This window comes from Hibiscus syriacus, unplaced genomic scaffold (genome assembly GCF_006381635.1).
Source record: "Hibiscus syriacus cultivar Baekdansim isolate YM2019G1 unplaced genomic scaffold, ASM638163v2 tig00111779_pilon, whole genome shotgun sequence".
Lineage (NCBI taxonomy): Eukaryota > Viridiplantae > Streptophyta > Magnoliopsida > Malvales > Malvaceae > Hibiscus > Hibiscus syriacus.
In genome coordinates, this window is record NW_024063176.1 from 1,059,756 (window position 1) to 1,184,260 (window position 124,505).

General features: G+C 33.4%; 7 protein-coding genes and 5 pseudogenes across 9 annotated transcripts; 5 read left to right on the top strand and 7 right to left on the bottom strand.

Annotated features, from left to right (window-relative positions):
- Positions 1-779: 779 nt before the first annotated feature.
- LOC120170303 (histone H2A.6-like) lies at positions 780-1,769 on the top strand. Its single transcript, XM_039178265.1, has 2 exons — positions 780-1,015; positions 1,390-1,769. Exons 1-2 carry the CDS (start codon positions 827-829, stop codon positions 1,600-1,602), a joined length of 402 nt encoding a protein of 133 aa, XP_039034196.1. The 5' UTR covers positions 780-826; the 3' UTR covers positions 1,603-1,769.
- Positions 1,770-4,485: 2,716 nt separating this feature from the next.
- Positions 4,486-9,645, top strand: LOC120170375 (formin-like protein 5; the record flags this gene model as incomplete). The annotated part of the gene is made up of 8 exons (XM_039178326.1): positions 4,486-4,692; positions 5,647-6,340; positions 6,420-6,791; positions 6,854-7,220; positions 7,312-7,514; positions 8,220-8,455; positions 8,600-9,470; positions 9,510-9,645. Coding segments are annotated over 7 exons (2,928 nt in total), but the record flags the coding sequence as incomplete, so codon positions are not given.
- A 271-nt stretch (positions 9,646-9,916) lies between these two features.
- Positions 9,917-15,537, bottom strand: LOC120170338 (TBC1 domain family member 15-like). Of its 2 annotated transcripts, none has more exons than XM_039178296.1 (12): positions 15,242-15,537; positions 14,176-14,271; positions 13,465-13,568; positions 13,227-13,366; positions 13,037-13,135; positions 12,815-12,937; positions 12,318-12,406; positions 12,034-12,139; positions 11,626-11,723; positions 11,045-11,296; positions 10,418-10,501; positions 9,917-10,189 (listed from the first exon to the last, which is right to left on the bottom strand). In XM_039178296.1, the coding sequence occupies exons 1-12, from the start codon at positions 15,329-15,331 to the stop codon at positions 10,178-10,180; spliced, it is 1,293 nt and encodes a 430-aa protein (XP_039034227.1). In that variant the 5' UTR covers positions 15,332-15,537; the 3' UTR covers positions 9,917-10,177. The 2 variants fall into 2 exon arrangements, with proteins under 2 accessions (XP_039034227.1, XP_039034226.1); XM_039178295.1 differs by having other exon boundaries at positions 9,917-10,148; positions 15,242-15,536.
- Positions 15,538-19,342: 3,805 nt separating this feature from the next.
- On the bottom strand, positions 19,343-25,700 carry LOC120170433 (annotated as a pseudogene).
- Positions 20,874-44,231, bottom strand: LOC120170432. Its single transcript, XM_039178360.1, has 6 exons — positions 43,882-44,231; positions 43,562-43,659; positions 42,909-42,975; positions 42,703-42,788; positions 32,004-32,011; positions 20,874-20,883 (listed from the first exon to the last, which is right to left on the bottom strand). Exons 1-3 carry the CDS (start codon positions 44,141-44,143, stop codon positions 42,925-42,927), a joined length of 411 nt encoding a protein of 136 aa, XP_039034291.1. The 5' UTR covers positions 44,144-44,231; the 3' UTR covers positions 20,874-20,883; positions 32,004-32,011; positions 42,703-42,788; positions 42,909-42,924.
- Positions 26,565-32,007, bottom strand: LOC120170430. 2 transcript variants are annotated; one of them, XM_039178358.1, is made up of 4 exons: positions 31,723-32,007; positions 31,403-31,643; positions 31,111-31,173; positions 26,565-26,695 (listed from the first exon to the last, which is right to left on the bottom strand). In XM_039178358.1, exons 1-4 carry the CDS (start codon positions 31,998-32,000, stop codon positions 26,630-26,632), a joined length of 648 nt encoding a protein of 215 aa, XP_039034289.1. In that variant the 5' UTR covers positions 32,001-32,007; the 3' UTR covers positions 26,565-26,629. The 2 variants fall into 2 exon arrangements, with proteins under 2 accessions (XP_039034289.1, XP_039034290.1); XM_039178359.1 differs by lacking the exon at positions 26,565-26,695 and adding an exon at positions 30,557-30,658.
- LOC120170428 lies at positions 37,942-42,235 on the top strand (annotated as a pseudogene).
- A 15,915-nt stretch (positions 44,232-60,146) lies between the features above and the next one.
- On the bottom strand, positions 60,147-65,669 carry LOC120170429 (annotated as a pseudogene).
- Positions 65,670-79,541: 13,872 nt separating this feature from the next.
- Positions 79,542-85,150, top strand: LOC120170272 (annotated as a pseudogene).
- An 8,764-nt stretch (positions 85,151-93,914) lies between these two features.
- On the bottom strand, positions 93,915-98,157 carry LOC120170270 (annotated as a pseudogene).
- A 12,627-nt stretch (positions 98,158-110,784) lies between these two features.
- Positions 110,785-111,963, top strand: LOC120170297. The gene is made up of 2 exons (XM_039178262.1): positions 110,785-110,910; positions 111,286-111,963. Exon 2 carries the CDS (start codon positions 111,341-111,343, stop codon positions 111,938-111,940), a length of 600 nt encoding a protein of 199 aa, XP_039034193.1. The 5' UTR covers positions 110,785-110,910; positions 111,286-111,340; the 3' UTR covers positions 111,941-111,963.
- A 1,086-nt stretch (positions 111,964-113,049) lies between these two features.
- Positions 113,050-121,036, bottom strand: LOC120170424 (villin-4-like). The gene is made up of 22 exons (XM_039178355.1): positions 120,934-121,036; positions 120,624-120,723; positions 120,273-120,341; positions 119,909-120,145; positions 119,626-119,803; positions 119,373-119,505; positions 118,994-119,156; positions 118,762-118,909; positions 118,542-118,642; positions 117,306-117,461; positions 116,993-117,061; positions 116,843-116,911; positions 116,612-116,749; positions 116,174-116,302; positions 115,805-115,952; positions 115,649-115,659; positions 115,162-115,302; positions 114,813-114,938; positions 114,667-114,732; positions 114,016-114,337; positions 113,731-113,933; positions 113,050-113,648 (listed from the first exon to the last, which is right to left on the bottom strand). The coding sequence occupies exons 1-22, from the start codon at positions 120,987-120,989 to the stop codon at positions 113,535-113,537; spliced, it is 2,877 nt and encodes a 958-aa protein (XP_039034286.1). The 5' UTR covers positions 120,990-121,036; the 3' UTR covers positions 113,050-113,534.
- Between the last annotated feature and the right edge of the window lie 3,469 nt (positions 121,037-124,505).

The window sequence follows — 124,505 nt, forward strand, 5'->3', positions numbered from 1 at the left end:
TAAGATTAAAACTAAGCTGATTTTCAATATTTGATTTTAATTTATCTTTACTTATTGATTATACATTAATAAATCTAGACTCAAGCTCGAAATTTAATTACAATTAAAGAAAGTGAGATATTGTCTATTAATATTAATGTAATTCATCATTCACTAAAAATAGTAACTATTTTATAATAAAATTTTAAAATATATATATATATATATTAAAATTTAATATAAAAAGATATTTTTAGTCATGACAACATAGTGATGTTAGAAAATTATCTACAAATATAAATTGAGTATCGAATGAAAGAAATATTAACATACTAAGATTAGTACCGCTACCGATTATAAAAATGAAAAAAATAACAAAAATAAAAAATAAAAAAAAATAAAATTAAAATTAAGTATATAAAGCTGAATTTCGATATTTGATTTTAATTTATCTTTATTTATTAGTATACATTAATAAACCTGGACTTAAGTTCGAAATTTAATTACAATTAAAGAAAGTGAGATATTGTCTATTAATCTTAATGTAATTCATCATTCTCTAAAAATAGTAACTATTTTATAATAAAAATTAAAATTTAATATAAAAAAATATTTTGAAATAGTTTAACGATATCTTTACCTAATAAAATAAAAGGGCAGAAGCGGTGTTCGGTTTTCAGATCCATACCGCTCATTTAATCTACATCCTACGGTCATTCTTCTTTATCCGCGTACTCTCTTCCATTGGCTAGTTTGTTCACACTTTCCTCTATATATACCCAAAATAAGCGGCAAAAACTTTCTAATTTTTTAATCTTTTCGTTTTGCTTGTTCGTTTCGGGTGCAAATGGCGGGTCGGGGCAAAACTCTCGGATCCGGAGCGTCGAAGAAGGCAACCTCGAGGAGTAGCAAGGCCGGGCTTCAGTTTCCGGTGGGTCGTATCGCTCGGTTCCTCAAGGCTGGAAAATATGCTGAGCGAGTCGGAGCTGGAGCTCCGGTTTACCTCGCCGCCGTTCTGGAATATCTCGCCGCCGAGGTAAATTTCATTAGGAAGTGTTGATTTTGTAGCCTGGTTTTATAATTCTGTTCTTGAAATGTGAGAAATTCTAATTTCTAGATTGGTCTTATATTATATCATATCGACAATTTTCATCTCAAATCCGCTCTGTTAATTTCAATTTTGGGAATTTCAAGGTTTCTGCAATTAGATTTTAGCTTTAAATTAAGGTTTCATCTTCGGATCCATGCCATATATATATATATATTGCAAATTAGGTTCTTGCCCCAACCAAATCTGAAAAAAAAAACTTTATCCCAAAAACTGGATAATATAGGGTCCTTATTTACGTAAAAGCATATTAGATTTTATTAGAAAAAATATGCTAATCCTAGTTAAAACTTTGTTTATAGGTTCTCGAGCTCGCCGGAAATGCAGCGAGAGACAACAAGAAGACCCGAATCGTGCCACGCCACATCCAGCTCGCGGTAAGGAACGACGAAGAGCTGAGCAAGCTGCTCGGCAGTGTGACGATTGCCAACGGCGGTGTGATGCCTAACATCCACAACCTCCTCCTCCCAAAGAAAACCGGAACCTCCAAGGCCGCCGGTGGCGATGTTGATTAAATAAGATGAGTTTAGATCTTACCCAAATCCATGAACAAATCATTCTTTCCCCCCCCCCCTTTCAGGGATTTTGCCATCTGATTGCTGTTCCATTAGTATACTTCGTAGTTTAGTTAGTAACATCTTTGTTAGGCTTTTTTTATATATTAATGTGAATACAAATCAAATCAATCATTTTCTTGTACTTTGGTGTATGTTAGAATCAATAATGATTTTTCATATCTATTAATTTTCAAATCATCACCAATAAAATTAGTCATCAATGTTGATTAAAAAATCGTCAATTAAATTAAAGATAAATAAAATGAGCGAGTAAATTTATCATAAAGGTATTAATGGTGATAGGTAAATCCATTTTACCTTTTTATTTTATTTTGTGATCAAAAGTGAATTAAATTTTTGACTTTGTTTAAGGAATTTAATATCTTATCTTATTAAATCAATTAATTGTTGATAATTATTAAAATTATTTTATTTATGTTGAGTTTAAAGAATTAAATTACAGATATTATTAAAAAGATGAGTCGGGACCAAACTGTATATAAATAATATAAGGGTGTACCGAGGAAAAGATATTCCTCTACCACTTATTTATTGAAGTAGGATAATTGTGGGAGTATAATGTGTTTTTTTAAAAGATCAGTGTATTTTTTGTTTTGTTAGCCTTCAATTGTATAAAATATGGGGAGTTTATTGCTTTGTTAACCTGTGGGCGTTTGGTTGGAGAAATATAGGATTCATCGAATGAAATTCACATTCCCCTGTTACATTCATGCTAAACCAATTAAACACAAAATACAACATTCTCAATAATCTTATTCCTTATAATCTTATTCCTGATAATTTACATTCTCACTGGTAATTTATATTCTGTGAACCAAACGCACCCTTAGCGTTATAATTGTATGATGTAAGGTGATTTTAACAATCATCCCATCGTAAAAATTTAGTCAATTTTTTTTCTTTTGTCGTTACTCATGTGATCAATTTTGCCCGAGAGGGTATGAAGCATTGTTCTTATTCTTTTAAATTCAATTAATCATATCATACATTCTTAAATCGTGACTTCTATTTTAAATTTTTGACCGTTTTGATTTTATTCTTCTCGAATTATGATTTTTGTTTTGAACTAATTTTTAAATTTTTGAACATTTAAATTTCGTTCTGAAACCATAACTCCCATTCTAAATTGGCTCCCACACTTTCGAAATGTTTTAATTTCATCCCAAATTATCATTATATACTATTCATGTCCCATGTTAATAAAACTCTTAAGCCAAACTATGTATTTTTATGTTTGAGAAAAAATTAGATTGAAATTAATTACATATTTTGATGAAACCGAAATATTTAAAAATTTGGGAATCAATTTAGAACGAGTGTCATAATTTAGGGATGAAATTGGAAGATTTAAAAGTTTAGGATCAATTTAGAATGAAGGTTATGGTTTAGGGATGAAATTGAAATTTTAAAAAGTTAAGGACTAATTTGGTACGTGAGTTATAGTGTAAGGATGTGTAATGAAATTAGCTATTTTTAATTATATTAAAACGAAACGCGTAGCTTTTAAAGGGCTTTGCTTAATTGCTTTGCATTTGTCTTGGGAAGCTGCTAAGAAATTAGGTCAACTTTTGACAATTCCCTTCTTCCAACATTCAAAACATTATTTTTCTTTCTAGAAATTATATTTTTTTAGAAAAATACCTTCTTCTTTTTTCTAAATAAAGAATGATTTTAAATTTCATTAAAATTTAGAATAATTACTCTCCCTTCAAATTCAATCTTCTTTTTAAAAAATATGAAGACAATTATAATTAATAATTTTATTTATAATTTTACTCTTCATATATTTTTTTAAAAATTTGTATCAAATAAGTTTTTTAAAAAAAAACTATTTAAATTTAAAACAATAATAATTAAATACTTTTTATACGAAGAAGGAAATAAATTACTCGAAATTAATCTAAAATGACATCTCTTGCTAATACATTACCAGTTTGATTGAAAATAAAACAATTTTTTCACCAACAAAAGAAAATCTTCATTAACAATCAATTAATCTAATAGTACGAGACAGTAAATCTAGATGCGAAATCTTTTCATTAGTTTTTGTTTAATAATAATGCAAGTGTTTATCAGTTTAAACTTGAGTTAGACTATTACTCCTATAATTTTTTAATATATACTTAATAAATCTTAATTATTTTGAATTTACGTAATTTGATCATAATTTCATCTCTGATTAGGTTTTTTAAACAATATTAAAAATTTAAATTTTAATAACATAAATAAAAAAAATTAGATTAAAAAGATCATTCTCGTAATAAATTTATTTGATATCTAATATATATTAGTAGATTAATAAATTGTATACAGATGAAAAACCATGGTTAAGGGTAAGAATTAAAAGGCAAATGTTGCTTAATGGTCAACTTTTTTACATGCCGTGTAAGTATTTTCTCTGACACGAGCTGCCATTCATTATATGATTCAGTCATAAATTTCATAATAAAACCACCCATCTTTGTTCTGTTCAATGTAGTTCACATCTTGGGGCCTTTCAATGACAAAAGAAGAGAAAATTTTTTTGAAATCGAGTGCCTTTTGAGTTTCTTTTTAAGCTCTCTGTTCATCATATAGTCCCTTTCTGGCTTTCTTGGTTTCAATATTTGATTTTGATCCATATTTTCGGTTTAGTTGAGGAGAACAAATTCTGGGTTTTGTTTTGCTCCTAAGATTCAGTCCTTCATAAAGTATTTCAGCAGAATCTGCTTGTTTTTCCAGCAGATTTCAAGGGTCTCCCTTTGAAGGGTATTTTGGTGCCAATGTTTTAAAGTTTGAATGTGGATGATAGAACTTGGTAGGGTTTTGGGTTATTGATCAAATGAAAAAGAATCATTTCTGTGCATTGATGATGTTTATTATATAAGGAAAAGATGGGGGTTTTTAAGAACAATTTGTTTTGTGCTTTTGGTAGCTCTGCTTTGTGTATCATTGACTTCTAGCTTAGATTACAGTAGGGATGGAGAAGAAGAAGCATTTCTTAACCAACTAGTAGATCCAGCAACTGGAGAGATTGATGAGAATCTGGTATAGTAGATTGCTTTGCTTCTTTGCTCTCGAGTTTTGATTTGCTTAAGTGATTGTTTGTATTTACATTAATGTTCATTGGCTGCAATTGATTTGCTTGAACAGTATCGTTTTATGGAACGAAAGCATTTGTAGATTTGTTTATTAGAAATCGATGATAGCATGTTTAATGAATCCTTGGGAATATCTTGGAACCATATTTCAACATTCGACTCAAGCATTTTTAAACTTTGTAACATGTAATGATCTTTCATTGATTACTTAGAGGTATTAAAGTAGTATTAGTAATTTCCATATCGTTTTTTTTTTGGTACCGAGGTTTATGGTTTGAAGTTGGGGAAAACAAAAACCAGCATTAGAGATGGAAATACGTGGGAGTATTAGGCGCTAATGCATTGAAATATTTTCTGGAACTAGATAATTTTTCCTGATGTTGGTAGCTTGCATGTATGGATGGATAGTGCATACCTATGTTATTCACATTCGGGTGTTAGTGATTGACTCAAGTATGTTCATTTCTTTATAAGTCTTTTCATGTATTTGAAGGGTCTTCGAATGGTCATTCTCCCGTACTATGTTCTAATATGTGTTGAGCATGGGTTTCATACATTTCTACTTTAAGAAAAATTATGAGTTGGAGCCTCGTTGTGTACACTGAACTTTTGAGAAGTAGAAGAAACTAGATTATGTTTTAAAGCTTATCATTTGTGGATGAAAATGACTTGAATATCGAATATTGGCTGCATCAATTAGTGAAAATGACATTCGATGTTATGATCATCCTACAAAACGTTAAAAATTCATGAGATTAACTACGGGTACCGGCTAATTTTCACTGTCAATAGGATAGAACATTAAGATGCTTTTGGTTTCTGCTGGTTTAGGAAGTAGGGGAAAAGCCCACTTTCTCTTTGCTGTAACCTTGTTTGAAATTATTCAATTGTTTACATGCAGGCTGATTTGTTATGGATTAGTTGCAGACAAGATTTGAACGATTTAAATGAAGATTTTGGAGATCCGAACTTATATCTTCTGGGGCAAAAACCCCGTACAACCAATGATATTACTGCACAAAGTTACTCATTAGAGGGAGCAAGTGATCAGAAATTGATTAGCCTTCTCCATCCCGAGCTAAAGCGAGCTCTTTCTGACTGCATAAGAAAGAATAATCTTCTCTTTCAAGTATCTGGAGAAGATAGTGGCTTTAAGACTTGGTACACCAGATATTTCGAGTCATTGTTTCACTGGCATGAAGCTCCTAGAAGGGCTTTGGCTACTGAGAGCATTGCCATAGCCCCTGCCTCGAACTTAGGACCATCATCGGCTCCCATCCCTTCTCCTAATTCTGAATTTCCTCGTTTGAGTCCAGAAAGTCCGGCATCTTTGCCCTCTTTTTTTCCCATACCTTCTAATGAAGCTGCAAGTCCTATAAATGATCTTCAAAATGATATAAGCCCAGCCAACATGGACCCGAAACACAAGGGGACTGATAACAGTAGAACAATTATTATTGCTTGTGTTGTGACTGCAGTAGTAACATCTGTTGCTGCAGCGTTGTTCTTCTTGTTATGCTGTCGTAGAGGTTCTTCAGCTAAACAAAATGATGAGAGGCCCCTTCTCAGTTTAAGCTTAAATGAATTCTCTGGTGGTATATACTTTCCCCACAAACTGTTGTTTTCTAGAAGCTTTCAGAAGTTATTGATCGAAACATTTTTTTTTCTTTCCAGGTTCTTCTCATGCATATGCTTTTGGAACTAATAAAGAAGAGAAGCTAGGTCATCAATCGTTTGGAAATGAATTGAGCCTACATAAAAGGGCCTCGACTAATGGGAATGTTTATATTCAATCTAATGCTCAACAACTCTCCTTTGATGGGAAGTCATTCGGAGCTGTTGCTGCTGCCCCCGTAGCCTCAGCTGGATCTTCTGATATATCAGGCAATACTAAGCCACCGCTACCACTGCCTCCAGGAAGGGTCGGCGCTTCCCGACCCGTATTTCCTCCTTTGAAGCCTTCTCCAGGCAAAGCAGATCCTCTTCCTCCGGAACCCCCTGCCCCAATTAGAGCCAGTCCTCCACCTCCTGCCCCCATTAGAGCCAGTCCTCCACCACCTCCTGCCCCCATTAGAGCCAGTCCTCCACCACCTCCTGCCCCATTAGAGCCAGTCCTCCTGCGCCACCTCCTGCACCACATCCCTCTATGAAACCTCCTTCTGCTACTATGGCCCCCAGACCTCCTCCACCACCTATTCCGCCTGGTGCCAAACCCAGTCCTCGCCCACCACCACCTCCACCAGGTATCAGTCTCGGACCTCCCAGGCCACCTCCACCTATGCCTTCAGGTCCCAAGGTGCCTCGACCTCCAAGTGGACCACAACAAACATCAAATGCTATCTCTGGCGAGGAATCTGGCTCAGCAGATGATGGCAACGCTCCTAAAGCTAAATTGAAGCCATTTTTCTGGGATAAAGTTGCAGCAAACCCTGAACATTCGATGGTCTGGAATCAAATTAAATCTGGATCATTCCAGTACGTAAAAAGTTCTCTTACCATTTTTTCCTTTACTCTTTATGCCAATGGATGAGTACGGGATATATTTATACTATTACTATGTTTGCAGGTTCAATGAGGAGATGATAGAAACCCTGTTTGGGTATGCAGCCATTGACAAGAACAAAAATGATAAAAAGAAAGAGGCCTCTACCCAGGAATCTGTGCCTCAATATATTCAACTCCTTGACCCCAAGAAGGCGCAAAATTTAGCAATCCTTTTACGGGCGTTGAATGTGACCACAGAAGAAGTTTGTGATGCTCTTCGTGAAGGTGATTTCCTCCATCTTATTTTTCCATTTAAATGAGTGCTTGTGAGAAACATATCCGTAGGTTTTTGATCCGTGCTCCAGATTGATGATTGTGTGGCATACATGGCCATCAGCAGAGCATGTTTAGCAATTATGACTACTACCATTTTCACCAGTAATTATAATATTTGTGCTTTCAACGATTGGTGGACAATTTGATAACTAACCAAGAATTTAGTCACAACATTTACTTATCTGATTCGCTAAAACATGACCACCTATAAAATGTGAAAGTTATGTATATGATTCGCTACTTTCTAAGAAGATTCTTTTTTTTCCCATACATTGTACATTTTGGAAGAGAGTCATAGTTGCAATTTGTTATATATCTACCATGACTAATCTTAGCCTTGTACCTGAAGAATGCCAATCATTTGCATTTCATTGAAGCTAACCATATGTGGTAGAGTAGCTTTTATCTCACTCTATCCGATTTAAGGTCAAGGAGGAAAATGAACATACTGACCGAGCTTTTCTATTCATTTCTGTAAGAAAAATATTAACATGATCCCAATCATTAAACTCGTGTAGAAACATGAGATTGTTTACAACCAAATAACTACACTGTGTTCCTTGTATATTTGTTATATTTCTAGACATAAAATGAGGTAGTACTAATGTGTTAAGTTTTCGATTATGATATTCTAACCTGTTGTTTTTTTATCAGGAAATGAGCTCCCTGTTGAACTCCTTCAGAATTTATTGAAGATGGCCCCGACAACAGATGAAGAACTCAAACTTAGAATGTTCAATGGTGAAATTTTCCAACTTGGTCCTGCCGAGCGGTTCTTGAAAGTTTTGGTCGACATCCCTTTTGCTTTTAAACGAATGGAAACCCTGGTCTATATGTGCTCTCTTTATGAGGAGGTTACTTTCACAAGAGAGTCCTTCGAAACATTAGAGGTGGGTCATTAATTTTAATTTGCATGACTTGCATGAATCACAACTGGCATTTAGATCGAGAACGTCTTGGGAATTTTTTTTTAAGACAGTCAACAAAATATATATGTTTTATTCAATCGAATTCTGTCTTTACTATTTTGGCAGGTTGCTTGCAAGGAGCTCAGAAGTAGCCGCTTATTCCTCAAGCTTTTAGAAGCTGTTCTTAAAACCGGAAATCGCATGAACGATGGGACATTCCGTGGTGGTGCACAAGCTTTCAAGCTCGACACACTTTTGAAGTTATCAGATGTTAAAGGAGTGGATGGCAAGACTACACTATTGCACTTTGTTGTCCAAGAAATTATACGCACCGAAGGCATGAAAGCTGCCCGTATTGCGAGAGAAAACAAAAGTTCCGTTGATCTTGAGGATGTTTCCCCATATACGGAAGAGCACTACCATGGACTTGGTCTTCAGGTGGTTTCCCATCTGAGTAATGAACTCGAAAATGTCAAGAAAGCAGCAGCAATAGATGCCGAAACCTTAACAGGAACCACTGCCAAACTTGGTCATGGACTCCTAAAAGCACGAAATTTCTTGAACTCTGAGATGAAAAATTCGGGGGAAGAAAGTGGTTTCCATGAAACCTTAAAGAGTTTTGTGCAGAATGCAGAGGTCGATGTCACATCATTACTCGAGGAAGAGAAGAGGATAATGGCAATGGTGAAGAGTACTGGCGATTATTTCCATGGTAACGCGCATAAGGACGAGGGCTTACGCTTGTTCGTCATCGTACGAGACTTCTTGATTATTCTGGATAAGGTTTGCAAAGAAGTTAGAGACGCCCCAAGGAAGCCGGTAAAAGCACATAAAAAACAGGATTCCAATGCATCATCATCTTCCTCCGAGTCCCGTTTTGCACCAACTTCCCCTGATCCTCATCAGAAGCTTTTTTCCGCAATTGCTGAACGAAGGAGGAACAATTTTAGTTCTAGTTCTGACGACGAGGGTTGATGATTGTGTTTGTTTAAACAAGGTATGCTGAAACTTTCGCTTTTTCTTCCGATTGATGTCATGTTTGCAGTCGATCAAAGCGGGAAGCCGCCAGTGTTCGTGCTGGGATTTTTCGATAAAAGGAATACATCTCAAGTACCAGAAGAAAGGGGTTCTAATTCAATGATAGATTTTTATGAAGCTAACATAGAAAACTACACAGCTGAGGACCAGCCTTTGGTATTGGATTGGATTTCATGTTCATTGTTGATTTCCCCCTCTTCTGCTCATCTTGTTCAATATTAGTTGGATATTGAAGATTCCTTCATTTTTTTGTTTCATAAAATCTATGATCCTTCATTAATTTAAGTCTGTCAATAATTTTGCTTTGAAAGAATCTCTTTATTAAGGGCTTGTTGGAACAAGAATTTGCTTAATGACAATGTATTTTAGAGGGTTGCAATTTTGATAATCTATTATTCCTGTTTCTTATGAAAAGGGTATGAAGTATTTATACATAATCAGCTATTTTCTTCTGTATTTCACTGAAACGAATAATCATGAACACACAGAGATGTCTATTAAATACAACAAAACAGATTCGTATACAGAGATCGGTAATTCCCGAACAAGGGTTCATTGTGAAATCGTAGCTTCGGACGTGAAAAAAGTATTTCTTGGCCGAGTTCATGAAAAATTCATATTGCTATGTCTTCTTGGCCTGCAATCACAACATGAAATGAAAAGAGTTCATGGAGTCATCTGCATTTCGAAACGACATTGACATTTATGTTATCTAGACTCTGCATTTTCCCCACAATATCTGTGTCCGACGTATATTCCGACATAGGGATGAAACTATGATCCGAAATCTTAGAAATGAAAGCTATCCATGAATGAATCATTTATCAATGACATTGACATGCATGTGCATTCGATAATCTCTCGATACATATCCGAAGATAGGGATTGAAACAAAAAAGCCAATACCTTTTTTAAATATTTTTTATGAAGTTTCAACGCCCCAATGCAAGCTTTCTTCGCGTCCAGATTTCCAGTCATGTCGTTTAGAATCTGATTAAAAAAAAAACAAGATAGATAAAATCATTAAGACAATGTATGATATGTTTTTTCGTATACATTTTGAGATGTTCGTGAGTTCATGCCATTTTCGCTCATGTTTCATGGTTTTGGAAAATCCAATGCATAACGATGGCTAGGGCCGTGGCAGGGTTTTCGGGGGGCCCTGTACAAATTCGTATAAAGGGGCCCTATTTTCTAGATATATTCGATTTCGGGACAATAATAGTGGCGTTTTCTTGACAAACGCCGCAATAAATCCATCTATAATGGCATTTTATCAATAAAGCCACAATAATAGTGACGTTTTTTGAAAAAACGTCGCAATAGGTCTCTCTATAGTGACGTTTATTGGTAAAACGCCACTATATATTTTTTTTTGGGCCCCATTTTTTGGGGGGCCCTGCGCGGTCGCGCAGTTTGCGCCCCCCAGCCACGGCCCTGACGATGGTGATCGTTGCTTAACCTTATAGACTATTGTATTCGTTATTCGGAGAGTAATTTTAGAGAGTAAAAGCTACGAACATGTAAGGTCACCTTTACTACGTCATCAAGGCCCCGAGCTTCATGAAGTAGCTTTGAGCTCCTATCTTTTAAGACACTTGCAACAAGGAAAACAGAGATTGGGAGTGGAGCATCAGAGCTTTTGATTTTCATATTTTCTCTCTCGTACTTCCCGCACCGACGTGTTGATTTCGGTTTCCCTTTATTAGAACCTTCAGCAGTCTTTGATCCGGGTTCTTCATACAGAGAGAACAAGTCCGGATCGTATTCGAGAGCCCACATCATCTGCAGAAAGTTTAGGTAACAATACAAAGCTATTTTATCAGTAAAATTCTTGTGAAGAATGCCAAAACACAGGAACTGATTTGTGATGTCATGGCAACCACATGAGAGCGCTCAACATGGCACAACCAAGCATTTATGAAACTGTTTATCAAGTATATAAACAATATAATTCATAGGACTTTATCTCGATCTTTAGCTTTATTCCCCCCAGAAACCAATCGTATTATGGATTAAAAAACTAAGTTCGAGAGAATGATTTTCTTCAATAAAATATGCATCCAGATGTTTCGGAACGTCATTCATTAGCATTAAAAGAGTGTTGAACGTACCTCCCACAAGTACAATGAATCACAAAATGAGAACTCTCGACGAAACAAAACCATTAGCATCCGGAAAGCAAAGACATAGTTACCTCCACCCAGTGTTTCTGTAAAACGATATAAGAGTGCAACGTAAGTTATGTTCCTACCAGTATGTTCATAGAACTATGTTACACAAACTTAGGCGTGAGTGATGTGACAAATATCGATATATGTCTGTTATAGGAATGTTCGATCTTCTTGCAGGATTTCCAGGCATTTGGAGAATCCGTAAGAGTATCATATTCTCAGATCCATGTTGAGATATTCGTAGGGCATTGATACTTGAAGAAAAATGAAGAGTCAAAAGAAAAATAGAGCTGAAGAAAGCACAATGTGTAAAACTAGAGAACAAAAGAAAATAGTTTCATTTCATACCAAAATGGTGATGAAGTTTCGGATCAATAACTTGAGTTACAGCAGCTAAATAACCAAGTTGTGTCTCTACCCCTACAGAATTCTCGGTGCATCTGAAATTTCCTCGCTTTAAGATTCAAAATAGGAACATTAATCATTAGAAACTAGTAACAGAGCCGAAAGAAAGAAAATATTAGAAAAGAAAAATCACGAGTCATGTGATCACAATAGACCTAGTGCACATGAAAAGATAAGCATCATGCTGCCATGGTTTTTGCGATAAACTAAAATGGAAGTAAACGTACCAATCTGCGCATCAGATGCTCAAAGCACCAAAACGCATCAGCTTCATCTTCAAGAAGAATAATCATGGGAGAGCAAAGATCACTCATTCCTGCTTAACATTATAATTGAATTCAACTTATGGAAATAGTATTTGATTACAATGTAGATATAAAAAGAATCATTTTTCCCTTTGTTACAAATCGAGGTAGAATGAATGGAGATTACAGTAACGAGCTTTACAACTATTTACAAATCATTAACTATATAAAGACCTACTAACTGAAGTCACTCAGACTTGGGTGTGAGTGTCGGATAAAGGTCAAATTCTCAACAAGAAAAAAAAAATCATGTATTTGGCGGATCCTTGGAGGGTCATATACCCATACCCGTGTCCAGATATGCATCATACATGATACTTTAAAAGAATGAAAAGAGCAACATTGTCCTGAACTATAATCGAGTAAGGCAATCAACAAATAGAAATTATAATCACTGTTTTAGAAAAGAAACTACTCGCCTTGACCATAGCCAACATCCGTATCTATCCAGGAATAAACGGAGAGTATATTCCAAAGTTTCGACAAATTCTCTTGTTTCTCATAGAATACTAACGTCCTGTCGGTGCGAATAACATCAAGACCTTACAGAAACATAAACATGAGAAACTTGGTCACGACTAAGAGAAGAAAGCAACAAATGAAAGCAAGGCATGCAGTTGAAGTCTAAAGCAATAAACAACCTATTTGATGTAATGTCAGCAACCACTGGATTACTTTCTTATCGAAAGGACCACGAGGAAGTAGCGTGTTCTCCATGTCAGCATTATTAGCATCCGTACCTGAATAATCGATCACGTATTAAACCCTGGTTTATTTCACTTTCAGCGGCTACCATTTAGAAGAAAAAAAGGTACGGTGCCGGTATCTTGCCTGGATTTGTCTCTGAAAGCACTAAAGGATCTTGAATGGGCTCACCATCATCAGTGATGACAGGTGCTGTGATATATTTCCCACTTCCAATAACGGGAAAGAGTTCACGACATTCGTTCTTCCATCTAGCGTATTGCACCCTAAGGGATAGAAGTGAGAAAACAACACTCAGCATGATCCCCCAATAGGGAAAGAGGCCCCAGCAGAAAACTGATACAAGATGGGAACAATGGATTACCTTCGATGCTGCCGTATTTGATCCCTTTCATCAAATGCGCTCTCGGGATCATAACAGCCAAGAAGAAACTCCCAAACTTCTCCTCTAATTGATGGATGGATACCCTATGTTTTGCAAACAAAAGAAAAATAATGGCAACAGATAAGAGATAAAAACAAATAAGCTTAGCCATGTGTATGTACACATAAGCATATCCGAACACAATTTAATAATATGCATATGTTCTATGTGAGATTTAGAAATAATACACATTTTTTTGCAACAATACACATAAGACATACATCATGCTTCCAGCAAGACTGATACATAAGTTACACATGACACATATTATCGTATTTGTTTCTGTTATTTTGATTGATGGATAGACTATGCTTGTTCATTTACAAGCCCAATTGTAGCGGAATCGGCAAATACGATATTGATATCCAGACCATTTCTCACCAATTTTTTAAAACAAACGGAAAAAATCTACATTTGAATTCGTATTTTACTTACTATAACATTTCTGTTCATTGACTGCAACCAAGACCAGCTGAAAAGCTACATTGTAGGTGGAAACAATGCTAGTCGATCCAAATCCTCAACATAGCTTTTGAGCCAGATTTTTATGGCCATGATTTGGAATGAATTACTTTGTAAATTTGAATATACAAGCAAATGAAATTTACTTCCAAGAACAATCAATCATTTAGAATACAAATATGCACTTACCCCATGTTGGATTCTACGTAGAGTTTTTCCGATATCCAGATGTCCATCTGGAGAAAATGCAGCTTGCCATCTTCTTGCACTTAGAGTTTTACCAGGCTGCACAAGCGAATAAACAAGAAAAGCATCTATCTCGAATCAAAGCACCTTTTTCAGTTTTACAAATACTGCAGAACTCAACTTCTTTTACAAAATCAACAAATATATATATAAAAAACCAATCTTCTTAAATGGAAGCAGAAGTTTTAGTATGAAACAAATACACATGACAACTAAGTTACACGAACAAGGGTATCGGTAGTCAACACCGGTATGTGCCCGCATGTTTGACTCAATTCTGAACTTGTGAAATCAGCTAAAAAGGATCCAAAAATTAGTTACGGCTACGTAAATACATTGTATAACAATGTCTTAAATTAAACATAAAATTTCATTCATATTTATATACTATCAACTTTTCCAAATCCATTAGTCAAATTTACTCCTTCCTTAATAACCATAGCAATTCAGCATGAACACCGATATCAATCAATATACTTTTTTTTCCATTCTGCAAGTCAATTTTCCATTTTCATCTCTAATTATTACTCATTTCAGTTCAAACAAACAATATGATCAATGATGGACGGATCGAAGCAGAAAAAGAGTGGACCAAACTTCTTCTCAATGTTATCCACTTGAGACGAGTGCAGTATACGATTATGTGCGACACGAGTATTCTCAATTTAGTTTCTAATTTTTTTCATATATTCGGAGGATAAAAACGGCAGTTATGTCTAAGCATGTGTCACACATGAGTACAACAAAATAATCCTTGTAACAGAGCTTGACAGTGAATTGATCATATAAGAAACCACAATCTACATCGAGCTCATTGTCTAAAACATTTTTGACAGCACCATTATACATGCGTAGAAATTCAAGATCAGATCCAAATGAGAGCTACTCTAACATAATAAATTCAGCTAAACTAGAATTCAATCGAATTAGAACCGATAATAAAGCAAAAGGAAAGCTATATTTTCTTTTTTTTTAAAAGATCCAACTTTCTAATCAAGAAAAAAAAAACCTTGATCTTAAATCTGGTTCTAGGAACATCAGTGCATTCAGGCCGGACTGTATAATAAGAATCAGCAGCTTCTCCAGGAGCTCCCCACATTTACCAAGAAAACAAAACAAAATTAAAGAAAAAATGGTTTTTCTTTTCTAGTTTGCTGCAGCACCACCCAGAAAGTAAAATCAATGGGAGTGATGAAGAAGGTTCAGAAAACGGAGAGTCCAACCAAGTCAAGTTCTTCAAAGAACCAAAAGAAAAAATCCTAAATTTTCTTGGGGATTTTACCCTTTTTTCTTGAAAATTAATTTCTGGGGTTTATCCGTTCATCATGGGATGGGATGGTGTGCGGTGGTGTTGGCGGTGTCGGTGGCGGCCATGATCTACTCACAAACAAATAGGACACTAAAAAGCCGTTTTATGCGCTTATTTTATTGGTCTTCCCCCTCTTATTTCTGCTTTTTTTTTCTAAATTTTTTAACTACCACTTTATTTTTTTATGCACTAAATAATACTCCAAAATGAAAATACTTAATATTACTAAAAATATATTTTTAAAAAATAATTATAAAAATTAATGTAATAATATTTTTAAATTATCAGTGTTTAAAACAATCTATACTTGAATAATTGAAAGTTTTTAAATCGCAGTTAGGTATATTTTTTCTTTTGGTACATAAAATTTTATGTTCTAAGGGTGTGTTTGGTTCACGGAATGTAAGATTATCAGTGGGAATGTAAGATTACCAGAGAATAAGATTACTATGAATGTTGTATTTTGTGTTTGGTTGACTTAGCAGGAATGTAAGATTATCATGTTCGATTAAAAGAATAAAATATTATTAGAATGTATATTTGACCAAATTGTCCTTATTATATATTTGTTTTTTTAACAAGTTGAAAAATATTTATATATTTTATTTAAAAAATTTAAATTCATAAAATTTATATATTTTTTTTACAAAATTAAAAATATATAAAAGTTTAATGAAATGGTAAAATTTTATTTTAACCCCTGAACTTCATATAAAATTTTAATTATAGACTTTTTTTTTGTAAATCTAAAATAGTTTAAGGATAAATTTGTAATTTAACCTTCGTAGAATTTTTATTATTCAATGATTTTTGAAAAAAAAATTAAGGGCATTTTAGTTCAAAATATCGGTAATCAACAATACCTAAGAGAAGGCGGTAATGACATTCCCGGTAATATACCCCAAAAATCTACTATTGGTAATAAAACATTACCGGGAATGGGATTCCCGACCAACCAAATGGGGGAATGAAATCCACATTCCCCCGTTTGGTTAGCCCGGAATCTCATTCCGGTAATGTAAGATTACTAATAGTGGATTTTTTTGGGTATATTACCGAGAATGTCATTACCTTTCTTTTCTTAGGTATTGTTGGATTACCGGCGTTTTGGATTAAAATGTCCTTAAATTTTTTTTCTTTAAAAAATATCATTTTTCTGTAATTGAATAATAAAAATTCTACGAAGGTTAAATTACAAATTTATTCTTAAACTATTTTGATTTACAAAAAAAATCTATAATTAAAATTTTATATGAAGTTCAGGGGTTAAAATAAAACTTTACCATTTATTAAACTTTTATATTTTAATTTTGTAAAAAAATATATAAATTTTATGAATTTAAATTTTTTAAATAAAATATATAAATATTTTTCAACTTGTTAAAAAACAAATATATAATAAGGACAATTTGGTCAAATATACATTCTAATAATCTTTTATTCTTTTAATCGAACATGATAATCTTACATTCCTGCTAAGTCAACCAAACACAAAATACAACATCCATAGTAATCTTATTCTCTGGTAATCTTACATTCCACTGATAATCTTACATTCCGTGAACCAACGCACTCTAAGAAGTTTGAACTCATATCGTGCAGTTAGGTTTATTTATTTTTATAATTTGAGTTTTAAAATATATGAGAATCATATTTATAATTTATTAAAATTTTTTACTCTCACCAAATAGATTTATAATCGATCATTATAAATAATTATTTCTAAAAAATATATAATTTTTATTATAGGATAAAATATTTTTAGTCTATAAATTTAATATTTTATTAATTTAATTTTTAAATTTTATTAATTAAAATTAATCTTTAAATTTTATTAATTAAAATTAATCTTTAAATTTTTGCAGACTTTCTGTTAGTGGAATATATAGCAAATTCTAGTTGGTGTATCAGACGCTTATTAAAACTATGGGCAATTTCAATCCCTATTTTATCTACTGGAGCTACGAAGACAAAACATTTCTTGAAAGAACTACGAGTAAAACGAGATAAAGTCTTATGGCACAAACTGATATGATTTCCTCTACACGTCCCCAAACAAAGCATGATTATATGGATGACAATTTTAGATAGACTCCCAACTAGGGAGAAGCTCCTGAGAATGGGAATCATTACCGACTGTTCATGCATAATCTGCAATGAAGCTACGGAGACTAGGGACCACCTGTTTAGTAAGTGCTCTATGACAGTTTCCTTATGGAAGGTTATTTTGAATCTCTCTGGCTTAAGCACTTCTACCTTACCATGGGTGAGCATGCTAGACTGGGCCAGTGGTGCTTGGAAAGATAAGTCCCTCCTCACAACTATCTTGAAACTTGTTTGGTGCGCTTTAATCTATTTCATATGGAAGGAAAGAAACAGAAGATTGTACCGAGGAAGCAAAAGAAGTGAGAAAGAAATTTTGAGTTCCATTTAAGAGATTGTAGGTATTCAATTAAGAAGAAATAATATAAATAGATTAGATGGTATCAATATTTATCTTTGTAATCGTTGGGGGTGTTGACCATCCTTTTTTGTTGTAAGTAGTTGTTCTTTATCCCATTGATGGGATATTTTATGTAGCAGAACTCTGCATCTTAGGTAATAAAATTAAAATTATCCATTTTTTTGTAATTTTTAATCATTCCCTTAATATGATAATTTAAAAATATATTATGTGATTTAATGTTGAAATATCACATCATTAAGAAATTAAAAACTATTAAATTGATTAATAATATGTTAATTAAATAGGATGGGATACTAGATAAAGATTTAAATTTTGACTGAAATAATTTTTTTATTTGTCTCGAGTAAATATAAGATAATATTTTGTCAAAGATTCTCAATTGGTTGACATTAAATGCTCATACACATAAGCATACATGATGTTTAAATTCGGGACCTCAAAGAATAATAACAATTTATTCTTGGTTTTTAATGGCTCAAGGAGCATCGAGACGCAAAAGGTCCCTGAAACCTAAGCGTAAGGCGCAGCTCACGTCTTTCGTATATAAGGCGTACCATTTGTACTATATGATATAAATCAAACTAATACTTTGACAACACACTAATATTTTGTAGTGCAAACACAACTACTCAAATTTATTAAAGAGAATAACGTTTTTTTACTACTGAAATCACTCAATGGTTCAATTAAAATTTTACTTATAATTATAGTTTAAAGAGTAAATTAGATATTCATTTTTTTATTAATATGCCACATCATCGATTTCATTGGGTTAATAGAAGAGTAACTAATTCATTGATAATTATAACGATTGTAGTGTAATTTTTAAAACGTTAATGACCATTATGAACACCTATTAAAACGTTAGTGACCGTAAGTAAAGTTTACCCTTAAAAGTCAGTACAAAGTAATCTCGTACCTAGGGGACGCGCTTTTAAAAACCAAAAATTTATTAACTACTAAGATCATTTAATTCATATTGATTGAAATACATTGAATTAGCAGAGTTGTATTAATAATAAAATTTGATTTGAACTAATATATCATATGAAAATTTTAAAAGTCAATGCGTATGATGAGAAGGCGCTGACCATTTCTCCTTGGTACGAAGCTAATGAACATTGACCAAAGACCAATGGAGTAAGGTCAAATTGCAATTACTATTATTATTAGTTTTTGGTAACAAGAAAAACCACTTGAAATCAGTAAGTTGAGCTGCTGATCAAACTAGTTTTATCAGATTTCAGTACATTCTGAATTTCCGTCGGGGGCTGTTGAAAGAATGTAAAGCCAGAATGTCTATTTCATCCCAATTATATGAAATTATCCACATTCAAAATAACAGAATTGTGTTTTATTCTTTTTTGTTAGCCTTTCAAATATGTTTGCCTAAATCTATTTTTTTCATCAGCCTTATTGTATTGTATAGAATTGAATCCAAAATCCCAGCAACCTGCAATCCGTGGAGAAGATTTGTGAATAAAAAAGCTCATGGTTTAGTAAAGGAAAAATTAAAAAGAAAAAGAAAAAATAACCGTCCATTACAAGATTATAGATGTAACCGAGTCGAATTAAATTTAAAAACTAAAAATTATAAATTTAATTAGAATTCAAATTTGACTCAATTTTATTAAAATTTAGATAAAACCTAAAAAAAATTTTTGAACAATTTATAGTTAGAAAGAAGAGAACATATCAACTTGAGAGCTATTAACCACTTACTCTAAAAATTATTAATAAAATCAAACTCTTTTAAACATACTTTATTGAGCTCGTTTACATATGTTGTTATATTTAATATCTATGAAATATCTTTACTAAAATCATAGGTCATAAATATTATTTATATTAGGATAGGATACAACTATACACGATAAATTAATACATATTTAAAACTGCTGAATAAGTAAAAATAGATGAAAGATATTAACAGTAGAAAATGATAAGATATTCACTAAAAAATAAAGAATTAATCTCAACATTCTATTTCCACTCATTCAATGGTATTAAATGTGTAAAACTAAAAAAAATTGCATTGTGTAAATAGATTCTAACTTATTTATATTTATTTATTATATATACTAAAAACTATATATAGTCATAAAATAAAAAATGTATCAAATATATAAAATGATAAAATATAATATTATACTGTTAAACTGAATAAACATTAGTCGAACAATATGGGACGGTCATGGATATAAGATATACCTACCAACGTCGATATTTTCAATATTCATGCAAATTCGACGGCAAAAGTAGATAAAATAATTTATATTTCATTTTATTATCGTTTTTATTTACACTAAAATTTAAATTTGAGTTCAAGTTTAAAATAAAATTTTTCAATACTAACTGAAAATATAAAAGCTAATAGACTTGTGACTTATTTGAGTCGAGCATTAAAATGATCAAATTCGACTTATTTAAATTGCTTAGGCTTGAAGTTGAATTCAATTCAATTAGACTAAGTTATATTATAATATGTTTGAAATAAAATAAAATTTAGGTTAACCTATGGTTGAAACTAATTATATATTTGGATGAATTTGGGGATAAAATTAGAATATTCAAAAGTTTGGGGATCAATTTAGAAAGAGAGTCGCATTTAGGGATGAAATTAGAATGTTCAAAAGCTTAGGAACCAATTTAAAATGAGGGTCATAGTTTGAGGACATGTGATGCAATTAACTCATGCAATTATGATGAGAAAAACGCGCAAACACAATAATAAGGTACTAACCGTGAAAACGCCTCCAATTATAGCGCAGAGATTGGTGATAAAGTGTGAAAATGATTTCGGGTTTTCGATTATTAAAACCTGTGGAAAAAGAAGGAAAGGGAAAAAAAAGGTTCAATTTAAGAAAAACAAGGACTGAAGGTAAAACTTGATTAAATGTAATCAAACAGTTTGGAGAATAACCTGCATCGGAGATAACTCGAAATGAAATTTCGCAACCGGTACGTCTATGCTTTGCGACAGACTGCTGTGCGCTGTGTACTCGTAATCCTCGAGTAACGAACTCTCAGGAGAATATATTCTTGTAACCACCTCTGTTTTCACTACTTGAAGGTAATGCTCAATCTGAAAAATGCAATCAAGAAAGATGAAGCTTGTAAAAGTTTAAAAGAGTTCTTCGAGTTTCTGGGGGCCGATCTTCGAGATTTTATACGCATTCACGAGGTTTTCCTATCGCAGCCATAGCCATAATCTCAACCAAAATACCTTATCTTTCAATAGTGTCAATCAATCAACCTCAAGCAATTGGTTACTTAGAGGAGAAGGCAGATAAAAGAACATTTGTGGTCAACACAATGGCACTTAAAAGGAAAGAATGAACTTACGGTAACATTTGTGTCTAAATCCTGGTGATTAATGAACGATCGGCCATTCAACTTGTCGTGGCTTTGACCAAGATAAGGTATCAGTCGCTTCACATCACTCAGTACTTGGGGTGAAATTGTTTTGCCAAAGGAAAGATGGGTTATGACATGAGACATGTTCATTCGGGAAGAATCAAAAGAATGGGCTCCTGAGCGAGCAGAAATGACAAGGTTGCCAGGAATCTGCAAAGTGCAGGACAAATTTAGTACTTCCAGTATTAGATATAAGGAAAAACAATTCAGCATTTGCTCATTAGAGATCAAAGGAATAACATAACTAACAGTTTAACGTTTGTTTTTGTTTATCTTGAGAACAAACAGAAATGATTGTACAAGTAAAAGTCGGAATCTAGTTGAGGATTGTATTGATCACCTTCTTTACACGCACGTATCCTTCGATTCTACATCCTCCTGTCAACGGTGCTAAAGCCAGCTTCTGGCTCTTCAGTGGAATAGGTGAAACCAATTCTTCCATTGCCTGGGAGAAACAGACAATTGCATTGGGTCATGCGGGCACCTTTTATCTAATATGATTTCAAAGATGATCTGTATATGTGATTGGCCATTTTAAAACTAATTTTAAGTGTACCTTAACCAATGCTTCTGTATCGCGATTTCCATAATAATATTCGTGTTGGTGTTGTCCATTTTCCTCCCTGAAATACATACAAGTCAGACAGATACAAGCTTCACATCGCTTCTAGTTAGTGATATTAAACAGCTTAGAAGGAATGAAAATCATCTTCTAGTTAGTGGCCAAAAGAACATGGAAGGTTAAAAACATGTCTGTGAACAATGGGACAGATACAAGCTTCAGATCATCACGTCAGAATATAATATTTTCTTTTACCTCAAATCGCTGCCTTTTCTAAAGATGCGAATGGATGGATACCCTTGAATGTGATGCCTGTAAGGAAAAGAACACAGAATAAAGACAGCATTGTTTAAATATATGAAGTGACAACGATTGGTATGTATCTGCAATATCAGAAAGATGAAATGTGACTACATTGTTAGCGGTCAAACAATGACATTTAATCATATTCTAAAACGATAAAGTGTCAAACTGATTAATACCTCTTACATAACTCAAAATCTTCGGTGCAATCAACCCTTGCCAAAAGAATACGTCCATCCGTTTCTGGATTAAATCTGTGAAAATCAAAAGGGTGCAAAATTCAACCCTAAATCAAAAAACTATTTACACATTGATTTCATGGGGAGAAAACGATATGTACTTAGACCTTTCTCTAATTATACTTGCAGCTTTCTCCCACGATGGTCTCTGAAACCAAAGAAACGTGGTAATGCAACTGATGAGCTCAGAAGACACCCAAGCTCTAAGTGCTAAAAAGGCACATTTTCAAGCTCAATAAAAAACGATTCATAAAAGGAACAAGAAACAGGAAGATTTGGCAACTATATCAGCATACTATATAAAATTAATTATGACAACTGAAGATCTAGACAATAATGCTTTCAGGAAATACTTCCAGACAAAGATAATGCATGCTAGTAGTAGATTACCAGGCGAGTACTCCAAGTGCACCAAGGAGCAAAAAAATTGACGACCAAAATTGGATACCTGCAAGAAAGACCATTAAAAAAAACTAAATAGAGGAATCACCAAGAGTGGCATTTAACAAAGAAAGCACCAAAGCAGGGAATGTAACACGTAAATTAAACGGCTTGCAATTTTTGCATTCAACTTACTCATGTGCAATTCTGTCAAAGCTATCACTATTCAATGATACAGAACCCACAACAGCTTCATCATCAACTTCCTCTCCATGCTGAATGACACTTGGAACATGTTGAGATTGATACTCGCACCCATGCGCCTTAAATCTGGATCGATAGTAAACTTTCGAATTGTTTTTGTTATATTCAACCTGCTCTGTAAACAGAATGCACATATTTGGTCATTTGGACCAGAGATTTACATGTTAAAATGCCATAGAGGAAAAACACTCAGGCAACTTGAAGAAGAGAGTATGAATATAAATCTTGACATGAAAATATTAAAACAATACTCGGGCATAGACGTGTGGTACGTTTCAGTTTCTATAGCATAAAATATTATGATATAAGTTTGGGAGCCAAACAAGGTAATAGCTAATCCAAAAAAATTTCCAGAGCCAGGTATTGAACTTAGAAGTGCATTACTAAAGCTTCCAGCTAGTAAAACATTTTAGAGCAAGGGAAGATCCATCTATTATAAGTTATAATGAAATACAGAAGCATACGTTTTCCTTTTCAACAAAATTAAGCAGATGAAACACATCTCATGATAGATACTTACAGTTCCCAATACATCACTCACGTCAACAGATGCAAATTCACATGAGAGCGCTGGAAAACTGGAGATCAATATGAATCGTCAGCCAACCTAATTATCTATCATTAAAAATAAAGCTTGAACAATGTTAAAGGATATTGAAAGAATAAAAGAGACACATATTAGGATCACTGAAACTGTAGCAACTTATGAGTTTTGAAGAAAACTGATATAAACATATTGAAACCTGCATGATTAATGTTTAACTAATTGTTGGACATTTAACAACATAAACCTACTCTTTTAAAAAATCTTTCCAGAAATCTCAAGCAACATAAAGTACCCTACGAACCACAATATAATGTATAGTTCATCAGCTATCAAGCAAGAATATTGCAAGTCCTTCCTGCTAAGCTAAATTGAGACCAAACATGAGATCATGTTCTTGACACCTGAAATTTTATACATTTCAAGCAACTAGTGCCCAGTACACTGTCCATAAATGTATGGAGAAAAAAAAAACTTATACAACCACATTTGTGTATCTACAAAGTGAAGAGGCCTCTGCTTTTAATTTGACATGAAGTTCACTTGAACCTTGTATATATTACTAACAAACAGCTATTATCACAATCCATGCAAAGAATCATCCAATGTAAATGCACATTCACTGATTCGCATGTATACATACATACTAATAGTTATACTCAATCTATTCCTTTTCTTTTATTTTTTTACATTTCAAACATGAGCAGAGAAAAACTATGACAGGCAACATGATGCCAGTTCGAGGCTAACTTTTACAGGACAAAGATTAACTCAAGTTATTCCTATATTCTTTCATAAATGAGATAAGGATGATGCATCTGTAAAGGAACTCGAAAGAAAAAAGAAAAGAAAAACCAATAACAACTCTTAATTCAAGAAGCAAGACCAAAGATCAAGATGTATGCTAAGACACGACCACATAAAACTTAGACTTTAACTACATAAAGGCTTTACAACCTAATGGGTACATCAAATGATAACAATGGTACAGAAAAGAAATGCACCTGATGTTAAAATCAATGCGTAGAAAGTCCCCATCAGAACTATTGTCAACAATAATAGATGTCGAGGTGCTGACTGTTAAATAATTATTCAATTCCTGCAAAATATATGTCACGAATTATAATGGGTGAGCGGGAACGTAGCTTTCATTGCAAGGTAGTAGCTTCATTCCTAAACTACAATGAATCCCATAAGTATCATCAGAGAAATGAAGGGGAATAACAACGACTACTAAGATTAAAATATGTAAGATAACGCTGTTTGGATGAAAAAATCAACCTACACCCAAAGCAGGTCAAATCAAATCAGAATTAGAGTAGTAAAATGGCTGCCTACCATTCCAAATAAAAAGATCATAGACACTGCAGCTACTATGGATAACCATGCACCCAATATCGACGCCTCTGTCAAATCTCTAGGGATTTTCCTGCAGAGAAAGAAAAGAAATTCAGCAGATACGTGAAACTGAAATTTTAGATTCAGATTTCCTTTACTATATAAAATGCATACGTGTAGCATGTATAAATTAGTTAAAATTTGATATGATTATATATTTGAAAGGCATAAAAACATGAATTTCAAATTCACGACTATATCCTTAAACTACAATTTTAGCTCATTCGCCACCCTACTATCAAAGTCCTAGCAACCAAACAAGAATTCGTCGAATTTATTCAAAAGGATAATCATCCGACGCTAACAAGTGACAGTTCCCGTTCTTCAGTACATAGATAAAATAGAATGTTCAACCTAAGCAGATTAACTGAGATTCAATTAACTCTTTCTCATTGCCATGCTTTAAATCCATAAAAACATCGAACCTAAATTATTCGCAACAATTATCATAAAGTTCTAACAAACAAAAAAAAGTATGCGATGAATCGACTTGGAGAAATGAGATATAATATCATGCGAACCTGTAGAAATCAAGGGATTTGATCTTGCTGAAAGTAATCATGGCGGATATTAATCAATCAGAATCAGTTTTCAAAAAAAATTATTTGAAATGTATAATAAGAATTAAAAAGATTAATTGAAATTCCAAGAGATCTGATAAATGTGAGAGCGAAGCAAATGCGCGCGTAACTCTCGTTCGTTTCGTACGTGGAGTTCTTTTTCCTTTTTTTAGCCTCAATTTTGTTTATCATTTTAAAAGCCATACTCCACTGCAGGTGGGAGCAGTTTATTCACTGCTGATAAATCGTAGAGTTGTTCTCTTACGTTGGATAAGGAGGCGAAGCTAGGATAATAAAAAAGGATAAATTACCTATTTAGTCATCCATATATTACTTTTGTTTTAATTATTTACCTTTAAAAAATTAACGATGATTTAATTTTTACTTATAAGGGCAACGAAAATTAATATTAACTTATTCACATTTCCACCATAAAATATATAATTTTAACATATTTTAGGATTTGAACTTAGAAAATCATGTATTATTAAGCAACTGTTTAACCATTGTGATAAACTTCAAATTAAATAATATTATATTAAAATATATATTTAATTTATATAACTGTTAAATTAATAATTATTTTTTTCAATTTCATTTGACGATAAAAAACAATTAAGTAACTACTTATATATTTTTATATGGAACAAACGAAAGAGAAAAAGAATGCCTTAGAGACTTATCTCCAATACGTGTTGAAAAGCTTTGAAATTTTTTTGGATAATCCAAAATTGAAATTTCACTGATTCGTATCTGATTGAATTATTCAAATATTTAAAAACAGATCGGATATCCGAATTTTCGAATCAAATCAATTGATCGGATCAATTGAATTGAATTTTTTTTACGCACCCCAACCATCCGCTCCCTCGAACCATCCCTGTATGTTACAACATTTACACCACAAAAAAGGTAAAATAGATTGGCAATATGAAGACAATTAATGGCCTTCTTCATCCTCCTTTCTTCTTCTTCGCATTGCTTTTCTTTTTCGACTTCCTAAAGCCACCTCCACTCTCCTGTTACCAACAAAACTGGATTTAACTAGGATACCAATGTTGTTTAATGAATCGAATCATCTCATTGGACCAATAATCAACTGTTTAACCAGTCCAATATACTATATGAAACCACTCATGACTATACACAATTATGCCAAATATATATAGTTTCGTTAATTATTTACTATAGTTAATACTTTTTTAACATTAAAATCAATATTCAAAATGTCATTGAAATGAAGTAATCGGTTGAACCAAAAACTAGATGTTAAACCAGTTAGATATAATACATGAGAAATTATGCAAGTAGTACTCACCTTGGCACTATGCTGGACCCGTAGCTAGTTTCTTCTCGGTTTCTTTCTTCGGATCCAATTTGTGAACTTGTATTGCAAATCTCTCTCGACCATTCCGACAAACCACCACGGTCTTCCGGTTGTGAACACGATGTAACCAAGGCTCAATCCTAGCACAACTCCACTTCCGTACCCCATCATCACCACCTGCCATAATGACGGTACTTGAGAATCCTCATGTTCGGTCACCGATGGTGCAGTCGGTTCGGCCTCTCCGTGGTCGTTGCATTGCTTGGACAATGGTAAGCTACATAATCCCAAGTTACCGATGTAGGAATCATTATCAAAGGTATCAAATTGATTCCCATGGGGAATTTGTCCAACGAGATCGTTTTCCGAAAGATTCAGCACTGAAAGAAATGTCAGCTTGGTCATTTGAGAAGGAATCATGCCACCGAGCTTGTTCGATGAAAGATCTAACGATTCAAGCGCTACCAAATTCCCGAACGATGATGGGATAGTACCTGTGAAGTTGTTGTTAGAGAAGTTGAGCATTTGCAGCGAAATAAGTCGTGTGACTTCGTCGGGAATTCGTCCACAGAATTGGTTGTTTGACAAGTCCATAGATACAAAAAGGGCTGCAGCCTTCATCAATTCAATCTCCAACCTTTTCGTTGTTACATTCACAGAAATTTGGTAAAACTCAGAGATATAGTTGCCACCCTCGTATCTGAGAAATGATAAATCTAAAGGTCTCCCTTTAGGTTTCTCTCTCATTGCTCTCAAATTTCGGAAGAGTTTAGTTGGCAAGGAGCCAGTAAACCTGTTTCCCGAAAGATCGATCATTCGCAACACCGAGAAGTTGTATGAAGCTAGGGGATGAAGCAGTGATCCATGAAATCTATTAGATCTCAAGATAAGAACTTGCAGACTTGGAAGTGAAGCTAACCAATGGGGGAACCTATCAGTTAACTTGTTGTTCCCGAAATTCAAGACTTGCAATGAAGTAGAATTAGCCAAAGATCGCGGAACTAATCCTTCAAATCGATTGTCATTGAAGAAAAGATGGCTCAACAAATTATTCCCGAAAGAGTCGGGTACCTTGCCATACAAGTTATTCATCTGCAAGTCTATCAAACGTAGACGATAGCTGAAATTTCCAAGATATTCAGGTATAGTTCCACTCAAAATGTTTTTGGACAGGTCCAGAATTACAAGTGAAGTGCAATTGCAGATAGAAGAAGGGATATTTCCTGTCACTTTATTCTCTGAAATTAGTAGCAAACGCAGGTAGGACTGTTGATCTGGAGTTCGAAGATTCAAGCAAGTCGAGAGAATCGGCCCTTGAAGCAAGTTGGAACGAAGGTCGAGAATTTGCAAACTCGAACCCGGAAATCGTTCCAAAGTGGTCAGAAAGTTATGAGAAAGGTTCAATACTTGCAGACCTTCCCATTGGAAATTCCACCAGAAATCATGTTATGGGAAAGATCTAAAACTTCCACATAGGATGTTCGGAAGAAACTCGGGAACCGCCTTATGCTACAACCAGATAACAAAACAGTTTGAAGCCAAGGGAAGAAATAGTTCACACCATTGTCGCCTGTGCTTAATGATAATAAGCTATTATTCGAAAGATCAAGAAATTGCAGACTTGTGAGTTTCGAAAGCATATCGGGCGTGATGAGACCACTAAAGTTGTTCGATGACAGACGAAGGGAAGTAAGGTTAACAAGATCAAAAATAGAACGGGGAAGTGGACCATCAAAGTCATTATAACCCAAATCAACATGCTGGACAGAAGGCATCCAAATTCGGTCTATCGGACCGGCTAATTTGTTATGACTGAGGTCTAACTGCAGCAGAGTTGGCAGAGTAAACAGCCAGCCAGTAACATGATTAGGAAAGGAACCTTCCAAGTGATTATGCGACAAATCCAGAGTGGTAATTTGTGTGAGGTTGAACATGGTATTGGAATTGGACCACTCAAATTGCAGCCAGAAAATCTCAAAGAAGATAATTTGGTAAGGCTCCCAAAAGCATCTGGAATCTGTCCTTGAATCGAATTTCCAGATAAATCCATAGAAACAATTCGAGTGAGATTTGCAAATGATGGTGGAATTGACCCCGTAAAATCACACAATAGGAAAGGTCCGACAGCTCAAGGCCACTACTCCAGTTTGTCTTGGGGATATAACCTCTGAGATTCTGATTCGACCCTAAATCGATATGTTTAAGGTTCGGAAGCTGAAAAACTTGAGATGGAAATTCCCCATGTAACAGACACCAATTGAGACTCAGATGTTGTAGTGATGAAGACAAGTTCAAAAAGGAAGAAAGTGCAACATCAGGCATGCCTACAGAGTCAAGCACAAGGATTCTTAACTTGGTTAAGTTTGTTGCAAGCATCTCAAAACCTTGGCCATCAAACCTAAAGAAAGGAATAGAACGAGAGGAAAGATCAAGTGAAACCAAACTTGACAAAAGGCTTATTTGATGTGGGATTATGCCATTGAAGCCGGAAACAGAGAGGTTAAGATGGGTTAAACTCACCAACTGACTAAATAACTCAGATGGGATGGTGCCATTGAAATGGCTGTAGACGAGGTTGAGACGTTGAAGTCCATGCAAGTGAAAAAGGCCGCTGAGAGAGCCATTGATGTCGTTGTAGCTCAGGTCAAGCCATTGAATGCTGTGAAGGTGGAAAAGGCTGTCGTTTGCACTTGCCAATAAAGGACCGGTAATGCAACTGTGACTAAGATCGATGCCAATAACATGACCGGTGAGACTGTCGCATTTGACTCCATCCCATGAACAACAACCAATGCTTCTGTTCCAAGACTCTGTCTTGGGGTAAAGACTATAGTAATCATCCCCCACAGAAATCACTCAGAGAAATGGTGTCTTTAAATCGAAGCAAAGCAGCTCTCTGGTGTGGGAGACATAAATGAGAGGATGGAGGAAGAGAGGAAGACAAACTCCATGAAAGATGCAACATTAACACCAATATCAGGCAAAAAAGTGTTCCCATATTTTCTCAACAAAGAAACAACAAAGTTCAGAAACCAAAAAAGGCTATGGTGAGAGTACAGATTTAAATTTCCTACATGTTTATAACCCGATTCATGTCAACCAATTCATGGGAAAAAAAAGTCAACCCAGTCCTGCATACAGCTAAAGTCTTGCATGGCAATTTAATTAAAAATTATTTACACCAACTTGCCTGCAGTGCACATGACTGATATATAAATTAGTACAACCACATATATTATGTTAGCATAGAAGAGTTTAAAATTACTTGCACCAGTCTGCATGCAGTGCATTGACCAAAAACATTACTTGCAGTGCATATGGATGTGTCTGAAACACTGAAAATGGCATTCCCCTTCACCAGCGTAATCCATCGACTTCAAAAGTGCTTTTCAAAATCAATGCTAAACAGAATGTAAAATGGAGTCTTTTCTAACTAAATTGAATTGAACTGTTGAGAAAGTAAAATATAGAACTGCATCACCATATCATTGAAGGGGCAAACAAGAAAGTAAGTAAAATATAGCATGTTACAACATTTACACCACCCAAAAAAAGGAAAATAATTTGGGAATATGAAGACACTTAATGGCCTTCATCCTTTCTTCTTCCTCGCATTGCTTTTCTTTTTCGCCTTCCTAGAGCCACCTCTACTCTCCTGTTACCAACAAAACTGGACTTAACTAGGATACAAATGTTGTTAAATGAATCGAATCATCTCATTGGACCAAGAATCAGCCGCTTAACCAGTCCAATGTACTACATGAAACCATTCATTAACTTAATCAGCAAAAAACAATTTTGGGAATAAAAACTGGTCTAAGACTATACAATTATACCAATTTAACCACTATAGTTAATATTTCTTTAACATTAAAAACAATATTCAAAATGTCATCGAAATGAACTAATCGATTGAACCAAAAACTAGAGGTTTAACCAGTTTGACCTATAGTTAGACCATTTTAATCATTGCATAAATTTCAAGATAAATCTCTTTAAATCATCACCAAAACCTAAATAGGCCTTGGCCTACTTGATGGTGGAGTTCAGCTAAAGGAAGGCTAGGGGCTTAAATTTCAGAAAAGTAAAACTGTTTTAATATGTTACCTTCTGATAATGCCTATAGGCCATTTGACCCGACAATTCCTGACCAGTCCTGGTAACATAAACCTGCAGCACAAGAGTAGATTATACTAAGATTTACATTTATCAAAACCAAAAATATTGCAGAAAATTAGTTCATACTATTTTCCACAGCAGAAAAGAAAATTGTAGCAAATCTCCTAATAGAGCTGAAAATGACTGGTGTTCATAAATGCATGGGCTACACGTTTATATTTATGCATTGATGTGTTAAAGAAAGTGCGATGAAAATGAAGTGTTACGAATTTGAACCTACCTTCCTCCCCTCAGGAGATGTATACCAGTGGCCAGCAGATTGACTGCCGCTAGCATGAACTCTTCTCTTCCCAGCATTCTTGGGAATACCTTCACTGCTTTTCGGATTTACCCAACCTTCAAATGCACCATTTTCTGCATTCGGTTTCTTCGATTTGTTTCTTCTACTGGTTGAGACATCCTTGCCAAAAGCTTTTTGAGCTCCTCTCTGTTTTGATGGTTCTCCTTTGCTGAATTGACTCCTACAGTGATGTTTATATAAAACATAGTAAACAAACTGAAGTTCAATATAGAAAACCAATGCATATAAAGGCTACTCACGTAAAATCCATAACTGAGACATTAGGTTGTTTATGTTGTCCGTTGCTGACCATGCTCAAGGGGGTAAAGAAGGGTAAGCGACTACTGACTACTTTCCGGATCCTCGGATCGGAATGGAAAAAGTAGCGATGTGCAGGAGGCAAGGGGTCATCTAACTCCTGGTGTTTCTCCACCTTCTGGCTCTCGAGTTTCTTAGAAGCATTCTTATCATTCGAAGATTGAAAATATTCTTTATATACCTCATCGAATGCAGGTGTCTGAATACGAGAACTATTCATTACAGAGAAATCTTTCCATAAATCCTTGTTCTGAGGTGTACTAAGGGATGTTTTTTTCGTTGTCTTTTCATCACTGACTATAGATTGTTGTGGATCAAATTTATGAGCTCCTTTCATTGTATCCTTGCGGTCTGAGGTATCGTCAGAATCCGAGTCAAGTAATTGGAATCTTCGAAGAGGACTGATAGTTAACTTTGGAAATGTCAGTCCATCATGTTTGGCCTTTAAATTTGCAGAAGCTGGGGCAACCGATTCTTCTTCCTTTTTCCTTGAACTTGATTGGCTTGATGATTGAGCGGTTAAAAGCCCAAGTCTCTTCAATGGGACCTTGGAACTGCTACATACGGAATGATACTTTGTCCAAGAATCCACGTCTGCTACTTTATAAACTCAGTAACAATCCGTGTACAGGAGCAGGGAACACATGCACAAATTACTGATTTAAAACAAAGATTGGAACCCAAAATAAACAGTGAAAAATCGTGCTTCAAAACTATGTTATCTGAGCCCTGTGTTTTCCTTAAAATACCATGTCCGGCATACATTCAGACAGGAGTATAGGAGTATATCTTCCAAATATATCGGAAAACTTCAAAGGCTTGAGAATGAGCATATTGGAAGGATATCCAAATACAACAATCAACTCGAACCCAAGTAAAATAGCTTTAAAATCATATTTATAGTTCAACAAAAACTCTAACCTTTGATCAAATAATCACTTTGGTCCCTATTCTTTTTGGAATATTTTAGCCTCAATGTTTCATTTTAGAGAAAAATATGAGGGTCAAAATGCACCCAAAAAATAAGAGCTAAAGTGACTATTTACTATTTAATTAAACTTTAGGGGTATTTTTTCCTTAAAATGAAACTTTAGGAGGGACAAAATGCTCCAAAAAAGAATAAGGACTAAAATGACTATTTAATCAAACGTTTAGGGACATTTTTAAACATTATGTCTTAAACAAATTGCTTAAACATCATCTAATTCTCATTATCAGATGAAGTTCAAGTTGCTATAATGTGATAGAAGATCAACTTAACTGCAATCATTCATATTCATAGATAGCCAACATAAACAACTCAAGCTCAGTCAATTTCAGGGAAATCTTTATTCTCTCCATTTCATGACAATCATTCCAACATAATCAATCTCAGGATATTAGCAGAGTTAGTATACTCAAAACCCCATTACAATTAAGAAATATGTTTTAATCTTTCTTTTACCTCAATCTTTTAATTTTACGTCACATCTCTTCTATCTCCACTAACTAAAATTTACACTTTCCCTTCCAAATGTAAGCCCTATAGGACCTCAAATTTCCCATTATAGATCACGTAATAAATTTAAAACAAATAGGAAACCCATAAAATTTAGATTCAAACGAAAGTTGAAAGGGATAACACATTTCAAATTAATCAACGTTTCATCCAAATCAGCTAAATAAATTTTAAAAGATTTTACCGTTTGTTTCCTGTGAAGAAGAGAACTCTTCAATCTCCTCGTCCCCATTATTCCAAGCCGCTGTCTTTTCCGGTTCTTTCTTCGTTGCCGAAATCTTATCGGCGGCCCGACCCAACCGCTTTAAGACACGAGGAGGGTTTGGTCGAGTATCCGGATCCGAGTCCATAACTTGTTGAGACTCGAGCTCTTCAGCATTTTCTTCGAGGGTGTTGAAAGTCGAATAAGGATTCTGTGCAGAGATAAGTCCAGTCTGGACGCCGTACGGTAACCGGGGCTCCAAATCGGCGTCGAGATCGAGATCGAGTCCGAGAGAGAACGATGGAGCTTCGAAGTTGGCCATTAAAAGAACTCTGAGGATTTTGGAGGGAGTTCTTCATTTTATATATATTTGAAACAATTAGGAGAGAAATTTATTAAAAATATAATTAAATTTTAAAAATAAAATAGAAAGATAAATATTTTCCTTATATATTTAATTATTATTATTTAATTTTGATTTTAAAAAACAATTAGGAGGGAAAATATTTTACATATTTTTACAAAATAGGTTTATTTCTTAATTCTATTTTATGTATATCATGTTTGACTTATATTTATATTAATTATAATCCAAATCATATTCATGGTAAAAATAACTTAGTGAATATTAAGGTTACGATCGCATCATTTGAAAATTTTAGAATTTTATATAATTTATATAAAAAGAATTTATATTTTCTATTGATAATTTAATTCCGTACACTTAAATTTTTAATATAATTTCTTAAAAATATACACCCTTACATAAAATCATATATTTATATCTAAAATTCAGATATTCAAGGTTTGAATTCAATACTTTACATCAATCAAGACTTAAAATTGATAACTTTTTGTCATAATTCTAAAATTTTGATTAACGTTATATATATATAATTATATTAAAATTAAAATTAAAATTAAAATTATATATAAGGCTCAATGCAAAAATAAGTGTCTAAATTATACCCTAAATTAAGTGTAGATGCTTAAATAATTTTTTGTTACATTTTTAAGTGTATAAAGTTGTTTTCATTACACTTTTAGGTGTCTACACAGTAACAACCGTTAAGTGACATTTAATATATTTATATTTTAGCTTAATGCAAAAATAAGTAATCAAACTATATTTTATATATTTCGGCTCAATGCAAAAAAAAGTGCTCAAACTATATTTTAAGTTAACTTTAGGTGCTCAAAGAAATTTTTATTAAGAATAAGTTCATAACGTTTTCGATATTATACTTTTAGATGCCTAGGCTGTAACGATCGTTAGATTCGATCGTTGTCTGACATGTGTTGTGTTTATATATATTTATTAAAATTGTTATTTTTAAACAAATTAAAATATTATTTTTAAAACTTACTTTTAAGAAAAAAATCTCTCCTCTTGTTTGCACAACCTTTTTGTATGCACAAAAGTTTCTCCCCTCTCCAATTGGTTTCAGAACCCTTTTCATCGTCCCAATAAATCTTTAAAGTTAACTTAGGATAAGAATGATAAATTTAGGATTAGAGTTAGATATTTGGGTATTATGTTTAGGGATTTAAGTTTAGATTTATGGATTTAGGGAGATTGGGATACAACAAGAGAGATAGTCGACAATAAAAATCTGATATGTGAGTGATTGTTTTATAATGACGAAGAGAATCGATGATAACTGACAACAATCAATAACTAATAATGATGTTGAAATAAGAGATTTTAAGGTTGTTGCATTTTTTTGTAATTTTGGAAGAAAAAAATATTTTTTAAAAAATTAATAATATTGTTAAGTTATTTTTTAAAAAATTAAAAATTTCAAAAATATAAACATGGCACGTGTCATTTAACGAGTTTTTTTACTACCATTATTACATAGGCTAGTCATTTAACGCTAGTCACCTATTTGTTAACGATAAATTCTTTTGACACTTAAAGTTAACTTAGGGTATAGTTTGGGTACTTATTTTTGCATTAAACCAAAATATAAACATGAAATGTGTCACTTAACGATTTTTTAATGGTCATTACTAGTTACTGCCTAGGCACCTAAAAGTATAACAGAAAAGATGTTAGACACCTAAAATTATAACGGATAAAACATTATACATCTATTTTTAATAAAAATTTATTCAGACATCTAAAATTAAATTAGGATATAATTTAGGCAATTTTTTTTACACTAAAGCTCGTATGAAACTAACAAATAGACCACCTGAATATGATATATGGTCTTTGTTTATTTAATTAAGTAGTTGAATTTGGATACTCAGTGCTTAATCAATTGGTCCTCGTATGCTTGATTACGATTGCTTGCATATAGTTATTTCCCCACAGTTATATAAAGAATGATATTGAAATGCGTGGGGACATCAAAGGAAAAAGCAAAAAATTATTTGTGTAAAATATATTCGAAATAAAATAAATAAATCTTTAAGTCCCTATACTGAAAATGAATTCTTAAATTACAATGTTTTTTTAGTTTAAGTTCGTAAATTATTTTTAACCAAAATAAATCTTTAAATCATTTTATGTAACTATTTTAAGTATTTAAATTATTTTTTAATCAAAATAAGTTCTTAAATTATGTTTTTTTGTTTTAAGTCACTAAACTATTTTTTGGTCTAAGCAAATAGTTAATTTTGTGTGACATGTGACCATACATTTTATTAATAAATCAAAGAGATAGTCGGTGCTTAAATGATGTTTTTTTTGTTTTAAGTCACTAAACTATTTTTTGGTCTAAGCAAATAGTTCAAAAAAAGTGGAATTCTTAAATTACATTTTTTGGTCTAAGCAAAAAGTTTAATGACAAACTTTATTAACATTAATGACTAATTTTGTTTTTAGTTAATTTGGTGTACAAATAAATAAATCAAAGAGATGAGAACTTGATGAAGTTGATGTTAATGTGACCATACATTTTATTAATTTTATATTATTTTTTTATTTTTTTGCACGTAAGAATTATATTGTTGGACAGAGCATATTTGCACGAAGATAGTCGGTGCTTAAAATTAGAAATCGTGCATTGCATTCTATGAAATAATAGTAATTATAATATTAATGATGATGTTGTCATGCTATTAACACAATTAATAATGAGTATTATTAAATTAATTTATAAAACATTAAATTATAAATATTAAATATATAATTATAAATTAGTTAAAAATCTAAATATGATTTAATTAAAATACAATATTTATAAAACATTAATTTTTATAATCTTATTTTAATTATTATTAGATCAAATATTAATTTAAGAAATTTATAAATCCTAATTTATTTCTATAATTTTGAAGTTTTCGTTGTCATCGCCGTTGTCATAATCACTACCGTCGTTATCGGTATCATCTTTCATGTATAGAATGAGTATTTTACCCCAAAGTCAAACGTTGTTAGCTAAAATGCTCCAAAATAAATAGACACCAAAATAATTATTTTAATAAATATTAAGGGTTATTTTTAATATTATGCTTTTTTTATATTATAAATCGGGATTAGAGGTAACAATTGTCATGTTTATTAGGAAGGCAACAAGTTGACTGATAGCATAGTTAAACAAAATGATTTTTTCCCATTCACACAGTTTATTATTGATTTTTTAATTATTATTTTTAACTTTTACTCACTATTATTTAAAATTTATTATTAAAAGAAATATGATAATATTGTGTTGCATACAAATATAAATTATTTTAAAAAATAAAAAATATATTCGGACGTATAATGAAAATTTTAGAGGTTGAATTAGTTTTTAAGAATTGGATGGATTTTGTAACTAAATCACTATACGTTTTTTGGGTAAACTACAAATTTAGTATCACTTTTATTATGTATTAATCAGTTAAATTATTTGTTTCAAAATAATACTTAATAATTAAGATAATAAATGTATAATTTACCTTTTTTTTTCTTGTAAATCATGTCTTCCACTCTCGAATCTCTCCAGAAATAAAGGAGGAAATAATAATAATAGAAAGACACTAAAATATAAAGGATAAACTATGTGAATAGTCCCCTTTATTTTCAGTCTGATCAAATTTGGTCACAAATTTAAAAATTAAGGTGAAATGATTCCTAATGTTATCGATTCGTTCAATTCTAGTCCCTCAACCGTTAACTCTTGTTCGATTTTAGTCCCTCAACTATGTTAGAGACTTAAACCAAAAGGAATTGAATAAAAGGGGTTAACGGAAATTAATAATATAAGGACTTAAACCGGACGAACTGATAATATAAAGAATCATTTACCTTTAATTTTAAAATTTGTGACCAAATAAGGTCAGACCCTAAACAAAAGGGACTATTTGCATAGTTTACCCAAGTATAAAAACCCACAACGAAAAGATTGGACCCATTATTTATTACTCTAATAATAATATTATATGTTTCCAGTTTTTTATTGCTTTCATTTTTGCAGAAATATTATTAATAAGTGGAAAGGAATAGATAAAAGAGGCTTTTAATCACTCAACCAATCCCAAAGTCTTCCTGCCATGGATTCTCTTCCTCTACCTGCTGAATTTCAACCCTCTTTTCTTGGTAGAAATTTATTGTTTTACTACTATTTTTTGTTCTAATTATAGCGGTTTCCTTTGATTAAAAGTTTCTCCTTTTCTTTTTGTTTTTTTTCAGCCTTCAAAAAGTTGGGGTTTTGATGGTAATGTGGGTTTTGTGTTGAGTGCTCTTCTATTGCCATGGATTCCACTTTTGAAGGTATTTTTCTCCTTTCCTATTTGGGTTTTTCGACTGATACATAATCTGGGTTTCAGTTCTCTCATATTGTTCAGCTGTTATTGCCATGGATTCCTCTTTTGAAGGTATTTTCTTCTTCTTTGTATTGGGTTTTCTTAGTGATATGTATTCTGGGATTGAATATTGTGTTTTGCTTTTGGTTTTTAGTTTATTTAAGACCTTAGAGGTTGGATCTTTTGCATGTTGGGTTTGTCTGCACACATCGAGTGGCGACCGTAGGAAAATTTCAAATTCTCCTATAATTTAGATATTATTTTATAGTTTATGTTATTAATTTTTTCGCCTCTAAAATTTTATAAGTTCGCCTAGACATAAAATTTTGTTGCTGTCCCTGTATGCACACCAGTAAAGATTTTCAATCTAAACATAGTTTTCAGCTGAACCATGTTCTTGGTGGATATCTGGGGTCATCTTGTCTTTTGATCTTCATCATTATGATTTATAAATTTCTTGCAAATTCACTGTGGTGAACTGGTGGATGAATCTGACTGTTATTTGCTTTCGTTATGGATGATGCAAGTGGTGACTTTTCTGTGCATGTTATTATATCATTGCATTGTATAGATGTGTAATTTGTCACTCGGACTACAGTGTCTGTGTCAGGTATGACGTATCTGGCACCGGCTATCTTCGATTTTTTTTGTAATTTTTCCCATGTATTTGGACGATCCTTGGAGAGTCTTTGATCCCATACCCTTGTCTGTGTATGTATGTATGTATGTATGTATGTATGTTATATGAACGACGGATCGGTTTTAAAAAGTCAAATGGCATTGTGTTCGTCCCTTACTTGAACTGTCTATGATTTGTTCTTATGTCCAATTGTGATGTAAACACCCATGGAGTTCGGTGTCGTTTCGAACGTCCTTAGTTAATGCAAGTCAATTATGAGTTTTCCCGTTTTACTTTGATTAATAAAGTCCATTAGACATTCTCGATTGACTTTCATAATTGGTTGGTAATGGTGATTCCGTAATGGGCAAAGTTTGGAGTTTTATTCTATTTCTTTTTTCTTGCTTGCAATTTGGTAATCTTCTTGGTTTCTCATTGTTGCATGTCAAGTGCATGGGATGAACAGTGACATTGTTATTTCCCAGTTGAAGAAAGATATGCCTCAAGGATATTGTTGATTTTCGGTTTTGTGAGGGGTTTTAACCTTTTCCTCTCATATTAATGTCATTTCCATTTTTAATTGTATGAATAGACGAATTTCTTGTTTAATGCTCCCGACATTTTGTCAAGTTGATATTAGTATTAGGATCTATCATTCCTCTTGGACTTCCTCATGCTTCCTCTTGGTAACTTGCAATTTTATGTTTTCTTTGGCTTTAGGAGTTGCACTCGATCCGTCAAAATGCAGTAAATTGAGCATGGATGAAAAGAGAGAGCTCGTATGTGAGTTATCGAAGAGGACAGGTAGAGCCTCTGAAATGCTACAATCGTGGAGTCGTCAGGAGATTTTACAGGTCCTATGTGCCGAGATGGGGAAGGAAAGGAAATATACTGGTTTGACTAAGCTGAAAATTATCGAAAACCTTTTGAAAATTGTAGCTGAAAAGAATTCAGGGGTTCATGAAGGTGTAACAGATCCCGAATCACATTCGTACCCAACAGGTGGCCAGAGAACAGCCAAAAGGCAGAGGAAAGCTGATTATCCTTCCCGACTGCCCATTCCTGTGAATGATCCTGGCATTCCTAATGGTGGCAATGACATGATTAATGCTGTTTATTGCAAAAACTCGGCTTGCAAAGCTACCTTGAGACAAAATGATGCTTTTTGCAAAAGGTGTTCTTGCTGCATCTGTTACAAGTTCGATGACAACAAGGATCCTAGTCTATGGTTAATTTGCAGCTCGGAACCTCCTTTCCCAGGAAATTCTTGTGGCATGTCGTGTCATCTCGAATGCGCATTAAAACATGAAAAGTCTGGCATTGGAAAGGATAAACGGCATGCTGTTCTTGATGGGAGCTATTATTGTGTAGCGTGTGGGAAAGTAAATGATTTGCTCGGGTAAATAATCCCACTTGTTCTCTCTATCTCACCCATAAAAAGGAACTATATATATATATATATATATATATGAATTATCGACTACTAGTGCATATATATTTGTGTGTTTACTATTAATGTCGATATACAGTCTGATGTATGAGTTCATTTATTCATTTAGGTGCTGGAGAAAACAAATGATGGCTGCAAAAGATACAAGGAGGGCGGACATTCTTTGTTATCGTGTCTCTTTAGCTCAAAAACTTCTAAATAGGACTGTAAAATACCGTAAGCTTTCAGAGATTGTTGATGAAGCCGTTAAGAAGCTTGAAGTTGAGGTTGGTCCATTAACTGGTGTGCCCGTGAAGATAGGTAGGGGTATCGTCAACAGGCTTTCTTCGGGACCCGAAGTTCAGAAACTCTGTTCTTCTGCAATGGAATCACTGGACAAAATGCTATTAGATACTATCTCTCATTCTTCACCAAATCATTCAATACCAGGTAATGTCTGGTTTGTAACACAGTTGAATTTGTTTCTGTAATCTCGGATGAAATGCTAATGAATTTCAAATTGTCGAAGTAATTTTCTATGGGATTTTGTTTTATTGATTTATGTATCATCTCATCCTTTTTCAGCAAGTTCATGTGCGATTGTTCCAGCAACTGTACGTTTTGAAGATGCAAGTCCAACTTCCGTTACTGTGATTGTGGGTTCTGAAGAACCTTTACGGAGCAGTATAATCGGTTACAGCTTATGGCATCGGAAGGCGTGTGACCGGGATTACCCTGTTGAATCAACTTGTACCATGTTTGTTCCGAACACAAGGTTTGTCGTCACTGGGCTGACTCCAGCTACGGAATATCTTTTCAAAGTCGTGTCATTTAATGGTACAAGAGAGTTCGGTCCCTGGGAGGTTCCGCTTTAACAAGATGTAGTGGGAATGAAGTCCCAAGCTGCCCGATGATGGAAAGAAGTCAAAGCCCAGCTACCAATTGTAGCAGCCTTTCGAATCCGTCTTCGGTGGAGGATGAAACTAATAACATTAATCCGTACAGCGATCAAAATGATGACCGGGCAGACAATTATGATATATATTCCAAGGACACGGATAAAATTGTTTCCACGAATCCATTGAAAGGCACTATCAACTGCACTGTCCTTGGTGAAGATGGAATTCCAGCGGAAGCAGCTCCAATGTCGAGTGAGGAACGCACAATGGTGATAGTTGGTCCTATGCTTGATGTTGATCCACTAAATGTTGAGAAAAAGCACACATCGGAGGACCGGATTACCAAGGAGACAAGCACCGATAATGACTCTTATGGCCCGGTTGAGACTGGTACCAACCGTTTGCCATTGGTCGGTTGCTCAGCAGCTGGGTTGCCCATTACTCCCTGCAGAATGGAAATAATTAAAACTGGACAAGGCAGAAGTAGGAGATCAAAATTCAGCAACAAGGACGTTGAGAATGTGACTAGGAAAGGAGACGATCCTCAAGACAGAGGCACCTCGAAGAAGAAAATCGGAGAAAGGCAAGATGAAGAATGTATGGAAAATGGTCTCTCAGACACGGATTTTGAGCATTACGTGAAGGTGATCAGATGGTTAGAATGTAAGGGACATATCGAGAAGAACTTCAGGCAGAAATTCCTTACGTGGTACAGCTTGAGAGCAACCCCGCAGGAGGTGAGGATCGTGAAGGTTTCGTCGATATCTTCATCACCGATCCGGCATCTCTCGCGGAGCAGCTCGTGGACACATTCTCGGGCTGTATCTCGAGCAAGGGATCATCCACTGTACCGGCAGGCTTTTGCATGAAGCTTTGGCATTGACATGAATATGGATCGTGTCCCGAGGTTTACGTCAACAATTATTCTTTAGACCCATAGCGTTCTTCATTGAGACTGTCACAATGGTATTTTACATTTCATCATTTGCTGCTTTTGTGATTGTTATGATAAATGTAAGAATCCCAGAATTCTTTTACCCTTTCATTTAACACTTGTTAGCTCTTTCACTATGGTTTTAAGTTTTTCCAATGGTGTTTCCATTTCATATATACACATACATTATATACATTTGAATTTGGGTGTCGGCTATTTCGGTCAAACGTCACCGGGGGAATTCATGCAAGACTGTTACAGGACTGGATGCACTCTTGTTTGTGTGATCTCTTAATGTGTGTTCATTCTCCCCTTGTTCGGATTCCCAGTCTTCTCTTTGGATCCCGGTTATCTCAGTCCGAATAACATGAAATAAGATTATCATCTCGATTGATCGTATATATACATGAATGAAAAACTTGAGCAGCAAAATAATGCTTTTCATAAAATTACAACACATTAAAGAGTTTGTCCTCAGTTTACAGCAATCTCGATGCCTGGAGATTGAATTTAGTAAAAGGAGATTTACACCATTGGCAACCTAATACACAAAAACAAGCCGAGTTGGTTACTTTGGCAGAAGGAAGAGAATCACATACAACACGATCCGATCCCGAGAATTCAACTAAGTTCCCTTCACGAATCTGGATGTCTTTCCGCTGCATCAACCATCCTCACTCGGAGCAAGTTCTGTGGAAACAGAAACCCCCGACAAATTAAAATTCGAAACATATGCATTACAAACACAAATAAGTTCGAGATAACATTAGAAAAAGAAAAAAACAGTGATGTCGGAATTTTTTTCGTTACCAGGACAAGAAGTATGCTACACACACTGTATTTTGCTTGATATATCTTTTACTTTAACACCTTCCTTCTGCAATAAAAATGATTCTAATTGTTAAATGATGTCAACACCCGAAGCATCGTGTAGCTGCGACGGATACGTTGAGGAGTAAACTCAACATGGTGAAAACAATAACATAAACAGCTTTTCACATCAAAACATCGGTGTTACGTCCATGGCGCATCTCCTATATATAGCAAGAAGCAATGTGTACACTTAATCACCTATAGACATTAAGTTAATCCAGTAAAATCATATACTAATCCGAGTAGTACTTCGAAACTATGTTACATCGGTTCGGGTAATAGTGTCCGATACGGATATGAGTCCAAGCATGTCGAATGTTACATGTATGTTAGCATTATAATGCAAGCAACATCATTGTCTATAACAAAAGAAACAATTGCTTATAAGCTAATTTCACAAGTAGCTTCAGCAGTACTTTGATTTCACCAAACGTAAGCAATAATACCAAACTAAAAAGAGCTTAAAAGTTATGATCTGGAACTGGAAACTTAAAATTTTCCCGAGAAAATGCATCGTCAAAAGTATTTAAACAGAAATTTTCCCGAGAAAATGAATCAAATCATCAAAAGATGAATGTATAAATACTTACCAATCCCTTGCTCTCATAATAATCGTCTAATGCCCATTGATACTTAGATTGATTTAAACCAAACCAGCGAGCTAAACGATCATCCAAGCTTGAATGTGCTGCAAAAAGAAAGAAAAAACAGTGATTCTTTTCTTCATTGTTCAACAAAATGAATCAAGTATGAACATAATTGAGCTGTTTCTTAATCTTCAATAGAGAAATCCATTTCGTTTCTGTTCTAAACATTAATTATTTTCATGATTAAAACCCAGAAAGTTTCTTTCTAATTAAAAAAATGAAAGTTTCTTTCGAATCAAAAAAATAGAAAAAAGTAGATATACCGTTTTGGAGTTTAAATGCAGCGTTTTTGAAGAAACCCAGATAGGAGCCATCGGAATGGGATTCAGAAGCAAGAAGAGACTTGTCGAACTGCTGGGGCGGCGGTTGGACGGTAGGAGGAGTGGGAGGAGAAGGCTGCGCCGCGGATTGGAAAACAGGGGGTTCAATGGGAGAAGAAGTGGAAGGAGGGGTGATGAAGACGGTGTAAGGGCCGATCTTTCCGATCGTCGGCGGCGGAATCGACGGATCTCTTTTGATCGGCATTCTGATGAAGTAGATGAAGATAGGGGAAGAGTGGAAGTGTGTGAAAGTAAAGCTGAGAAGAACAGTGTCACTGTCACGAAACCCAGGTGGGAAAAAACAGATGCTGTTTTAGTCCATGTCTTCTCATATATTCTACTTTTTACAGTTTAAAATTTTTGGTTTAATTCTAAACTTAATCCTTCCATTTTCTAATAATTTAATAGTTACTTATTGTCGACTAATTTGGGTTGGTAAGATCGAAATATCGGATCTTTAGATACCTAAATTCGAGTCTCGTCATATATAAATAGAGAAAATAATTTCAGTGACCGAAAATGTCTTATAATATGATTTTAACAACTTTTTTTGGATTTGCGAAAATGACCAATAAATTCGCAACGTGAACTCCTATTTCGCAACACAGTTTCCAAATTCGCGTTGCGATTTTCCAAATTCGTAACGTGAATATGTAAATCGCAATGCGAATTTGTAAATCGCAACACAGAAGTCAAATTCGCAACTCGATTTTCGAATTCGCAACACGAATTTAATTTCGCAACAGGTTTTAGTTTCGCAACACAAATGTTTTGGGTATATAACTACGCAGCAGTAGAAAACTCATAACCTAAATCCCTAAATCGCAACTCATTCTATCTCCATCTATCACTCTCTCCGACGACATCCGTTCCTATATCCAACAACATCCTTCCCCATCTCTATTTTTTTTAAATAATTTTATTTCTATACAATTTTTCAATGATTTCTCTCCCAAATTATCAACTATCAACTTAATAAAGGTATGTTTTTCTCTAAGTTAGTGATGGTATCTAGTTTATAGCTCGTTTGTTTAATAAATTAATTTACAATTTGTAAAATGAAATCATCTAATGTTGATCATGTTTGGATAAATTTGTGTTTTGGAGGGTCATGGGAGAATATTCATGGTGTTTTACAATATGTGTCTTTACCCATGAATCTTCAACTAAAACTGTCATTAAAAAGTTAACTTATGAAACTCTAATGTTACGTGTTGCAAAGAAATTGAATTTAGAGCCTCTAAGTGGATTTAGGCTATCTTATCAGAGAAAATGTAAAGTTTATTTGTTAATCGACAATGAAGATGTTGAACGATTCATTGCTTACATTAGTGTTTCGTAAGAAGATGATGTTACATTGTATGTTGTTGAACCTAGAAGTAGTGAAGTTGGGTCAGTAGCGGGTAGTAATCAACTAAGTTCTTCAACCTCAGTTTATGGCGCTCACAATGTACAACGTTGTTATCAACCTCAAAATTTAATGGTTCCACAACAATTTCATCACCAAGAAAAATTTTGTTTCACCACATTTCCAATACCAAAAACAATCTCAAAACCCACAACTTTTTCCTAATCCAAATCTCAATCAACTTTCAGCACCAAATTCCGGATTATGAGCCAACAGAAAAAATTGTGAGTACTAGTCAATATTCAAAATTTGATCTTGGTCAATACCCGGACTTTGATCTTGGTCAATACTCGGATTTTGATGATGTTTCAGAAGAAGAAACAAACCCTATGTGTAATGATTTTAATATTGGTCAATACCCGAATTTTGATGATGAAACAGCCGCTGCCGAGGAAGATGTTGTTGATGATAATGAAGAGGAAGTTACGACTGTGAATGTAACACCCCCAACCCGTACCCGACTCGGATACGAGTCAGAGGTGTTACCTTGACCAGTCAAAGTATATACTTTTATAAAAGCCATAGAAAAATTTAAAGACTTTTTTTCTATAAAGTAATTCTTTTACATAAACATATTTAAAACCTTAACAGACTCATCAGAGCGTACATATATAATGACTTAGTTACATGCCAACATACCGAATTACATAACAAAACATACTTTACAAAATATTTCTGATCTGAACTTTGTGCGGAGATATGCTGCTCTACAGATCTGAAGCTTGATCTTCTGACTTTTCACACCTAAGTGTAAAACACTTACACGCTAAGTCATAGACTTAGTGAGACATGTAAATACATAAAGTAAACTAACAAATGCATGAACATCCCATATAACACATATTATACTTATATACGTATTAAACCCATCACTTACTGGTTTATCCTTACTTATTTCCTTATCATTGATTCAATTCCCTCATATGAGCATATATTGAACATAAACATATAATATAACTTCAAACACAACAATACATGGATAATTACTATGATCATATCATACATAATCATATCACATCTCATATCACTATTAACCATATACACTTGTTACCAGTATTATCATATAATCCTAACTTATCACTTATACATATCGCATATCACATGTACCATTTCACGAGAAACACACATATCATTATATCAAATTATGGTTTCTTTTCAAAGCCCATGCACACTATTGAGAACTTAAGGTACGTGAATATATAGAGGTTGTGCACTATACTGTCACCACATCTCGTATAAATCCCACTAGGGGCGCGTAGAATTTGTCCCGGAGGACCACATAGATGTCTCGAAGGACCACATATAACACATATGTCCCGAAGGACCGCGTAGACCCTCGACTCTTGGCATGCCAAGTATACCTATAGCTCTCATAACACATGACATGGACATTATCTTTTACCTCATTACACATTCACATATTCATATCACATAGTTCTTTCACATTAGCTCTTTATCACATTTCATATGATCACATAATCATGGAGTTTACTTTCACGTAGCATTTTCCATGAAATTCCCGTTTTTCATCCTTTTCACACATGGTCACATCACATATAATCTTATGTCTTATTATCAATATCTAATCTATCTTATTATACTAACATATCATATAGCATTCTAATAAAAGCACATATGAGTCATATTATTTTCATATATATTTTATCATATATTTCATGATCACATGACCTATTATCATAATACAAGCATTTACATAGTTCACACATAAAAATGCATTCAACAATTAAACATATGCATTTACTCATATACCATACATCTAACACCATATCACTACATGTTTATGCTTTAATACTTATATCATATAATATCAGAATTGGACTCATCGCAAGTATTAATTCCTTAACATAACGTATACTTACTATCATGTACTCACCTGGTCTCAATGAACCCTCTTAAACTCTTGTTTTCGTTGTGTATCTCTGTCGACCTATCCAAACTCTGCTTTCGATCGATGTCTACACAATCATATATATATATATATATATATATATATATATATATATATATATATATATATATATATATATGCTATCAGTATCCAATTAATATACTTTAATCTATCATTTCATAAACTGAATAACGATTTATTTTATTTCCCATTGAAGTGCATCGGTGCATTCTACAGTGCATCGATGCATTCTTTAACAAGTGCATCGATGCACTACCATGATCGATACACAATTTACATTCGATGTTTCTATTTTAAGGGGATGCATCGATGCACTCCCCATGCATCGATGCACCAACTGTACTCGATGTTTATTATTTGATAGTGCATCGATGCACATTGAAGATGCATCGATGCACACAACCCAAAAATTACATTTTGAGCCCAAAAATTCTTACTTTGACCTCAAATTCTACTTATTAACCCCTCCTTATGCCTTAAAACTTATCTATACATATATAAACCTTCTTATAACACTATAACACTTCACCATCTCTCATAATCCACCATAATTCTTGAATCAAAGAATTTCATTAAATTTTCCATGTGTTCTAAATTCAATTCTATCACCTTTAACTTCTTAATTAACCCATTGGCAAGTCAAATCCATCTTTAAAACTTCAAAAACCTTTCCATAACAAAAGTTCATTTCTCAACCCTTAATCAAATATCCTTTCTAATTCTCTCCTTTTGTGTTTTAAGCTTATATAAGTTTTCTTTAAACTTATATAAGTTTTCTTTAAGCTTATATAAGCTTTCTTTAAGCTTATATAAGCTTTCTTTAAGCTTATATAACACTCAAAGAATAAAACACAACTCAAATATTCAAGAATTAACCATCAAAATTAAAACTCACCTTTGAGGCTTAAACATGAACACACGGGAAGAAGAAAGAAAGAAGAAAAAGAAGAGTTCCAGATAGCTCTCCAAACCCACGTGTTTCATTCTTATAAAAGAGATAAAATATCTTTTAAGCTAACATTACCATAATGCCTTATAATCCTTTCATATTTACCATTTCATCCAATAATGAAATATTCCTATTAAAATTCTTGAACCTTTAATTTTTCCTAAATTGATCCCCAAGTTTTAAAAATTCACATTTTTGTCACTAACCCTGATTTCAGGATGTTACAAATCTCCCCTCCTTTAAAGAAAATTCATCCTCGAATTTTCACTTTACCTTGAGATGAAACAATCCTTTTATAATACTCAACAATTCTTAACTAATTTAAATCAAATCTTTCAATTATTTCTCTAATTACCACTTACTAAATACTATGATGATTCCCAAATCTATTAATATCAAACTATTTTACCACGATATCAAAATTTACCTGTCAACATCTCTGGATCATCGAAATCTTCATCAGTCCTTAAATTATAAACTTGTGCAGTTGGTTGCATATCATGTTGAGTGAATGACTCCGATCGATTTCTTCTACGACCTCTATTTTTTGAGATACCATTATAGATTTTTCTCTCTGCACTATCTCTTCAGTCATGAGTGGACAATCTCGAATAAAATGTCCAACATCCCCACATCTAAAGCAAGCTCCGGAGATTACTCTACATACCCCTGTATGATTCTTTCCACATTATGAACATTGTCTGACTTGACTGAGATTTGATCTTCTATCAATAAAAACATCTGATTCCAACATATCTTGAGTTAGAGGATCCCATTCCCTATTTTTCTTGGATGGAGAGGAGCTCGACGAAACAACCATCCTTTTAGACTTTTGAAACTCTCTGTTCTTTAAATCTTTCATTCTGAGCTCTCTCTAGAGCTTTAGCTCGATTAACCACTTCTTAAACGATGACAAATTCAAGGCTATCAGCAACTCTCTTAAACTAGGGCGCAAACCCTCCACAAACCAGCCACATACATCCTTCTTAGTCGAATAAGCTCAACAGCAAAACGACTTAACTTATTAAACTCACATTCGTATTCATACACTGTATAATTCCCTTGCTTCAAATTCAGAAATTCTTGCTTCATCTGTCTAGTATATTGGTCACCAATATACTTACGATTAAATTCTTCCAAGAAGAATAACCAGGTCACTTGATCACTTCTTAATCTCATGGTGACATTGGTCCACCATATTCTAGCTTGTCCCCTTAACAAAGAAACTATTCCATCTAATTTCTCCACATCAGAACAGTGGAGCCCATCCAACATAATCTTAACATCGTTCAACCAAAGATCCGCAACAATCGGATCTTCCTCAGCTTCACCCTTAAACTCAGGTGCTCCTAAACCTTTCAATTCTCTAGCTATATCATTCGAGGAGCTGAGGGCGCAGAGGGTTGAAAACATGACAAAACAACATTTAATGTCCCGAAAAATATCCCTTGATCTCTCACTGGTACTACTGGAGGTGTTCACTCTTCACCATGCCTGGCCAGGGCAGGTGAATTGCTACTACCCTCAGGTCTATTACTTCTTCTTTCACTTCAAGAACTTTCACGATCAGACATCTAATACATAACCATATAACTTTATTAGAAGACAACATACTCATTACTCTATCAGTTCAGAAACTTTCACTTTTTGTTGGCATTTACACCTTTTCAAAATACTCTTGACTTCGGTTTAAGCCTAGAATCAGCTAAACCTTGGCTCTGATACCATTAAATGTAACACCCCCAACCTGTACCCGACTCGGATACGAGTCCGAGGTGTTACCTTAACCAGTCAAAGTATATACTTTTATAAAAACCATAGAAAAATTTAAACTTTTTTTTCTATAAAGTAATTCTTTTACATAAACATATTTAAAACATTAACAGACTCCATCAGAGCGTACATATATAATGACTTAGTTACATGCCAATATACCGAATTACATAACAAAACATACTTTACAAAACATTTCTGATCTGAACTTTGTGCGGAGATATGTTGCTCTACGGATCCGAAGCTTGATCTTCTGACTTTTCACACCTACGTGTAAAACACTTACACGCTAAGTCATAGACTTAGTGAGACATGTAAATACATAAAGTAAACTAACAAATGCATGAACATCCTATATAACACATATTATACTTATATACCTATTAAACCCATCACTTACTGGTTTATCCTTACTTATTTCCTTATCATTGATTCAATTCCCTCATATGAGCATATATTGAACATAGACATATAATATAACTTCAAACACAAAATACATGGATAATTACTATGATCATATCATACATAATCATATCACATCTCATATCACTATTAACCATATACACTTGTTACCATTATTATCATATAATCCTAACTTATCACTTATACATATCGCATATCACATGTACCATTTCACGAGAAACACACATATCATTATATCAAATTATGGTTTCTTTTCAAAGCCCATGCATACTATTGAGAACTTAAGGTACGTGAGTACATAGAGGTTGTGCACTATGCTGTCACCACAGCTCGTATAAATCCCACTAGGGGCGTAGAATTTGTCCCGGAGGACCACGTAGATGTCCCGAAGGACCACATATAACACATATGTCCCGAAGGACCACTATGTCCCGAAGGACCGCGTAGACCCTCGACTCTTGGCATGCCAACTATACCTATAACTTTCATAACACATGTCATGGACATTATCTTTTACCTCATTACACATTCACATATTCATATCACATAGTTCTTTCACATAACTCTTTATCACATTTCATATGATCACATAGTCACGGAGTTTACTTTCACGTAGCATTTTCCATAAAATTCTCGTTATTCATCCTTTTCACACATGGTCACATCAATATAATCTTATGTCTTATTATCAATATCTAATCTATCTTATTATACTAACATATCATATAGCATTCTAATAAAAGAACATATGAGTCATATTATTTTCATATATATTTTATCATATATTTCATGATCACATGACCTATTATCATAATACAAGCATTTACATAGTTCACACATAAAAATGCATTCAACAATTAAACATATGCATTTACTCATATACCATACATCTAACACCATATCACTACATGTTTATGTTTTAATACTTATATCATATAATATCGGAATTGGACTCATCGCAAGTCTTAATTCCTTAACATAATATACACTTACTATCATGTACTCACTTGGTCTCAATGAACCCTCTTAAACTCTTGTTTCTGTTGCGTATCTTACTCTGTCGACCTATCCGAACTTTGCTTTCGATTGATGTCTACACAATCATATATATATATATATATATATGCTACCAGTATTCAATTAATATACTTTAATCTATCATTTCATAAACTGAATAACGATTTATTTCATTTCCCATTGAAGTGCATCGGTGCATTCTACAGTGCATCGATGCACTTCCATGCATCGATACACAATTTACATTCGATGTTTCATTTTAAGGGGATGCATCGATGCACTCCTCATGCATCGATGCACCAACTGTACTCAATGTTTATTATTTGAGAGTGCATCGATGCACATTGAAGATGCATCGATGCACATAACCCAGAAATTACATTTTGAGCCCAAACATTTTTACTTTGACCTCAAATTCTACTTATTAACACCTCCTTATGCCTTAAAACTTATCTATAGACATATAAACCTTCTTATAACACTATACACTTCACCATCTCCCATAATCCACCATAATTCTTGAATCAAAGAATTTCATTAAATTTTCCATGTGTTCTAAATTCAATTCTATCACCTTTAACTTCTTAATTAACCATTGACAAGTCAAAACCATCTTTAAAACTTCAAAAACCTTTCCATAACAAAAGTTCATTTCTCAACCCTTAATCAAATATCCTTTATAATTCTCTCATTTTTCTGTTTTAAGCTTATATAAGCTTATATAACACTCAAAGAATAAAACACAACTCAAATATTCAAGAATTAACCATCAAAATTAAAACTCACCTTTGAGGCTTAAGTATGAACACACGGGAAGAAGAAAGAAAGAAGAAAAAGAAGAGTTCCAGATAACTCTCCAAACCCACGTGTTTCATTCTTATAAAAGGGAGAAAATATCTTTTAAGCTAACATTACCATAATGCCCTTATAATCCTTTCATATTTACCCTTTCATCCAATAATGAAATATTTCTATTAAATTCTTGAACTTTTATTTTTTCTTAAATTGATCCTCAAATTTTAAAAATTCACATTTTTGTCACTAACCCTGATTTCAAGATGTTACAGTGAATAAACATGTTGAACATCTATTCTGTAATTTATATAACTCTGAAGAAGAAAAAGAAGAAGAAGAAGTCCCCGAAGAAAAGAAAAAGAAGAAAATACCACGGGAGTATAACTGAAATATGCCAGAATTACTTCAGATACCGGAAGAAGAGTTGGTAAAGATAGCAGTTGATTGTTACACAAAAGTTATTCATATCAAAAAAGATGATTGTTTTGATACAAAGGAAGACTTGAAGATAACTTTGTATACGAAATGTGTGGAAGATGGCTATCAACTAAAAGTTAACAAATCAATCAAAGATCGTTTCGAAACAAAGTGTATGATTGACAAAAACTGTACGTGGCGTATGATTGCGAAGAGGATAAAAGATTGTGAAATGTTTCAAGTTAGGACTTTTATTGATAAACATACATGTTCAATTACCCAAGTTTTTCCTCACCATAGACAGTTCAAACAAAAAAGTGTTGGGTGGTTTTCTGGCTGAGTTAATGTTTATGAATGGCATAGTATATCAGGGACATGAAATTATGACTAACATGAATGCCCAGTTCAAGATTAGTATCTCATATTCTCAAGCTTGGAGAGCCAAATGTTATGCCTTGGAATTATTGAGGGGGTCTCCAGAAGCATCGTTTGCCCAACTGCCGACTTATTATCACAATTTAAAGCTGAAAAATCTGGGTCGGTAACTCATATCAAAACAGATAGAGATGGACGCTTTGAGTTGTTGTTTATCGCCATTGGTGCTGCGGTTAGTAAATCAATATAATTTTGTTGACTCGTTTTTGTTAGTTACATGTATTTCACATTTAAATGATTATATTTCTTGTGTATATTATTTTGTAGATTCGTTCATTTATTACTTGCATGCGCCCAGTTATTATAGTTGACGGGGCACATTTGAAAGGTCGATACCTTGGAGTAAACTTATTAGCAGTAGCCATGGATGCTAACAATGGGATACTGTCAATAGCTTACGGGGTTGGCAAATCTGAAACCTTTGATTTATGGACATGGTTTATGGGGTATCTTAGGGATTGCATAGGTCATATTAATAATCTGACAATCATATCCGATAGGGCAAACTCAATTGACAACGCTGTTAGAAGGTGTTTCCCATATGCTTTTCATGGACTTTGTGGTGTTCATTTGTACAAAATCTAAAATCAAGGTTTATTGGTATAAAAAATCACAAATGGACATACTGGAAGGATGTAAAAGCTTATCAGGAAGTAGATTTTAATAAGCATATAAATTGTTTAAGACGTGTTTTACTCAATATGTTCAAACACTAGAAGATGTCAGGTTTAAAAGATGGTCAAGAGTACATCAACTTGGAGCAAGATATGGTTTCATGACGCCTAATAGTGAAGAATCAATCAACGCTCTAAGTCATCATTCCCGAAAATTACCCATTACTATGTTAATGGAGTTTTTTCGAGCCTCTATTCAACAGTGGTACTACAAAAAAGAAACCATGCAGGTATTATTTCTTTAAATTCGTAACTTATCATATATTTTACTAAGTATTATTTATTTAAATTTACATGAACATTGGAACGTCGTGTTACACCATGGACTGAAAAAAAAGATCACTAAATGTGTTGTGAAGTCAACGTCATAGAGAGTTGAACCATGCACTTTGTTTGAAGTATTGGATAATAACTTATATGGGCTTGTCGATCTAAATGCAAAAACGTGTAGTTATATGAAATGGCAAACATCTGGTTATCCGTGTGGCCATGTTATAAAAGTTGCTCTTCATCTAAACCAAGATGATTCAAGCGTATACGCTATGGATTGCTACACTACAGAAGTATATCGACAGACTTATGCCGAGATTGTCTACCCTATTCCACATCCTTCTGAGTGGACATACCGATGACTTACAAACAGTTTTTCACAGTCATGGACAGCAGGCTACCTGGTCGACCAAAAAATCACGATTATATATTGTCTAAGGGTGAAAAGAAGAGGATATCGACATGTAGTCGGTGCAAGGAAAGTGCTCATACAAGGTTGACATGTGGATATCTAGTGCCATCACAATCATCTTTTCCTCTACCAAAATATGGATCCTCATCAAAATCCAAAGCTCATATGGTGCCAAGCAAAAGGAAATCAAAATCGCAATCAAAATCAAAATCCAATCACAACCGGCTTCACCTTTTGGGACTTATTAACTTAGGTGATTTTTAAATGCAAACGTTGTATTATGTGTATTTTATGTGTGAATGCATACATTTTCAGTTATACATCCATTAGTAACTTGAGTTTGAACATTGCTATGATATTTTCAGTTGTTATCATTTATCATATTGTTGTTGTTATCTTTTTGAAGGTGTTTTCCTTGAATTCGCAACGCGAAAGTCAAATTCACATTGCGGAAGTTAAATTCGCAACGCGAAAATCAAAATCGCAAATGAAAATCGCAACGCAAATTTGACTTTCACGTTGCGAATTTGACTATCGCAACGAGAAAATCGCAACGCGAATTTAACTTTCGCGTTGCGAAAGTGTACCTTCAACAGTTTTTTTTTGCCTTCAACATAATGCAGATTGAATTTAAACAAATCAACTTTTACAAATCAATGAAACAAGTAAAAAATAATTCTTATTTACACATCAATTAAACAAATCAACTTTTACAAATCAACAAGCAAAAAATAATTCTTATTTTCTCAACAAATCAACTTTTACAAAGAGAACAAATCAATGTAAAATTCAATTAAACAAGGAAAAAAAGTGTACCCAGACAGTTGTTTATGCACAAATACATCAATTTCACGCAGCTCACGTCAGGAATAACCTGCAGAAACCAAACATTTGCTCAAACAACACTTTCTACATATCTAAAACCAACAAACAACAAATTATTGAATTCTAGGTACTTAACCAAACATTTTCAAACCAACAAAGAGTATATATGTTAACAACACTTGCTCAAACTTGCCAATTGTTTATGCAAACTTTCAGCACGCGGATGCAGTAGGCAACGTCTCGCATATATCGCTCGAGCCATAAAATGTCGAAACCATAAGCCTACTGCACCTGTATCTCTATCTGTGGGAGGTAGAAGGTATTTACTTCCTGTCGTCAAACGCTCCAAGCACATGCATACAAGAGGACCACAATCCCCTCTGGCTCCCTCCATTTGTTGTGGCGCGGTATCGTCTTTGATCATTGTAACTTTGAACTTTTTTTTCTTATTGTTTCCAGAATTAGTCCAATAATCAATCGCGTCCAAGTATTTCGCCAAATGAGCGCTCCATCCCTTACAAATAATATCTCTCAAATCAGACAATGATATGTAATTCAACATACTGTCATATATCATTGTCTTCAGGGATGGGAGCTGAAGCTCGACGAGAAGCCGATGACGACGTTCCAAAACAGGGATAAAAACCTGCAATCATGAATAATTGCGCACATAAAATAAAATTTATGAAAACCTTTAAAATATTCAAAAAAATAAATATTAACCTTATCGACCTCCCACCACGCAGGATAAAGTTTAGCTTTTCGATTACCCAACGTATATGAAGCATCTCTCGGATCCTTCAAGTGAGCTACGTGAAAAGACGTCGACATAATAATCCATCGAGTATTTCTTATTTTCCTCAATTTCCTTATTATTAGAAGACGTGACACCCATGCATCAATATGTTGTTTTATAAAAAAATGCATATATTAGTGAATTTATTAATAATTTAAAAAAATTAATCAAAATGCAATATAAGAAGAATATAAACTTACCACCCCTTCGAGATAGCCATTATCTTCAACCCTAATAAAATACCCCACCAAGACCGATCAAAAAACAAATGCATAACATCGTCGAGTTTGCATAGGTCAGAATAACACCCCTTGCTCCGCTCATGTAGATAAAAATCAACTGTGGTCTTAGCCCAAATGGTATTATCCGTAATTGTGTCCGGTAGTGTTCCCTCTCTTGTTGAGGAATGGTACTGGCCGGTAACACATACGAAAGCCAACTCGCATCCATCATATCAGGCATGGGAGGGGGTTTATCAATATGTTGACATATGACGCCATGTGAATCGGGCTCTTGAACGATGACAGGGGCCTCTTGAACGGTGGGAGGGGCCTCTTGAATGATAGGAGGCACCTCTTGAACGATGATAGGTGCATCGGGCTTCTTCTTACGGAGTATTGGCACTAGTGGGATGAACGGAGAAGTAATGGCACGTGCACGACGTCTTATGCATGAACCCTGTCATGCAAGAAAAACCCGACGTAAAGCATCTACCTTATTGGGCCGCTGAAAATAAATTAATACATAAATCAGTAAATAAATAAATAAATAATGTCGAAAAAAGGTTATTTGCATTTTTAGTATAGTATTAAACAAATTTACCTCATTGCGTAGAGTATGAACCCCATTCTACAACAATGAAATAATCTCGCGTAGAGCGACAACCTCATCACGTAAAGTAGATACCTCACCACGTAACGAACAATTATCATCGCGTAAAAAATCCACCTCACCACGTAAAGACCGAACCTCATCACACCATGCACCATTGTCTTCACGTAAAGTACCGACCTCATCACGTAATTCCCCTAACTCATCCCGTGGAGGTGGAGAACAGGGAGATAAATGTCGTGGTCTCTTTGTCGGTCGCCTATCATGAGGTGATGGTGGAGGTGGAGAAGAGGCTCGATCAAGTGATGGCTCTGGGTGTCGAGTTGTAGAATCGGCCCGATCAGGTGATGGCTCTCGAAGTGGGGGTGATCATCATCCGTACCATCAAAAAACCGCTTACTAGCTTGCCACCAATCAGTGGCAAGCTCAGCCTCTGTGGGTGTCAGCCTCTCTAATGGATAGTTGGCCTCCTAACAATATAAAAGCTCAAACAAAGTTAAATGTGTACTAGTAATAACTTGTTTATATATGGTATTATTTGTGTGTTAACTTACATCATTCATCGTCGTATATGGGAGTAACTCTTCCTAATCCAACATGCGGATCCTCTTCCAGGTAATAGCCCTAGGAATATCATTTGATTTTTTTACCACATATGTCTGCATGTTGGGGAAAGCCTCAAATATCCAAATCTACAAACAATATAATACACTAACATTAGTAATTGTTAAATAATTAATTATAATTTTGGAAACATATATAGAAATTATTACCTTAAAGGCCCAAGTAAAATCTGTCAAAGTGTTTTAGAACCATCGCCCCGCAAACTTTTTTGGTCCTCAAAGGCAGACGAAAACTTCTTCCAGGTAGCTTTCCATAGATATGAACCCCACGGAAACAGGTTCCATGCATTTAGGTCCTCTACCAATAATATTAGGTCCTCAGAGATAGGTTGTCTGCCCTTTTTGCCTAAAAAGTCAGCATGCAAAAGTAATAAATGGCATACTCGGACAACATCAAGGTCATCCATCCGAGTAAAACCATCTTTAACAAATAATCTCTTCAAGTCATCGACGTGTAAACTCGGCTTCGACTTTTCTAAATCAGGAAAAACCCGAGATAACCATGATGGGCTGGAGATATGACTAGTGTATCGGGTTACTTCATCGTGTCCGAAGAGTAGACCAGTGATTAAGCAAAACTCCTCCCACCCAAAACAAGTATACGCCAGAGGAAAATGAAATCATATCTCTTCATCACCACGTTGTATCTTCTCGGGTAGATCGTTAGTCATGGTCTAAAGAAACAAATGTGTCAACATAGCATCTCCACTCGAATGTTGTACTTTCAGCCATGGCCCGAAGCAAGTATCCTCAAACAATTTTCTTTGTAGAGGTGTAAGCGTCGATGCAATTTTAGTGGCTAGGCTTAATTTATTCCTTAAGGTCAATGTAGCCGAAAAAAATTTATACAAAAACAATAAACATACCAAGTTAGATATACCAAAAACTACAAATTATACACTATAAACAGACATGATATTAAACAGTGAAAACAAAGCCAAATATGTTTCAAACTAGCACGATATTCACCCAAGTCATTATTCCATCATAGTTCACAAAATGCATAAGATAACATTCCAGAAGTAAGCACTTATATAAACATAAAATGACAACATATAGATTTACTGCAGGTTCAAGGACAACATAAAGAGTAGTAGTTTATTCTTGAAACTTAAATTAGCAACACTGTGAAGTTAGTATTTGTCTTTATTTTTTGGTTAAAGTAATACAATTCATTCAAGTTTCAATTTGCAGAATAAGAGTAGTTTCTGAAACTTAAATTCGTAACGCGAAAATGAAAATCGCAACGAGAAAATCGCAATGCGAAACTAAAATCGCGTTGCTTCAATCAAAAAACAAAGACAAATACTAACTTCACAGGGTTAAAGACTAAACATTTAGCAGTATTGGCAGCAACCGAATGAATTTACTAAGCAATCTCAGTGAAATGGTTAATCTATATATTTTGAAATTACCATTAAATTTATCATCAATATAAGAAAAATCTAATAATAATACAAAATTTTCAAAATAAAAATAAGAATTAAAAAAAAACTAACCCTCGGTGGTTGATTTTTCATTTCTGACCGTGAATGGTTGTGAGGGTTGCTATGAGAGATGGAGATAGACGGATTTCTCCGGAGATGGGGACGAATGTCGCCGTAGAGAGTGAGAGATGGAGATGAGACTGACTTGTGATTTAGGGTTTTAGGTTATGATTTGCGATAATATTGTTTACATTTGTGTTGCAAAATTAATATTGTGTTTCGAATTCGAAAATAAAATAAAATTCGCGTTGCGAAAATAAACGCGCTTTGCGAATTTAACTTTCGCGTTGCGAATTTGACTTCTGTGTTGCGATTTACATATTCGCGTTGCGAATTTGGAAACTGAGTTGCGAAATAGGAGTTCGCGTTGCGAATTTGTTGGTCATTTTCGCAAATCCAAAAAAAATTGGTTAAAATCGTATATTATAAGGCATTTTCGGTCACTGAGATTATTTTCTCATATAAATATCTTTTATAATTTTATCGTTTATAATTTACGTTTTGTTTAAGTTTGGGTTTTATCCAAAGTTATTCTAATTTACATTATGACATATTTCGATTGTTAATTCATTTATTTTTGTGTTAAGATAATCAATTTTTTTATTATGCAATAATTATTTTTGATTTAATTATCGATATATAATTTTATAAACAACTTATCTAGATCAATCACTATAGCAACGTCACATATTTTAATAAAAAATATCCAATTTTGATTAAATAAAAAAAGTCATTTTCTATTATTTTTTTAATAGAAAAAGACAGTAAACGTTCTTTAATTCTTTTGATGCCCAAGGTAATAAACCAATCAAATTGGAGAACAAAGTGGATAAGAATGTTTAAGAGTGATCCTACTTTTAAATTTTTTTTGGGGGGGGGGGGAATCCATAAATTATTATTTGATTAAATAATATTAAGAAACAATAAAAATAATCAAATTTAAATTTAAATATGAAAATTAAACATAGAACTTCGCATCTCCACTGCTGGTTTCTCAAAATAAAAGATTAAAGCAACAAGTTACTATAAACATGCACCATCCTTTTTTTTAATTACAGAGCCTACATGCTTGCATATATATATATTAGCATCCTAAGAAGCAAGTATAAAGACTATTGTTAGCAATGTCAGGATTGTTATTCTCCAAGGATGTTTCACCAATCCCGTTTGTTCTCAGAATTCTATCTCATCCTGCGGAGTCGGCTCATTTTTTGAGCCGAGACTCGTTTATGACACGGATTCATATGCATCTGCAGAATCATCTTTTAGCCATAACCGTGAGTAATCAGACACTACTTGCGAGTGATAGTTCATGGAGCTCGGTTAGCATCCACTCTTCGCCTGTTTGACCACCTAGTACGATAGCCCTTGTCCCACCAACAACACAAGTACTATGCCCCCAAGCAAACCTAGGTGGCATCCCGGGCACATTCAATATCCTCCATGTAGGTTTTTCGTCGGTTGGGTCCAGGATATAAAGTTGGGAAGCAGAGTGAAGACCGGCGACAGACCCGCCGAAGATGAGAACTCTTCCGCCGGGAAGGCTCACAGCAACATGATCAAGTCTTGGAGGTGGAGCTATTCCCCCTGGATTTCCAGCACCAGGCATCCCACTCCCAGTTACAGATCTCCAACATGGTTCCTCCTCACTTAAATCCATTGTGAACACATCGCTAGAACGAAACCGGAGAGGACCACTCTTAGCAAGACCTCCAAACATCAATATTTTCCGACCACCATATACAGACAGTGTGTGGCCCAGACGAGAAGGTGGGGTCCATGCTACTGGTATCTCCCTCCAGACAGGTTTCTCCATTGAAAGATCAAGCAGGAAAGTGTCACTAAGAAGTACTCCCGAATCTGCACAACCACCGGAAACTATGAGCTTGGTTCCATCAAGAGTGCAGGAGCTGTGCCATGATCTAGGAAGTGGAGGAGCCAATCCCGAGATCTCTCGCCAGGCCGGAGGCTTTGCATCCAAATCTAGCAAGAAAACATCATTGAGCAGACCCTGCCTTCCACAGCCACCAAATACCACCAGATGAGACCCATTCACACAAGAAAGTGTATGACCCCAACGACCAGGTGGAGGAGAGCTCACTTGGACATGTTGCCACTCCGGGTTGCTGGAATTTAGATCCAATACAAAGGTGTCATTCATTGGTTGCATATTTACTCCTTCACCACCGAAAAGTACGACTCGATTCCCAACAGCACACGCGCTAAAGTTGCACCTTGAAGGTTCAACAGCCCCCCCAACAGTAAGCTTCCTCCATGCAGCTGCTTCAAGAGTGGTCAATTCCCTTGCCAGCCTACCCCATCCAAGTATCTTTGCACCAGGAACCGTCTCTAAAACACGTGTAGTTTCGCAACCCCATGCATTTTGACAGACCATCCGCCAAAGGTCCTCATTTTTTGTCAGGTCATTCAGTCGCCAACAGACAGAACCAACAGAAGCAATGTCTCTTGGAGTCAGTCGTGAAAGTATCTTGAGATACAATACCTCATCACTCAATTGCAGTATCCCACAAAACCCACGGTAGACATTTCGGTCCCCAACTTCTACAGGTCGAAAAGCAGAAAAATCAGAACATGAACGGTCGGATGGCTTCGTAGATTGCTTTATTGAAGATCCAGGCACTGGACCTAGATCAATGTTCTCGTCTGTGAAGAACTGGATCCCAATAACATGAGTGATTATTGTATCATCTCCGTATATAGGAGTAAGACGCAGTTTGTTCATCAAAGGGGTCCCATCCTTTTTAAAGTTCAACAACGCCTTGGAATTCTATGCCCTCCTCAAGGCATCTCTGTATTTCTGAAACTACTGAGGAGTCTACCAAAGGGTGTCGTCTTTTTGCAAATGGTCCTCTATACTGTAAGAAACGACTGAAACAAAATCACATAAATATCAGAACAACGCAGAACTTGTCACAAGATGGACATTAAATATTAATTTTTTCTTTCTACAAGAAATTTTAAGGATGGTAATGTACATAACTGAAGTAAGCAGGAACAATAAACAAAAAAGTTCACAATGATTCATATTAACTAAGGCATTCTATGAGAAGAGGATAAGTAGGCAAAATGCGAGAAGAAGAGGGCGCAGTTGGGGGTATGAGCTTTCAATTAAAATGACGCTCTGAAACAATGTAAAAAGAAGGATATGAAAGAACTTTTAAAAGACCCATTAGCAGAGTTACAGCAAATTATGCAGCTATCACCATTAACTTAACCCTTGTACAACTGAGCAATTGTGACTAATAAGCATAAAATTATCAGCATAAACAAATATGCAACTTTAGAGGCTTCAGCATAACAAGAAGCAGAAATTAACCAAAAGTTGATTGATTCATTAAGTCCATCCAATTTCAGCGTAGAACCAACACATTTTACAAAATATATTTAACACGGCAACATATAAGATGTGTAAAAACAAAATAAAGATTCAATAATAATAGGCTCAGAATGTTGAAGATTTCGCTCCCCCTAGAGTAGAAACCTTCCTTTGGCAAATCATACACAAGAAATTGGCAGTCAGAATTGAGCTGAAGAAAAGGGGGGTTCCTATGGAAGACGCACTATGTCCACTATGTAAAAAGAATGAAGAAACAGTCCAGCATCTTTTTTCTCATGTTAAGTTGCAGGGGATATTTGGAACAGAATGTTGAAGATTTGAGACATCTATACAGCTTTGCCTAAGTTTTGCTAAGTTCATGGTCTGATCTAAACAGAAAATCGAACATTTGGAAATTCATTCCGGGAGTAGTTCTTTGGTCTATTTGGAAAGCAAGGAATTCAGTAGTGTTTGATAATTCTAGCCTTGATATAACCTCTCTCTTTTTCCTAATAAGATTTAGGTTGGCTAGATGGTTTCTAGCAAAGTTCCTAATATCCAAATACAAGTTGATTTGTTGGTAGGGGAACCCTCTTTAGCAGACAGGTTTGGTTACCAGAATACTCATAGGAGTTCGAAACAAAGTTGGCAGCCTCCCCTACAGATTTTTACAAATTTAATGTAGATGGGGCTGTCAAGTCTGATGGGATGGAGGGAGGAATTGGAGGTATTTTGAGATATTGTAATAGCATCATCCTATTGACCTTCTCTGTTAGTATTGGTCCAGGCCCTCCTCCGTTGGCTGAACTAAAAGCTATTAAGAAAGGCCTAGACTTTTTTCTATCATCAGATTGGGCGGCAAAGGGAAATTGATCTTAGAAAGTGACTGTAAATCTGCTGTAGACTGGATTCTGCAGCCTAATTCTGTTCCTAGTTTCTTCAGTTCACTTGTTGAGGATATTGTGTCCTTAGTTCATGAGAGGGCGATTATTATTTGATGGATTCCTAGGGGATGTAATTGGGAAGCAGATAAATTAGCTAAGGATGGGATTGGTTGATTGTAAGGGTATTTTTATAGGGTGTTTTAAGATTATAGTTTTATTCTGATGCCCTAATTGTATTGGTATAATTTATTGTAATAGTTTCTCTATTCAATAAACTAAGGCACTCTTTTCCTCCTTCCGATAGTTACTCTTTCCAAGAGTTAACTAAGAGGGAGGTTTTTAATGAGGCCTATTATTCCTATCAAAAAATAATAATAATAGGCTCAGATACTCACTGACAACATCAACAAGGAAAAGGGAAAGTTCTTGTCAAGAGATGTCCAGCATCTATAAAACTCATCACCCAACTATAAATATAACTTTAAATTACAGCCATTTTTTTACATTTTCCGAGTAGGAGTGAATATAAATTACAGCCATTTTGAGCTCTCAATATCAAGCCCCAAGCAATTTCTCTTTTACAGCACAAAACCAAAGCTAAACTCTAGTACACCAGTAGGCTTTAGTACGATATTCACACCATCTCAATGATGAGAGGTTGACCAAATTTAAAAAAAAATGTTTCATCAAATCAATATGATTCTTCAAGCAAGCATGAATTTGAGTCTCGTATGATACTACCAAGTTAGTTTTGAAGCACATACAAACCGAGTCTTGTCTATGACTACCAAGATGTTTTCATCATATACATAACTTTATGATGCAAACCGAATTTCCTAGAATGTATTGAATTTTGAAGGAACACTTTAGTTTTTCTTTCTTTCTTTTTGTGGGGAGGGGAGGGGGTAAAAATCAATCAGAAACATTTAGTTTTTTTCTGATTGGTATGATTCACGAATGCATCCCACTTAAAGAATGATTATTTAATACAAGAACACTCCATTGCGATGCAATAACATCATGGGGTAGTTTCTTTAGAAAGTAACAACTGGAAACATAATAGAAAAACTAAAGATGCCTTCTTGAGCAGTAACCTTTATTATCAACATGTATGATGATGAATTTGGAGTTTGAAAGCTCAACACAATCAAGAAGTTCAAAACCAATATATAGATGAATCATAAAAATATTACCAGCACCCTAATTCTAATCCCTAATCAAAGTATCATTAGAATAAAGCATGCAGATTATTGTGTCAAAAAACTGTATTGCACTTCTCAAGAATAATCCTACTGACAAGTTAAACAATAAAACACACATGCACCCATCCAAAAAAAAAAAGATTCAATCAGTTTCTAGCCTATACTCCGACAGCATCTAGGGTTCCTTGCTAATCCTTAACCCTTCCCTCTATTACTAAGACTACAAAACGTTCCAGTGAACTATGGCTGATAACAGGTACATTAGAACTCAAATTTCACACCAGAAATCCTCCTATGCAGAATACTTCCTCATTAATATCTACTTTGCAACATTTTAAACATTCTATGTTAATGAAATCAATTCCACCACCATTAACTTTAAGTCGGTTTGGGATAGATAATAAGGGGCGAACTGCACATGATATGATGTACATGTTTAGATACATTACTTGATTCCATTGTGAGATCCATGGACGTGTTCAGTTTTCTTTAACTTTTCAAACGGACGTGTTCGTTAATATCTGTTTTCCCCCAGCATAAAATTCTGGATCTGTCCCGCCTATATCCCAATATGTAACAGGAAAATTAACACTTCCTATCTTGAATATACTCGACGATCTTTACCGCACAGCTAAAATCCACCCTAAAGGGTGGTCAATAAACAAAAAAATAAAAGAAAAAATCAACAAGGGTTTGCATTACCCACTAAATTCCATGACCCAGAGACCTAAAACACATTGTCATCCGTTCTCATTTCATACACTACCCAGAAAACAAGAAAAATAAACCAAACATCATTCCAAATCTCAAGTAATAACCCGCCAAAAATGGAGGGGGGGAACCAAGTAACAATTCTAAACCAACCTAAACAAGGCAGAAAACCAGGGGGGAAAGCAATAAAAAAACTAACCAATTGCGGCCAATAACCTCCTCGGCGGTATACCCAGTAACCATCTCGAAGACAGTGTTGACATAAACGATGGGGTGATCGGGCTCGATGGCATCGGTGACGGCAAATCCACAAGGAGCTGTTTGAAGCAAGTTTTGGACAGGGAAAGGAAGTGGGTCACCTTCGTTGAAGACGAAGCCCTCATCTTCGTCCCCACTCAGATCGGAATTATTATCCCACTCCATATATATAATATATTAGTATCTAAGAAGAGTTTAAACCAGGTGGAAAATATCCCATGGAAGCTGATGAAGGAAAGCAAGGAGGTGAGACTGAAAGAGAATATATAGAGAATTGGAGATGGTTGCAGAGATATTTTGAGGGTGAGCAATGGCTTTTGGTGAAAAATGTGAGCTAAAGGGAAGGAAGAATGGGAGAGAAAGAGAAAGGCTAGTACGTATAGTTACGTATAGTTTTGTGCACTCGCCTTCATTTATTGCTTTGTGTCAAAAAAATCTGCCATGCTCTTCTCTCATTCATGGGTTAATTACACCTTGCATCCCCAAACAATTGCCCATGTTTTAATTTACTCCTTAATACTCGGAACCTTCTAACTGAATATTCAAAGTCTTAATATTACATGAATCATATTTTCCCGTCAAATAATTTTTAGCTTATGTGTTAAATGACAACACAAAATACGTTAGGGTTTGTTACTTAAATTCCGTACGGCTTGATTTAATAATTGGCGTTACGATCTGTTTGAGAAAGAAATGAATTAGGAGGAAAATGAGGATCCATGATAGATTTGAAGACTTTCGGATCGATAAATTTGAGGTCTTAGTCCAACATTGATTAAATTAGGGTCTTTATGTTCGTATAACTATATATATATAATTCTAGGGTTTAATCACTTGATGTACCTTTATTAAATTCTCTTGTACTTGTAGACAACGTAGTAAAATCTTTATAATCTATTTATGATCTTTCAATTAAATTATAATAAATCGTGTTTACGATCTCGTTGCTTTAACTATCGTTTATCGTAACAAAATTCGTGATTAAACATGTTTATTTTAATTACATATTTTATTTTTAACACGTCAAAATTAAATTGTTCATATAATGCATGCTTACAATATGATCTGTATTATTTAAATGCATTTCATTTTATATCTAAAATGACGTTTAATACCTAAGTTGAGATTAGGGTAATGAAAAGGGCTTATCGATACATGTTGACATTTTGAGGATCTAATTAAAATATTTTGATATCTAGCGATCAACTTGATATCTGCACAATAGTTGGTGACATTTAGTGTAATTAATCCTAATATTTTATGATAAATTGTACACATGACCACTAAATTACGAGAATTCTAATTTCACCACTTATATTTCAATTTTATTAATCATCTTGATATCTACACAATAGTCGAGGACAGATGAGTTGATGTGACAGTTAATAAAATTGATATAATTATATATTTGGTTCATTCTACTTATACATTCTATCAATTTGGTCATAAGTTCGATTTAATTCATTAAATTTGTTGAATTAAATAAAAATTAATATCAAATTGATAGAATGTATAAGTAACGAGTTCCAAATATGTGAGTAATGAGGATACAATGTATAATTATACCAATTTTATTAATAATCATATCATTTCTTCTGTCAAATGTTAACGACAAATCACTTGATTAGTATCATTTACATAATTAAACAATTTGATCGAAAAATTAAAAAGATAGATGGCCGGAATAGAATCTCGCATAATTAAATAGTCATGAATGTAATTCACCCAATATTTTAAATAGACAGGTGTTTAAATCAAATCCAAATCAATGTGAATGTGAGAAATAAACTTTTTATTTAGATAGGGTGGACCTACCAAAGCAGGTAGGAAGCACAAATCTATGACAGTTCTGCATGGGTAGTTAAAACGAAAGAGTTAATTAAATCATATATTTTCAAAATATAACTTTTATTTTAAATTGATACTTAAACTTTTTCATATTTTAATTTTATTCTTAAAGTATGACTCTTATTTTAAATTAATCCTTAAACTTTTGAATATTTTAATTTTATCACTAAACTATGACTCTTTCTAAATTAGTCCCCAAACTTTTGAATATTCCAAGTTCATCCCTAAATTCATCCAAATATGTAATTATTTTCAACCATAATTTAACATAAATTTTATTTTATTTCCAAACATATAATAATATAACTTGGCCTAACTATGTTATTAACAAGAGATGTGATTAGTATATACATATAGTTTGGGATGAAATTGAAATGTTCAAAAAGTTTGGGGATTAATTTAAAAGGAAGGTCATAGTTTGAGGATGAAACTGAAACATTCAAAATTTTAAGGACTAATTTAGAATGATAGTCATAATTTAGGAATGAAATTAGAATATTTAAAAGTTTGGGGATTAATTTAAAAGGAATGTCATAGTTTGGGGATGAAACTGAAACATTCAAAATTTTAAGGACTAATTTAGAATGATAGTCATAATTTAGGATGAAATTAGAATATTTAAAAGTTTAGGGACCGAATTAAAATAAGGGTCATACTTTGAGGACATGTGATGCAATTAACTCAAAATAAAACAATCATTCAAAAAGTTGTAGTACGGTAAAAGAATTAAAGGTTAAAGTGTACTTCAAGTTCCTCAATTATATCTAAAATTCAGCTTAGTCCATTTATTATAAAAATAAATATTTTAATTATGTACGTGTTTACAGAAAGTTAATATTTTAATCTAAAATACCAAAACTATAATCAATTGGTTTATATATTTTTAAATATATTTTAAGTTCTATCAATTTTAAGATTTAAGTAAACCGATCCCTTTAAGAAAAGTAGAGTAATATAAATACAAAATACAATTCAGAAATGATAAATAAAAACAAGTTCTAATAATATTAAAAATTTCTACTAATGTATTATATATGTTCAACTGTCATCAAGTGTGAGTGTGTTTTCGATCAATCTGATTTAACTTGATAAAAAATATACATTTTATCTGGAACTTGATTCGATTCGAATTTAGAGTAACTTCACATGACTCTAAATTCAATCCGTATTTTAAGATAAAACCTGCACCCAACCCGATATGACCTGACACAAAAATATATATATATATATAATTTTTAATTTTATCCGATAAAATATGGATCTAATTGAAAAAGTATTGTAAATATTAGTACTATTGCAATCATTTCTAAATGTATAAGGTGAAATTATATTATTTTTCAGATTAGATCGAGTCAATTTTTTTACTCTAAAACTCGAATATAATTCAACCTGAAATTATACTCTAAAAACACATCTCAATAAAATCGATTTGAGTGGAAATTCGTCGAGTTTGAATCTTATACTCATCCCTAAGCGTGACGAGGTATGGTGTCAGCCCACTTTCACGAATTAAGCATAGCATTGTCATGGACCTTTTCTTACATGTTATTGGCGAGCTTCCAATTGAACATATCCAATTCGGTCTCTGTATCCATTCTTTTGTATTCTTTACACTAAGATTTCTTTAACGGGACTCCAAGTATCATATATATATATATATATATATATCATCGTCTTTAGAGATAGATGGAGAGGGTATTTTCGATAATTGTATCTTTAAAAAATTTAATTTTTTATATAATTTTTATTTATTTTCTATTTTTTATTAATAATTTAATTTCTAAACCTGACCATCAAGGATACAACTATCACAAAACTTCAAGCAAAATGGAAAAGTTCGATTTACATTCGTTTTACGAGATTTCCTTATCATCTCCTTAACACATCCTTACAAGGATGAGTATTTGACTCGAATCTGACAGTTTTCCACTCGAACTGATTTAATAGGTTCAAATTTAAAAAAAATGAATTGAGACAAGTCAAACTTTAAAAAAAAATAAGATTAGATCAAATTATATCATCTTCGAGTTTAGAGTGAAAATATTCAACCTTACTGTAAATGAGAATAATATATAATTGACCTTTATATTTAAGTATGATTGCTATAAAACTCCTCTTTGTGTATTGTTTTCAATTATGCCTTTATTTCGTTTAATAAAAATGAGATTTATATATATATGTACATACATACATGTGTGTATATATATATATATTTGTATCAGATCTAGTTAGGTATGAGATTTTTCTTAGAAAATCAATTCGGATTTTAGATCAGATATAACTCTCTTAAATTCAAATCGGAATCTAGTAAATCAAAAACCAGATCTGACCCAACATGTGACCATCCTTAGATACAAGCATATTGTCGACACTAGTTTGTTGTCCCATTCGTTATTATTATTATTATTATTATTATTATTATTATTATTAATTAAGTTTTATTTGTATTTTTCAGGCCAAAGTACAGCCCAAATTGGGCCCAATTACAAAGGGGCATATGACCCAAACCCCAAGCCCGATTTATAACTCGACCCGGTACTCGAGGCCTATCAATCAGGTCCAACAACAGCTAGGGTTTCCAAACCCTAGCCCCATTTTATAGCAGCTGTCGTCGCACATTTCTCAGCCGTTGGATCTCCCCTGATGAAGAGTTGTTGCCGTTATTTTGTCCACTCCTCTGCCGCCACCGTCACTGGAGCCGATCCCAGGCTGCCTTGTTGCCTGCACCAACCCCCGACCACCAACGTTGCCACCAACCACACACTGAATCCTCTGCAATGTCAGAAACAAATCCACAAGCAACCACAAATGCAAAACCACACGCAAACACTGACAGTTTATTTGTAATCATTTTGTATAAAAAAATATAAAAAATATGTAACATCGGGGTTTTATATAACATCGAACCAAATATGTTAAAGGGGTTCGAACCCTCCAGATAAAAAAGCAATAAAAGAGTATATTCGAAAATTTTGAGGTATATATATATATATATATATATTACAGTTTCGAAAAGCCAAGGGATTGAAAAATAAAAAAAGCCCTGCATGCAAAAAAATCGGGAGCTTAAGAGGTCGATTAGCTTACTTGGGTCGGGGGAGTGGCCGGTTTTATCTTCACGGCGGCCAAATCTCGCGTTGAGGTTGCAAACCGAAAGGTTGGGGGGTTTATTTTGAGGCGTTCAGGGTTGTTTTAGCCTAAGGTAAGGTCCTAGGGTTATAGATCTAGACGAGGGGGTTCTCTTGGGTGAGTTTGGGAGGTCCGTCCACCGTGTGCGGCGACCGATAGTGGAGGAAGGCGACCGACAGTGGGCCGGCCGAAGCTATCAAAAGAACAAAAAAAACTTTTTTTAAGATCCGGGTGAAAGTGAAATAAAAAAGGTTTAAGTTGTATTTATAGGGTAAATTAGGAGGAAATTACATTTCGGTCCTTCTAACTTACGCGCGTTTTTGAATAATAGTCACTAGGGGATCATTTTTGTTATTTTCCCATTTTTGTTCATGCCTTACAATATTTGGTTTAATCACAATTTAGTCCTTTAACTCTTAGCGTGTTTATGCATTTTAGTCACTGTAGGGATTGTTTCTGTAATTTCCCCTTTTTATGCCTGATATTTATTTTTAGGGATATTCTCTTTGTAGCCTCTTGTATTTTTGCATGTTTATATTTCGAACTTGAATATATGTTTTATTTATTTTAATTCAACCACGTAGTTTTAATTTATTTCGATTTAGCCCCTTGTCTTATTTATTTTTCATTATTTGTAATTTTAGCACTTTATATTGTAAATGTTCATTTTAGTCATTTGTATATTTTATTTTGTTAATTTTGGCATAATAGTTTGATCATTTATGTTTTAGTCCTACTTTTATTTTTATTTCAATTTTTTCATGTTGTTTGCATATTAGTTCACTTTAGTCCTAGTTAATTTCGCATGATACCCTCATAAGCATCACTTGACTCGAATCGAAATAAGTTGACTAAGGGTAATATTTGATCATTTTAATATTGTCGTAAAGTGACTGTCTTAACGTATTAGAAAGTTACTTTCGATAAATTTAAAATGAAAGTATATCTCATTTAGTGACATGAATTGAATCAATTTTATTTTTAAAATTCGGGAATTGAGAAAAATATAATGTTCTTTTAATAAATTCATCGAGAAAAGATTGTTAGAACGAATCTAATGCCTCGTCTCGATATATTTAAATAATTAAACATCTTTATTCTCATGAAATATCGGTAAAATAATTAATTAATTGTGTTTGCTTGATGTATGCTTTTTATTTGTTTTATTTTTGCATGTGTTTTCTGATAGATTTTCAAAATAATAACATTCAAATCGACAATGAGAATAGTAATATCCTTTCATTTCGGTCGGAGTAATAAATGACTAATTTAAGGCATAAGATGTCATTTATTCTCGATTGAAAATAATTTGATATTGTCGTTTTCTCTCGAATTAATATCGATTTTTTAGACGGAATATTAATATCTCTTTATTTAAATTGGGGTAATAAATGATTGTTTTAATGCATTAAAGGTCGTTTATTCTTGATTGGAAATCATTAGATGTTATTATTTTCACTTGAACCGATATTGAATTTTAAGATGAAATAGTAATATCTCTTTATTTCAATTGGAGTAATAAATGATTGTTTTAATTCACGAAATGTCATTTATTCTCGATTGGAAATAATTAGATATTATCGTTTTCATTCTTAAAATTATTTTGGGTGTTATTATTTTGAATTAATAATGAACTTTATAATGGAGTTCTAATATTTTTTTTATTTCGATTGGAGTAAGAATCGATTGCTTCAAGGTATGAGAGATCAATTCTTCTCCATAGGAAATAATTAAATATTATCATGTTTCATCCAAAAATTCAAAAAGTATTACTTAGGGGATCTTAAATTAAATTAGACTCGAACTTGAAAATTTTATTGCAAACAATTAATTATCGACTATGTATCGATTTAGGACGTTGTGGGGTTGCTAATCCTTCTTCACACGTAACCGACTCTCGAACTCATATTTTGGTAACGCATACCGCAAGTTTTCCATTATAATTAAAATTAATGTTTTATTACAATGGCAAAATACGTTTTGGGTGCTCAATCACACCCTAATCAAATATTTGTGGCGAGTCATCGAACCACGTTTTTATCACTAACCAGTCGTTCCAAGAATTATTTTCGAAACGAGACTCCCCTTTTCCCTCTCCGGGAAAAGACCGTTTCAACACACATACATTAGGGTTTTGAATCCTATGGAACAATCTCACAGCATTTGTCTTCCTTTCCGGCTTTACCACATGCATTGCAAACATCATTTGGCGTTGCGACTTTACGTGAATCCCACATCGACTACGTAAAATAGTTGAAGCGAACCGTGTGACACCTCGCCTCATAGAGTCTGCTGGGCAGTTATCGTCCTCCATTTTCATTCAAAAGTGGTTAAACCTTCACAACAGATACATGGATAGAAGTCATTATAGGTAGACTTGTCAATAGGGCACGTCGAATCAATTCTCATGCTCGAATTCAGGTTTATGAAAATTAAATTGAGTTTTCGAGTTTGTTATACCACCTCCGGAGGTAATATTGTTGTTGTCAATCCTTCGTCTATCGAGCATTGAGACCTTTAAAGTTCTTCGAAACTTTTGAAATATTATGTTTTTGGGCAATAAATAATTCATTGAAGTGATTTCAGGTACACCTGTGTAATCTGTAGAGACAAATCTGTTATCTGATATTTAGATTTACTTTGCCCTATCAAAGCTCATCAATGATCTTTCTCTCGTCCGAGCTTTTTTCCTCTCTCGACGATTATTTATCGTCATCTTCAACCTATTTGTTCTTTGTTTCTTCTTCACCGAGCAATTGGTTGCGACTCTCTGCCCAATTTAAAAAGGATGAACTGGTTAAAATCGTCACAATCTCCTTTCTTCCATCAACAAAATTTAAATAAGAATTAATGTTATAATTATCAAAACAATTAACGGCAAATGAATGCAATCGAATAGAAAATTTCATTATGTCGAAAAACTATACGATCTGTTACGTTACAAAATCATATCCCCTACTTTTTATTTATAAAAATCAAACAGATTATACTGCTCAATTAACACAACCAATAAAAAAAATTGGATCATAACTCTAACAATTAACACAATCTGAGCCTTAAAATCAATATCGTCTGGATTTGTATAATCCGAAAAATGGATTTTACCTTAATGTTAACACAGCATCCAAACTTAATGCATCCAAAGTGAGGAACTGAAATCATCAAATTATGTGTTCCTTGGAAGATGACTATCCCTTTAGTAAAATTATCGAATAACAACTGTTCACTCCAATAATCCGCTAAATGTAAATAACTCACCCTCAAATTTAACCCATAGTATTTGCTTTATTCACACATCAAACATGGAAGTTGTCTTTAGTCAATGCAGAACAGTTGTATAACAGCATAAGCTCGAGCATTGAGCCAATATTCCTCTAGGAATAAAATCAAACAGTTTCAATGCAACTACGTGGTGTCGAAGTTAGAGACTACCGGACCCAATGCTAGACACTGAAATAATAAAAGAGCTCTTACCCAATCACAATAAAGGTTTCCCGAGATTATTCAAACAATTCGAACGAGGTCTCTTTGTGAAACTGATTGAACTGAAGAAGGTGAAACGTAATTGAGTTCCCTTGAATGAACTCTCACTGGTGAAGTTTTTGAAGTAGAATCCAATGAGAACAGAAGGCCGATTGTTGTGCAGAAAAAGTGTTGCTGAGCCGAACTCTATTTGACAGGTTTATTGGGAAAGATAGTGGCCTCCATTGATGGATTTATGCGAGCTTTAGAAATGAAGGGTTTTTGGCTTTGGAGAAGAAGAGGTTGGCACATTGACATAAATGACGTTTGGTTGGATGAATCTCTTAGAATTGGTAGGAAATGAAATATAATTCCATCAATTTTCCATATTTTTGTTCAAGTTTTTCATACTACCCTCATCAATTCTTTAATAATTTATTCATATATTGAATAAAAATATTTTTTTATTATTTCGATTCGGGTCGGTTTCTAATTCATATATTTAGGTCGAGTCGGGTCGGGTAAAACTTTATTTTGATCGGGTCGGATCAGGTTTTTTTAAGTGAAATATTCGGATTGAGTTCGAGTTTAGAGTGAAAAAAACCGAACTGACCCGAAAATATATATAATTCAGGTCGGATCGATTTAAGTCGTTGAAAAACTCACCTATCAAAGTCAGGTATGAGACACATGTCAATCTGAATTACTTAGGGCAAAACACTAAGGTGGTGTTTGTTTTTACTGTGTAAGGTCTGCAAAACTCTTATGTCTGCGTCGCGCAGACCACGCGCAGACATTGGGCTTCGCAGACCGTTTGTTTTTAGAAGACAGAAGCCCTTCTAACGTCTGCGCGTGGTCTGCGCGGCGCAGACGTGGTCTTATGTCTTCAGACGTCTTCTAACCTCTTCAAAGAGGTTTTATTTAATTTTATATTATATTTTATTTTAATTTTAATATTAATTTTTTAATAAATTAAATATTAATATTTTATATTATATTATAGATATTAATTTTAATATTAATTTTTTAAATAAATTAAATATTAATTTTTAATATTATATTATAGATATTTAATTTTATATCATATAAATTATTTATATATTATTAAATTTATATTTATTTAATTATTTTGATTTAAGTTTAAATATAATATTTTTTAGATTGTTATTTTAATTATATTTAAACTTTTTATACAAAATGTAAGTATTTAAACCACATTGCTTATAAAAAATGATTTCATTGTTTGATAATTAAGATTTTAAAATATAAAAAATTATAAATTATGTTTTTAAAATTTTAAAATATAATCACAATTAAATAAAAAATAATCATAAAATAATTTGATAATTAAAAATATATTTTCTAAAATATCATATAATTATAAAAAAAATTATGAATATATATTTAAAAAAATTAAAGTATTACAGTTGATGGCAATAATAGTAGTAAATATGCCAAAGTTGACTTCTAAGCTCTATGACTCAATCATGGTAGAAAGGTACATAAAATAATCCTAAGTACTACTTAAAAATAGATGGACATCGTCGGTGCTTTAAAAATTTTAAATTATACTTCGATCATCTTTTATAAATCTTAAATTATTTTATATTTTAATTATATATATTTTATATAATTTTTTTTATCTCTATAATTTTACAAGTTTATCCTTTAATATAAAATCATATTTTATTTCTAATATGACCCCTTATTAAGTGCTTAGTTATGATTGTAGATGTAAATTTTCATTGTAATTTAGATATTTTATTTTTAATAAAATTAATTACTTCTATAAAATATTTCATTTTTTTATCTTTTATATATGTCTTAATGTTCTTATCAGATTTTATCATAAAAATAGATAAAATCATTAACCTAAAAAATCATATATAAAATTAAAACAAAATAAGTTATATGAAAAATAGATATAATTCATTTATATTATAAATATATTTAATTTAATTTTTTTGGTAGCAGCATGTTCTCTCCCGTCATAGACGTTACCCTGTCATTGATTTCACTTGTATAAATATCTAATTTTAATATTAGAATATAGAAAAATTGTTTTTCTTTTTAACTCTATCAATTCTTATAAAATTAAAGGAATAATGACAAAATTAGTACCTAACGTTTATACAAATAATTTTTTTCTTTATTTTTTAAAGTATTTTAGTTTCTAGCATTCCAATATTTTGTTAAAATAACTCATAATATATGAAAATTATTAGTTGACTAACGATAAACACATGTTTTTGACGCAACACAGGACATAACACTCAAAGTGATGATGTGTTATGTCATCAATTAAATACATGTGAAAATATCACATCAGTAATATGTGTTAGTCGTTAGTCAACTAACGATTTCCATCCAACAAGAGTTATTCCGATCAAAAATTAAAATGTTTGGAATTAAAATACTTAGACAATAAAAGACATAACGACTATTTATGCAAACGTTAGAAGACTAATTTTATCATTATACGGAAATTAAATAAAATAAAAGTTTGATAGAAGTAAGAAGACTTTGTTGTAGCAAATTAAATAAATTTAGATAGATTAATGTATACTAAATAACATATCCAATTATATCAGCAACATGAAGTCAACATATTGGTTCTATCATTGGACCTCATCAATAAGTATATGATAATTATAATTAATAATAAATCCCAATTGGGTTCATATTTTGACTTTTATTCCTCAATATATATATATGAGAAAAAAATTATTCTTAGTTTCCAATTAAGCAGCAGCAAGTGTGAGTGCAAGCTCACAACCCACGCCTGTGAGAAAAAATAAATGATAATTATTGACATTTTTCCAGGGCAAAATGATTGATATTTGAGAGGAATAATAATACACCATTATTTCATAATTAATTTTGTAAGAATATAAGTGGATTGAATCTTAACTCGATTTAAATTGTTTTTATATATATTGATATAATGTTAAAATCAATATTCAACATTTATCAAAATAATTATTTTGAGTAATTCAAATTCGAATTGAGTACAATATTTTTTTCATTAGTCGCTCGATCCGATATGAATTTAGAAAAATTTCATCCACCCAAAACTCTACCTAATTTTAAGATAAAAATTCATATCCGACTCTACTCAACGCACATACATACATGCATACATATATATCCTTATTTTTTTATTAATTAAATATTTTTTATTTTTATTAAATAAATTAAAGATTTAATTAAAATATATAAATAGAAAGATATTATAGTAGTTATCCCTACATATATAATTGTCAAACATTTTATCATTTTCAGGTTAAATAGATATTCTCATTCTAAACTCGAACTCAACTCAGTCTTTTCTTTTAAAAATTTGATCCTACACTAATCCAACTTTTTAACAACAAAACCCCAACTATATGGGATCAGGTCATGCCAAACCCAACGAGTCCAGGTCAATGTTCATCACTAGACGAGGTTATAGATCCCTTAAATATGACTAGAGTTCAAATTCTAACATTGTTAATGATGGTTAAAATTAAAAATTGTCGTCATAATATCTCTATTCGATTTGAATTAACTAACTACATATCATATATAATTATAAAAAAAAGTAATATAATTACAGCATAAAAGAATAATATAAACAGCAACGAATAAATTTACCACTCGAGGGACAAATAAGACATGCATGACGTGCTTAATTTTAGCCCTATAGTGCTTCGAAAAGACTTTAATTATATTTTAAGGGTCTGGGTAAAAAATAAAACACTTGTTAATTATTGTTTAATTAAATTGAAAGGACAATGATATAAACACTTGATGTATGGGGAAGAGTTTCCCTTTCCAATGTCAAGTTGTCAACTTATCCACAAGTAGTACTTTGTTTAATAATTTGTTTTTTTTTCTCTGTCTTTGATAAAATAATAAATTGTATATACATATATTCTTGGACATGTGTAGGGATATTGGACATGTGTAGGGATATTAATGGGTTGGATGTAAGGAGTTTTATCGATTTGAATTATATATTTAATATTAATTAATTCGGATTTTAGGAATTTTATTTTTATTAGGTAGATACATATTATATATTTTAAGGTAAATGTCGAGGTTTAAATTCACACAAGGTGTGATAATACAAATATCTTTGATCACTCAATCAATTAATAGATCTCAAAATTTTATTTTTTTTATAATGTATCAAAAATATTTCAATCGAATTAAACTCATCAACAATATATTTATAAAATATATAATTAGGTTTGTATTGAAGACACGAGCGGACACTTGATTTATGTAAGAGAGTGTGAACCTTTAAAAAGTTATATTAGAAAGTTAGAGGACGTTAAATTAAATTATCGATATAAAATACAAAGAAAATATTTAAATTATATAAAAAATTAAAACTTTTAAGAAGTGCAATTATCTCTTCCAATATCCCTCCTTCCATTCATGATTGAAATTTTAAAAAATCAATTTATTTATTAAAAAAAATTTATGCGAAAAAATAACTCATAATTAATTATACAAAATAAATCTATACACATGCACCCTATAATTAATTCAAAAGTATCTTAAAAGTTGAATTGCCTTCTAAAGAGATCCAACGGTTCAAATTAATTGGTTACATATATAAATATTTTATTATATATAACTTAAAATGTTAAAAAAAAAGAAGAAAATCAATAGGCACCCCTGTTGTGTTTTATTTTTTCTTTTATTAGAACATTTTACTTATAAATATATTCGAGAATTATATTATTATGTTACTTACGTACAATAAGTTGACGTTCTTAAAACAATATAAAAAACATAAGGACACATAAATGTACATAAAAAAAATTAAATGATAAAAAATACATGCAAATAAGAAAAATTTAATTATAATTGATGCTAGGCTGAACGAGAATTATTCGAGAATACATTAAATCATAAAATTGTATATATATAAAATTGTACGGACATAATAATTCTAATTATATAAATTAAATTAATTTATGTTTTTAGGGGGATTTATTTTTTAAAAAATTTAGTCGAATTGTTTTTTTATTAAATTACATTTTGTGTTTAATTTTTAATATGTACCACTGAGTTTATTATTTATTTGAGTTTGGATTTAGATAATTACTTGGGTGTATGTGTTTGAGTTTAGATAGTATATTTGAATATAAATGGATTTAGATTAAAATACTTTAAAAATATTCTTTTAAAAATGATTTGAAAAATAAATCATATAAAAGTAGAATTTTCAAAATGATATTTCAAAATATATTCAGATAAAATTGTACCGATAGAAAAAAAATAAAAATTAAAGATTAAGATATACGTAGCAGGTGGACTGGTGAAGGCATGATGAAGGCCATCACGCAATTTATAAAATAAAAAAACCATAAAAATAATATAATATTTATAAATAATTATTTAATAATTAATTTAAATAATATTATCTTATAATTTAATTATGTTTATATTAAAAAAAAATCAAAATTTATAGATAATATAATACAACTTCAATTGATTAAAATTTTCTTAAAAATAGTTAAAAAAAACCAGATAACTCTATTTATATAATATAATTAATAATTTTAATATAATTCTAACAAATTTAAATAAGGAAGTCTTTTATTAAAATATCTCATTATATTAATTCAGATAGAATTATACAAAGTCTCAGCTTCTCTGTTGGAGTGTATATAAAAAGCTTAGCCTTTCAGTTTTACGCTGAGGAGAAGACGAAAACACTTTCGGAATCTCTCTCTCTTTATTTTCTGTTTGTTTCTCGGGAATCTGAAAATCTCATTTATTTCATAATTCTCGGGAATCTGAAATCTCTATCTCTCCTTTTACTTGAGTACTCTTTTCTTTGAGCCGCCGTGGACGGTGGTAGTGATCGCCGTGCAAACTGAAACATGGCCAGCAATAAAGGTATCAGCCTTGAAGAGATCAAGAACGAGACTGTTGACCTGGTTAAATTCTATTCACTTCTTAGTTTTGTCTTGCATGTTTTCTTTATCGATTGTTGAAACGAATCGTCTTCTGTATTTTGTCAACCTATTTTCTTTTCTTAGTGAGATCTAGAATGGAGATGAGTGGATTTTTCTCGTCACTTTCCCGAGAAATATTTTTGACTTTGCTATTCTGATAAAGAAGGAAAAATAAAGGAATTTTAGCTCTCACTATGTTTGATAGTCAAAGGCCTCTTGAGTTCGTTATAATCTGAAAAATAATAGCATTAAGAATTTGATTAAAATAAAAAATCATACACTTAATTTTTTAATTAGATGTTTTAAATTCATTCAAATTCTAAAAACATAATAATCTAATTATTGATTAGTTGAAAACTAATACAAGTTTGCACTAATAGTTTGTGTTATATTAGTATAATTTTAAATGTACTGTAATTTCTATATATTTGTATCATATTTATATTATTTATTTAATTTTTTAACAATATATAAGTAACGATATTTAATTTCATTCTGGTTTTTTCACTTTAGCCAAACAAGGCCGTACAATCTAAGAAACAAACTGATTGAAAATGTGAAAACGATGAAATGACATGACAGTGACGGAGTTGGCTACGTTTTGATCTTTTTCCTAGTACGGTGTTTTTGTTTGTGCTTTTCATTTGAAAGCGAGATGTTTGTTTTATTATTTTGGGAATTTTAAGGCACTTGACCACTTTTCCTTTTTCTCCCTTTAGAAATTAAAAAATTCCCTTTTTCTTTTTCATTAACGTAAATGAAAATATTGTTTTTTACAAGATATAGATTCATGTAATTATTTCTGTAAAAATGTATGTTGTTAATAAAAATTTTTTGAATAATATTATTATAATCACTCTAAATTATTAAAAGAAATAATAACATAAAAATTGATATCTAAAGGTCCAGTTTTTTTTGTGAAAATAATATTTTCAAAATAATTTTTAATATTATTTGAATGATTCTATGCAATATATAGTTCAAATAACTGTAACAATGAACAAAAGAGGTGATCCAAATGTCATTTAATTTACTTGTATATAGGAAAAAATCCCGATCGAGAAGTGTTCGAGCAGCTGAAATGCTCCAGAGAAGGACTGAGTTCAGAGAGGAGCCAACAGGCTGCAGATTTTTGGCCCCAACAAGCTAGAAGAGAAAAAGGTCTCATTTCTATGCTTACCATTACCACTGATTTAATTTGCTTGATATTTGGTAATATTCATTATGTTCACAGTTGTAATAAACATAATGTTTAATTATACTTTTAAAATGAACAGGAGAGCAAGTTCCTCAAGTTTTTGGGGTTCATGTGGAATCCTCTGTCATGGGTCATGGAAGCTGCTGCAATCATGGCCATTGCTTTGGCTAACGGCGAGGGCAAACCACCGGATTGGCAAGATTTCGTCGGTATCGTTTGTTTGTTAGTCATTAACTCTACCATCAGTTTCGTTGAAGAAAACAATGCTGGGAATGCAGCAGCTGCTCTTATGGCTAGTCTTGCTCCCAAAACTAAGGTAATTATTATACATTTTCTTCCAAAATAAATATGTTGAAATTGAATATAATGATGTAATGGCCAAGAGATATTGTTATGTTTTTATTTTGAATTTAATGAAATTGATCTTGAGTTTATACCGTTGTGAAATGAAGGTGCTAAGGGATGGCAAATGGAGTGAGCAAGAAGCAGCAAATTCTGGTTCCGGGAGATATCATTAGCATTAAATTGGGAGATATCATCCCGGCTGATGCTCGTCTTCTTGAAGGTGATCCCTTAAAGGTCGATCAATCTGCCTTGACCGGAGAATCACTTCCTGTGACGAAGAATCCTGGGGATGAAGTCTTCTCAGGTTCAACCTGCAAACAGGGCGAAATCGAAGCCGTTGTTATCGCCACCGGAGTGCATACTTTCTTTGGGAAGGCTGCACATCTTGTGGATAACACCAACAATGTAGGACACTTCCAAAAGGTGCTCACTGCTATTGGAAACTTCTGTATTTGTTCGATTGCTGTCGGTATGGTGGTTGAGATCATAGTCATGTATCCAATTCAACACCGCAAGTACAGGGATGGAATTGACAATCTCTTGGTTCTTTTGATTGGCGGTATTCCCATTGCTATGCCGACTGTTTTGTCCGTGACCATGGCCATTGGATCCCATAGACTGTCTCAGCAGGGTGCCATCACCAAGCGTATGACTGCAATAGAAGAAATGGCTGGTATGGATGTCCTTTGTAGTGATAAGACGGGGACATTGACGCTCAACAAGCTGAGTGTTGATAAAAACTTGATCGAGGTGTTTGTAAAGGATGCTGATAAGGAACATGTCTTGTTGCTTGCTGCAAGGGCTTCTAGAACTGAAAATCAAGATGCCATCGATGCTGCAATTGTCGGAATGCTTGCCGACCCTAAGGAGGTACGTAACCATTTCTTCTCTATTTGGATTATGTAATCGATATTCGAGGGGGATTATTTAAGTTCAATATGTTGTAGGCAAGAGCTGGTATTCAAGAGATGCATTTCTTGCCTTTCAATCCTGTGGATAAGAGAACTGCTTTAACTTATATTGATGCCAATGGCAACTGGCATCGAGCCAGCAAAGGCGCCCCGAGCAGGTAACCTGTCTGCCGTCTGTAAAAACATTGCATTAATGCCATAAATTTACGTTGCTTGTGCCATTTGATCATATTATATCTGTCAACAGATATTGGCCCTTTGCAATGCGAAAGAAGATTTTAAGAAGAAGGTTCATTCGATCATCGACAAGTTTGCCGAGCGTGGGCTTCGTTCATTAGCTGTTGCCAGACAGGTTTTATCCAAAATTCATGATCTTCTATTCACTATTATGCTCTTTCAAATTCGAAAGTCCCCAACCCTTGACAACTTTCCTACACTTCCAGCAAGTGCCTGAAAAATCGAAAGAAGGTGCGGGTACTCCATGGCATTTTGTTGGTTTGTTATCTCTGTTTGATCCTCCAAGGCATGACAGTGCGGAAACCATTCGCCGAGCTCTTCATCTCGGTGTGAATGTCAAGATGATCACTGGTAACTGAGTCCTTTAAACGAGTTCATCGATCATTCGTCGTGGCAATTTAGTACTTATATGTTCCTACTTCTGTCCAGGTGATCAACTCGCAATTGCTAAGGAGACTGGCCGCAGACTCGGAATGGGAACCAACATGTATCCATCTTCTTCTTTGCTTGGTCAAAACAAGGATGCGAACATAGCTGCCATTCCTGTGGAAGAGTTGATTGAGAAGGCTGATGGATTTGCGGGCGTGTTTCCAGGTATCCATCTTTCGCATCCGGTCTATTCGTAAAAGGGAACTCCTCATTCGTCTTTGGGGTCTCAAATAACGTAACACCGTATGATACTTGTCTTGCAGAACACAAATACGAAATTGTGAAAAAGTGCAGGAGAGGAAGCACATTTGTGGAATGACTGGAGATGGTGTTAACGATGCTCCAGCTTTAAAGAAGGCAGATATCGGTATTGCGGTTGCGGATGCTACAGATGCTGCACGAAGCGCTTCGGACATTGTTCTCACAGAACCGGGGCTGAGTGTTTGTCAGTGCAGTGTTAACTAGCAGAGCTATTTTCCAGAGGATGAAGAACTATACCGTAAGCCGATCTCCTCTTTGAACATATTTCTACTGATTTATACACTATGTTTTGCAATGCATGACCTCGTATTTTACTTTCGCAGATCTATGCAGTCTCGATCACAATCCGTATTGTGGTTAGTACATAATAAGATGATTTTATATGAATTGATTATAGATTATGTATCCTAAATGTACCGATACATTGTTTCTGATTTTGCAGTTTGGATTTATGTTCATTGCTCTCATCTGGAAGTTCGATTTTTCGCCATTCATGGTTTTGATCATTGCCATTCTAAACGATGGTACGTGGATTTTTACCTTACTTGCACATGACTTCTCGTTTTTCATGGTTTAACCGGCTCAAATTCGAGTATCAACAATTATCAAATCAAACATTACTCCAGGCACAATCATGACAATATCGAAGGACCGTGTCAAGCCATCCCTTGCCTGATAGCTGGAAACTGAAAGAAATTTTCGCTACTGGAATCGTGCTTGGAGGCTACTTGGCATTGATGACTGTCATATTCTTCTGGGCCATGCATAAGACCGACTTCTTCCCGGTACGCAGCGCTGAAAATTTGCACTTCATATTTGATTTCGATTCGGTCTCATAACAGTTTGTGTCGACGAATGCAGGACAAATTCGGTGTTAGGTCTATAAGGGATTCAGAGCATGAGATGATGGGTGCTTTATACTTACAAGTAAGCATTGTGAGCCAGGCCTTAATCTTCGTGACCAGGTCACGTAGCTGGTCCTACGTCGAGCGCCCCGGATTGCTATTGGTCACCGCCTTCGTCATCGCACAACTTGTAAGAACATGTACATTTATCCCTACACTCATTTCCGAGTCGTAAGACATCGAATTGATCGATTCTTTGTGTTGATCAGGTTGCAACTGTGATTGCTGTATAGCTGATTGGGGATTTGCAAGGATTAAAGGCATTGGCTGGGGATGGGCTGGTGTCATTTGGCTTTACAGTATAGTTTTCTACATTCCATTGGATATAATGAAGTTCGCTATTCGATATATCTTAAGCGGAAAAGCTTGGCTCAACCTACTCGAAAACAAGGTACACATATCTCGATTTATGCACATCAGTAAGTCGTTTTTGTGTTTACTAATCCGGCCTCGGTAACAGACGGCATTCACCACCAAGAAAGACTATGGCAAGAAGAGAGGGAGGCTCAATGGGCGCTTGCTCAAAGAACATTGCACGGCCTTCAACCTCCGGAGACTTCAAATCTCTTCAACGAAAAGAACAGCTATCGTGAGTTATCCGAGATTGCCGAACAGGCCAAAAGACGAGCTGAGGTTGCAAGGTAAGACATCAACATACCTAACACCAACACTAATAGCTATTAGCCATTCGTTTTACTACACGATTATGGAATTCCGATGTATGTTTACGACACGAATACGGAATTCCGTTGTATGTCTTACAGGCTTAGAGAGCTGCATACGCTCAAAGGGCATGTGGAGTCCGTGGTGAAACTGAAGGGGCTGGATATTGATACGATCCAGCAGCATTATACGGTTTAGAAAACTGGAAACTGATACCGGAAAAACGAAGGTCGACGACTTGATGACGTTTACAAACGACGACGATGAGAAACGGAGAAAGTAATTTAGTTTTCGAAACGTTCTAACATGTCTGTGGAGTAAATTTTCCGCCATGTAATGTTCCATACACAGTTTCTTGCTTGGTGTTTCTTTTCAAATTTGGTTAAATATTAGGGACAAGATTTGGATTTTCACACTTTCTAATATTTAAATTTGAGTATGTTTGCAAAATGATCTTTTCAGCTCTTAATTTATCCGCCATGTAATGTTTCATACACAGTTACTGTGTTATCCATATTTAAGTATTGATCTTTTCAAATCGAATAATTGAATTATTCGATTTTATATAAATATATTAAATTTATACATTTTCAAACTTAAAGCCACCCATTCTTAAAAGTTGAATAATCATGTGAATTATTCAAAATCCAAATTCAATCAAAATTCTAAACCTAAATCCTTTACCATTTACCAAGGGAGTTTATTAATATTTATTTTTATTACTATCAGCGAATTCTAACTCCATGGTACTTCATATACGAACCTTTAACAATACGTATGTAATGTTCACGTAAAACACATCTAGTAAATAAACACATGTCAATCATTTATTATTTTTGTGAATACACTCGTATAACATTATTGTCCGTCACGTATTGATACTCATGATCTTTTAATCTAAGTCTTCAACCCCTAGGACGTCTATTTAGTATTTAACGACATGACAACTCCTAATCAACATATATCCAAATCATTATAAATACTTGTTTCGTGAAGAGCGCAAGAGTATTGCACAATCCACCACAATAAATCATTAATGTCAATACTTATTCTCACCTGTCAATAATTATTTTATTGATTAAACTAACTAAATGATCGAAGCCAATTTAATCCAACTTAAACCATATTGATTATTATAAGTTTTATAACCAGTTAAATTTCTTTTAATTAATTTGGATAAATAAAAGATGATATATGTTCAAAAATTTTCAACTATTTAATATTGAATGTTTATAATTTTACATACATAATGCTTAAACCCCAAACTCAAAAGTAATAATTGTAACATCCCGAAAGCCGGGTCAGTGACTAAAATGTAAATTTTGGGAAATTTTGTGCTCAATTTTGAAATAAGTTAAAAGTTTTGGGATTTAAGTAAAGAATTTTGATGATGGATTAAATAGCATAGATGGATAATTAAAGGGGCAATTTAGTCTTTTCAGTTTAAAGAATATTTTGTATTTTCTTTAAATACAAGTGATACACGTGGGTTTTGGGAGAGTTCTGGAAGCCTTCTTCTTACTCTCTTCTTCTTCTTCTCGTAGCTCCAACTTAAAGGTAAGTTTGATTTTTAACTGTTAATTTCTGGAATTTATAAGTTGGTTTTGAATCTTTGGGTATTAAATAAGCTTACGGAAAGCTTATATAGGATTTAAACAATAAAGATAAAGGAATTATGAAGGAATTTACAATATGAGTTTTAAGATGGAATTTTGATAGGGTATGGTTGTTGAAGTTTTATGGATGAATTTGACTTGTCATCAATCTAATTAAGAAGTATGAAGTGTTAGAATTGGAACTAGAACACATTGAAAATTTGGTATGATTTTTGAATCTCGTATGGAATATAGGATTTTGAGGTTTAAGATGAAATAAATGAATATAGATTGGTTTAAGTATGTGTACTAGAGTTAAGAATGAAAAGGGGATGATATATGAAGTGTTTGAGTGGAAATGAAGTAATTTTCGGGTTGAAAATATGATTTCTGGGCAAGGGGAATCGGTACCCATTCAAGGGGAACCGATACCCCTTCAAACGAACAAGAATTTCCAGTATGTCATGGGGGAACCGATACCCCCATAGGGGGGGAACCGATTCCCCCCTAAAGGAAAATTGGGAATATGGATTTAATAAGTTTGTTTAAGTTGCTAGTATTCAATTACAAGGTGTAGGTATCTAATGATTACCTCGAAATGTACATTTATGTAGATTCTACGCATAAAGAATTCCGGAACGTTTGGCAAGTAAGATCGATCAAGGGGGAAAGATAAGAGATTGGAATTGACTAGTGAGGCCAGGTGAGTGCATATTAATTAGTTTATGGTGCTAAATGGAAACAAGACTTGCGACAAGTCTATTTCCTCTGTTAGAATGCATGAATATATGATTATACGTATATGAATGACATGAATTGTATGTATGCATGATTATATGTGTTAACATGCTTCTGAATGTAATGTTACGAGAAGTATGTGCTATGTAATGTATATATATGAACATATGTGAAACTGAACTATGTGACTGCATGAGAAAGATATGAGCCATACGACATGATATATGTGAACATGAGAAAACAAAGTATAAGATATGAACTATGTGATCCTATGAGAATATGAAAAGAAGCTATGTGACTACATGTATATGTGAAAGAAGCTATGAGCTTATATGGCATGTGATATGAAAGTGTATATGTGAAATGATATGAAATATATATGTGAAAACAAGTATATGTTATGAGATAAGATCTATGTGATTACATGCAACATATGATATTAGATATATGTTTACACGTACATGTGATACGTGACTGAAAAGAAAAGCTATGTGGTTATAAGAGAACGAATATGAATAAGTAATGTGAACTGTTATAAATGATAATGCCCATGTTATGTGATATGAGAGCTAGGGGTATAGTTGGCATGCCAAGGGTCGAGGGTTTACCTATGTTCTTCGGGACATATGGACTGTTTACCTATGTTCTTCGGGACATATGGACTATTTACCTATGTTCTTCGGAACATACGGACTGTTTACCTATGTCCTTCGGGACTATGGACTGATTACCTAGGTTCTTCGGAATCTATGGACTGGTCCTTCGGGACATTGATCGAGCTGTGGTGACAGCATATGTGTGCACAACCTCAATGTACTCACATACCTTAAGTTCTCACTAGTGTACATGGGCTAATAAAGTGATTAAACAAGCATACTGAATGTGATATGTATACGATGGGTTTATAAGTGGTTTGAAATGTGTTACGTGAACCATATGATGTTGTGTGTGTATAGCGTTTGATTGAAAAGGTTAACAATAAAAGTATGTGATTACATGATAAACTGTTAATGATGAATTATGTGTCTGTATGTATTTATTGTAATTAATCTGATATGATTTTATATGATACGAAGAATGCATGGAATTGGTATAACCTGATAGAACAGCATGCATGTATTGATATATGTTATGAAGTGCATTATAAGTCGTTATGCCTCACTAAGTCTTCGACTTAGCGTGTGATTGTTTCACACGTAGGTTTCGAGAAGAGTAAAGAGTAATGCGGAGCAAGACAGGTCAGTTTTCCTTACCAAATGTGAGATCAGAAAATGTATGTACTGTTTACAGAGTGTAGTTGGCATGTAGTCTAAAGATATAAATGGTATGAACTCTGATATCTGTTGTAAACGTTTTGAAATAATTTAAATGTTATCAAAGTTTTTAAATTACTCACTATTTTATACGAATAAATGTTTGAAAAGTCAATGTGACACTTTGGACTCGTATCCGGGTCGGATACGGGTTGGGGTGTTACATTTAATGGTATCAGAGCTATGGTTTAGCCGATTCTCGGCATAAACCGAAGTCCAAAGTGTCATAAAAGATGTACATACCAACATAGATTGGAAAATTTCTGATCTGATAGTGTAAGGAATATGTTGTCTTGCTAATAGAATAAGAATAGTTTAATACAGTAGAAATCCGATCGTGATAATTTCGAAGTAAGTGAAAGGTGATATTCCTGATTGTGATAGCTATTCACTTGCCCTGGCCAGGCAGGATGAAGAGCGGACACCTCAGGAAATGCCTAGTAAGATCAAAAGTTGATTTCAGAAAGCTGAAATCATATTTGAATAATGATAGAAAATTTTCATCGTTTGGAATCGGAAAAACGATGTAGAGTAGTTTTGCTATTATGTGAATAAGATAGAAGATGGTGAACGGGTGTCACCATAAGAATGTTAAAAAGATCTAATGACGTGATGATTACGTATAGAAGAACTCAAGGATAAGTGCATCAGTGACAAGTGTATAAGATGTATATGTCAGAGCTTATGAGTTTGAAACGAAGTGATAATATTGCGCATAAACAAGAGTATGTTTATGATAAGGGTTTGCAGTTAAGATGGAAAGAGTTAGCATTGGCTAACTAGAGTATGTGATAAAAATGTACTGGAATTATAAGATTATAAGATATTGTCAGGATATGATAACCAGATCTGCAATGGATCTGGATACAGTTGCATATTTGGATCATAGTAATGTGGTATAGTAAAGGAAAAGGAAGTAAGAATTTGTATATTTAAGTAAGGTGAGGATTGATAAGAAGAGTTTGAGAATGTGTATATTGATGATCAGATTATAAGACACAGGAAGTCAGAATGTTGAGTTTGAATAAAAGAAATTTCGGGATATATGAGAATAGATGTGTAATTGATAAGTTGAGTAAGCGAATGTTGAGATGATTTAGACTGGAAAGGATGTATATGATTGGTATATAGGGCTTGTGCCCTAGATTGAACGAATGTTATTATCTAGCTGTCAGAGTAAAAGTGATAGAATTATAAGATAGAAGGAAAAGATAAAGTTGAGTTAATTGATTATGATATGAATTTGAATATAATTGTATATTCTGAGCAGATAGCTATGATGTAGAAACAGAGATAAGTATTTGCATGGAACCTTCAGGAAGGAAAATACAAGTATAAGAAATGATAAAGAATGGAGTTATGGATAAGAAAGGGGTTATCAGAGTAATGAGGATGCAATGAAGATTGGTACATAAAGATGAGTATAAGTGATAAGACAGAGTGTGAATATGAAAGGAAATATGATTTATGTATAAGGAATAAGGAGTAAAGAAATGAAAGGGATTGATTTAAAAGAATCAGATACGATAAGTATGGAAGTACAGAGGACAGTTTTGATATATAGTGATGAGGTGAATGTTACTGTCAACGTGATGAGTGACATTATATAGAATTTAGAAAGGTCAAAGGAAAAATGCATAGTCGAATGAGGGAAAAGAAAACAATGGATTGATATTACTGGTTATTGTTTATATGATAAGCAACAGAAGATGAATGTATAAACGAAAAAGATAGTTAAACTTAAGGATTGGAAAGTAAGTTTCCGATGATGACAAGAAAGAATAAGTCAGGGAAGCAACATAAGAACATTATAAGATATGTTCTTACTATGTTCAGTGAAAATTCGAGGGCGAATTTTCTTATAAGGAGGGGAGATTTGTAACATCCCGAAAGCCGGGTCAGTGACTAAAATGTAAATTTGGGAAATTTGTGCTCAATTTTGAAATAAGTTAAAAGTTTTGGGATTTAAGTAAAGAATTTTGATGATGGATTAAATAGCATAGATGGATAATTAAAGGGGCAATTTAGTCTTTTCAGTTTAAAGAATTTTGTATTTTCTTTAAATACAAGTGATACACGTGGGTTTTGGGAGTTCTGGAAGCCTTCTTCTTACTCTCTTTCTTCTTCTCGTAGCTCCAACTTAAAGGTAAGTTTGATTTTTAACTGTTAATTTCTGGAATTTATAAGTTGGTTTTGAATCTTTGGGTATTAAATAAGCTTAAGGAAAGCTTATATAGGATTTAAACAATAAGATAAAGGAATTATGAAGGAATTTACAATATGGGTTTTAAGATGGAATTTTGATAGGGTATGGTTGTTGAAGTTTTATGGATGAATTTGACTTGTCATCAATCTAATTAAGAAGTATGAAGTGTTAGAATTGGAACTAGAACACATTAAAAATTTGGTATGATTTTTGAATCTCGTATGGAATATAGGATTTTGAGGTTTAAGATGAAATAAATGAATATAGATTGGTTTAAGTATGTGTACTAGAGTTAAGAATGAAAAGGGGATGATATATGAAGTGTTTGAGTGGAAATGAAGTAATTTTCGGGTTGAAAATATGATTTCTGGGCAAGGGGAATCGGTACCCATTCAAGGGGAACCGATACCCCTTCAAACGAACAAGAATTTCCAGTATGTCATGGGGGAATCGATACCCCCATAGGGGGGGAACCGATTCCCCCTAAAGGAAATTTGGGAATATGGATTTAATAAGTTTGTTTAAGTTGCTAGTATTCAATTACAAGGTGTAGGTATCTAATGATTACCTCGAAATGTACATTTATGTAGATTCTACGCATAAAGAATTCCGGAACGTTTGGCAAGTAAGATCGATCAAGGGGGAAAGATAAGAGATTGAAATTGACTAGTGAGGCCAGGTGAGTGCATATTAATTAGTTTATGGTGCTAAATGGAAACAAGACTTGCGACAAGTCTATTTCCTCTGTTAGAATGCATGAATATATGATTATACGTATATGAATGACATGAATTGTATGTATGCATGATTATATGTGTTAACATGCTTCTGAATGTAATGTTACGAGAAGTATGTGCTATGTAATGTATATATATGAACATATGTGAAACTGAACTATGTGACTGCATGAGAAAGATATGAGCCATACGACATGATATATGTGAACATGAGAAAACAAAGTATAAGATATGAACTATGTGATCCTATGAGAATATGAAAAGAAGCTATGTGACTACATGTATATGTGAAAGAAGCTATGAGCTTATATGGCATGTGATATGAAAGTGTATATGTGAAATGATATGAAATATATATGTGAAACAAGTATATGTTATGAGATAAGATCTATGTGATTACATGCATATGATATTAGATATATGTTTACACGTACATGTGATACGTGACTGAAAAGAAAAGCTATGTGGTTATAGAGAAAGAATATGAATAAGTAATGTGAACTGTTATAAATGATAATGCCCATGTTATGTGATATGAGAGCTAGGGGTATAGTTGGCATGCCAAGGGTCGAGGGTTTACCTATGTTCTTCGGGACATATGGACTGTTTACCTATGTTCTTCGGGACATATGGACTGTTTACCTATGTTCTTCGGAACATACGGACTGTTTACCTATGTCCTTCGGGACATATGGATGATTACCTAGGTTCTTCGGAATCTATGGACTGGTCCTTCGGGACATTGATCGAGCTGTGGTGACAGCATATGTGTGCACAACCTCAATGTACTCACATACCTTAAGTTCTCACTAGTGTACATGGGCTAATAAAGTGATTAAACAAGCATACTGAATGTGATATGTATACGATGGGTTTATAAGTGGTTTGAAATGTGTTACGTGAACCATATGATGTTGTGTGTGTATAGCGTTTGATTGAAAAGGTTAACAATAAAAGTATGTGATTACATGATAAACTGTTAATGATGAATTATGTGTCTGTATGTATTTATTGTAATTAATCTGATATGATTTTATATGATACGAAGAATGCATGGAATTGGTATAACCTGATAGAACAGAACATGCATGTATTGATATATGTTATGAAGTGCATTATAAGTCGTTATGCCTCACTAAGTCTTCGACTTAGCGTGTGATTGTTTCACACGTAGGTTTCGAGAAGAGTAAAGAGTAATGCGGAGCAAGACAGGTCAGTTTTCCTTACCAAATGTGAGATCAGAAAATGTATGTACTGTTTACAGAGTGTAGTTGGCATGTAGTCTAAAGATATAAATGGTATGAACTCTGATATCTGTTGTAAACGTTTTGAAATAATTTAAATGTTATCAAAGTTTTTAAATTACTCACTATTTTATACGAATAAATGTTTGAAAAGTCAATGTGACACTTTGGACTCGTATCCGGGTCGGATACGAGTTGGGGGTGTTACAATAATAGTCCCTTAATTATTAAAATCGTTTAATGTTTATATCATTGGTTTGATGCTTATAGTCATTAGATTATACATTTTTATTTTAAAATTTTGTATCGAATCAATCAAATCACCGATTACACTAACCAAGAACTCGAATTTGAATTGTAGGTGTAGGAACTTCATCGACTTTACAATGTTCAACAGATGTTGATGGATGAACTTAAAACGGAAATTAACACAAACAGATTGCGGGCAACTTCAACGACCAGCTCTAGGGAGAGGAGCGAGAGTTTTCCGGCGATCAAATTCACGCCATTAAAAAATCGAAGGAGCTTAGATTTGGACAGATCGACCGGAGAAACCCCGATGAAGATGAACTGAAACTGAACATCGGCGGTGGTTCGAGCATGAGAATATTAAGAAATTATTTGAAGAGTTTATTGTTATGGATAATGTTGAGTAATTAATAGTTATACATTAGGAAAAGAATAAACACATTTTTTTCATAAGAATTGGGGTTTAGGGTTCATTTGAAGAGTTTAAAGATGGGTGGAAAGAGCTTTACCATCAATTTATTCCTCTTTATTTCCTCTACACAAAAACGTGAGAATTGGGGTTGGAAGGGGCTTTGAATTTTTGAAGATTTTAGTAAGGTTTCTATCTTTTTCAAATTGGTCTATCTATTTTTAGGAGATCAGAACATTCGAGGGAGGAAGTGAAATAAATAAAGGTAAGGATTGTTGAAGAAAGATGGTCTTTTTATGACATTCAAGCATGGTATAGTTTGTTGGGTAAACTACACAACGGTCCCTTATGTTTTCAATCTATCCGATTTTAGTCACCGGTTCAAAAACAGCAATTTGTACATAAAGGACAAAACCACTTTTTTTTAACTGGTGATCAAAATTAAATGGACCGAAAACATTAAATGACCACCAGTGTAGTTTACCCTAATTTGTTTGGTGATTGTAATTAGTTATAATTTTGTAGAGTGATCATTCTAAGTTAATTCTAAGATTCTAATCATTGATTTTACTTAAAGAAATATAACATCTCATCCCTTTTTTTTATCTCAGGCTACGTTAGTAATATTAGGATGTAAATTTAATTTATGCAAAAACCCTATAAACACAAAATAAAATATAATAAAATAAAAAGATTTAAAATATAAAAAATCCAACTCAAATTGAGAAAGGAAGTTCTTACAAAATGGGAGCAGGAGATGAGACAAGTCAAAAGACAGCCCATAGACAAATAAAAGCTCATTCATAGCTGAAATAAAATGGCTTCAATATCAGCAAGAAAGCAATATTGTTGTTTGCTAACAATGTGTAATTAACAAAGAGTAATAACATTGTTCCACAATGTCCTAAGCTCATTATTTGCATGTGTAATTAATGAAACGGATTTATCGACTCGATTATTGCAAGACATCGACTGCGTGATTTCATTGAATCACATCAAAGAAAAAGAACTATGATGCATGACTACCTGTACATATAACGACCACGGTAAGGGATCTTAAATTACCCTGGAGGTCTTTCTGAGGATCAAGTTGGCCACTGCAGTAACTTGACGGAACAGCAGAGAGTTCTTGCCTTCCCCTCCACTCCTCGCCGGGTTTCAATGTGATGGGTTTCTTAATAGCAGCAGCCTCCACAGACGGCATATACATGTACTCATCGTCTCCGAAATCAGGTATAGTCTTTGCCATTTTATCCCAGGGGTTCCACACCACTGCATGCACAAGAAATAAGAATATTAAAGCAAAGAACAGCTTTTTATTAATATACAAGAAACAGGTATGTCTGCAAAAGCTGACGAAATCTCAAGCCCGAGTTTGCAATACCTATCAGAGAAAGTAGTTCACACAACTACTTGAAATGGTCCAACAATAGTCCATAGTTCTGTTATAAACGGCAATGAACAACATAATATTTTCCAGCTGAGTGGGTAAATATGAAGTACTCTTGTTTGTGTATTTTAGAGTATCAATAGAAGTCTTAAACATAATAAGTATAAGGCTCCATATATATATATATATATAGCTAGGGGTGAACGTTTGATCGAGTCGAGTAAAAAAATTTTGAGTTATTCAATTTGACAGGTCTTTTTTATAACTCAAACTTGATTTGAATTTTTTTTTGAGTCAAGTTGTTCGAGTTTCAGTTTAAATTTAATTGTAAATATTTATAATATTATGATCCTATTTAATTCCAATTTAAATAGTTTTTTATAACTATATACAATATATATATATATATTTCTTCATATTTTTTCATATGTGATATACATATATTATACAAAGTCAAGGGACTAGACTTAAATTTGAAAATAAATCCACTAATTACTAAAAATTTCGAGTTATTCGAGTTGTATTTTATAACTTGACTCGAACTTGAAATTTTCTCGAGTCGAGTTGAGTTTATGAAATTACAACTCGAAGTCAATCTGAGTTGAGTTTTGCTCACCCTTATATATAGCACAAACATCAATAAAAATGATGAAGAAAAATAAACCTCACCAGCATCAGGGAGCCCGTCTTTGCGTAATACAAGGGTTCTCTTCTTTTCATGATCCAGAATTGCAATTTTTGTAGGAGTACTGAGATATATCTTGTCCACCTTTTAAGCAGAAATAAGAATATTTTAACAGTAAACCAAGTTAAAGTGTGAGCAGACCGAGGGGAAAAGCAATCATCAACTCACTTGTCCTTCAAATGTTATCGCATCTCCCTGTTCGGTAAATCACTCCCTGTTCTGCAAATTATCCAGATAATCGAGTGTTTCTAACCCCTCAACACGAACTTCACTGTACACAAGGAACTTAGTTCTTTTACGCCCTGATCATATGAGCTACTGCTCAATAATAATGGTATAATCATGACATGAGAGTGAGAAAACGCGGAGTTATTGACTAAACAAGCAAAATAAATAATATTAGAGAACCAATTACATTAGCACCCATATCGATAATTAGAAAGCAGTTAAATTTAAGAACAAAATAAATGATTTTATATACCCAAAGTTGACTTCCGGAATATAAAATTTCAAGATAAAGGTTCAAAAAAACAAGCAAATAAAATCTATATCAAATGAGAAATTACGAAAAATAATACTTTTAAGTGATCTAAGCCTAAGAAATGTTCTTTTTGTGGGTGGAAAATAAGGGCTGTTATTGTTAGTTACATTATCATAAATCTTGTTATTGACACTGAGAATTGTGTGAAAATTCATCATTGAAAAGCAAGTGGCTTTGGATAAGCAGGCAGAAGAACATTTGCTGGAAATGGAAATTAAGATTTTTTAATAGAACACACAAATCCAAAGGGGCAAATTAGGCAAGGATAGATAGACAACATTCTCCATCTGCTATACCTTCCAGACAAACAAAACCCGAACTACACAATCATGCTCAATTGCTCAAACACAAGACACGCTTGAGTAGACAGAGTTTTAGGCCATGACATAAACTAGAACTAGGAAAAGGACAGACGTTACTAGTAATGACAGTTTACTCATTAGAATTGAATAACGATGACGTAGAATATAAAACAAATCCTTAGATACCTGATATCAGAAACAGAAAAATATGTGTGATATGCGAATGTGAAGGTAAACGGTCTCTCATCACTATTAGTATTCCTGATACGAGATGTTAACATTAGATCTCCTCCAGGTCCTAAAGCTACCCTCAGGCGGAACTCATAACTGAGACAGAAGAAAGCCATGAAGACAAATTAATTGGTCAAGAAAACAATGTCGCAAAGATTTGAATATGGATCTCTCTTTGTGAATTGAAATTAAAAGATTAAAAAATGATACTACCTGTGAGGCCAAATCTTCATATCTTCTACTGAAGGCTTCAGGATCAAATCAATATAAGCTTTACTGGATTAGTTTGTTGGAAAGGCAGGTGGGTCAGTGTCAATGCTCCAAAATTTATTTCTGGCAAGCCCATGTGACTCAAGAGGACCAAGATTTGAAAACTGCAAACATAGAGCATGCTCTTCATGACCAGGATGATCATAGTCTAAACAAGCTAGGACAATTGAAGATCTGCACATACTTGGGGGAAACATAAAGGAATTCCTCCACGAATGGGCTTTGGAGGCTTGAACAATGCCTGCAGAAGAAATGTATCTGGTAAATTAGAAAAAAATGCACATAACTTCCAAGTGTTGTCTTCTTAAACACTTGCATTTACATGGCAGCTACAGATTAATGAATTCTTGTTACTTGTTAATCACATTCATTTTATATCTCATTAAACCAAAAAAAAAGTGTCTTCTTCTTGTTTAACTTATTGGTCACATAATGCGACAAAAAAGAAAGACAAGCAAAGAAAATAAGTTACTAAACAGTATTTTTTCCTAAAAACATCTGAAGTACTTCATTTCATAATAGAACAAGGAGTTTCAAACAAATTAACACAAGTTAAATCAATTTCTTTAAACATGACATCACTAACTTGTTTTTTCTGAACAGTTAATCTATGGGTTCATGCAATTGCAATAACGAACGAATCAGTTATTTATGTTCTCAAAATCGCTGGAAATGTTTTCAATCTAGAAAACACATAATCTGTCTAACTTTCGCCATTGCTCACACTAATAAAACACAGATCACAGGTTGAAAAAGGCAACAAGGGAAGCATAAAGCGTCCACTAGAGGATGAATTAAGTAGCCGTGAGATGCCAATCCTTTAGAACAATTTAAACTAAATCTACTACCCAAATGCTATTCCATCTCTCTCACATCTACGTATTAATAAAGTATAAACGCATAATTTCAAGGAAAAAAAGATTAGGTCTAAATTAATCATCGATTCAAAGGATTTGAACAATATACTTTAAACATTATATATCATATTTAGCCAAGAAAATTACAGTCACTGGAAAGCACCTTACTACTGACGAAAAGCAACTCCTCTCCATGCTCATTGCCTCATTCTTCCAAGATGTCACATGGCCTCCATACAAATACACCTAAAAAAGAAACAATATTAAATAGTCAAAGATATATGGAAAATAACAAAAACATAAATTCAAAGAAATGAAAGGAGAATAAAGCAGATCAGATTGAACAGATCCATAAATAAAAAAATCTAAAATTCCAAAGAGAGAGAGAGAGAGAGAGAGAGAGAGAGAGAAACCGAAATGCTTGTAAAATTACCTCGGCAGAGCTGCCACGAGACTCGCGGAGGATGATTTTTTCGAGGCTATTAATGCCCTTAGCTAACTCAACAGCTGCCATCTCTCTCGACAAAGAACCTCTCGCGAAGAAATGGAACAACAAAATTACAAAAAAAAGATCTAAATATGAAATCATGCGAGACAAAGATAGAACAGAGATTGAAGAAGAAATCTAAGAAGAACAGAACTTGAATCAGAGAAGAACGGCAAGAGGAACTAGAGAGAAACGGTTAAAGACGAATCGTCTTGAATCTAGAACACAATTGAAGTTCGGCGAAACCGTTAAACGGCCACCATTGGCCCAATACCCTAGGCCTGCCCAATTAGGGAGGGTATGAGTTGTATAGGATTTCGATCAATCCGACCCGACCCGAAAATTATACATCTTCCACCCGAATCCGAGCCATTTTTTGAGATAAAATCTGAATCTGATCCAAAATAATATATTTATTAAAATTTATTATTTTATTCAATAAAAATAGAGATCTAATTGAAAAAGATAATACATAAAGGGGTACTATTGTAATTATCCATAAATATAAAGGTAAAATTATATGTTTTTCTCAGATCAGGTCAAATATTTTTTGCCCAAAACTCAAATCCGACCCGACCCGACCTAAATACAATCTCTAAAAGAAAACTGACCCAACCCAAATTTAAATTTAGTTTAAAAAATTGATCCGATCGGATAGGATAGGGCTGAAATCTGTCGGATTCGGGTCAATGCCCATCCCTATACCCAATCCACTCTGCCTCAATGTTTGACAACGGTTTATCTGTACTAAAGGTTATCATAGTCTTAAAATTTTCAAATTTAATCTTTATATTCTAATTTTTCGACATTTGATTTTATTATTTTAATTTGAAAATCATGATTCATTTTTTTAAAATTCTATTCTATTTTACTATTAATTATTGTACTGATAATTATATTAAACAACAAAATAACATACGTATAAATATGTACTTAGAAATAAACACATACTTATACCGCTGTAAGTATATTTTTATATTTTTAAATATATTAAATTATTTGTGTAAAATTTTAATAAATATATATAAATTAAAAATAATAAATACTATTTTTTGAACTCTCATGTAAATATATTCACTTTAATTTTGAAAATTTAACTTATTAAAATGAAAATATATCTCAAGAAAAAATTGTAAAATATATATTATATATCTCTTACATTTCTCCAACTAAACCGAATAAAATGGTACAACAATCTTAATAATATGCAAAGTAATGTTACATTTCTTTAATTTTATTCCCATAGATAATCTTACATTACGTAAATTAAACGATCCCTTATTCTTATATTTAAGGGTCAACTGCATATTTAGTAACCCAACTATCACTTCTGTTATATTTTGATCATTCAACTATTTTTTATTTCAAATTCATACACAACTTTATGTTTTAGTTTCATTTTAGTCACCCACCGTTAAAAATTAATAATGATGTTGATGTGTCACCATAACAACAACAACAACAACAACAATACCCTATTCCCATATGCAATGGGGTAAGGGGGAGGTAGGGTAGTAGGCTGCCCCCAAACGTCAGGTTTGAGAGCAGCTTCCGTGTAAGACCTCCAACAGTAAGAAAATTAAAAAGAAAGATAAAATGCAATGCATGTATAAATAAATAGAATAAATACATAGCTGAAACATGCATCATATGCAGTCCACGTATGCGCGTCTTTAATGGGAAGTAATCCCTGCAAATAAATCTCTGCGTGAAAATCTCTGCATATAGATAGAAACGTAAGACCCGACTAAATTTTAAAAGATGAAACCTGAAGAGAATGATACACAATAATCAACGATAGCAAGCTACAAGAAGGAATTAAGTCAAATGGGTTAAAACCTAAACTAAGGCAACACTACTCCGCTACCCTAGTTCTAAGCCTTCAAAAATTCTAATGACAGAAACACATATAAAGTAAAAGTCATTGGAAATTATTACAAAGGCATTAAAAGGAAGACAGAGATGTTACACCCTATGTTTGTGACCCGTACTACTCGGCTACCCTAGTCTTAAGTCTCCATACTTTCCTATCAGAGGTCATGTCCTCGGTAATGGCTAAATCCTTCAAATCATATCTCAAGCAGTCTTCCCACTTCCTCCTTGGTCGTCCTCTCCTTCTGGCACCGTCAACTGTAATCGACTCTACCATCCTGACCGCATCCGACGGTTGTCGCCTAAGGACATGTCCAAACCACCGTAATCTTCCCTCCCTCATCTTTTCGGATACCGGCACCACCCCCAAGGACATCCTAATAGCAGAGTTTGGTGTCATGTCCCACAGAGTCCTACCACATGTCCATCGAAGCATTCTCATTTCTGCGGCCTCCATCCTCCTTTCGTGATCCTTCTTGATTGCCCAACATTCTGTTCCGTACAACAGTGCTGGTCTTATTGCCATTCTATAAAATTTTCCTTTAAGTTTTTAGGCACCTTCTTGTCACACAAAACTCCAGTAGCAGCACTCCACTTTATCCATCCCGCCTTTATACGGTGTGTAACGTCATCATCTACACCCCCATCTTTATGTATCATAGACCCGAAGTACTTGAAACAATCCTTTGAGGGGAGAACATGTCCTTCTATGCATACTTCCACATCTGCATCGTTTTGGTTCCCACTGAAGTTTGAACATAAATACTCTGTCTTTTCAATATTGATCCTGTGACATTTTCATTTCAAAGCAGTTTTCCAGGTAGCCAGTCTACTATTCAACTCAGTTTTTATTTCAGCAACTAGGACAATGTCGTCAGCGAAAAGCATACACCATGGGACACCGTCTGGTGTCGCCAAAAAGATGTCGTCCATAATTAAGGCGAAGATGTACGGGCTAAGAGTTGACCCCTGGTGGAGTCCGATTTCCACCGGGAATGCCTCAGTGTCGCCAACTGTAGTCCTGACATAAGTAGTAGATCTACAGTACATATCACGAATTGCTCGGATATAAGCGGTTGGGATCCGTCTCGTTTCCAAGGTTTTCCAGATCGTATCGCGTGGGACGCTATCATACGCCTTTTCAAGGTCAATGAACGCCATGTGAAGAACTCTATTTTTTCCCTATATTTCTCCATAAGCCGTCGAAGTAGATGAATTGCCTCCGTAGTCGACCTGCCTGGCATAAAACCTGTAACATCCCAAATTATGGGTTAGTGACCAAATTGTAAAGTTTCATAATTTGATGACTAAAATAGAAGAATGAAATAGTTCTATGATTATTGGATACATATGATGAAGGTTATTTTGTAATTGTTAAAGGAAATAAAGGGTAAAATGGTCATTTGATCATTTAAGGAATTATATACACGTGGGAAATGGGAGAAACATCCAGAGTTCTCTTCTCCTTTCTTCTTCTTCATGCGTGGGAGAGCAAGGCAAAGGTGAGAGTTTTATTAGTTGATTATTATTTGAATTTTTAAGCTTGGTTTTGATCTTTAGTTGATGGATAAACATAAGGAAAGCTTGGGTTACAGTAAAAAATCAAAGAATGGAGGGGTTAAGAGAGATTAAAGATTTAGAGTTTTTATATGAAACTTTGGAAAAGAATTGATAAGTAGAATTTGAAGTTAAATTTGACTTGTCAATGGTTAAATTAAGAGATTTGGAGTGATAGAATTGGATTTTGAACATATAGAAAATTTGATATGATTCTTGAATTACATATGGAAGATAGGATTTTGAGGTTTAAGATGAAATAAATGAATATAGATTGGTTTAAGTATGTGTACTAGAGTTAAGAATGAAAAGGGGATGATATATGAAGTGTTGAGCTGAAAATGAAGTGATTTTTGAGCTAAAAATATGATTTCTGGGCAAGGGGAATCGGTACCCATTCAAGGGGAACCGATACCCCTTCAAACGACAGAATTCCAGAATGTCATGAGGGAATCGATACCCCTATAGTAGGGAACCGATTACCCCTAAAGGAAAATGTGAATATTGGTTTAATAAGTTCGTTTAAGTTACTAGTATCCAATTACAAGGTGTAGGTATCTAATAATTGTCTTAAAATGTATAATTATGTAGATTCAGAGCCTAAACGAGTTCCAGAATCATTGACAAGTAAGATCGATAAAAAGGGAAGATAAGAGATTGGAATGGACTAGTGAGGCCAGGTGAGTGCATACAAGTTAGTTTATGATGTTTTATGGAAATAAGACTTGCGACAAGTCTATTTCCTATATTAGAATGCATTAATTTATGATCATAGGCATATGTTTGATTTGGGGTATGTGATATATATTACAATATATGTTAAATGATTGTGTGAATACATGTATTGTGATAAGTATAGGAATTAATATGAATGGTCTATATGATTGCATGGGAAGGTGAAATAGGTTATATGATAGGTGACTATACATGTTAATAGTATACGTGATCAATTATAAGAATTTATATAATAGATTTATATGACTACATGAGAAAGGTGATGAGTTAAATAAGATTAGACTATAGAGTAATATGAGAATAATATATTAGTGAAGGGAATTGAGTATAAATGATGATACCAAACCATAAGATAAGTATTTACTTATAGGATAATATGATATTATATGAATATAATATATATCTTTATGAGGAAGAATTGGGTGTTATATGATTTAGGTATGAAAATGATCTATGCGTAAGTAAATTACGTGATTATGTGACTATAGGTGAAACAGAGTAAACTAGGTAAGTAGAAGATAGGTAAATATATGGCTATGGAACAAAGTATGTAATAATACAATGTTATTTGATTTATGATTTGGATATCTGAATGGATACATGAAATGGATATAGGCTATTATATATGTTACATGATTGTATGCATGTGTGATATATGCTAAGCCAAGTGACTATATGAAATATGTGATTATAAGATCAATGATTACACGTACATATGGTACGTGACAGAAAGGAAATGATATGAATAAGTGAAGTGAAATGATATAAATGACAATGCCCATGTTTTGTGTCTTGAGAGCTAAGGGTATAGTTGGCATGCCAAGAGTCGAGGGTTTCATAGGTCCTTCGGGACAACTCATAGGTCCTTCGGGACATATTCACAGGTCCTTCGGGACAAATTTCATATGCCACTCAGTGGGACTTATACGAGCTGTGGTGACAGTAATAGTGCACAACCTCAATTTACTCGAATACCTTGAGTTCTCAGTAATGTACATGGGCCCATAAAAGACATTGAAAGTATTTATAAGATTCATATGTGATATTGTGTGCATTCCTAAGTGAAATGTATTTGTTATATGAGATTGGTAATTATTTATGCAATAGTGAGATTTGAAGTTTATATTATATGCTGATATAGTATATAAAGAAATTAGTGATGATCAAATGAGAAATGATAGGTACAAAATCATATGATAAATAGAGATTATGATGATGATGGTATATGAATATGTATGCATTTTATTTTATGAAATGTTATATGGTTTTCATATATATTTTATATGCCTCACTAAGTCAACGACTTAGCGTGTGATTATTTCACGCGTAGGTTTGAGAAGAGGAAGATTGGTAAAAGTTATGCCAGACAGGTCAGTTTCTCCTTTCCAAAGATCAGATCAGAACATAAATGTATAATATGTATTTTGTAACAATGATAGTGGTTGGCATGTAAATAAAGGTTTAAATCCGATGTGTTTTAATCGGTTTTGTAAAATCATATGATTAAGTTTTGTAAGGTTCATATGTAAATAGAGATTTTATACGAATTTATAAGTATTTTACCGAAAGTACTGTAGCAGGTAATGTTCATACGGTACTGTTCATACCGTATTTTACTATTCATAAATATGTTTTTATCTCATACTTTTATACCAAACACAATTGAACAATATATGATCACTTTTTCTTAATATAAGTTCAAATGTTTTGATATTTTGTAAGAAAAAGGTTTTAAAAAGTCAATGTGACATCTCAGACTCGTAGTCGGATCGGATACGGGTTGGGGTGTTACATTAAATGGTATCAGAGCCAAGGTTTAGCCGATTCTAGGCTAAAAACGAAGTCAAAAGTGCTTTAAAAAGTATACATGCCAATACTAAGTGGAAAATTTTCTGATCTGATAGGGTAAGGAGTCTGCTGTCTTGTAAATAAAGTTAAATTGTTATGTTATATAAGATAAGTGAATACTGAGAATGATTTATGAAATTTATATATATGTTTATATGATATGATGGATGACATGTGAACATGTGTAATTGACATATGTTATACAATATGAATTGGATGAGCATATGCACACGTGATATCTGATAGAAGAAATGATATGAGCACATGAAAATATGAGAGTTTCCAAAGTAAAATACAAGACGATAGACCTGAAGATAATAGCATTCACCTGCCCTGGCCAGGCAGGTAGAAGAGCGAAAACCTCATGGAATGTCTGTATAATATTAGAGAATGATTCATGATGTTGAATGATATTCCGATGTGTTTTAAATTGTATACTTCGTTAACTCATAGAATGAATGTATCGAAATAGTTAAAAGAGTTATGAACACCCGATCTCAAGGGTGAATTTGAGGAAGGCTCTGTTGTTACAGACCTTTGGATATATGATATGAAAATAATGCTAGAAGATGTTCATTTCTCCATAGTGGAGAAATTAAATTGAGAAGTTTGTTATTATGTGGATAAGATAGAATATGGTGAACGAATGTAACCATAAGAATGTTAAAAGATCAAGTGACGTGGTTATTGTTTGTAAAAGAGTTTGTATTCTAGATGAAAAGGGTTAGCATTGGCTAACCAGAGTATGTGATAAAAATGTAATGGAATTATAAGATTATAAGATATTGTCAGAATATGATAACCAAATCTGAAATGGATCTGGATACAGTTGCATATTTGGATCATAGTAATGTGATTATAGTAAAGTAATGAAGAAAAGGAAGTAAGAATTTGTATATTTGAGTAAAGTTGAAGATTGATAAGAAGAGTTTGAGAATGTGTATATCGATGATCAGATTATAGGACACTGGAAGTCAGAATGTTGAGTTTGAGCAAAAGAAATTTCACGATGTATGAGAATAGAGGTGAAATTGATAAGTTGAGTAAGCGAATTTTGAGATAATTTAGATTGGAAATGATGTATATGATTGGTATAATAGGGCTTGTGCCCTAGATTGAACAAAAGTTATTATTTAGCTGTCAGAGTAAACGTGCTAGAGTTATAAGATTGGAGGAAAGATAAAGTGGAGTTAATCAAATATGATATGAATCTTGATGTGGTTATGTATCTTGATCATACAGATATGATGTAGGCAAAGAGATAAGCATTAGTATGTTTTAAAAAGTGGCTTTAAAGAAGAAAATATAAATACAAGAGATGATAAAGAATAAAGTTCGGTATAAGAAATAAGGATATCAAAGTTATGAGGATGCAATGAAGATTGTTACATAGAGATTAATATAAGTGATAAGACAAGAGTATGTGAACATGAAAGAAAAGATATGATTTATGTTTAAGGAATAAATAAAGGAAGAATGGAATAAAGAAATGAAAAGGGATTGAGTTAAAGGATCAAATATGATGAAGGTTATATGGAATGTAGATGATAATTTTGATATATAAGTAAGAAAAGTATGTAAGGTTATATGAAGAGATTAGGTGTATCGTAATACAGACAAAGATGAAAGAATGAATAAAAGTTTAGATTGTGGTGAATTAATTAGAAAATGAGGAAAGAAATCAATTGATTGATTTTTGATTTTGAGTGATAAGAATTGATGTTATTGTCTACAAGATAAGTAACATTATATGAATGAAATCAGAGTTATGAATTTGAAACAAAGGGATAGTATTGTGTATAAGAAAGAGTGTGGAGATGATAAGGATTTGTACTTTAGAATAAAAGAGTTAGCGTTGACTAACAAGATTTTGTGATGAAATTGTATTGGATATAGTTGTATATTTTGATTACGTAAATGTGATATAGTGAATGAAGTGAGGATTCGTATGGAAGTGTAAATGATAAGTTCGATATAGAAACACGAAAAGTGTGCAAGGTGATGTGAAAATATTGTTTGACTCCTTAAAGTATATGTTTAATCACAATTGAAGAAGATTTAAAGTTGTGTTTTGGTCAAATGATGACGAAATACAAGTTGTTATGGTTATAAGGTATTTAGAGAGTTATGAAGAACTGGATGGATTTATGATATAGAGTGATGAGATGGATGTTACTGTCAATGTGATGAGTGACATTATATGGAATTTTAGAAAGGTCAAAGGAAAATGCATAATTGAATGAGAGAAAAGACAACAATGGATTGGTATTTCTGGTTATTGTATATATGATAAGTAACAGAAGATGAATGTATAAACGAAAAAGATAGTTGGAAAACTAAAGGATTGAAAGTAAGTTTCTGATGATGACAAGAAAGAATAAGTCAGGGAAGCAGCATGAGAACGTTAGAATATATGTTCTTCTCAGGATTTGCAGTGAAAATTCGAGGACGAATTTTTTTTAAAGGAGGGGAGATTTGTAACATCCCAAATTATGGGTTAGTGACCAAATTGTAAAGTTTCATAATTTGATGACTAAAATAGAAGAATGAAATAGTACTATGATTATTGGATACATATGATGAAGGTTATTTTGTAATTGTTAAAGGAAATAAAGGGTAAAATGGTCATTTGATCATTTAAGGAATTATATACACGTGGGAAATGGGAGAAACATCCAGAGTTCTCTTCTCCTTTCTTCTTCTTCATGCGTGGGAGAGCAAGGCAAAGGTGAGAGTTTTATTAGTTGATTATTATTTGAATTTTAAGCTTGGTTTTGATCTTTAGTTGATGGATAAACATAAGGAAAGCTTGGGTTACAGTAAAAATCAAAGAATGGAGGGGTTAAGAGAGATTAAAGATTTAGAGTTTTTATATGAAACTTTGGAAAAGAATTGATAAGTAGAATTTGAAGTTAAATTTGACTTGTCAATGGTTAAATTAAGAGATTTGGAGTGATAGAATTGGATTTTGAACATATAGAAAATTTGATATGATTCTTGAATTACATATGGAAGATAGGATTTTGAGGTTTAAGATGAAATAAATGAATATAGATTGGTTTAAGTATGTGTACTAGAGTTAAGAATGAAAAGGGGATGATATATGAAGTGTTGAGCTGAAAATGAAGTGATTTTCGAGCTAAAAATATGATTTCTGGGCAAGGGGAATCGGTACCCATTCAAGGGGAACCGATACCCCTTCAAACGATAGAATTCCAGAATGTCATGAGGGAATCGATACCCCCATAGTAGGGAACCGATTCCCCCTAAAGGAAAATGTGAATATTGGTTTAATAAGTTCGTTTAAGTTACTAGTATCCAATTACAAGGTGTAGGTATCTAATAATTGTCTTAAAATGTATAATTATGTAGATTCAGAGCCTAAACGAGTTCCGGAATCATTGACAAGTAAGATTGATAAAAAGGGAAGATAAGAGATTGGAATGGACTAGTGAGGCCAGGTGAGTGCATACAAGTTAGTTTATGATGTTTTATGGAAATAAGACTTGCGACAAGTCTATTTCCTATATTAGAATGCATTAATTTATGATCATAGGTATATGTTTGATTTGGGGTATGTGATATATATTACAATATGTGTTAAATGATTGTGTGAATACATGTATTGTGATAAGTATAGGAATTAATATGAATGGTCTATATGATTGCATGGGAAAGTGAAATAGGTTATATGATAGGTGACTATACATGTTAATAGTATACGTGATCAATTATAAGAATTTATATAATAGATTTATATGACTACATGAGAAAGGTGATGAGTTAAATAAGATTAGACTATAGAGTAATATGAGAATAATATATTAGTGAAGGGAATTGAGTATAAATGATGATACCAAACCATAAGATAAGTATTTACTTATAGGATAATATGATATTATATGAATATAATATATATCTTTATGAGGAAGAATTGGGTGTTATATGATTTAGGTATGAAAATGATCTATGCGTAAGTAAATTACGTGATTATGTGACTATGGGTGAAACAGAGTAAACTAGGTAAGTAGAAGATATGTAAATATATGGCTATGGAACAAAGTATGTAATAATACAATGTTATTTGATTTATGATTTGGATATCTGAATGGATACATGAAATGGATATAGGTTATTATATATGTTACATGATTATATGCATGTGTGATATATGCTATGAGACATGGCCAATGTGAAATGAAATAAGCCAAGTGACTATATGAAATATGTGATTATAAGATCAATGATTACACGTACATATGGTACGTGACAGAAAGGAAATGATATGAATAAGTGAAGTGAAATGATATAAATGACAATGCCCATGTTATGTGTCTTGAGAGCTAGGGGTATAGTTGGCATGCCAAGAGTTGAGGGTTTCATAGGTCCTTCGGGACAACTCATAGGTCCTTCGGGACATATTCACAGGTCCTTCGGGACAAATTTCATATGCCACTCAGTGGGACTTATACGAGCTGTGGTGACAGTAATAGTGCACAACCTCAATTTACTCGAATACCTTGAGTTCTCAGTAATGTACATGGGCCCATAAAAGACATTGAAAGTATTTACAAGATTCATATGTGATATTGTGTGCATTCCTAAGTGAAATGTATTTGTTATATGAGATTGGTAATTATTTATGCAATAGTGAGATTTGAAGTTTATATTATATGCTGATATAGTATATAAAGAAATTAGTGATGATCAAATGAGAAATGATAGGTACAAAATCATATGATAAATAGAGATTATGATGATGATGGTATATGAATATGTATGCATTTTATTTTATGAAATGTTATATGGTTTTCATATATATTTTATATGCCTCACTAAGTCAACGACTTAGCGTGTGATTATTTCACGCGTAGGTTTGAGAAGAGGAAGATTGGTAAAAGTTATGCCAGACAGGTCAGTTTCTCCTTTCCAAAGATCAGATCAGAACATAAATGTATAATATGTATTTTGTAACAATGATAGTGGTTGGCATGTAAATAAAGGTTTAAATCCGATGTGTTTTAATCGGTTTTGTAAAATCATATGATTAAGTTTTGTAAGGTTCATATGTAAATAGAGATTTTATACGAATTTATAAGTATTTTACCGAAAGTACTGTAGCAGGTAATGTTCATACGGTACTGTTCATACCGTATTTTACTATTCATAAATATGTTTTTATCTCATACTTTTATACCAAACACAATTGAACAATATATGATCACTTTTTCTTAATATAAGTTCAAATGTTTTGATATTTTGTAAGAAAAAGGTTTTAAAAAGTCAATGTGACATCTCAGACTCGTAGTCGGATCGGATACGGGTTGGGGTGTTACAAAACCAAATTGGTTTTCCGAAACCCTAGTAACATGTCTCAACCTAGCCTCTATCACTCTTTCCCATAGCTTCATGGTATGACTTAGTAGTTTAATACCTCTGTAGTTGCCACAACGTTGGGGATCTCCTTTATTCTTAAAGATTGGTATCACCGTAGACTCTCTCCACTCCTCTGGCATCTTGGCAGTCTCTAAAATAATATTAAAGATGTTGGTCAACCACTTAACTCCCTCTTCCCCTAGGACCAACCACACAGTGATAGGAATTAAAGAAAATGTCACATCAACAGGTCCATTAATTTTTTAAAGCCTAGTGACTAAAATGAAACCAAAATATAATGTTAGATATAGTTTAAAAAATAATTGGGTGATCAAAACGGAACAAAAGTTATAGTTAAAGTACTAAACAATAGTTTACCCTATATTTTAATATATCATGAAAATGGTAAAAGCATGGATTGATCATTGATATGGTGGAAGGAGTGAACAAACTGGTGAATGACAAATCAAAGGGCGTAAAGTAAAGGTCGACTACTCAACTCACTAAGCCATGGATTTATAAGGTGGCCACTGGATAAGATTATAGCTGAGAAAATAGAGAAATTAAGTGGGAAGGAGATAAGAGGAGGTGGAGAGATGGGGAAGAAGACGAAAGGTGGTCGGAGTAACATTAACTGTAAGCAGAGGTGGCGTGTGTTAAAATAGAGGTCGAGAGAGTTTAGAAGAAAATTTGATATTTTATTTAAAGTTCAGGAATCAAATTAAAAAATTATCATTTTTAACACGCCTCGTCATTAAGCTAATGAGAGTTAATATCAGTGATCAAAATGTAATAAATAATAATATAAGTGACGAAGGTATAACTGTTTCAAAATTAGTAACCAAAATAAGATAGATAAAAACAAAAGTTACATTGGGTGTAGTTTACCCCAAAAAATATAGGATAAACTACATATTTAGGTTGCCCATCTATTCCAGTAGTTTCGCTTTCGTCTCCTAACTGTTTTTTTCAAAATCATACCTTATATTACATTTTTGTTTCGTTTTAGTCATTTGTTATTAAAAAATAAATATAATTGCTAACATGACAATTCTTTTATTTTTTTAACGATGATATGGTATTGTCTTATAATGACATATAAACATCATTATTAATTTTTTAACAGTGGGTGAGCAAAACGTAACGTAATGTATGATTTTAAGAAAAAAATAGTTGGGTGACCAAAACATAACTACTGGAATTGGTAGATGACTAAATACATAGTTTACCCATTATTAAAGTTAGATTATTGAAACAAAAATATAAAAATATATGGGACACTAACAAGGTAATTTATCCTAAAATGTATAAACGTTTGACCTAAGTTAAGTGGAGAACATTTTCCAAGATAATTTCACGTGAAAGTGCGTTGTTAACATTCAAAAGGTAAGATTTGGGACTCCGTTTTCCATCTCGTCGTCTCAAACTCCACTACTTGAAATCGAAGTCTGCATTCTCTGATTGGGACTTCAACAAAAGGTTTTCGTGCTTCGCTGATTCTTTAAGAGCAACAGTTTTCGAAGTTAATCAGGTATGTAAACTTCTTTACCTCTCCCTTTTCTCTTTTGCAATTTGATTTTCAACAATCGATCTCGGTCTGAGTTTTGATCTCTTTGAATCATGGGAATTGATTACAATTTCCGGTTCTAAATCTGGTGAAATATAGCAACTCTGCTGGAAACTTTCTGATTCTCTGTTTACTTGTATACTGTTTTATTCTCTTTTTCATTGCAAGTATGAAGCGCTAAGATTCTTTTCGTCGTTTTGATTCTCGAGAAAAAAAGTTTATGTTGCATTGTTTCAATAGATTCAATTTAATTTCAGTGTCATTATTTAGATTTAGATTTTGATTATCATATATATATATATATATATTAATAATACAATATTCTTATTCGTCGAATAGGTATTTTAAATAGCCAAATCCCAGATGGAGTTCACTTGGCAATGAAGTAAAATAGATGAGGAGAGGTTACCATTTGAAAAGCTCAATTGCTTTTGTGTTCTTTGTGGTGTTTCTTTGTTTTATTTCGTTATTGATCATTACGATGATGAAAGTTCCGGACATTATCACCAGCAACGGTTCAATGTCCTTTTACAACAACATGAACTCGCTTAAAGCCTCCGATAACTACAACTCAATCGGTTCTTTTGGAAATATGATGATCAATATGTTACCTGAAGATCTCACTTTCACCGTTTTTCTCCCTTCGGAAACGGCTTTCGAGCGTGATTTGAGGTTAAACACGAGTGATAGTTTGGTAGGGGAAAAGATGAACGATACGTACGCACTCATCTCTCGTGTGTTGGGTTTCTCAGCCATTCCTCGAGTTCTCGACTCAACTATGGTGTCGGCCGGCAAAGAGGTGTCATATGATTCGTTGTCGGGGTTTGAGTTGTTTGTTTCGAAGGATGAAGGTGGAGTGTTGGTGGTTAATGGAGTGAAGTTGGAGAGGGTTGATATAAGGAGAGGGAAGCTTGTTGTGCATGTTATAGATGGGGTTATTATGGATGCCGAGTTCGAGCAGTCGGTTCAGCCTGATTTTGATGAAGATGATTGACTCAAACGAGGCACAATTTCATGGCATTAGAATTTAGATTTTAATTTTGAATATGAATATATGTTTTTTTAATTTATTATTAATATTTAATATATTGGTCAATTAATTAATATCGTATTTTGCATAGATTCATTGTGGAATGACCATCCTAACTCAATTTATTTCATTCGTATACATTAGTGTTCAAATTCTTAATCTTACTTAAGAAATCAAATGTTTCGTTTCACTAGACCAACTGATTGTTAATAAATATAAATATATGTTTTGATACGGATATATTCCATTTTTAAAATATTTTGATGTTAAACCAAAATAAATCAATTAGTTTATTTGTTAATGAAGATCGTTGTTAACATATTTAACAATTAAACAAAAGTAATAAAATGTATTCCAACTGAGTTTCTCTATATTTCTTGTTAGATATTAGGGTAAATAACACATTTAGTATTTAAATGATCACTTTTTATTCATTTTAATACTTAAACTTTATTTATTTTTAAAATTATACTAACATTTGATTTAATTTTCAATTTCATATCCTACCATTAAAAATTAACGGATGTGAAACTTTTTTTTTTCTATATTCCACGCGTCTTGTAATATAAATTTCACATTATTAATACCGTTTAATTTTTAACAACAAGATATTAAATTGAAATCTAAATTAAAAAGTTATACACGATTAAAAAAAATTAGATATTAAAATAGAACAAAGCCTAAATATTATTAATGACACATGTCTCAATAATCTGATAACACAGAATCTTCCGAAAAAAATATAAAATAAATGATTAAATTATACTTTTTAGGTGTTTAATTTTTTTATCCAAAATAGATATTTAACGCATTATCATTTGATATGTTTAATTTTCCACAAACGTTAAAAAATATATCAACCATTCAAAACTTGACACTCATTATATATTTTTGAAAATTTATTTTAGAAGAATTAAAATTATTTTTTTAAAAATACTATGTTTTTTTCAAATCTCAAAAGCATCTGATAGATCCTGCTTACATATTATTGATCAAATGAATCTCAATGACACATTATTTATTATAAGTATAACAATAACAAAACACACTTTTATTATCCAAAATAAAAGACAAAATGAACTAGTTCCGGGTTCTTACACTCCTCTGTACAAACTTTCATCCTCAAGTTTACAAGATACAACCTAAATTGTCCCAATTACTGTTCTACTTTTAATCATTTGCAAACCCAAAAAATAAACAAAAAAATAAGTTAAAAAAAATGCAAACCTCGACCATGAAGAATTCCAGTAAGCTAACACAACCAAAAACAACAAAGAAAAAAAGGAATAATTTTTCTAGACATCCAAACAACCACATGAGGGGAAAAAGGGGGTTGAAATCCAAAAACTTCCTAGGGAAATCGGGTTCGATTCACCCCACTGCAGCTGAACAAAATGTGTGCAGTTAGACCGATTCGCGGATTTGGTTTAAGATATAAAAGCAAACTTGATGATGAAAAATGGAAAGAAATTGTACAAATTTGCAAGCATGTTGTGTTCCACCTGCACTCTCATTTGCAGGGGTGGTTTGTAAATCAATAGCAGAATCAAAGGGGGGCTTAGAACAGTTGAAGAGCCATTTTTAGCTTGTTTTGTTTCCACTTAGGTAACTTATAGAATGCATCCTTTTTCATCCCAAACTTCTCCTTGAACTCCTCGAATGACAGGTACGTCTGCATATTTCAGATATAAGAGTCTCGGAGAAGAAATGATCATAAATGCCTAGAACAACATGATACCATCTTAAAAGCATACCTCTCGCTTGGTCACATCTACTTCAGAAACAGGATCGGTTGATGTTGTTTTGAGATGTTCATAAGGGTATATCGGAAGGCCTTCCTCGTCTTCAGCCTCACCCTCTTTTGCATCTTCTTGTATAGTAAGAGATTCTAGTTTTCTGCTAATGGAATTCTCCTTAGAGTTAGGCACCGGTGTTGATTTGGGTGTCGGTGGGCTCACTTCACAAAGAAACATACTTATGGCTTTAAGTACAAACATGAAAATAACATAAACTCATCTCGAAACACAGAAAGCATATACCTTTCACAGATCTAGGTATGATGGTCTCTCGAGCTGGTGGTCGTTGTTCGAAAGATGCAGTGAGAGCTGCTATAGCTGCAGACTTTTTCGCATAATCAGGGGTCACAGATTTTGGATACAGTTTTTTAACCATGGGTGGCGGAGTAGAAAGGTTTCTAGCATTAGGATTCTCATATGCAGCTGCTAGTGCATTGAATGCAGGAGACCTTCCCCTCACACGAACCCGTTCAGGACTGAAGGACATACTTCTTGAACGTTGTGATCTGTCTGGCACACTACTGGACCTTCCACCATGTGATACCGGTGTTCTCCGCTTGGGTTTCTAAACATGTAATATGATGGTATTAAGAGAAATAACTCTAAAGACGACTGTTGAAGTAGTAACAAGAACACAAACATACACACATGCTATGTTACTCCGACTCCAGTTTTCATGTGAATGTTGAATATGGGGTATGTTCATTTTTTAAAAATGTTTTTCCATGTAATTAGAAAGTCTTTCGAGTCATATATCTGGATTTGCTTTGGACACGAGTGTTATGCATGAATACTTCAAGAAAAACGAAGTGTCTGTGCAACATAGATTATGATCACTCAATATCGAAAGCAGAGATAGTTCAACTACTCCGAAAGACTAAAGTTGAGTCTTACATCAATTGCTGGTGTACCCCCGGTTTTCACAATGATAAGTTTCCTTTGAAATGAGTTTCCATGCATCTGCAAGAAAATAAAGACATTAAGATCCTTGCAAAGATATCAACCACGAGCACTTCAAATGTAGTAGTAAATATACTTACCGCGGACTTCACAGAATCCCATGTGTAAAAACGGGTGAAGAAGGGTGGCTCGCTCCCTTCCATGACTATGTAGACCGGAGCTTCACTGGATAAATTTTCTAAGAGAACATCCTGTTCAAGAAATTTCTGAGCAACAACAGAAGGAAAGGTAAGAACACAACTTCCTAAAAGATATTGTATGAACCAACCAAGGACAAGTCCATATACATAAGTTTTTTAAGTTTTATGATTTAAGCATATGTAGCGGCACTCATGACTCGACATCCATAATTTGTTGATAATGAAAATAGTACCCTTAAAAATAGAGTGCAACGACATTCCACCTTCTATACTAACTGTTTGATCTTACCTGGCCAATAGTCAAGGCCTGCAATTTATTCTTGGTATTGACCTGTTGTCCAACCCAGACAAAGATATCCGAGTGGCAATCTAGGATGAATATGTCTTCCGTCATCAAATCATCCTGGGTGAAGTTAAATATCTCGATCACCTGCATAAGAACTTCAGTTGAAGCCAACAGTGCAGACAAAAGACAATAATGTACAAAATTGTTTTCTTTTCCTTATTTTAGCTTGTCATTTTCGGAATATAATGTCAGAAGCTCAAAGCACTGTTTCATAAGTATCATTGTGATATGATAAAAGTCATGCATACTTTTAAAATTTAAAAGCATGCTAACATGATCCATATATGGATTGAACATATGAAGTTACGAAGAGATTAGATAAAACCCTTACGTTTTAAGAACCCACATACGAAAAATTAAAAATTCAAACCATATTAAACGTGGATTTATGCTGCGGTGTTTAGGAAGTAGCAGAAACGTAGATACGAACCTTAAGATTCCCTGCAGATTGCAGTACAATTTGCAATTAAACATGATGATGAAGAAGGAAAAGGAATTAGAAAATTATAATATTGAATAAACATTTTACTTTTCTAGAATTAGGAGACCATGAATAACCTTGTAACCATTAAAGAGTGTCCAATACCTTTCGAGAACGTGCAGGAGAATAGGTGGGGATCACCTTCAGGTTCCCTTGCAATCTTTTGGCTTGGGTATTCAGATTTTCCTCCGAGCAACTCCCAAAACTGTTCGGATTCCGAACCTTCTTTTTGTGGCTTGGATTGTAAATTAGGCTGGAGAGAACCATAAGGGTAGCATAAGCCAATAAAAAACACCAAGAAAACTCAATTAGAAGTGAACATGAATCAGAAGTTAAAGAATCAAATAAAATAGCTCAAATAACTGAACCCAAAATGAATCATAATATTCAAAACAATGAAGGGAAACTACCCACTTAGCCATACTAACAAAAAGAAGTTCAGGGAAGGAACTTGCTTCAAAATATAAAACATACCTTTATCATATCCAGTTGTCGCTCAACAAGCTCATGGTCATCAGGGGAAGTTAAGTTCCCAGCCCATGTGAATATATTGGAACCACTATGTAATATATAACAGTATGAGGAGTTCAGAGATGACGCGACCTGATATAAGTCAAATAAAGGAAAAATGGAGAAAAACATAAGTTCTATCCAATAAGCAATAAATGTCCTGCAGAACAGATTATATTTTTGTATCTATACTAGCAACTGTTTTAGAATTCGTGCTTTTACATTGTCTGGTCATGGAAAAGGCAAAACACAGTCCATTCACCTTTTAAAAAACAATAAAAACAAGTACCCAACCGTAGTCAGATGGAGATTTTTCACTTCCCATAAAAATTAGTTCTAACAGGATAATCGTGTAACAATTTCATAAGGAAACAAAGATGGTAGATGAAACTTGGTACATACTGCTTCAAGTTGTATTGCTTGCATATTATCAGGTCCAGAACCCTGTACTCGAAACAGTGCAAGACCATCTTCTGTGTATGTTCCATCTGGGATTTCCTTCTCCACAATATAATTCTTGTATCCCTCACTAAGACCACCCTGATGAATTTTACATAATCGAACTAGTCATCTAGGGAAAACCTAAAACATGAGTAACCATTGAAGGAAGTTATGAATCAAAATTTCTCAAACCTTAAACACAATAAAGCTCTGGAAGATAGAAAAGAATTGAATGGGTTCACTTCCCTCGTGGATGCAAGCCTGTTAATCAGTTAAGATATCATCAGAAGGAAAGTAGAAACATACAGCAAAAGAACAATGCTCTAGTTAAAAGAAAGCTACCTGGGTAGCCTGGAACTTCATTGCTTCAACCATTTTGGTCGCTAAAGAGACTGCGGAAACTCTTTCTTCCTGTTAAGCAAAAACTCATGATCAGTAAAGTAACAACACGAACACAAGCATTGTAAGAAAAGGTATCATGATAAAGACACACATAGTGAATAAGATATAGGTATAGGAGGAAAATTCAAATCCATGGTACATGTGTGTTTACTGTTCCGGACAAAAGATAGTTGTCACCAGAAGTGAAAGCATTATGTCACTCAAAAGTGTTGGGAATTGAGAGATAAAAGACAGTCAAGGAATAATTATTCACCTCAACACTCTGCTTTCCAACCCATGTTCCTATGAGATACTCTTCTTTGTCTTCTCCAGGATAAGAATATTGAAAAATGTAGCAATCCCCGCTGTAAAATTTTGACTGATCAGAAGCTGGAAGGAGAGCTTTTTTCTGGCCATTCACACGCCAAACCTGCGCAGACAAATCAATACTATCATCAGTAAACTGGCTTCAAAATGCTGAAATCAATGTGTGCATATACTATGTCCACAGAAAGGAGAGAAAAGCACCACTGACACCAAATCCAATCACAGTTAGCATAAGAGAAAGAGGGAGAGAGATTCCCCCATTCAATGAAGTCCAAAAACCTCATAGAGCATTGCAAAGTTAAACAGTAATTTTCCATGAAATAAGATATTAGTATCACACATTAACTGGAAGAAACATAAAATGTTGCTTAAGTGCATAACATTTTGCTATATAAGGGGCTGGTTAGGGACATCCATCCCCCTATATTTTGAAGATTCAATAAGATGTATTCCCAACTTCTCAATAGGTAAAATTCGATCCCCATGTGAAATTTAATTGACATAGTAATTCATATTTGTTCATACACAATTACTGACTTCATTTTCCTTCAAAAAGAAACTATTAACTTCATCCTTTTACCTTCTTTGGATAGGTAAAATGTTCATTAATCCAAATGCAGCAGGAAGGGAAACTGCTAGAAAAGAACTAAGCTTGCTATATGTTCAAGCGAGATAACATGTCTATAGACAGAACTAAAGAAATTCTTAACATTGATATAAGCCCATCATTGGAACCAAAAAGATAAGTTCGTAATGTTATTCAAGAGCTTGGAATGGCTGTAGGTCATCAGTCTAACAACCAAAAGGTAACCTTTTTGTACATTTGTATATTATAAATATTTATGCACATGATCTTTCAACTTATATCATGAATTTTTCTTTCCAATAGAAAAATAAACAAATAGATGTCAAATATTTAGGCAGCCAGTTTCTTACTATTTTTTTTATAGAAAGTTTCTTACTAATGTTAGTAACAGAAAATGTTACCTTATATCTTATTTACTTCAGTTTTTACTTTGAACTTTAATCATATTCAAGTATGTATTACTTTAATGTAAGTGCAACATCCCCCAAGATAAAATTGAGAGCTCCACTGTTTGGGAAGCACAGCAGTAAAGGATCACGATATACAAAGATTTAGCACATAGGAAAATATACATAAACAACACAAGTACAAACATACCTGCAAATTTCCAGTGCAGTCAATATACGGTTGAGGTTCTTCCTTCACTGGAGCAGCCTTTGCCAGACCCTTGACATTCAGCCCTTGGCGTCGTAAAAGAGCTAAAAATATGTTTCAAGTTGACAGATAATGATTTTGATGGCTAAAATAGTAAAATTATTAAGCAAGGATAATTTGTACTGCAAAAACAACAAAATTGCAAGATAATTCAATTACTGACCAGCAACTTTGCTTCTACCATCCACAGTAACAGCAACATTAGTGGTCTGGGGCCAGGACTCAAACTTCGACTTAAATAAAACAGTCTCAAACCCCTCAATTATACGAATTATTTGGGATTTTGGTCGATCAGAACCACGGGTTAACTCCTGGTCGGTAACATCAACAATACAAAAGGGGTTAATGAGAAATCCTAATAAAAGTTGGTCTAAATCACCTTAGAAGGCAATTACCTCAGATGCTCCACTTGCGCTCTTTCTTTCATCAAGAGAAGTATTTCTTCCCATCCATACAAACACTTCTAATCCACAATCTAAAATATAGCATTTATTTGTGTCCAACAACTCGCTTGTAAAGGAATCGGTATCAACAGGCTTTGTCTGCCCCTTCTCAACACTTGAAAAGCAAACATAATCGAGGTGAGAGCATTGTTCAAAGTATGAAACAATAGGACCCAAAAGAAGGTCCTTTACCAAATGCAAAAGTATTTTCTTTCCACTCAAAGATACTAACTGATCTATTAAGAGAAAGAAAAAAATGAATTTGTGGAGGTAATCAACCAGACAATGATTGACCATAATCACCATCCCCGAACCAAGAACAAAAATTTACCTAAGTAGTTTGGCTGGATGAGACTCAACAGGTCTATCCTCACCACTAGCAGTCTTCCTTGGAAGTGGAGCAAAGCCACCAAAGAATCCCCAAAATTCTCCAGTTTCAACATCAGCCATCAGCTTTCCATCCTCTGCATAGAGTAATAAGATAGAATCTATTAGTTTATATACAACTATCCACTTCTTACTCCATTTATCTTATTCTCCCCTTCCTTCCTTCCTTCATGAACTGTATCTGTTGGTTTACTCACCAATGGCAGCTACCTCACATTTCCCATCATGATAAGTATCTTTAATGTATTGGACAACTTCTAGGGCTTTTGCCCTCTCTTGAATGGATGAATTGGACCCATTAAATTGAAATATTTTAGACTTTGTATCCAGAATAAAGATGTCATCATGATTAAGTGAGGATCGAGCAAATGGAACCTGCCATACGACACAAGCCATCAACTTCTTGAAAGAAAAGTACTGAAACGCACTCAACAATGAGCATTGTTAATCCTTAGAAGATAATGAGGCCGAAAGACTTGCCTCTTTTACATGGACAACATGTTTGCCTCTGCATACAAACAAGCGTATCTTATGTTCTTCTTCCTCAACATGTTTGAATCCAGATGCTACTCCACCTTCCTGGGGTATAATACATGGCTTAAAATAGGAAAGAAACTTCTCAGTTTCATGGCCCTGAACTTCACGATATTGAACAGCACGCCCTCCAAGGGCAGCATCAAGTTCAACAGTCTTGACTGCAGCAGCACCTGCTTCATCCTATGTTAAAACAAGTTGTGGTCACAAAATTGATCCAATAATTCTTTCTAATTTCAAATCCAATCTATACTAACTGACATGTTAGGAGTTGAACAAGAGAAAAGACGTTTGTGGGAACAAGGTTTACCTGGGATGTATCTTTACCAAGCCAGTAGTGGATATCATGACGCAAAGCACCACTTTTTAAGGCAGTTATCTGAGCCAAGAAAAAATAATAATATTATAGAACATTGTAAAAGTTAGATGCACCTTAAATCCTCAGATTAACCCAATGGAAATGAAATGAGAACATCAGCCAAATGCTTAAAACCTGGCAAAGTTTATCATTAAAAGCCTCCAGCAGACTGTTTTCTCCATTACCATTGCCTTTTAGTGTTGCATTAAAAATAAAAATAAGTCCACAGGCTTCAGATTCAGGTGCCGATAGAAGCATGCAATATCTAAATCTAATATGATGCTTCTTGACAAAATAACTTGCCTTCAAAATAACATAAGAATCGCCTGTGAAAAATTTGCCATGAGATGACTTCAGAGCAGGAACAGGGCGGAAGTTTTCAATGCGCCATATCTCAATTCCACTTCACACTGTTAAGGAGAATAGTTCATGAAGATGCGCAACTCAAAAGCAGACATACCCAAGATTAAAACAGCAGCTGATTGCTAACTATAATTTTTGTCACCCTAGACTATACATAGAACCTAAATTACTATGAAAAAATTATTTCACTGTCAATCTGAATAAGAGTAAACACTCAGGATGATTGCACATTTAAAAAATTTAAGGATACGCTTTTTGTCCAGCTCCCTGAAAAGCTGGATCTAAATCTCTCATGGAAACTGCCATAGTTCTTATTCAGCTTTAAATTTATGTTTTGATCTTCTGGGTCTTGAGCTTGAGCCAAGTAATAGATTTAACCTGAACATAATTGACACCATAGATATAAAATTACTACAGCAATATAATATAAAGAAACAGAAAAAAAAACCTCTCTCGTGACACTGTTCATGGTATTGCTATTGAAAAAGGGATCAAATTTATTGAATAAAAAAATATCAAACAAGGAGATTGTACAACCCAGATTGCACTAAATTCCTAATTATGTTGGAAGAGATGTTTTTAAGTAACCATCCCATCACACCTGATCTTGATACATATGATTTGAACATGATTTTGGAAGAAAAAATTTAAGCATCGGTTATATTTGGAATCTGTATTTATATTAGTTATTCATTAGGTAGAAGAAGTCTTGCACTACTCTACAAAGCCAATTCTTACATGTACAGAATCTATCATTGTTTTACATCTTCACAACTCTAAAATCTGACGCAATTGCCAGGAAAGAAGCATGTAGCTTGATCATTCTTTCCTTCTTTTTCTTTTGCCTTTCCTGAAAAAGGTGAAACTTCTACAAAATTCTTCATTATGGACCCAAAATCTGGTAAGAGCGTCGATAATTAAATCTTAAAAAGTTAGTACTAGTTCGGACATCGCAAACTCATAATCCCAAGTTCTAACTGCCTCTAAAGCCATTTCTTTCTTCTCCTAATCAGCTATCTTGGAAATTCATAGTCGCATTTTAAACAGTAGAGCTAATTTTAGCAGAGGTAGCTTACGAATTAAATCTTAAAAATGTTTAAACTAGTTTGGACATCGCAGAGTCATAATCCCACGTTCTAACTGCCTACAAAGCCCCTTTTTTTTCTTCTCCTAATCAGCTCTCTTTGAAATCTTAATCGTATCTTAAACAGTAGAGCTAATCTTAGCAGAGGTAGAATACAAATTAAGTCTTAAAAAAGTTTGAACTAGTTCGGACATCGCAGACTCATAATCCCAAGTTCTAATTGCCAATAAAGCCTTTTTCTTTCTTCTCCTAATCAGCCCTCTATGAAATTCATAGTAGCATTTTAAACAATAGACCTAATTTTAGCAGAGGTAGCATATGAATTAATCTTAAAAAGTTAGAACTAGTTCAGACATTGCAGACTCATAATCCCAAGTTCTAAATGCCTACAAAGCCACGTCTCCTTCTTCTCCTAATCAGCTCTCTCTGAACTTCATAGTCGCATTTTAAACAGTAGAGCTAATTTTAAATCTTAAAAAGTTAGAACTAGTTCAGAAATCGCAGACTCATAATCCCAAGTTCTAATTAACGCCTGCAAAGCCCCGTTTCTTTCTCCTCCTAATCAGCTCTCTCTGAAATTCATAGTCTCATTTTAAACAGTAGAGCTAATTTTAGCAGAGGTAGCATACAAATTAAATCTTAAAAAGTTAGAACTAGTTCGGGCATCACAGACTCATAATCCCAAGTTCTAAATGCCTAAAAAGCCCCATTTCTTTCTTCTCTAATCAGCTTTCTCTGAAATTCATAGTCGCATTTTAAACAGTAGAGCTAATTTTAGCAGAGGTAGCATACAAATTAAATCTTAAAAAGTTAGAACTAGTTCGGACTTTGTTGACTCATAATCCCATGTTCTAATGCCTACAAAGCCCCGTTTCTTTCTTCTCCTAATCAGCTGTCTTCGAAATTCTTAGTCGCATTTAAACAGTAGAGCTAATTTTAGCAGATGTAGCACATGAATACAATTCAGTCGAAGGCAAATTCTTAAAACTGCAAACAGGTCAGCTAAATAGATGACCTAACACCAAGAAGACTATTTGTTTCGTACTAGATCCATGTTAAGAATACCCAGAAAAAAGGAATTTATTTTTTGTTGGAAATTCAACATTCCATCATTGTGTTTCAGAATTTACAGTTCCCCATATATCGAAATTCAACGTCATGAAAATGACAAAAACGCCATATTTTTATTGAAAATTCACATCGAAGGGAAAAAAAAACATAGCTAAAATCATGCTCCCTAAAATCAGTTCCTACTCAGCAAAAATCCAGTATAAAAAAATGAAGCTAATTCATCAAAGATGAGCTGCAATTTATAAACCCTCCAGCACATCATCAAACAATAAGATCAAATCGTTAAACTCCAGAATCCAGAAAATACCCACTTCAAGCTAATACTTCTTCTTGAATTCGGCAGATGGAACTGTGATTCAAAATACCCAGATTCCAAAATCAACAAAAAAAATTAAAAATGATTTAAAAAAACAATTACCTGCCGTTGAACTTGAAGCCGAAGATGGTAATCTGAAAGCAAGCAGAACCCAGATCCAAAAAACTAAACAAAAACAATATGAAACTGTTTTTGAGCGTGAAAAAAAAAGTAGATTGAAAATGGAGAAAATAGAATTGGAACGGAAGCTTTAGACAGCGAAACAAAGCATGAATTGTAGAGAGAGAGAGAGAACAAAAGTTAGAGAGAGAAAGTGTTTGAGGGAATTGAAAAGGAATGATGACTGCCAGTCGTGCTTATCACTAATTTGCAACCCAAAAAGTTTTTTTCCTTCAAAATGAACTGTTAAATCTGGCTAATAATTAATTAATAATGTAGGTAGAAATATTTAAAGATGAATTGAAAGTATAATGATAAACAGAGCAGAAGTATTTCAATGGATTTTCTGAGGAAAGTAAAATAACTAAATTAAAAAATGAGGGTTGCCTTTCTTTACGGCTTCTCAATCGGTTTACAAAGATTTTTGATGTTTTTGTTACTGTTGATGTCTCCGAATCCTCGTGTTGGGTAAGAACACGAATGGTTTTTTATTAAAAAATAAATAATTATATATTTTAATTCACTAATCACTGATTAACTGTACCTAAGCAAAATAATAAAATTAATCTCAAATATTTGTATAAATAATCATTTTACTCTTAAATTTTTAAAATATTTTAACTCTTAATATTTTAATTTATTGTCAACATAATTTATGTTGGAAAGAAATCATATTGCTAACTTAATAAATTTTCATATGTGTTCAATTGATGATGTTAATATATATTATGTCACAAAGTAATAATATTACAAGTGTCATATCACTTAAAAAGATGATATGAACCTTTTAAAAGTTGATGAAAGTACATTTTCAATGGTAGGAGTAGTAGTTTAGAGGAGTGCAAGATAGTGAGAGCATTAGACATCAAGGACATTGAAATGAAAAAATAAATAAGAAATTAGAAAGTTAAAAAAATCAAATAAATGAAAAATATTTGAGTTTAAAAATAGAAAATGAATTTTTTTTGGGCAAATGGTATGTAAAGTTTAATGGACAAATAGAAGATGAAAATTTGAGTTAAAAATCAAATAAAAAACGAGTTATCAGAGAGAATATCACGTCATCATTATATTAATAAATTAATGGACAAATGATTCGAAAAATTATTATATAAAGTTTGGTTATTACATGATTTTTTTAAAATTTAAGTGATCAGAATAAAAGTAAGAAGAAAATTGAGTGATGATTTCT

What these genes read in the sequence shown, in the direction of transcription:
- LOC120170430 (XM_039178358.1), bottom strand. Translation starts at nt 32,000, where the DNA reads ATGAATAGTTCTCGTATTCAGACACCTGCATTCGATGAGGTATATAAA. An exon ending in CATCTCCTGAGGGGAGGAAG is followed by an intron (nt 31,174 to 31,402) that starts GTAGGTTCAAAT and finishes CTTGTGCTGCAG; the next exon opens with GTTTATGTTACCAGGACTGG. An exon ending in CCTATAGGCATTATCAGAAG is followed by an intron (nt 26,696 to 31,110) that starts GTAACATATTAA and finishes TGTTGGTAACAG; the next exon opens with GAGAGTGGAGGTGGCTTTAG.
- LOC120170432 (XM_039178360.1), bottom strand. Translation starts at nt 44,143, where the DNA reads ATGCCGATCAAAAGAGATCCGTCGATTCCGCCGCCGACGATCGGAAAG. An exon ending in TGCATTTAAACTCCAAAACG is followed by an intron (nt 43,660 to 43,881) that starts GTATATCTACTT and finishes TTCTTTTTGCAG; the next exon opens with CACATTCAAGCTTGGATGAT. An exon ending in ATTATGAGAGCAAGGGATTG is followed by an intron (nt 42,976 to 43,561) that starts GTAAGTATTTAT and finishes TTTTTATTGCAG; the next exon opens with AAGGAAGGTGTTAAAGTAAA.
- LOC120170303 (XM_039178265.1), top strand. Translation starts at nt 827, where the DNA reads ATGGCGGGTCGGGGCAAAACTCTCGGATCCGGAGCGTCGAAGAAGGCA. An exon ending in TGGAATATCTCGCCGCCGAG is followed by an intron (nt 1,016 to 1,389) that starts GTAAATTTCATT and finishes CTTTGTTTATAG; the next exon opens with GTTCTCGAGCTCGCCGGAAA.
- LOC120170424 (XM_039178355.1), bottom strand. Translation starts at nt 120,989, where the DNA reads ATGGCAGTTTCCATGAGAGATTTAGATCCAGCTTTTCAGGGAGCTGGA. An exon ending in AGAGCTTTATTGTGTTTAAG is followed by an intron (nt 116,750 to 116,842) that starts GTTTGAGAAATT and finishes AAAATTCATCAG; the next exon opens with GGTGGTCTTAGTGAGGGATA. An exon ending in GGGGTACACCAGCAATTGAT is followed by an intron (nt 114,338 to 114,666) that starts GTAAGACTCAAC and finishes TTACATGTTTAG; the next exon opens with AAACCCAAGCGGAGAACACC.
- LOC120170297 (XM_039178262.1), top strand. Translation starts at nt 111,341, where the DNA reads ATGAGGAGAGGTTACCATTTGAAAAGCTCAATTGCTTTTGTGTTCTTT.
- LOC120170338 (XM_039178295.1), bottom strand. Translation starts at nt 15,331, where the DNA reads ATGTGGGGAGCTCCTGGAGAAGCTGCTGATTCTTATTATACAGTCCGG. An exon ending in CAAATACGGCAGCATCGAAG is followed by an intron (nt 13,367 to 13,464) that starts GTAATCCATTGT and finishes TCTATCCCTTAG; the next exon opens with GGTGCAATACGCTAGATGGA. An exon ending in AGCATCTGATGCGCAGATTG is followed by an intron (nt 12,140 to 12,317) that starts GTACGTTTACTT and finishes TGAATCTTAAAG; the next exon opens with CGAGGAAATTTCAGATGCAC.